General features: G+C 47.3%; 1 protein-coding gene across 7 annotated transcripts; it reads left to right on the forward strand.

The window, feature by feature from the left end:
* The first annotated feature begins 11,723 nt into the window (after positions 1-11,723).
* On the forward strand, positions 11,724-69,447 carry TLR5 (toll like receptor 5). Of its 7 annotated transcripts, none has more exons than XM_036836501.1 (4): positions 11,724-11,811; positions 12,332-12,492; positions 21,173-21,333; positions 32,771-35,466. In XM_036836501.1, exon 4 carries the CDS (start codon positions 32,775-32,777, stop codon positions 35,349-35,351), a length of 2,577 nt encoding a protein of 858 aa, XP_036692396.1. In that variant the 5' UTR covers positions 11,724-11,811; positions 12,332-12,492; positions 21,173-21,333; positions 32,771-32,774; the 3' UTR covers positions 35,352-35,466. The 7 variants fall into 7 exon arrangements, 5 of the variants coding, with proteins under 5 accessions (XP_036692396.1, XP_036692377.1, XP_036692371.1 ...); XM_036836482.1 differs by lacking the exon at positions 11,724-11,811 and adding an exon at positions 11,882-11,961 and having other exon boundaries at positions 12,338-12,492; XR_005017769.1 differs by lacking the exons at positions 11,724-11,811; positions 21,173-21,333; positions 32,771-35,466 and adding exons at positions 11,905-11,961; positions 62,898-62,975; positions 69,078-69,447.
* The last annotated feature ends 40,516 nt before the right edge of the window (positions 69,448-109,963 follow it).

Consider the following 109,963-nt stretch of genomic DNA (forward strand, 5'->3'; position numbering starts at 1 on the left):
TAAACAAGATACTGATACTCTCCTATGGGGGAGACGATGAGGAAGGATTTCTGTGTTAGACAAGCTGGGCGGGGAAGGACTCAGGGTCTCAAGGTTGGGCTGAGGCCTGAAGGGTGAGAAGGGGCTGGCCCTGGGGGAGGCATTCCAGGCAGGGGGTACTGCAGGGACAAAGGCTGGAAGAAGAACGCAAAGGACAGCAGTGCGAGAGGCAGAGGGACAGCAGCTGAGCTTGAAGGAGGCATGGCCAGTCACACTGGGCCTCACCGGCCATGCAAAGGAGTTTTAATTGGACTCCAAGTGCAAGGAGAAGCCATTGGAAGGTTTTAAGTAATGGAATGACCCATGAATTATGTTTCAAAAAGTCACTCTGACTGCTCATGGAGGGTGACTTGAAGGGGAGCAGGAGGTATACCTCTGAGAGCAGTCAGGAGGTCAGGGCCACCGCTGGTGGAAGATGCTGGGCTTGACATGGTGGAGTCTGGCAAACATGACTCAGCTGGTGGTCTTTCAAGAATCAGCCCACCTGTAATGTAAATTGATACAGCCACTATGGAGAACAGTATGGAGGTTCCTTAAAAAACTGAAAACAGAATTACCATATGACCCAGTAATCCCACTACTGGGCATATACCCAGAGAAAACCGTTATTCAAAAAGACACATGCACCCCAATGTTCATTGCAGCACTATTCACAATAGCCGGGTCATGGAAGCAACCTAAGTTTCCATCGACAGACGAATGGATGAAGAAGATGTGGTACATATACACAGTGGAATATTACTCAGCCATAAAAAGGAACGAAATTGGGTCATTTGTAGAGACGTGGATGGACCTAGAGACTGTCATACAGAGTGAAGTAAGTCAGAAAGAGAAAAACAAATATTGTATATTAACGCATACATGTGGAATCTAGAAGAATGGTACAGATGAACCAGTCTGCAAGGCAGAAATAGAGACACAGGTGTAGAGAACAAACGCATGGACACCAAGGGGGGAAAGCAGGGGGTGGTGGTGGGATGAATTGGGAGATTGGGATTGACATATATACACTAATATGTATAAAATAGATAACGAATAAGAACCTGCTACATAAAAAATAAAAGAAAATAAAATTCAAAAAAAAAAAAAAAAAAGAATCAGGCCACCTGTGCCTCCCATCTGAGGCTTTTCCTGATCCTTCCCAGGTGGGCTCGTGACCGCACATATCCCCTACAGATGTCTCTTGCTGCAACTGTAGCCATTGATTGACTACCTGTGTGCATGTCCATCTCATTCTTGTAAATGGTCAGGCTCCTTCCCCCCTAAATGGTGCTCCCACAGCAGCTGGCATGTAGCAATAGGAACAACTAAGGTACTGAACACCTATAACTCACCAGCCTTCCGCTAAGCGATGTACAGGACGTGTATAATTTTAATCCTGACAATAGCCTGATAAGGGAGGTATTACTCTTTCCATTTTACAGATAAGAAACTGAGGTTTAAAGAGATTGAAAAATGCATCGGAGGTCATAGAGCTGGGAAATAGGGTAGCTGGGCTTTGAATGGTGGGCTAGGAGGCTCTCCAGCCCGTGTCGCTATTGAGTAGAAGTTTAATAAATACGTGTTGAATGAATGAACAAAGAGATGAGGTCCTGGACTAGGGCAGTGCTGATGAGACTAGAGGTAAAGAACTGGTAGCAAGAGAAATCTCAAAAGGAAAATCTGGATGGACATTTGTGCCTATTAAGTGTGGGAGGAAGCAGTCATGCAAGACAGCTTCATCATGGCCCAGCTAGGTGACTGGAAGCACACAGGGCCGGCCAGGTCATGGAAGTGGCCAGGAGCGGAGAGCTGAGCTAAGAGAGATGACCTTTCTCGTCTAACATGAGGAGCTGTGATAAACAAGATCAGGGGTGACGCTGATGTGTCACAGAAACAAAGGGAGAAGGCAGCTTGGAGGGAGATGGCTATCAACAAGATCAAACTGTTTCTTCAAGGTCAAATGGATTAAAAACAAAACTTTTTACCGCAAAGTGTTTTGGTTTTTTTTTACATTAATTAATTAATTAATTAATTTTTTGGCTGCGTTGGGTCTTCATTGCTGCACGCGGGCTTTCTCTAGTTGCGGCGAGCGGGGGCTACTCTTCGTTGTGGTGCGCAGGCTTCTCACTGCGGTGGCTTCTCTTATTGTGGAGCACGGGCTCTAGGCGCATGGGCTCAGTAGTTGTGGCACGCGGGCTCAGTAGTTGTGGCTCACGGGCTCTAGAGCACAGGCTCAGCAGTTGTGGCGCATGGGCTTAGTTGCTACGCGGCATGTGGGATCTTCCCAGACCATGGCTCAAACCCACATCCCCAGAACTGGCAGGCGGATTCTTAACCACTCTGCCACCAGGCAAGTCCCCACAAAGTTTTTTTAAGGAACCAAAATTGCAATACCACCTAAGAATATTTTGCAACCGGATTATGGAGAATCAAGTTTGGGTGAAGTGAGGTCATGAAGTTCATTTCCACCAACACCCATCCCCTGCCCCAGATGCTCAACAGCCACGAGGGAAGAAGACAGGACACAACCATGAAGCTTCTGGTCACGGTGGGCAGATTTCCCCCCAGACCCAGATAACGGAAGACTCCTGAGTCTGATGGCAACTCACCCGAAAGGAGAGGCTCCCTCCAACCCACAGCGGGAACATAACACTCTGATTATACTTTTGCCTTTGCCCTGCGGGGAGTCACATTTTAACCTTATGACTGCTCCTTGGGCGTTGGTAGAAGTGTGTGATGTAGGGTCTCACCAGGCCCTCCTCGAGATTCTCAGAGACATGTTCTTTGATAGAAATGCAGCAAGGAGGTTACAGAAAATAAAGATGGAGAGAAAGAAAATAATTCATGCTCTTGGCATAAACAGAAGAGGATGGAAAGGAGGGGAATATCTCCCTTTCTTATGATTGGTGTTGCCAGGCAGCAGAATGAAACACTGCTAGAAGAAAAGTGCCTGCACCCCTGCCAACACACACCTCCCTCTGACCCACCACCTTTTGCCAACCAACTGGGAAATCTTCAGAAGGCACAACCCAGCAAAGCCATCTTAGCAGCCCTGCAGCTACGCTTGAACCTGTGATCTCAGACATGCAAGTGTGGCTCCTGGGAGGGTGAACTGCTCACTCTAACTGCATTCACTAACTAACAAGGTAAAAGACATTCCACCTTGACTGGGACTTGGGAGGAGGAAGGGGTAGGGAGAGTAGAAACAGGAGGATCCAGGAAGAAGTAGCCAGATTCTACCTAGAATCAAAGGGAGTTTGATTGCTTATAGTCTAAAGGAGAGAGGTGTACCTGCATAAGCATGCTGAAAATAAAAAACTTTGTTTTGGTAAAAGGAGGAAAGAGGTGAAGAAACGGGGGAAAAGGAGGGGAAGAAGGAAGCAATTAAGATCCAGTGAGGCAGACTCTAACTCCATCCACCTCACTACAAATAACTCCATTTCGTTTCTTTTTATGGCTGAGTAATTTTCCATTGTATATATGTGCCACATCTTCTTTATCCATTCACCCGATGATGGACACTTAGGTTGCTTCCATGTCCTGGCTATTGTAAATAGAGCTGCAATGAACATTTTGGTACATGACTCTTTTTGAATTATGGTTTTCTCAGGGTATATGCCCAGTAGTGGGATTGCTGGGTCGTATGGTAGTTCTATTTTTAGTTTTTTAAGGAACCTCTATACTGTTCTCCATAGTGGCTGTATCAATTTACATTCCCACCAACAGTGCAAGAGTGTTCCCTTTTCTCCACACCCTCTCCAGCATTTATTGTTTCTAGATTTTTTGATGATGGCCATTCTGACCGGTGTGAGATGATATTTCATTGTAGTTTTGATTTGCATTTCTCTAATGATTAATGATGTTGAGCATTCTTTCATGTGTCTGTTGGCCATCTGTATATCTTCTTTGGAGAAATGTCTACTTAGGTCTTCTGCCCATTTTTGGATTGGGTTGTTTGTTTTTTTGTTATACATATATATGGAATCTAAGGAAAAAAAAAAAAAGAAAGTCATGAAGAACCTAGTGGCAAGACGGGAATAAAGACACAGGCCTACTAGAGAATGGACTTGAGGATATGAGGAGGGGGAGGGGTAAGATGTGACAGGGTGAGAGAGTGGCATGGACATATATACACTACCAAATGTAAAATAGATAGCTAGTGGGAAGCAGCTGCACAGCACAGGGAGATCAGCTCGGTGCTTTGTGACCACCTAGAGGGGTGGGATAGGGAGGGTGGGAGGGAGGGAGACGCAAGAGGGAAGATATATGGGAACATATGTATATGTATGACTGATTCACTTTGTTATAAAGCAGAAACTAACACACCATTGTAAAGCAATTATACTCCAATAAAGATGTTATAAAAAAAAAAAAAAGATCCAGTGAGGGACATTTACAAAAGAACAGAAAGCTAAAATCCAGCACTAGACCAGATGGATAATGTCAACTCACATTAGCAGAGTGTGACAAGCAGTTATTTCCTTTCCTAACCTAGAGCATTGGCCAAAGGACTCTTATGAAGTTCAGTTATAAAACTGGGATTACACAGCCTTTGTCATATTCCCAAGCCCTCCAACAGTTTCAGGCCCTCAAATAATTGGCCGTCCTGAAGAGCTATAAAATGACCTCGCCAAGGGGCTTTTAGAAACATTTTCCAGCTCAGATCTCTGAGACCATCGGTAGACAGGGCCATCCCAGCTGCCCTCTCCATGGGCTCCTTTTCAGCGGTACATGGGCAACTGGCCCTAGAGAGGGGACAACCATGGTCACCCATAAGGGCCTTTCCAGGGCTTGCAAATTACCTGACATGGTGGTGGTCCCATAGAACTCCAGAGCCCAAAGCTGCCATAGAAAGTCAGCTTTGTACATTCCCAAAGCCTGGCTCCCGACAAACATAATGAAGCAAGCATGGGTTTTCACCATTCATTGCTTCACCCCTTTGGCCAGCATTTATTGAGCACTCACCATGTGTCATAACCAGATCAAGGGGCCAGGGACATAAAGGTGAAGATAAGGAAACTCTACAAAGAGACCTGCTTTCTTGAAGCTCACAGCCTGGCAGAGTGATGAACAGGAGTAAATTCGATTCAAGGGCAGAACGGTGGCACCGATAACAGGGATGGCATATGATGGCAGCACACAGTAGAAGGAATGATCTATTCCAGCCAAATTTGTCACGTAGCAGAGTGAGGGAGAGTTTGTTGAATTCAAGCAAAGGGACCACAGGGGCATGGGAGTCATGGCATCATCCTATTTTAAAGACCTGCACAGACTTCTCTCAATGACCAACTTGATGCTGAGGTCCTCAATGATCTGCTGTGTTTGTTTTCTATTGTCGCATAACTCAGTGGCTTAAAATAACACACATGTATCATCTCACAGTTTCTGTGGGTCAGAAGTCCAAGCGTGGTGTAGTCCAGTCTCATGGGTCAGTAGTCCAGTGATGTAGCTGGATTCTCTACTCAGGATCTAACAAGGCTGAAATTAAGGCATCAGCTGGGCTATGTTCTTTTCTGGAGCTTGGGGTTGTGGCTGTAGGATGGAAACCCCTGTTTTCTTGCTGACTGGTGGCCAGCGACCACTCTCAGCTCCTAGAAGCTGCCCTCAGGCCCTAAACATATGGTCCCCTCCATAAGGCTGTTCACAACAGGCTGCTTGCTTCTTCAAGGCCAACAGGTGAATCTCTCAACAGTCTGCTAAGATGGAGGCTTGCATAACCTAATCAAAGACGGAACCACCCCATCATAGTCACGGGTCTCACCCACACTCAAGGGGAGAGGAGTACAAAGGGTGGGTGCACCAGGGTGTGGAAACCTTGGAGACCATCTCAGAATTCTGCCACACACATTCCCAATTTGTCACATCCAATGGGAAGACGTTACTCTTTTTGGTATTTGATTTCTAGAACAGTTGACCACTTCCGCCTGCTTGAAATTCATACAACAACCTCCTTGGTTCCTCTCTTTCTTCATTTTCCTCCTATTTTTCTTTCCACTTTCTTTGTTTCTTCCTTTATCTCTTCTACAGTTGTTTAATGTGAAAGATAACACACATACATAAAAGTGGATAAAGCATAGCAGCACACTGAAATGAACAATCATAAAGCAAACCCTCAGTGACCAGCACCCAGGTCAAGAAACAGAACATTGTCCCCACCCTAGAAGAACACTGGGGCTCCTTCCCAATGGTGCCTTCCTCCCTATGGCCACCTTGACTTCCACAATCATCATTTTCTTGATCTTTTAAAATAATTTATCACCTATTTATGTATATCTAAACAGGATAGTTTAGCTTTGCCTGTTTTGAATTTTACATAAATGGAATAACATTTATCTTTTCTCTTAGGTCTTGATTCTTTTGCTCAACATGTGTTTTTATGTTTTGTCCGTATTGGTGGCTATAGTTATAGTTCACTTGTTTTCAATGATGTCTAATGTTCCATTGTATGACCATTATTGTTCTGCAGTTTGTTTATCCATTCTACTTTCGATGGATGTTCAGGTGATTTCCAGTTTGGTGACTGTATTAGTTATCTATTTCTGTATAACAGATCAGCCCCAAAACTTAGTGTTTTAAAACAACAACATGTATTATGTCACAGTTTCTGGAAGCCAGGACATTACACATGGTCTAACTGGCTCTGGTCTCTCACAAGCCTGCAGTCAAGAGGCTGACTGGGGCTATGGTCTCATCTTAAGGCTCGACTGGGGGTGGATTCACTTCTAAATTCACTCAAGTGGTGGTTGGCAAGAGTTATTTCTCACAGGCTGTTGGACTAACGGTTTCAGATCCTCACTGGCTGTTCGCAAGAGGCCTCCCTCAATTCCTTGCCATGTGGACTTCTTTATAGGGCAGCTGGCAACATGGTAGCAACATGGTAGAGGGCCAATGAGAAGGTATAATCAAGGTAGAAATCACATTATTTTATAACCTAGTCTCAAAAATGGCTTTCCATCACCTTTGCCATATTCTGTTTGTTAGAAGCAAGTTACTAGATACAGCCCACACTCAAGTGGAGGGGATTACAAAAAGGCAAGAATGCCAGGAGGCAGGAATCATTGGGAGCAATTATAGAAACTGTCTACTGCAGGGATATTACAACAATGATGCCTTAAACATTTTCATGTATATATTCTGGTATGGAGAATACCAGGTTATATACTTTGTAGGCATGGAATTTCTGGGTCTTAGTGCATGTGAATCTTCAGCTTTCCAAGTTAATACCAAACTTTTCCCAAATGGTTGTACCAATTCTCATTCCCACTAGCAATGTTTGAGAATTTTTGTTGTTTCATGTCATCACCAACACCTGTTATTATCAGACTTTTTACTTGGGGTCCATATGACGTATGTGTAATATGTGACATATTATAGTTTCCATTTGCATTTAGCATACTACTAATGCAATTCGGCACTTTTTCATTTGTTGATTTACTGGTTATCTTGGATTTCCTCTTTTGTGAGGTATCTGCCTGTATCTTTTGTCTTTCCTGACTGATGTTTATGACTTCTTTATATGATCTGAATATTTGTTCTTTGGCAATTACATGTGTTGCAAACATCTCCTCCAGCTTTATTTCCGGTTTTTTTCACTCACTCTGTTAATAATGTCTTTTGATGAACAGAGGTCTTATTTTAATGTAGTTAAATTTATCCATCTTTTCTTTAATGAACTTATTCTCCTTCTTGGGCCTTGACTTTGCTTACCTTCTAGACAGTTTTTCACCTATGTACTTCAACTGTTACCTCTATCTTGATGCCTCCCAACTCTGTCTCCATATAAAAGTTTCTCCTGTTCTTCGGATATAAGACTTCAACTGCCTGCTGGATGCCCCACCTACACATCCCACAGACAACCCAACACCGATTTACCCCAAACTCAACTCAACCTGTCCCTCCAAGCCCACCTTCTACCATACTACCACCCCAAACCTGTATTTCCTAGCTCTGTGACTGGTACAACTGTAACCAATCACAAAGGCAGGATCCTGTGAAATTACCCTGACATCACTTTCTTTTGCAGGGACCATGTTTTGCTGATTCCATGATCTAAACCTTGTTCTAATCTGTCTTCTCTACATCTCCAGGGCCAGAATGTTAGTTCTATAAGACCAGGGACCTTGTCTAGCGTGTTCATTACCGTGTTATCAGTATAGGATAAGGGTTAAGAGCATGGATTCTGAAGCCCAACTACCTGAGTTCAGATCCTGGTTCTGTCATTTACTAGCTGTGTAAGCAACTGTAAGTTACACAACTTCTTCTCCTTCAGTTTCCCCATTTGTAAAATGGGGATGATTATTGTCCTGATTCATAGGGCTGTGGTGAGGACGAAATCAGTTAATGCCTGTATATTGCTCAGAACAGAGTAGGGCACCTAGTAAGCACCCAGTAAACATTGGCTATTAATCTCCTATCCTACCACCAGCATGGGGCTTGGTTCATAAATGCATACAAAATTTATTGGTTGAAATGAATGAATGCCACTGCTCTAATGTATGCTCTTATTATCTCTGCTTGGACAATAGCAGTAGCCTCCTAGCTGGGCTTATTGCTGATAGACCTTCCCCCCTCCACATCCCTTACCCCATTCATTGTGCACACTGATGTCAGGGTTATAAGTTTAGTAGACAAATATGAAGGTGTGGTGTCACTCCATTGCTTAACACCATCCAATGGATACCCAGTCCCCACAGGCAGCCAGAGAAAAATCCAAACTCCTTAGCAGAGCCTACGTGATGGACTCCTGTGATCTGGCCCCCACCCCCTCACTCCATTTACACCAAACCAGTGACAGTTCCCCAAGGGAGCCACCTCCCTTCTCCCCTCAGTTCCTCTTCCAGCTGTTCCCCCAGCCTGGAATGCCCTCTCTCTGCTCTGTCCGGGTGACAAAATTGCCGTTATCTTTTTAGTTGCAGCAATGACCTCAGGCCCTGGATGCAGGGACTTCCGGGAAGAGTTAGGTACACATGTTACTGTAGCATTTATCAAATTATACTGTAACCATTTGTTTACATGTCCACCCTCTCCGCTGGGCTGTGAGCTCTTTGATGCTGAGAGCCAGATCTTATTCAGATTTGTATTCCTGGCCAGAAGCACAGGGTCTATAGTAGAAGCTTAATATATGGTTGTTGAATGGACAGTTAGTTTTAAGAAGGACCTAATCAACCTTGGAATTTGTATTTCCCTGAATCTTGTTTTGGTTATTACCTTTTTAATAGAAATAGTCCCTAATGCCTATGTTTACAAGTTTATTGAGTTCTAATTTTGTCCTTTAAAATGAAGAGTGCTAATATCATTCATTCTTTCATTCACTCTTTTACCAACAAATATTTATTGGGAGACACTTCTCAGATACCGGATTCAAAGTGATACAGATCAGACTCGGCTCTTCCCTTCATGAGGCTTACAGTCTATTAAGTATTAAGGGGAGACTGACCTTGAACCAGTAAACAAAATAGACACAATGTACAAAACTACAAATTGAGGTGAGAGTTGTGAAGAAAAAGAACAGGATACAAGGAGAAAGAATTACAGGAGAAGCGTCATTTAGATAGAGGGGATAGGGAACTTCTTGAAGAGGTGCCATTTGAGGGAATTCCCTGGCTGTCCAGTGGTTAGGATTCGGCACTTTCACTGCCGGGCTGGGCTCAATCCCTGGTCAGGGAACTAAGATACCACAAGCTGCGCAGCCTGGTCAAAAAAAAAGACAAGAGGTGCCATTTTGAGGGGAGACTGAAGGATGGATGGGAGTGAACCATGCAGAGTCGTGGGGAAGGGTTATCCCAGGCAGAAGGAGCAGTGTAAGGACCCTAAGCAAGTGAAAGGCAGCTGGTGAGGCTGGAGCCTGAGAGGTGAGGGTTAGGGAGACAAGCCTGGAGAAGTTGCCAGGGCCTTGGTCTGCAATCTGGATGTTAATTTCAGTGAATAGGGAAGTAACTGAAAGTTTAAACAGGGGAGTGATATGAACCTCTAAGAGGGCTTTGCCTGTGAGCACCTTGTGGTGCCCTGAGGGTGTGTACCGTTTTGGATTTTAATGCACAAAAAGCAAGCAACAGGCCTCAGCCCTAATCAGCAGAAGCTTTGATCACCAACCCCTTCCCTGCAACACTGGAGAAAGATGATGGAAGCTCACTTCAAGGGCCACAGGTGAGAACACCCTAAGCTGTCCTGGCGATTCAGGCATAAGTTGTCTTCTCTCTCAATGACCTCAGGATCTAAGAGTCATTCCAGGCCTGACATGAGTCCCTGCAGCCAGGTGAATGGAAATGGTATCCAAGCCAGGTGCCTGGCCTGGGGAGAGGGCTTTGGTTGTCCCTGGGGAGGCCTTCCAGCCTGGGATGTTCCTCCCTCCCCTACCTATTCTGAGCACTCTTGCTCCTGCGGGTTGCAAGGCCCCTGCTGGCCTTTCAGTTCCAGCGGGACAAAGCAGGGTCAACATGCCATGAACCAAGCTCTCCCACGTGGTGCCCCTGATACCACAAGACAAAAATGGGAAGCCTGGGCCTGTCCCAGCAAGGCTTTGTTTCCGGTCAGGGTTTGGCCGCTGGGGCTCCCAGCTCTCAGCACTCCCTGGGTGCCCTTGAAGACCGCCCCCCCTCCACTCCTGGCAGCCAGAGTGCGAGCACCCCTCCATCTCCGCAGCCCCCCAACAGTGGGCTTAGGGTTGAGCGGGAAGGCGGCTCTATCCCTCTGCATGCGGCCCTTCAGACCTACTTGAGGCAATTTGTCACTCACACTTCACGCTGCCAGCCAAGGACGGAAGCCGGAAAGACTCTGTGATGAAATCCTTGCTCTGTAATTAAGTCCCACGTTTTACACGATTCTTTCCCGCCCTGCCTATCCTATCACCCAGTTCCACCGGCCAGCGGGTGGGAGAGTCAGCCGTCCTGTGATTACACCCGAGCTCCCGCCGTTAGTGGGGTTGAGGGTCTCATCCACCCGAGCAGTCTGTGCGCCCGCCCTCACGCTCCCCCCACCCTCAGTCCTGCTCAAGACAGTGCCCTATCTGTCCCCGAACTGGGTTTCATCCCAGGGAGCCCCTCCACCACTTTCTGACGGTCACCTCTCTTTAAACCTCTGGTTGCACAGGCCTCTGGCGAGCCGGGTTTTTACTTTTGACAGGTCCCTTTACCTGCAAACTCTAGCAGTGGAGGAGTTGGGGAAAAAAAGAAAAGAGAAGGCAGGGCAGAAGGCTCGCCGTGCTCATGGGACAGAAAGGGTCTGTCTTCTCCGGGGTTCTCCAGACAAACCCGGGGCTTCCTTCCTCAAATCGCGCCAGCCCCCAGCTGGCCCTCGATGACTGGAATGTATCAGAATGTTCCGCTTTTAGCTTGCGGTTGGCGTAGTGGAAGGAGCACTGCACTGGGAGTCAGAGGGCATGTGGTCGAGTTCCTCTTTCGCCAGCTTCTGGCTGTGCCTTTGGACCACTACTCCAGGTCCTCGGGCCTGGGCTTCCCCCTCTGTACAATGGGAAGAGGAAGGGAAGGGAATGCTGGCCTGGATGATCTCGAGGGACATTTCGGGAGTCTACAAAGGTTGCAGCTCGGTCCCCCTCTCCCGGACCTGGACGCCCGCAGCCCTTATAGGCGGTCCCTCCCCCTGGGATCCAGGGCGCCCCACTCACCCAGCATCCGCGTCCCTCCCTCCCGACTCCTAAATCCATGGGTCCCCTATATTCTTCCTCGTCAAACGGACCCTTTCGACGGTCCCCGCAGCCGCAGGGTCTCCGGGGCGCATCTGAGGAGCCTCAGGGCTGGAGCAGGAGGTCCACTTGCCGGAGAGAACGCAGAGGTTACCTGGGCTGCGGGGCGGGGCTGGGACGAGGGCGGGGCCTGTCCGGGGGCGGGGCCGGCGGGGTCTTCTGGAGCCCTGCCTGGGGCGCCGCTTCTGCGACTGGGAGGAGCGAGACGTGGCGCGCGGCGCCGGGAGACTTCCCCAGAGGTGAGCGCCTTGCTGTGCAGGAGAGGAGGGGAGGGGAGGGGCGGGGCGGGAACCCGGAGTCCCCAGGGGTGGGGGGGGCGGGGACCGGGCCACCTGTGGCCATCGGGCGCCTCTTCCCCTCCAGGGGCGTTCTGGGCTGTTTCCAGCTCTCCTCCTGCGCCCCGGGCGCCCATTCCCTGGATCCATTCCCAGGACCGCGCTCTTGGCTCCTCGGGGCCCCGGGGCGCGGGGTGGGGGCAAAGGGGGAGCACGTAGATACCTTGCCGGCGGGACTCGGGAAACCTTGGCTGTGAAGAAGTCACTTGCATCTCCACCGTGGAACAGTGCTGTCAGACTTTCTCACTTTCACTTTCGTTCCCACCCTGGGAAGGGGCAGGTGGCTTCACTATCTTCCTTGGAAAAGGGAGACAGCCACCTTCAGCAGAGCCATGGAAATCCCAGAAAGTTACTGAGCCGCTCAACAAAAGGCCTTGAACCTCCGCCTCTCCGCCCCCATAACACCAGGTAGAGCAGCCTGGCAAAGCCTCCAAGGTAAATATTGTTGACTTTTATGTTTAAAAAAAAAAAATCTGCCTATGAACATACGAGCATAGTGGCAGTGCTCCTGGAAAACCACAGTTGGAACGACATGTGTTAAGGGGTAAGGAAGGGGGTTAGTTGATTGTCTTGGGGGTGAGGGGTGCTATCCCAGGAAGTCTGCTGAGGCCACGTTGGGTGGGAATTGGTGGCGGAGGCTTTCCCTTGCAGTGGGTTAGCTATGTAGTCACTTAGTGTTTGGAACACCTATCCAGCACCGGGACCCACAAACAAGCAACTAACCCCAGTGTCCTTCAGATAGGCACTCTTGCTGAGCAGTGACCCAATCAATACCACGCCCTGTTTGGGTGTCAGGTGCATCTGGGATGTGCCCTCTTGCTCAGTGCCTGGAAGAGGGCGATAGTGATTACACGCTGATGCTGGAGAGCTGCCCTGGAGAGCAGCCAGGCCTTTGCCAAACATCTGTTGTTCAGTCACTTTTCCCTGCATTTACTCAGCCAGGCTGAGCATTGACAAACCTGTCCAAGATCTCCTGGACCCTCTGACTCACTTCACCCTTGTTCTTGTGGACAGAAGACAGTGGCCAGCAACTTCCGGTTGTGCCGGGCACAGCCAGTCTGAAAGGGAACCCTGGGACAGGGCCCTGGGAGAAGGTCTGTGGTGCTCAGTGCAGATCCCTGAGTTGCCGGATTGTGGAGACATTCCAGGGGGTTCCCAGAGGAGGGGCCCAGGCCAAAGCTAACTGCCCAGCGTATTTTAACAATCCCTATGCCCACACCATGCGTATCAACACGACCGGTACTTCCATCCTAAATGACATCACAGGATCATCCCCTTGGGTATTATAGCTCTGAGCAGAGCAAGAAGCCTTTAGATTCTGTTGTCTGAATGCAGAGCCATCCCTGGGTTTGTTTCTGAGGAGGCAAGACTTCTGAGGAAGTTGTGTCCCAGAGCCTTCTTTGTTGATTTCTCCGCATCCGGAAGTTTGGCGTTGCTGAGTGTTGAAATCAAAATAGGCCTGTTTGTCTATTCATGCTCATAGACTCGGAGAGCAAGAAAACACTGGAATGTACAGTTACTGAATCCACGTGTTTGCTTCCCTTTTTTGTTTCGTGGAGAAGAATGCAGAAAGCAGATTCAAATCTTCAGTCAGGTCTCAAACTTCAGGAATTCCCAGCACTGGTTTTGCAGCGCCCTCCCCCATATGGGGGCCACGACCCACAGTGTGCTCAGCTTCATGGGACCAACTCAGGTTTGAGGCATTGTTCCTGCCCTTCAGAAGCTTCCAGGTTCAGGGGAGGAGAGAAAACCAGCACCTGCGTAACAATTAGAGAGCAAGTAAGTGAAATTAGGTGGCATCATCTGCTGGTTCAAAGAAGACAGCCCATGTGGGCTGGAAAAGGCAGAGAGGGCTTCGGGAGCTACTTGGTCTTCAGCTGCATTTGTTATAGAAACAACAGTCAGGCACCAGGCAAGGCAGAGGGCAGAAAACCCAAGGACAATATGAAGCTCAGACTAAGCAAAGGCACTCGCTGCCCCTCCCCCATGCAGTCCCAATTCCCTGCCTTCCTTCCCAGCCCCGCCTCCTGCCACTGTGGGTCCACCCCTTGCCCATACCACACTGACAGCCCATGGCGCTCTGACTAGGCCTCTTCTGCGTGCCTCTCTCTCCCTACGCTTGCTCTCCTGTGCCCAGAATTCTCTCTGCTGGGGAATCCTCTGGGTTTGGTTTTTTTTGTTCTTGTTTTTTGGGTTTTTTTGGCCATGCGGCATGTGGGATCTTAGCTCCCCGACCAGGGATCAAACCCGTGTCCTCTGCATTAGAAGCGCGGAGTCATAACCACAGGGCCACCAGGGAAGTCCCGGGAATCCTCTGTTTTTTAGGAAGCACCTCAAATAGCACCTTCTCCAAGGAAGACTTCCCTGGCTGGCCCCTCCCCCAGTCTTCAGGCAGAGTTGGGGGCGTTCCTCCTTTGCCCTACGCTGCATCTCGCCTGCACCTCGCCTGCACCTCTACTGAAGCGCGTACACCCTGTGTTGCCCAGTTGGGTTGAGGGGTCTTTGCCCCACCTACAGAGGCGGGGCTGTGTCTCACTCATCTCGCGGTCCTCTGAGCCGGCGTTGGTGTCTGGCACATAGCAGGCAGCATTTGGTAAATGATTCTTGACTGAAATTCAGCCAGATTTGGGCACTGTGAAGCACCTCACCTACTTGCGGGTTAAGCACTATTATTGGGAATTTAAAGATTGGATAAGTTTGGTGGAGGAATTCACGTTTAATGTGGTGGCAGTACTCAAAACACTTAGCAGCCCCCTCTGCCTCAGAACGACTTCGAGGACCTTCTTGATCCAGCCCCAGGGTATCTTCTCCAGCCTCACCTCCCACCAGCTCCCACCTTGAACCCACAGTGGATTCCCATGCCTGGGCTCCTCCTCTCCCTTGACGGTGTTGTTTGACAGCCTCTGCTGGGAATGCCCGCTGCTGTCCCGAGCTTACCCCTCCCCATCCACAGGGCTCAGTGCTCAGTGTCTATATCCCCTGGGAGTAGAGGTCCCTCAGGCTGGGTTTGCACATCCTCCTTCGTGCCCCGCTGCCCTGCCAGCACACCCTCTCACAGCATCCCTCCCTCTTGTGGCTGCGCCCCACCCCGCCGCAGTCCTGACTGTTAGCTCCCTGATCACTGGGACTGCGTTTATCCTTGATGAAGCCCTATCAGCTTACAGCCTTCCTGGGAGAGAGTGCCTAATAAACATACATTGGATGGAAGGCTGAACCTGGGTGATAAAAATGTAAAAGGAAGGACAACACTAGGGACATCTGAGAGGAAAACAAGTAAGATTTGGTAATGAGTAATATAGAGTAACGGAGAAGGTTGGCTCATAACCTGTGAGGCAGGGGGAAATTGATTCACATGAGAGTTGGGTCCCTGGCCCAGGGAGAGGTCCATTCACATCCTTCTGAGCGCCGTGCAAAAATGTTTCTGTTTTCTGGAGGATTTTCAAAGACCAAAATATTGTTAAGTCACTTTGGGGCATTATTGCATCTGAAGTTATTGCAGGACACCCAAGTGGGGATGTCCTTTAATCAGCACTTTGAATACGGTTCAGGTCAGGGTTAGGGGGAGATGGTGGGAGTGTAGTAGGGATGGTCCAGCATGTGAAAGCAAATGTGATCACTGCCAGAAGAAGCTAAGCCGAGAACAAGGTCTAGGGGAAAACCTACATTCTAGGGGCAGGGGGCGGGAGAGAGGAACTGGTGGAAAACAGAATGACAGAACGAGAGAAGAAAATCAAGGAAGCCAAGGGAGGAGATAGTTCAAGAAGAGATGGGCGGCCAAAGCTGTGTGTGCCAAAAAGAAGAACAGAGAGATTCAGGCAAGAATAGATGAGAAGGAGGCCAACTTCGAGAGGGGAGCTCCCACAAGAAAGCCAGGTCTCATGGGGTCAGAAGAGGCTAGGTTATTGGGCAGTGGGATCATTGGGTGGAGTCTTCAGACCTCATGTCTGAGGAATTTGCCCACAAAAGGATAGATTTTCTCTCAGCAGGGAGGGAGGAGTGGTCACGTCAAGAGAAGATAGTTTTGTTTGTTTTGTAAGGGATTTAACCACAGTTGAATGCAGGAGGGAAGGAGCCCATTTATGCTAAGGAAAATACATAAATTCCCCGCTTCACATTGATTGTATTTCGTTTAACCTTCCTCCCCTCCCTTCCCCACAGTTGTCCCAGAGAGCTCTCATTTGGGGTAATCTCCAAAGTCATGGTATTGCCAGATCCAACAAGAGGGTATTGCAACCTGGAAACACCTGGTTCTCACCTCCCTGGCATGCGGTAAACTTGTCTCAAGTGCCCCAAACTTGACTTTGCTTCCTAACGGTGGGGGCCACATGTTTTCTCCTTGACTGTGCACAAATTCATGACACCAGCAATAACAGCAAACGCAAAAACAGCATTTACACTGAGCCGGACGCTGTTCTGAGTCCCTGTGGGGTGGGTATTGTTATTATTCTCATTTTTCCAATGACAGAAATGAGGCCGAGGGAGCCCACCCAATGACACAGCGGCGAATGGAGAGCCAGGGTTCCAGCTGGATGTGTCTGGCTTCAGGGTCCACGCGCTTAAACCACCGCACTGATTCAAGATGAGCAGCTCGTGCTTTACTCTAGATGAATGTTCATGGTCCCGACACTACTGCACGATTCTTAGTCCTTGCACTGCTGACAGCATGACTTATCCAAGGTCGTTACTAATCAATCTATCTATCTATCTGTCTATTCATTGTAGGTTAGGCTAACTTTAATAATCAATAAATGATTTACTAGTCAATAAATAATTTAATAGTCAACAAATAATCTACCATGTGCCAGACACTGCAAGGGACCCAGAAATACGAGCTACATGTATCATCTCATTTAATCCTCATAACCACTCCATTCTGTAGACAGTACAACTGAGCCAGCATTTGAACTTGGCCATAATGAAGGCAAGATTGAAAACCACTTTCAGCCCTGATTTTCTGTGTTCTGAGGTTCTGCCTCATCGTGGTCCGAGACTTAACTGGTTCTAGAAAGCCCCAAGGCTAACTTTACATTCTTTCTCAACACACAAAAGGATTGCAAGTATGAATCAATAAGACGCTGAGGTGTGTAAGAAATAACTGCCTCTCCTTTTATTTTCTAGAGATCAACTTAATATCCGTTTGCACCCTTTGTCTCACCAGGCTGGCAAGAATAGAAACCACCCCAGGGTGGTGTCATAAGTTCTGTATCTTACGCAGTGCCGAGACCTCGGGGCAGGGCTGAGGGTGATCCTACTCACCAGTCTGGTCCATTCAGGTTACCACTGAGCACGGTCCTGACCCTGCCTCCCTGGCAGTCTCTGCTGCTTCTGGACCACACGGCCAAACTCTGGGGACTTGCCAAAGTCCTGTCCTCCTGGGACCCCCAGACCTCTCTTCCTTTCCTGTTTCTTCCAAACCTCGCTGTTTTGCCCCTCCAACTTCACTCCCCTCAGGACCTCCTGGAAAAGCCTCTGTGTCCTGGACATAAGTCCCTGTTTGGGAAATGAAAGCCAGAAGATCCTGCAAACTGGAATCAGTCCTGTTACATACCTGGCCTGGGGCAATGACATCAGGAGACTTCTAGAGGGTGGTGGTGGGGAGCGGAAGGTGGAAATACAAAGAGGGGGAAAAGCTTTCTACTCTCAAAAGATTATCTAGCCAGAGAAGCAGTTCCCTCTGAGAGTGAATTCCTAGGCGGGAAAAAGTTGCTATTCGAGGCTAGGCTATATGTGGATCCATTTTATTTATCCATTTTATTGGTACATCAATACCATTATTTTCCATAGATATTTTCAAGAATATCTATAACAGATTTGCAAATTTGCTGAAAGTGGGGGGCGGGTTGTGATTGTGTCCGGGTCTGTGATTGCTGTCATGATACTCAGCAAGTCTCATTAGATAACTTTAGGGCTTATAGGCTGTGAAAATGCTTCCAGTTCAAACTTGCCATCATACACGTACAGAAACAGGACAAGGGAAGTTAAACTTGTCAAGGATGCCCAGGTGATGGCCGAAGGAGGGCTAGAACCCAGGTTTCCCCTCTCCCAGCCCAGAGCTTTTGCCATATCTCATGCATCTTGGAAGGGACCACCCACAGCGCTGAGGAGCCAAGTTTCTTGCTGACCCCTCCCCCATTCAGAATGGAGCACAGCCACCCCGGGCAGCCTGCCCAGGGCAGATTCCACATTCCACGCACCTCCCTGGGGGCCCTGGACGCTGGGCAGGTAGCAGGAATGCGTGCTTCCAGCAGGGGCGTGTTTCCCAGCCCTGCCTGCCCTGCTTACAGTCCCTGGGGCACCGCCAGTGAAATCCTTCCTCCTCTGCAGCTGGCAGGCCTGGAGATGCAGGACCCCCTCCTCCTGGCCTGACTCCCTCCCTCTCCCTTCCCTCACCTCTCACCAGGGGGTGTCTCCCTCAGCCGCAGAGCGGACTTGATTTTACCAGCCTAGGGAGGTTTCTCTTGACGCTCTTGTTAACCCAGCACGGACTGCAGATCCCTCCCAGGACGGTTCTCAAGTGTTTTGTAATCTCTCTTCACATTTCCATTCTCTGTGTCTAACGGATCATAGTTTAATAAGGTTTCTCTTGCCCATGCCTCCCCCCAGCTGCTTCCAATTTACATCACAATCCAAATGATTTTTGCCGCTCTTAGCGGGTTGCCTGTGTCATTACTTTCAGGGGAGGCAATATCAGACTTCCCGGCTCTCCGTCTGCTTGGGCTCCTGACCTCGCAGATGGGCATCTTTCCTGGCAATTTACTTTACCCCTGAACACGCGGGGTTTAGCTGAGTTGCATTCAGGGGGCTGTCAGAGTCTCAGATGTGAATTTTCTAATTGAGGATATTGGTGCTGCCTGAAGCTGAAGACAGAGATGTTCAATTCCTTGGTGAGCTATCTTTTCCCAAGGATTTTTAGATGCGTCACGCTAGTTGTTAGTTTTTAATAACCGCTCGGATGGAATTATTTCTTTCAATCAGATGCTTTAAAACTGTGTGCTAAAGAGTTTATAATGAGCAGACAGAAGAGAAGCCATTTTTGTACCTGAACCATTTGGGTCTTTAACATCCTGCCTTCAGACTGTCATGCCTCTGGATGGTGCTGTTTTTGTTTTGGTTTGGGGGGACTGCCACCTGAAGATATTAAAGACAACAGGGGAAACTTTTACATAATTTCCCATGAGTGCGGAAAAGAGAAACACCAAATCTCCCCAGCGTATTGAGAAATAATTCCGTTTCCTTCTCTCACTGTTCCCCTTCAGTGGTTTCCAAAAGGAATACATTTCTGGTGAGGTGCAGTTGGATAAACGATGTCTGTCTACTTAAGCAAGCAAGAAATATTAGAGGATGACACATCAATAACGGGGCTCTTCATTCGGAATCTGGAGGGTCCTTAAAAGCCTCTGTGGATGCTTCCCCAGGGAAGTAGAAGCTACTATTGTTGCGATCTATAGGTGATTTAAGCTGGCGCTCAGAGAGGTTAAGCACTTCCTCAAGGTCACACATCTATTAAATTGTGGGGCTAGGATTTGAATCCAGCTGCAAACTTAGTTGTCATTTTGACCTTTCCTAAAAATCAAAATTGTGTACACTGCCCAGCAGATTCAGAGCCTCAAAGGGTGCATGGGGTTGGGGGAAGGGGTGGGTAATTCCTTCTAAGGTGCATGCCAAGGAAGAAAAGATATCACAGTCCTGTTTTGAAATTCAGTCGTGATCTCCTCTCCCTGTGCCAGCCTGCCAGGAGCACTTGCGTGTTTTCTAAACGTAAGCGAGCAATAGGAACTTCTCAGCGGGGCTCAGTTCAGAGCCCCTGGTGGCTTCCACACCCCTCAGCCCAGGCTTTCCGGAGGCCCTCGGAGGGCTCTTGCCTTGGTCTCCGCCCTTTGTGCGCCCCCTGCTGGTCTCCAGGAGAGGCGCCTGTCCGGGAGCCTGAGAAGTGGTACCCAAGCTCTCCTTTTTCCTTAGCTCCAAGTAAAACGATGTGACCTGCCCAGCTCCCCTGCCTCAGAAGCCTCAAATAACCCTCCTCGAGCACCATCCAATGCTTCAGGCTTCAGGACTAAGAAGAATTGGGGGCGAATGTATGGTCCCCTTCTCAAAAGTGATCATGCAGCTTCGTGGTCATACTTTATTCCTGGGAGATAAGGCAGCCTGAGTAGTGAGCAGTGAGGCCCATAACAGCTCTCTTAAGTCCCTACCGCACAAATCATGGTCACTGAACCAGCAACATCAGTATTACCTGGAGGCTTGTTAGAAATGCCGAATCTCGGGTCTTTCCCCAGACCCGCTGAATCACAATCTGCATTTCAGCAAGATCTCTGGGTGATTCATAGGCAAATCATCCTTGGAGGTTCTGTATCTATTCTGCAGTGTCCACAATTTTGATTTTTTTTTTCTTTTGAAGATCAAAATGACAACTAAGCTCACAACTGGATTCAAATCCTAGCTCCACAATGTGATGGATATGTGACAGGCACATGCTTAACCTCTGAGCCAGAGTTCAATAAAATGGTGAAAAGTACTATACGTCATTCTTAACTTTCAGGGCCCATCTCATCCTAAATCTGAGACCCAATAATTATCCAGTGTCTCCTAGCTCAACCACAGTTTACTTAATCATACTGCTTAGAAATGTCAAACTCTGATGGCAAACCTAGCTTTTTCCCTAGAAACCCACAAGCTCTCTGCTCCCTGTGGAGAAGACGGTGGATTGTCCTCATCCTGTGTGTGGGTCCCCAGTAACTAAATGACCACAGAAACGTCATGAAAGGGACATCTGGGTCCAAGGGAGGTGCTTCCTCACCACCACTGTGACAATAAAGATGGAGTGGATTATGAAAGTATGGAGTTCCCTCCCTGGAGGGACAAGGAAGAAAGCCCCCCGTGACTAACTGGCCCAGAGGCTGGGCATGAGATTTCTCCAGGTCTCTTCAGCTCTGATGTTCCAAATGCCTCGATTTACAAAAGGGTCTTGATCTTTTTCAATTAAAATTCCCCTTAATCAGAGACACACCTAAAGTTTTAAATACCCCTACAGAGAAAATCACTGTGTGGCATAGAAGAACATCTACGTAATATTTTCTGTTTCTCCCTCCTAATTAGCTTTCCTGTTCTCCCTTAGGAAAACAAAAGCCCTTTCTCTTGATTCACCAGAAAAACACTGATGACCATCATCGCTGCTAGGAGGTCCCATTGTCTCAGAAACTGAAGCCTTTAAACAATCAGGGACCCCGTGCCTCTAGAATAAGAACATACTAGAAGCCCCTTCTGTTAGGACTGGAGGTAAATACTCCTGATGACAAGCACTCTCCTTCAAAATGTTAGCGGGGAACATATCACCGGGTGCTTCAGTTGTGCTGTGTGCCTCAGGGGTACCGCATGAGCAAAACTGGGTCCTTACCCTCAGGAGATAGACAATCTGGAGGAGACAAGATGTGATGAAAATGCCATCGTGAAAATGGACACAGAACAAGGGAGGGAGATAAAGTGCCTGTAGGAATATGAGAACCGTTTCACGAAAGAGTTGGCTTCTGGGGTAGCCTGTGAGGGGTGAGTTGGAGTTGGGTAAGCAGATGAGATGGGAACAAGCATGCCAAGCCCAGGATCAGCATAAGCAGAGAAATTGGATCTCTGGGCTCCAGTTTCATGCTGGGAGAAGGTGAGTTATCCCTGGAGCCCAGGCAAGACTAGATAAGCCGGAAGGTAGATTGGATGGAGTTTCCCCTCTGTCCGATGGGAGGGTTCAGGAGCTAAGGGACCTCTCTAATCAGCCATTCCAGGAATAGATTATCGTCTACAGTGGAGTTTTATGCCCTGAAGAGTTGGGTCATTGTGGGCAAGAGGAGCTAGTGAAGGTTTCTGGTCGGAGCTAGTGAAGGTTTCTGGTCATAGCCATGCTCTACAAGCCCCCTCACTTAGCTGAGCGAGAGATGCAGGTGCCGGGGTCAGGCTTGCTGTGGGCGATCAGCTGGAGGGGGTGGGCACTGCAGCAGCCCAGACAGGAGGCAGGGGCTGTGGAGCTGGGCAGCACAAACAATTGGAAGTGAGGGGAATCGATGCTGGTGGTAGTGTCCTGAGATAAACTTCACAGAATTAGCCACCATCTGCATTGATGTACTTGAGGCTTCTTCCAGTGGGGGATTAAGGAAGCTGGTCTGACTTCACCCACCTTGTTAGAGTTTCATATGTACTGAAGATGGAAATAAGGGTCCACAACCAAAGATGAATATGGTGCAGTGTTTGATCAGAAAGGCTATAGCCCCAAATGCTCTGAATTTGGAGGAAATGCTACAGATGCCCAAGAGGGTATTTCAAGGTATGTCCAGATGAGGAGGAAGAAGGAAGGGGCAAGCCCCCTCTCAGAAGCTGATGGGATCATAAGCACAGATAACCACCCCCAGGTAGGAGGGGAGAGAGCAGGCGAGCTGCGGCTGCTCTGAAGAGCTCCAGGCTTTCCCCCGCCTCAAAGCAGCCCGTCCGAGGGATCCAGAGTGCAGATGAGCCCTCAGCACCCTGGCAGCTGGCCCTGCGGGCCGTGAAGAGGGAGGAGGACCCAGAGGCAGGATGTGGCAATTTCATTCATTCAACAGATATTTACAAAATAACTACAAACCAGTGAGCTTGACAGCAGTTGTGGACAAATTCCTAGAAGAGATCTGGCCCAGGGTCTGCAGCTCTGAGGAAAGGTGGCGGGAACCCCGACAGGTCAGCATAGGTTCTGGAACAGCAAATCGTATCAGACTCAGCTCATTTCCATCCTGACAGGGTTACCAGCTTCCAGCAGCCCTGGGAACTCAGCAAGGCATTTGACTGAGTTTCTTGTTAAGAAACTGCCACCCAGACACATGAGAGGGAAGTTTCTCGCTGGGCTAGACTCACTAGACAAGCTTTGTATCGAAGCATCATGCACACGGAGAGATACAAACAAACCCTAACGAGACCCCCGGGCACCAGCAAATCAGTAAACCGTGCTCCTGAGGTCGCACCAGTGCACGGAGACCCAGTGTGCTAATTGTCTGCTTCCTCTTTGGAGAACCATCGTCAGTCGTCAGGCTTTGCCCTGCTGTGTGAATCTGCGATGCTCATGGAAGCTGCTGATGACTGTCTCCCCTCGGGCGTGTGATGGGTCTGAGGAGAAGGGTGGGTGGGAAGCACCCTTTTTTTTTTTTTGCACGAAAGGACTGCCATGTCTGACCGTGGAGCACCTTTTGCACCCACGTGTGCACGAACAAGCTGCCTTCTCTGGCTGGACCAAACCTGAGCTGCCTCAGTCCCACCACACACTCTTGACCCCGGAGCTCACCTCCCAGTGGCTCCACAGGGCACTGCCCCCAGGACGTGCCATAAGCCCTCCTGTGGGCCTTGCTGGCGGACACAGAGAGTCACTGGATGGCTGCGGCATGTGCCACGTCAAGAGCCAGACCTTCCTTCTCTCCTAGAAGTAGGAAGCAAGGTCAACATCTTCTGAGAGGGCCAAGGCCAGGCGGGATGGGTGAGGGAAAGCCGGTGAAGGTTTGGAATCACTCCTTAGGGGTAGGAGAGAGGGTGACAGCACGATTGGATTCTGCACATTAGTGTGGGCACCAAGGCGGTTTTTCCTGACAGAGCTACAGCCACCAGGTGTAGGCACGCAGAGGGCAGGTGTCTGGTATAGACAGATATGATAGCAGAGCAAGGAGGCATCCGAGTTGGAGGTGTTGAAAGAGGGTTTGAAGAGAAGGTCTGTGGAGTCTAGAACCATGGGGAGGTGTAAAGAGGCGGATGCATTTAAAGGTCACGGAAGGTTCAAGGGGAATTACGGGGCCGTCAGAGAGTCAGTGTAGTGGAAGGAAGGGCCCAAGAGACCTGGAAGGAGGAAGGTCGTGCTGAGAGAGTGGGAGAGAACTCAGCATTTCAAAGGGACCATCTCGGGCTAGGGTGGGCCTTCACGCGGAGCTGAAAGGGGCGAGGGGCTGAGAGGCTCACCTTCCCCTGGGAGCCAGGGCTCATACCCTCTGTGACCCAGGGCAAGTGACCACAAGATCAGCAGACAATGACCAAGAGGTGGGCTACAGCAGTACCCCTGTACTGACCCACTTGTGCAGCCATGCCAGAGACGCTAGGCTTAGAGGGTAGACAGAGCTGTGTGGTCTTAAGGAAGTTACTTAACTGCTCTGGGCCTTAGTTTTCTCGTGTGTATAAATGGGGAGACAATGATACCTCCCCAAGACTGGGAGGATGAGGGAAGGGGGAAGCTCAGAGCTCTGTGGGGACGAGCATGTAGGCGAAGATGCCCACTCCGCAGTATTGTAGTTATTAGGTTATATTTCTTTCCTCCCTCCAGAATTGAGCCCAGTGGTTCTCAGATGTTGAGTGTGCATCAGAATCACCCAGAGCGCATGATAAAACAGGCTGCCAGGCGCCAGCCCCAGAGCCTCTGATTCAGGAGGAGGTGGGGCCCCAAGTGGTGCTGGTGCTGCTTGTCGGGGACATCACTTGGGGCATCCCTGCTCTAGAGTCTTTCTAGAAACCTTGAGACCCTTGCAGGTAGGGACTCCCCAGGGTCCAGCAGTGACCAACACAGAGTGGGAGGCTCGGCCTGGGAAGAGTTACTCTAGGACAAGCACAGATTCTCAGTATAGCAGCTGGTCACCACGAAAAGAGGTGGTGTTGAATGAAAAAGAGGACACCCAGGAGAGCCTCAAAGTCATGGTGGTTTGTGGAGGAAGCTGGGCTTGTATCTGGGGAGCAAACTCTGAGTTCAAGGCACTGCAGTCACCCATGGGTTTTATTGGAACTGTTGTCAGAGGCGGAATGCTGGGCTGGAAGGACCATGGCCCCGGCGACATTGCAGCCTTCAGAGTTCCCGTTGGCTGGCTTGTCCCGATGGGATGCTGTATTCTGCATCTGGAGAACACGTTTGCCCTGGGAGGGTCCCCGTGTCCACTGGCCTTGAGCCTTTTTCCAAGGCTGACCTTGAACATATTCACATGTGGACTCAGTCCAGGATTTTTTTTTTTAAACATCTTTATTGGAGTATAATTGCTTTACAATGGTGTGTTAGTTTCTGCTTTATAACAAAGTGAATCAGCTATACATTTACATATATCCCCATATCTCCTGTCTCTTGCATCTCCCTCCCACCCTCCCTATCCCACCCCTCTAGGTGGTCACAAAGCACCGAACTGATCTCCCTGTGCTATGCGGCTGCTTCCCACTAGCTATCTATTTTACATTTGGTAGTGTATATATAAGTCCATGTCACTCTCTCACTTCGTCCCAGCTTACCCTTTCCCCTCCCCTTGTCCTCAAGTCCATTCTCTACATCTTCGTCTTTATTCCTGTCCTGCCCCTAGGTTCATCAGAACCTTTTTTTTTTTTAGATTCCATATATATGTGTTAGCATACAGTATTTATTTTTCTCTCTTTTTTTAAAATTTATTTATTTATTTATTTATTTATTTATTTATTTTTGGCTGTGTTGGGTCTTCGTTTCTGCGCGAGGGCTCTCTCTAGTTGTGGCGAGCGGGGGCCACTCTTCATCGCGGTGCGCGGGCCTCTCACTATCGTGGCCTCTCTTGTAACAGAGCACAGGCTCCAGACGCGCAGGCTCAGCAGTTGTGGCTCACGGGCCCAGTTGCTCTGCGGCATGTGGGATCCTCCCAGACCAGGGCTCGAACCCGTGTCCTCCGCATTAGCAGGCAGATTCTCAACCACTGCGCCACCAGGGAAGCCCTATTTTTCTCTTTTTGACTTACTTCCCTTTGTATGACAGTCTCTAGGTCCATCCACCTCACTACAAATAACTCAATTTCGTTTCTTTTTGTGGCTGAGTAATATTCCATTGTATATATGTGTCACATCTTCTTTATCCATTCATGCGATGATGGACACTTAGGTTGCTTCCATGTCCTGGCTATTGTAAATAGAGCAGCAATGAACATTGTGGTACATGACTCTTTTTTGAATTATGGTTTTCTCAGGGGATATGCCCAGTAGTGGGATTGCTGGGTCGTATGGTAGTTCTATTTTTAGATTTTAAGGAACCTCCATACTGTTCTCCATAGTGGCTATATCAACTTACATTCCCATCAACAGAGGGTTGCAAGAGGGTTCCCTTTTCTCCACACCCTCTCCAGCATTTATTGTTTGTAGATTCTTTGATGATGGCCATTCTGACTGGAGTGAGGTGATACCTCAGTGTAGTTTTGATTTGCATTTCTCTAATGATTACTGATGTTGAGCATCCTTTCATGTGTTTGTTGGCAATCTGTATATCTTCTTTGGAGAAACGTCTATTTAGGTCTTCTGCCCATTTTTGGATTGGGTTGTTTGTTTTTTTGATATTGAGCTGCTTGTAAATTTTGGAGATTAATCCTTTGTCAGTTGCTTCATTTGCAAATATTTTCTCCCATTCTGAGGGTTATCTTTTAGTCTTGTTTATGGTTTCCCTTGCTGTGCAAAAGCTTTTAAGTTTGATTAGGTCCCATTTGTTTATTTTTGTTTTTATTTCCATTTCTCTAAGAGGTGGGTCAAAAAGGATCTTGCTGTGATGTATGTCATAGAGTGTTCTGCCTATGTTTTCCTCTAAGAGTTTTATAGTGTCTGGCCTTACAGTTAGGTCTTTAATCCATTTTGAGTTTATTTTTGTGTATGGTGTTAGGGAGTGTTCTAATTTCATTCTTTTACATGTAGCTGTCCAGTTTTCCCAGCACCACGTATTGAAGAGGCTGTCTTTTCTCCATTGTGTATTCTTGCCTCCTTTATCAAAAATAAGGTGTCAGTCCAGGATTTTTATTACTATGTGAACCTTGGAGAAACCCTCCCCAGCACCCATTTGGAAATGAATGAACTGCTTTGCTCAGACAGCGGTCCTCCATGCCCAGCACTCCGACCGCCTGCCGGATGTGAGCTACCACCTGCCAGGAGAAACATTCTCTCCCCAGCCTTGCGGCCAAGCTCAGAATCCCGGATCCTCTCAAAGAGCCCATTATGAGTATTATTTGTTAAGGATCAAGCATTTAACTTAGCCCAGGAGAAGCCCTGGCCCCAGCCAGCGGGATTTGCAGGCTAACTGTGTTGCCCAGGGAGCAGAGGTGCCCCTGCGTGCAGGCTTCCCCGTTGCCCATGGAGACACCATGGCCCGTAACTCACCCAAGGTGAGGCCCGCGGCTCTGCTGAGCGGGCAACTAAGTCAAGAAAGGGAACCCACTCTGCTGACGGCTGGGATTAAAGCTAAATGAATTCCACTCAGAGGAGAGGGCTGCCGACCCTTCTCTCTCTGGTCTCATTATCTCAATTAACAGCGTTTGGCAGGAGTATTGAGGCCCGCATTGATTGTGCTCTTCCTGTTACCCCTCAGAGCCCTCGACGCAAGTTAGCCTCAATAATCAAAACCCAGTTCTCCACAGCCCTCTGAATTTCCTATCAGCCCTCTTCCTCTAAGAGAATCACAGGGCTTCTGAGTTGGAGGGAATCCTTTAGACCGGCGTCTCTCAAAGCATGGCCTGAGGACCACTCGCTTCAAAGTACCTGGGCCATAAAACGCACTTCCCCGGCTCCACCTGACCTACCGAACTGAATTTCCGGGAGTTAGGCTCAGGTAGCAGTGGTGTTGGTTTTTCTCTTTAATTTTATTTTCTGATTGTGGTAAAATATACAGGGCATGAAATTCACCATTTTAACCATTTTAAGTGTCCAGTTTAGTGGCATTAAGGACATTCACATTGCTGTGTTACCCTCACGATCATCCATCTCCAGAAATTTCTCATCATCCCAAATAGAAATTCTGAACCTACAGAACCTTAGATCTCCATCCTCCCTCCTCCAGCCCCCGGCAACCTCTATTCCACTTTCTGTCTCTCCGAATTTGGCTACTCTAAGGACCTCATCTCAGTGGAATCACACAGTATATGTGCTTTTGTGACTGGCTTATTTCACTTAGCATAACGTCTTTAAGGTTCATGTATGATGAAGCATGTGCCAGGATTTCCTTTGTTTTTAAGACTTTATAGTATTCCATCGTATGTGTACCACACTTTATCTGTCAGCGGGCATTGGGATCGTTTTTACCTGTTGGCTATTGTGAATAATGCCGCTATGAACGTGGTGTGCAAATATCTGTTTGAGTTCCTGCTTTCAATTCTTTGGGGTATATATATATGCCCAGAAGTGGAATTGCACGGTCCTGTGGTAGTTCTATGTCTAATTTGTGGAGTCCGCAGTTTTAAAGCACCCTGTGTGGTTCCAAGGTACAGTCAGAATTGCAGCCGTGTGAGCCGACCTTCAGAAATCGGAATCACCTGGAGAGATTTAACAACTCAGGATGCCTTAGCCACACCCCAGACCAACCTCACCTCTCAGATGGGACCCAGGTACCTGTATTATTTTTAAAGTCCCCCAGTGATTCTAATGTATAGCCAAGTTAGAGAACCATTGGTTTATACCAGTGATTCTAAAATGTGGGTGTGTACAAAATTCGCATACTTGTTAAGAGTACAGACCCCCGAGCCCCACCCCCAAGAGTCTCATTTAACTGGTCTATTGGAAGCCTGGGCTTCAGCGGGCTCGCGGCTCCCCGGTGGTTAATGTGTCGCCAGGATTGAGAACTTCCTCTTCCCATTCAGTCTCCTGTTGAAACAGGAACCAGCTGAAGCTGCTGGAGGTGACACTATCCACTCGAGTCTCTGAGCCCTTTGGGACCTGAGTCCACACTGGTCCCCAGGGATGATTCCCAAGCCAGTCCCATGGCTTCTTCAAACTATCACACAGGCACAGAGGGTAGACTCATATATAGAACCTCCTTTTTTTCTACTCTTAATTGGAACTGTTAGCCTTGAATGAGAGTACAGTCAGTTCTGCTATAATGCTTGTTCTGAAATAATGAATCTGTTCCAACACATTGACATATTAAGGAACAATACTGATATATTAGGGAAGTTATTGATATATTAGGGAACAACATTAGCATATTAGTGAACATGAAATTTGCATTTGCTTAGGTGCCATATCTTAAGTTTAAATGAAGAAAACTGTACCCAGCTGAACCGACCTACATATGATGAAGGAAAAGACCTCAAAAATCTGCCAGTGACCTCCTTGCTCTGCCTGTGATTTGAGCCAACACCCATCCCCAACTGTTGTACAACTTCCCCTGATACCAAATAACCCCCTCCGTCCAGCACCTCACAGTAGCTCCCGAGGCAGCAACCCTCAGGTCTTTCACAAGGTAAAGGAATATTTATTGTAGTGTGTATGTATTAACCGCCTAACACGTATAAGATGGTGCTACCATTTTTATTAGGTTTTTTAGGTGCCGCCGATGAAGGTTTTGAGTGCTACACGCCGTCCTCTTTTTTCCCAGAAGCCCTGTGGTTTTGTTGTGTGATTTTGCGTAGCTGAGTGATTTTTAGGAAGGAATGCCTGTGTCGCCTGATGGCAGAACTAACAGTGTAAATACCTGTCGCTACTCACCATCTTTTCAATAATGGTTTAGGAGCGCGCTGTCGGGTTCCTCTACCTGCTGCCTCAGAGAACTCACTCCAGCCACCACTAGATGGCGCCCTCCTCTGCAGGGTCAGAAGCTGCCGTCGGCGACCTGCACTTTGGGAGAAAGAAGCAAGTGGCCCCGGCTAGCACAAGCTTCTTCTTCGGGGCCTTACTCCACACACCCTCATCCCTCTTGCTCCCTCTGGCTTCAACGCATTCAGGGTTTGGGGTTTTAGGTCATTTGATCTTCTCTCTTGGGTTCCCAAAGTCCACAGCTGCTGCCCACCTGGCCTGTCTCACTGCCTACACTTCACTCTTGGTCGCTCATGTTTCTGAGGTCTGGTCGGGTCTGAAACAACTTCATGGCCTGGTTCTCATCTTTCAATTAGATTTGCCCTGTATCAGTGCTCATTCATATTTATCTCAACGCGTTTTGGCTCCTGGCTCTCATTCCAGGACACCCCTGCGTGGGTGGTCCCTCCTCCCAGCTTCTGTCTTCATGAATAACCCCTCCAGACTCCTGTCAGCTCAGCTCACCTGGCTCCTCTGCTCACCTGTCCTGGCACCTGACCCACAGAAGTCTGCTTCAGAGATGAAGATGTAGCTATTTCACACCTTGCTGTATTTCATAAGAAAATAGGTCTGCACGATATCTTTGTAATATGACATAAGCCCAGATAATTTTCTTTAAAATCTGTTTGTTCAGCTGACCTTATCTACCTTACGGTTTAATTTTAGCTTCCCTATTATGGACTTGAAAACTCAGTATCTTGAATATGTATTGTTTGGGGCTTTCTTTCACCTGTTATTACTACAAATTCAAGGTCAAGCCGCCCAGTACAGTGTAGGCGTTTCGAGGCCAGCCCTGAGTGGTCTGTAAAAAGACAGAATTGAAACTAGACATCTTAACTCTGTTATTCTGAACTGGTGTTCTCACTTCCACGTCTCTGCAGGGATTTTCCTGTCAGATTACATAAGATGAGAATTCATTCTGATGTTTGGATAAAACAACAGCTGCAAAACTGTCAGCAGCGTGGGGGCCAGGCTAGTTCTTTCCTGCAAATATCAGTTCAATATCAGGGCACATTTATCTTGCAGTCACTTAAAATCCTCATTTGTGAAATCAAAGTCTCTCTTCTCTTTTCTTCTAGAACAGAGGTTGGCAAGCTACAGTATTTGGACTGCAAAGCCTAAAATATTTACCATCTGGCCCTTTACAGAAAAAGTTTTCCAAGCCCCGTTCTAGAACATAAAACGTGGTGGTTGTTATATGTAGACTAAGGGTTCTCATCATGAGGTTGAAAGGGGTAGCCTTCAGGAGGTCAGTGAACCCTCTGAAATCGGGTGCAAGTTTTGGTATATGATGCAAATGTGCATTTTTGGAGAGCAAAAGGGCAGGCTTGGTCTATTGTGTTTACCACTGTATCTCCTCTTCCTAAAACAGTGCCAGACACATAGATGCTCAGCAGATATTAATTGAACAAGTTATTGAGGGGGATGCTGAAGAGACAGGCAAGAGCCAGATGAAGGAAGACTTTGCAGGATTTTATTCCCAGAGCAGTGGGAGGAGAAGGAAGGGCTCTGTGCAGAGAGGCGTGGTATCACCTGGGTTATGTTTCTAGAAGAACATGCTGGCTGCTGTTTGGAAAATGGAGAGTCAGCCCAGATATAAGAGAGACCAGTAAGAAGTCCCAAGTCTAGCCCCATCAAGAGATGGCGGCTTGAACCGAGTAGACTTGGAAGGTGAAACTGACAGGACCTGCTGAAGTGTGGGTGACGTTTCAGGGAACAGAGGTGACCCTGCTGTTGTTACCCTGAGCCTCTGGGTGGAAACGGTGGAGAAATTAAGAGCCGTGATAAACATTCTCAGCGAGTTTTTTCTAATGATTATTAAATGCCTGGTTGTTGGTTTGTTTTTAATAGTAGGTTATATTTAATTTCTAACAACAAGAAATTGTTTAATTTCAGATATGAAATGGCAATAGTCGTATCTCACCTGACAGTATACATCAGTATACCATGCCGCCCTACTCTTAATGTGTAAATGCCTGCTTCTGATATTTTGGGTCAACTCAGAAGTCAATGTCTACTTCTGATTTGCTGTAAATTGTGTGTCACAGCCTCAAAGGTGCTATGGAAACCCCACCACAAATTACCCCAACACAGTGAAACGTCTTCAGAGCCGGCAAGTGGTCCAGGGCCGGTGCCTCTTCTAGTACCATGACTGCTTCACGTTGTCTACCCTGATATTGAAACTGTGCCAGTGATGGTTTTATAAACCAGGACCCTCTTCCTATTTCTGTCTTTTCTTTCCCCCTCATTCTCCTGCCCTCTGAGCCATGTAGGTCTTTCCTTACCTTGCAACAGAGGCCTTCAGATATTACACGTAGAGCAAGTTGAATACTTCGCAGGCACCAAGGTGGAGGTGCCGTGCAGATGGGTAGAGGCGAAGCTCTCTGAGGGGTGGGCCCTCGTGCACTTTCTCTATACCCCTCACAGCTCCCAGCACAGCACTGGGAACATGACCAGACACACTCATTCAGTGCCTTTTGCTGCTGTGTGTGTGAGGCAAATGCTCAACTCAGACAGTCAATTCACCCATTGGGCTTAGGCAAGGGGACTGGTTTCTGTTTAGTTGTACACTCATGGGGTCACACAAGTGCCAGGCATGCAGGAGGTGCTGAATACATTTTTGTTAAACTGTTGAAATCTGACTCTTTGTGGAAAAGGACATACCCAGTTTTTATGTTATGAGACGCACTGTGTAGGGAGTAAGGATGGATGAATGGAGATGACCTAGTATCCTTGACAGGTTAGAGGGGGAAGAAAATCAGTGGATTTATTTTCCACTCCTCAGCTGAGCCTGCCTTGGGCTAGGAATGGGGTCCCTGGCTGAGGTGAAGTTAAAATGTATCTCCTCCTGCCGTTTTCTCCAACTTCCATCAGCAAATCTTGAATGAATGAAGGCACAGACTTAGGAATGAATGCAGAGTTATCATAAAGGTTAAATGAAGTATTTCTAAAGTACTTAGAACCGTGCTTGCTATGTAGAAAATGCAACATAAATGATAGAGAGTGAGAAAAGCTCTGTCTACACCAGACAGTATCTGCCAACAGCTACAGCCATGGATCCAGAGAAACAAAGGGTCTAAGGAAAAGCCACATCACAGAGGAATCCCCCAAGCCCTAAGAGCCCATGCACAATGCCTTGAGCTTAGATTCCTGCGTTTTCACTCTCCCGTCTTCTCCATAGGATCATGGGAGACCACCTGGACCTTCTCTTAAGAATCGTGCTCATGGCCAGTCCCGCGCTTGGAATTTCTTCCTGCTTCTTCGATGGTTGGAGAGCCTTATATCGTTTCTGCAACCTCACCCAAGTCCCCCAGGTCCCCAGCACCACCAAGAGCCTCCTGCTCAGCTTCAACTACATCAGGACAGTCACAACCGCGTCCTTCCCCTTCCTGGAGCAGCTGCAGCTGCTGGAGCTCGGGACTCAGTTTACCCCCTTGACCATTGACAAAGAAGCCTTCCAAAACCTGCCCAATCTCAGAATCTTGGACCTGGGCAAAAGTCAGATAGACTTTTTGCACCCAGATGCTTTTCAGGAACTGCCCCATCTCTCCGAACTTCGACTGTTTTACTGTGGTCTCTCCAGTGCTGTATTAAAAGATGGCTATTTCAGAAACTTGGGGTCTTTGACTCACTTGGACCTATCCAAAAATCAGATTCAGAGTCTTTACCTTCATCCTTCATTCGGGGAATTGAATTCCTTGAAGTCCATCGATCTTTCCCTCAACCAAATAACCACTGTATGTGAGCATGAGCTCAAACCCCTCCAGGGAAAAACACTCTCCTTTTTAAGCCTTGCTGGTAATAACCTGTACAACAGGGTCTCAGTGGACTGGGGGAAATGTCTGAACCCATTCAGAAACATGGTCCTGGAAACCTTAGATGTTTCTGGCAATGGCTGGGCAGTGGACGTCACAAGAAACTTCAGCAATGCCATCAATGGAAGCCAGATTTTCTCTTTGGTTCTTACCCATCACGTGATGGGTTCTGGGTTTGGCTTCACTAACATCAAAGATCCTGACCAGCACACCTTTGCTGGTCTGGCCAGAAGCTCAGTGATACAGCTGGACCTTTCACATGGGTTTATCTTCTCCCTGAACTTCCAACTCTTTGAGACGCTCAAGGAGTTGAAGGTTCTGAACCTCGCCTACAACAAGATAAACAATATTGCAGGCAAAGCATTTTATGGACTCGACAACCTCCAAGTTCTCAATATATCACATAACCTTCTGGGGGAATTGTATAGTTCTAATTTCTATGGACTACCTAAGGTAGCCTATATTGATCTGCAAAAGAATCACATCGGGATCATTCAGGACCAAACATTCAGATTCCTGGAGAAATTAAACACCTTGGATCTCCGGGATAATGCTCTTAAAACTATTTCTTTTCTTCCGAGCATACCTAATATCTTCTTGAGTGGCAATAAGCTGGCTACTTTGCCGAACATCGCACTTACAGCTAACTTCATCACCTTATCAGAGAATAGGCTGGAAAATCTGGATAATCTCTACTTCCTTCTCCAGGTACCTCATCTCCGGATTCTCATTTTAAATCAAAATCGCTTTTCCTTTTGTAACCAAAACCATGCCCCTTCAGAGAACCTCAGCTTAGAAGAGCTTTTCCTTGAAGAAAATATGTTGCAGCTTGCCTGGGGAGCCGGGTTCTGCTGGGATGTTTTTAAGGGGCTTTCGCATCTCCGAGTCCTGTATTTGAATAAAAACTACCTGAATTTCCTTCCACCAGGAGTATTTCGTCATCTGATTGCACTGAGGGGACTCAGCCTCAAGGACAACAGGCTGACCGTTCTTTTTCCTGGCGACTTACCTGCTAATTTAGAGGTCCTGGATTTATCCGGAAACCAGCTCCTCTCTCCTGATCCTGATTTATTTGCATCGCTGAGTGCCGTGGACATAACTCATAACAAGTTCATCTGTGAGTGCGAACTTAGCCCTTTTATCAGTTGGCTCAATCAAACCAACGTCACAATATTTGGCTCTCCGGCAGACATATACTGCATGTACCCGAGCTCCATGGCTGGAGCTCCCCTCTACTCTCTTTCCACGGAAGACTGTGATGAAGAGGAAGTTTTAAAGTCCCTAAAGTTTTCCCTTTTCATCTTCTTCACTGTCACTTTGACTCTGTTCCTCGTGGCCATCCTCATCGTTACGAAGTTTCGGGGGTTTTGTTTCATCTGTTATAAGAAAGCCCAGAGACTGGTGTTCAAGGACCCCATCGAGGGAAGAGAATCAGAGACGTACAAATACGATGCCTATTTGTGCTTCAGTAGCAAAGACTTTGAATGGGTGCAGAATGCTTTGATCAAACACCTGGATGCCCAGTACAGCAACCAAAACAGATTTAACCTGTGCTTTGAAGAGAGAGACTTTTTGCCCGGGGAAAACCACATCACCAACATCCAGGATGCCCTGTGGACCAGCAGAAAGGTTGTCTGTCTCGTGAGCAGACACTTCCTTAGAGACGGGTGGTGCCTCGAAGCCTTCAGTTACGCCCAGAGCAGGTGCTTAGCTGACCTCAGTGGCGCCCTCATCATGGTGGTGGTGGGGTCCCTGTCCCAGTACCAGCTGATGAAGCATCGCTCCATCAGAGGATTCGTCCAGAAACAGCAGTACTTGAGGTGGCCTGAGGATCTCCAGGATGTTGGCTGGTTTCTCAACAAACTCTCTCAGTGTATTCTAAAGAAAGAAAAGGAAAGGAAGAAAGACAATGACATTCAGCTGCAAAGTGTAACCACCATTTCCTAGTCAAAGGAGCACTTTTCCACTTCTCTCAAGCCACAAGCAACTCTTCACATTTTATTTCTACTAAGTTACCATTTGGGGTCCTTTATGAAGTTGTTTTCCTACGATAAAAACTACATAAATCTCTTGATTTTCATAGCAACACGACGTTTTGTTTCACTGATCTCCAAATGCAAAGTAATAGATCTAGAAAATTGCAACTGCCCGCAACGGTTCCCACTCTCCATCGATTTCCTTTCAGATCCGGTAACACGGTTCTCTCCTGTTGCATCGACTGACTACGGGATATATCCTAGTCGTGGGAAGGGCACCTTGGGAGAAGTTACAGGTGGCCGACACCCTTTCTCCCGTGTTCAGTTCCAGAAGGGGCTGCTCGGTGATTCTGAGGGCTCTGTGCCTGGCAGAACAACATTAAGTAGAAAACAAAGAGAAAGAGGTATGCTTCCTACTATATCCATGGGAACAATGCCACTGCTCAGCGCAGGTCACCCTCAGTCTCAGGGATAAGAGGTGGCTCCAAAGAAGCTGGGATGAGAATAACTAGCTCTCTTGGGGCCATATTGCTCCTCTTCTTCTCACCTTTTGGGTCTAACCCTAGTGGGCCGTGAACATTCTTTTTGGCTTGCAACCTTTCTTTTGGGCTGGCTTTCAAGAACCTCCGTGATTTAGCAACAGCCTATTTCAGCTTTATTTCCCCCCATATCTCATTTATCAACCACTCACTCTGTTGCAGAAAGAACTTGTACTTGCACCAAGAACCTGGTTTGAGTTCGGATTCTGCTGCTCATGAGCTGTGTGACCTCGAGCACGTTACACACCCTCGCTGGTCCTGTTTTCTCATCTGTAGGCATGATTGCCGCTACCTCACAGAGGTGCCGTGAAAGTTAAATCGACCAGGGATGTCAGGGCATCTCCGATCTCATCCCTTGGTTTTCTTTTTTTTTTTTTTTTTCACATCTTTATTGGAGTATAATTGCTTTAAAATGTTGTGTTAGTTTCTACTGTATAACAAAGTGAATCAGCTATATGCATACGTATATCCCCATATCCCCTCCCTCTTCCGCCTCCCTCCCACCCTCCCTATCCCACCTCTCTAGGTGGTCGCAAAGCACCGAGCTGATCTCCCTGTGCTATGCAGCTGCTTCCCACTGGCTATCTATTTTACATTTGGTAGTGTATATATGTCCATTTTACTCTCTTACTTAGTCCCAGCTTACCCTTCTCCCTCCCCATGTCCTCAAGTCCATTCTCTACGTCTGTGTCTTTATTCCTGTCCTGCCTCTAGGCTCATCAGAACCATTTTTTTTTAGATTCCATATATATGTGTTAGCATACGGTATTTGTTTTTCTCTTTCTGACGTACTTCACTCTGTATGACACACTCTAGCTCCATCCACCTCACTACAAATAACTCAATTTCATTTCTTTTTATGGCTGAGTAATATTCCATTGTATATATGTGCCACATCTTTATCCATTCATCTGTTGATGGACACTTAGGTTGCTTCCATGTCCTGGCTATTGTAAATAGTGCTGCAATGAACATTGTGGTACATGACTCTTTTTGAATTATGGTTTTCTCAGGGTATATGCCCAGTAGTGGGATTGCTGGGTCATATGGTAGTTCTATTTTTAGTTTTTTAAGGAATCTCCATACTGTTCTCCACAGTGGCTGTATCAATTTACATTCCCACCAACAGTGCCAGAGGCTTCTCTTTTCTCTACACCCTCTCTAGCATTTATTGTTTGTAGATTTTTTGATGATGGCCGTTCTGACTGGTGTGAGGTGATACCTCATTGTAGTTTTGATTTGCATTTCTCTAATGATTAGTGATGTTGAGCATCTTTTCATGTGTTTGTTGGCAATCTGTATATCTTCTTTGAAGAAATGTCTATTTAGGTCTTCTGCCCATTTTTGGATTGGGTTGTTTGTTTTTTTGATATTGAGCTGCATGAGCTGCTTATATATTTTGGAGATTAATCCTTTGTCAGTTGCTTCATTTGCAAATATTTTCTCCCATTCTGATGGTTGTCTTTTGGTCTTGTTTATGGTTTCCTTTGCTGTGCAAAAGCTTTTAAGTTTCATTAGGTCCCACTTGTTTATTTTTGTTTTTATTTCCATTTCTCTATGAGGTGGGCCAAAAAGGACCTTGCTGTGATTTATGTCATAGAGTGTTCTGCCTATGTTTTCCTCTAAGAGTTTTATAGTGTCTGGCCTTACATTTAGGTCTTTAATCCATTTTGAGTTTATTTTTGTGTATGGTGTTAGGGAGTGTTCTAATTTCATTCTTTTATATGTAGCTGTCCAGTTTTCCCAGCACCACTTATTGAAGAGGCTGTCTTTTCTCCACTGCATATGCTTGCCTCTTTTATCAAAGATAAGGTGACCATATGTGCATGGGTTTATCTCTGGGCTTTCTATCCTGTTCCATTGATCTATATTTCTGCTTTTGTGCCAGTACCATACTGTCTTGATTACTGTAGCTTTGTAGTAGTCTGAAGTCAGAGAGCCTGATTCCTCCAACTCTGTTTTTCTTTCTCAAAATTGCTTTGGCTATTTGGGGTCTTTTGTGTTTCCATACAAATTGTGAACTTTTTTGTTCTAGTTCTGAGAAAAATGCCAGTGGTAGTTTGATAGGGATTGCATTGAATCTGTAGATTGCTTTGGGTAGTATAGTCATTTTCACAATGTTGATTCTTCCAATCCAAGAACATGGTATATCTCTCCATCTGTTGGTATCATCTTTAATTTCTTTCATCAGTGTCTTATAGTTTTCTGCATACAGGTCTTTTGTCTCCTTAGGTAGGTTTATTCCTAAGTATTTTATTCTTTTTGTTGCAATGGTAAATGGGAGTGTTTCCTTAATTTCTCTTTCAGAATTTTCATCATTAGTGTATAGGAATGTAAGAGATTTCTGTGCATTAATTTTGTATCCTGCTACTTTACTAAATGCATTGATTAGCTCTAGTAGTTCTCTGGTGGCATTTTTAGGATTCTCTATGTATAGTATCATGTCATCTGCAAACAGTGACAGCTTTACTTCTTCTTTTTTGATTTGTATTCCTTTTATTTCATTTTCTTCTCTGATTGCCATGGCTAGGACTTCCAAAACAATGTTGAATAATAGTGGTGAGAGTGAGCAACCTTGTCTTGTTCCTGATTTTAGTGGAAATGGTTTCAGTTTTTCACCATTCAAGATGACATTGGCTGTGGGTTTGTCATATATGGCCTTTATTATGTTGAGGTAAGTTCCCTCTATGCCTACTTTCTGGAGGGTTTTTATAATAAATGGGTGTTGAATTTTGTCAAAAGCTTTTTCTGCATCTATTGAGATGATCATATGGTTTTTATCTTCAATTTGTTAATATGGTGTATCACATTGATTGTTTTGCGTATATTGAAGAATCCTTGCATTCCTGGCATAAACCCCACGTGATCATGGTGTATGATCCTTTTAATGTGCTGTTGGATTCTGTTTGCTAGTATTTTGTTGAGGGTTTTTGCATCTATGTTCATCAGTGATATTGGCCTGTAGTTTTCTTTCTTTGTGATATCTTTGTCTGGTTTTGGTATCAGGGTGATGGTGGCCTCGTGGAATGAGTTTGGGAGTGTTCCTCCCTCTGCTATATTTTAGAAGAGTTTGAGAAGGATAGATGTTAGCTCTTCTCTAAATGTTTGATAGAATTCTCCTGTGAAGCCATCTGGTCCTGGGCTTTTGTTTGTTGGAAGGTTTTTAATCACAGTTTCAATTTCAGTGCTTGTGATTGGTATGATTATATTTTCTATTTCTTCCTGGTTCAGTCTCGGAAGGTTGTACTTTTCTAAGAACTTGTCCAATTCTTCCAGGTTGTCCATTTTATTGGCATATAGTTGCTTGTAGTAATCTCTCATGATCCTTTGTATTTCTGCAGTGTCAATTGTTACTTCTCCTTTTTCATTTCTAATTCTATTGATTTGAGTCTTCTCCCTTTTTTTCTTGATGAGTCTGGCTAATGGTTTATCAATTTTGTTTATCTTCTCAAAGAACCAACTTTTAGTTTTATTAATCTTTCCTATTGTTTCCTTCATTTCTTTTTCATTTATTTCTGATCTGATCTTTATGATTTCTTTCCTTCTGCTAACTTTGGGGTTTTTTTTTTTCTTCTTTCTCTAATTGCTTTAGGTGTAAGGTTAGGTTGTTTATTTGAGATGCTTCTTGTTTCTTAAGGTAAGATTGTATGGCTATAAACTTCCCTCTTAGAACTGCTCTTGCTGCATCCCATAGGTGTTGGATCATCATGTTTTCATTGTCATTTGTCTCTAGGTAGTTTTTTATTTCCTCTTTGATTTCTTCAGTGATCTCTTGGTTATTAAGTAATGTATTGTTTAGCCTCCATGTGTTTGTATTTTTTACACATTTTTCTCTGTAATTGATATCTAGTCTCATAGCATTGTGGTCTGAAAAGATACTTGATATGATTTCAATTTTCTTAAATTTACCAAGGGTTGATTTGTGACCCAAGATATGATCTATCCTGGAGAATGTTCCATGAGCACTTGAGAAGAAAGTGTATTCTGTTGTTTTTGGATGGAATGTCCTATAAATATCAATTAAGTCCATCTTGTTTAATGTATCATTTAAAGCTTCTGTTTCCTCATTTATTTTCATTTTGGATGATCTGTCCATTGGTGAAAGTGGGGTGTTAAAGTCCCCTACTATGATTGTGTTACTGTTGGTTTCTGCTTTTATGGCTGTTAGCATTTGCCTTTGTATTGAGGTGCTCCTATGTTGGGTGCATAAATGTTTACAATTGTTATATCTTCTTCTTGGATTGATCCCTTGATCATTATGTAGTGTCCTTCTTTTTCTCTTGTACTAGTCTTTATTTTAATGTCTATTTTGTCTGACATGAGAATTGCTACTCCAGCTTTCTTTTGATTTCCATTTGCATGGAATATCTTTTTCCATTCCCTCACTTTCAGTCTGTATGTGTCCCTAGGTCTCAAGTGGGTCTCTTGTAGACAGCATATATACAGATCTTGTTTTTGTATTCATGCAGCCAGCCTATGTCTTTTGGTTGGAGCATTTAAATCCACTTACATTTAAGGTAATTATCAATATGTATGTTCCTATTACCATTTTCTTAATTGTTTTGGGTTTGTTATTGTAGGTCTTTTCCTTCTCTTGTGTTTCGTGCCTAGAGAAGTTCCTTTAACATTTGTTGTAAAGCTGGTTTGGTGGTGCTGAATTCTCTTAGCTTTCACTTGTCTGTAAAGGTTTTAATTTCTCTATCGAATCTGAATGAGATCCTTGCTGGGTAGAGTAATCTTGGTTGTAGGTTTTTCCCTTTCATCACTTTAAATATGTCCTGTCACTCCCTTCTGGCTTGCAGAGTTTCTGCTGAAAGATCAGCTGTTAACCTTATGGGGATTCCTTTGTATGTTATTTGTTGTTTTTCCCTTGCTGCTTTTAATATTTTTTCTTTGTATTTAATTTTTGATAGTTTGATTAACATGTGTCTGACGTGTCTCTCTTTGGGTTTATCCTATATGGTACTCTCTGTGCTTCCTGGACTTGATTGACTATTTCCTTTCCCATGTTAGGGAAGTTTTTGACTATAATCTCTTCAAATATTTTCTCAGACACTTTCTTTTTCTCTTCTTCTTCTGGGACCCCTATAATTCGAATGTTGGAGCATTTAACGTTGTCCCAGTGGTGTCTGAGACTGTCCTCAATTCTTTTCATTCTTTTTTCTTTATTCTGCTCCCTGGCAGTTATTTCCACCATTTTATCTTCCAGCTCACTTATCCATTCTTCTGCTTCAGTTATTCTGCTATTGATTCTTTCTAGAGTATTTTTAATTTCAGTAATTGTGTTGTTCATCACTGTTTGCTTGCTCCTTAGTTTTTCTAGATCCTTATTAAATGTTTCTTGTATTTTCTCCATTCTGTTTCCAAGATCTTGGATCATCTTTACTATCATTACTCTGAATTCTTTTTCAAGTAGGTTGCCTATTTCATCTTCATTTATTTGGTCTTGTAGGTTTTTACCTTGCTCCGTCATCTGTAACATATTTTTTTGTTGTTTCATTTTATTTATTTGTTTGTTTGTTTGTTTTTATGGGTTGTGCTGTATTCCTGTCTTACTGGTTGTTTGACCTGAGACGTACAGCACTGGAGTTTGCAGGCAGTTGGATAGAGCTGGGTCTTGGTGCTGAGATGAGGACCTCCAGGCAGCCTCACTCCAATTGATATTCCCTGGGGTCTGAAGTTCTCTGTTAGTCCAGTGGTTTGGACTCAGAGCTCCCACCACAGGAGCTCGTGCCTGACCTCTGGCCTGGGAACCAAGATCCCGAAAGCTTCGTGGCACAGTTTAAAAAAAGAAAGAAAGAAAGAAAGAAGCAGTACAACATCAAAGAATAAAAAACAAAATAAAATTAGAAAGATAAAATATATATTAGGAAAAATAAAACTATAATTGAAACAAGGTAAAATAAAACCACAACAGAAAAAGGGAAAAATAAAAGGGGGGTGGGGTGGGGAACAAGCCAAAAGGAGAGAACAATAACAAAGTAAAAAGGATAAAATAAAATGGAAAAATAAAAGATTTATTAGGAAAAATAAAAATATAAAAGAATCAACAGCAATGAATCAACAAGGTAAAACAGAACCCCAGTCAAAAAGAGGAAAACAAACAAACAAACAAAAGCCTTGGCTGTGGGGGTGGAACTTAGGCAGGGGTGGCGTTTAGGGTGGGGTGGGACCTAGGTGGGTGGGGGGGGGTGACATTTGAGTGTGGGGCGGGGTCTAGGCTCAAGACCTATACAGCCAGAAAAGGCCTTGAGGGCGGGACCTAGGCGGGGCAACGTTCAAGCGTGGGGCGGGGCCTCTGCTTAGGACTGCCCAGAAGGGGAGAGGCAGCATGGAAGGGAGGCCCTCTGGAGTGTGGAATTCCAGAGTTTGGAGGTAGGGCCCTGGGTGAGCGTGTGTGGGTGGGGTTTAGGCCCAGCACGTTGGAGGGGGTCTCAGAGGGGGTCTCCAAGTGTAGAAGTGGGGCCCTGGGTGGGGGTGTAAGGGCGGGGCTTGGGTTCTGCACAGCAGGAGGGAGGATCCGAGGGCAGAGGATTGACCCGGGAACCCAACAGGCTCCCCGGTGCCCAAGTGGACAGGGAAAGCACTGCCACTTTCCCTTCCGTTCCTGCATGCCTCCCACACGGTCTCCCCCTGGGTCTCCCCCATCGCCGCTGGACCCCTAACTGTGGGTGAGTCCCTCTGGGTGTAGGGACTTCTTCCCTCCCCCAGCCATTCTGGTCCTGGAGGTCCGGCCTTTACTTTTGCTCCCTCTTCCCTCCTTCCCACTCCCTCAGGACCCGCGCGGCTGGAGGGGGCCTCTGTGGGCAGAGGATCAGGCCCGGTATCTCAGCAGGTTCCTGGGGGTCCACGTGGTCAGGGGAAACCTGGCCACGCTCCCTTTTGCTCCTCTGCCCTCCCAATGGTTCCCCAATTTCCCCCTTCGGATGTGGGATCCCTTCCCCTCCCCCAGCCGCCCCTCAGGGTCACCAGTTCCGTCTGGCCTCCACTACTCCTCCCCCTTCACTCCCCCCACACCCCACAGCCTACCCGGTCACTGGGGGTTCCTCCTGTCCCCTTAGGTGTCTGTGGTCCCCCACAGGTGCCTGGTAGGTGCCCTGGTTGTGCGGAGACGCGAATTCCGAGTCCTCCCAGTCCGCCATCTTGACCTCGCTCCCTGTACATTTCCGATCTTATCCTTAGTCACCCTAATGGCCATGAGAGGGAACCCACACCCAGCGGCCTTCTGGAGGCAGTCGTGATTTCTTAGAAGTTGTATTTTTTTATCTTAAAAGAAACCTATATATATTTCGTATTTTTTCATGTTTATTTTAATATAGAAATGTCTTTCTGTAAAAGCATTAAGAAAATTTAAACCAAGGAAGGTGTGCCAAAGTTACCCCCAGCTTCCCAAACAGCTTCCTCCAAATCCAATCCAGCTTGGGACTCAGTATTTCACATGTCACTCACTTCCCTCGCTGTGCCCGCCCCCCGTCCTAACTCCAGCACACACACACACACACACACACACACACACACTAGCTGTTGTCATCCCAACTTCTTGGGGCCCCTCTGATCCATAAGACTGAGCTTGTCCTGCTCCCATTGTTCTTTATTCTTTGAACAGTGCTTGCACCCATTAGCCTTGTTCTTATGCACACACACACAACCCCCACACTGTCCTTTCCTTCTGGAATGTTCTCCCATCACTGCAGTCCATCCTACATGCTCTTCAAAATCCAGCCCGCCAAGCCTCCTTGGATGCCTCCAACCCAAATCCTGTCTCCCTTTTTTGAAATCTTTTGGCGCTGTATCCATTCTTTTAAAACAAGCTCTGACTACTTCCTGCTTCCTCTGAGAGTTGTGAACCTGTCTGGCCACCCACCCCTCTGGACTATAAGCTCCGTGAGAAAAGGTCCTTTCTACCGTGTCCCACCCTCACTGGCCATAACAGATCACATATGGTTTCCAGACCACGTGAGACTTTCCCATCTACACTTGTCCGTGCTTCTTCCTCCCCCTGGGATTCCTTTTCTCCATACCCACCCCCCGCCCCACGTCTGCCTGGTGAATTTCCTAGCACCACTGCTCATTCCTTGTGACCCCACAGATTTCTGTCACTGATATATAACATTGTGTTGTACCAGTGTGTGTATGGATATGCAGTGTCTACCTAGACCGTGACCCCTGATGGCAGGGACCTCATCTTGTCACCTTTGTATCCTGAGCCCAGTATGCTGCCTGGCCCATAGTATATGCTTAATAAATGCCTGGTGAATGGATGAAGCACATTGCAAAGTCTCCCTGGTGTCAAAGCTGCTACTATTAGATGCTCCTGGGACATGCAGGGCAGGGGCCAGGAGAGCCAGACATCCACATGGGTGCTGAAGCGGTGGGAGATCACAGACTTTAAGAAACCTACTGACCTTCATTTCAAATGATAGGGCATGAGTAGAGCTCCTCGACTAGCAGTCAGGAGTTGGGCTAGGATGGAGGGATGGAGGGATGGGAAAGGAAAACAGAGTGAAGAAGTTCCTCACGAACCTCATACTAAGAAATTCAGTAAAACAAAATCCAACAACAAAGTACTGCTGCCAGTAACAGTTACAATCACAAACTCAGAAGAGAGCAGCAAGGCCACTTTGTCTCAGTGCGATCTTTCCTGCCTGACCTGCTCATCAGCCATGGTTCTCCCCAAGCTGCAGGAGCGTGGGCAGTGCAGACACTGATGAAATCTCCCCATCAGAACCTCCTGTAAGGACAGGACCCAGGAGGAAGGAGCTGGGGGGCTTGGAGGCAGGTAACTCTACATCCAGCATCACCCTTGCTATGGGTGACCTTCACTTTGACTCTTTTCTCCAAACCAAACCTCGGACACGTGAAATGACAAGTGCACGTGTATTTATAGGAACAGTAAGTTGCAACACAGGTAACTCTTGACTTCTGAAAGGAGTCTATCCCACAGCCTTTTCTAATCCTCTTATTTAAAAACACAAATGAAACACACTGAAAAAGCACCTTTGGACATTTCCTTACAGAGCTGATGCAGGACCTGTTCACATAATAAATCCCAGCCACCACAGAATTCAACACGCCACTCTAATTTATTCTAAAACCTCTCTTTTCTGGCAAAGACCCAAAACTTTCTTAAATTCCTTTCATTCGTCTTCTCTTCCATCACCAGGCTCAGCAGTTGGAATTCTTTTTGAGGCTATTTTTCCAAGTCTCACTGTTGGCATGTATGGCAACAGAAAAAACTAGCAGTGCCTCGTTGAGATGTGGGTACTGGGGGGGTCCCAGCAATTTAGAGTCAGGCCTCAGGAAATTGATAAATTCCATACAGCATGGTCCTTCGGGGGTCACTCCCAAATAGAAGGAACTATTCGGCGTAAGAATGGTGAGAGCTTGCTGTCTTTGGAATTGAGACTATTCTGGCAATTTTACAGTATTGATTGGGGCTGCGGAAAGCTTCAAAGAGATTCTCACTCATCATCTCAAATATAACTGACTCTGAAATTCTCTTGCCGCCCCCATGAATCTGCGGTGAATACTATTTAGATAGCTTAATATAATGTAAAGTAAATGCGGCTGAGAGCTTGAAATTATGAAATAACTATATTGCGAGGATAGAAGGATGTGGAGTACAAGTGTAAGATAGATAAATGCTCACCTACCACAATATAAAATCAATATAAAGTGTCTAGAATGTTAAATCAAGAAATAGCACTCAGGGGCTTCCCTGGTGGCGCAGTGGTTGAGAATCTGCCTGCCAATGCAGGGGACACGGGTTCGAGCCCTGGTCTGGGAAGATCCCACATGCCGCGGAGCAACTAGGCCCGTGAGCCACAACTACTGAGCCTGCACGTCTAAAGCCTGTGCTCCGCAACAAGAGAGGCCGCGATAGTAAGAGGCCCGCGCACTGCGATGAAGAGCGGCCCCCGCTTGCCACAACTGGAGAAAGCCCTCGCATAGAAACGAAGACCCAACACAGCCAAAAATAAATAAACAAATAAATAAATAATAAAAATAAAGGAATTCCTTTAAAAAAAAAAAAAAAAAGAAAGAAATAGCACTCAGAGTGTGAATTTGGAAATATGAAAATGCCAGAGGAAGGAACTAGACAAATTCATGGTGGTTGCCTGAGGGAGTTTTGCCCAATTCTTCTGTAGGGGACATCTAGAAGATCTGGAGAAACTGTTTTTTAAATCTACTTAAAGGCATTGGAGAACTATAAGGCAGTAAACAGAGTGAAGGTACAGGAATAAGATGTGGATCAACTGAAATCAAGAGACTAATTAATTAATTAATGTGATTAAGACCTATTCACCAAAAAGGACCATCAATGAACAAATAGGCAAATGAGAGTATGGAAGAATACATGTATCTGAAAAGGATTCTCATAGCCAAGATGTGAAAACCCTCCTACAGATCAATAAGAAAAAGACAACACAAAAGACAAGTGAACAAGAGACTTGAGAATTTCACAAAAGTATATCCAATGTCCAAAAGCAGATGAAAAGATAGTCAATCTCCTTTAGTCATCAGGGAAGTGCAAATTAAAACAACACTGCAATACCACCCCCAGAATGGCTAAAGTTAAGATGACTGACAGTATCAAGTATTGGCAAGGATATGGAGCAGTTGAAACTCTCATATATTATTGGTGAGAATGTAAATTGGCGTACTTTAAAAAACAGTCCATTGATATCTACCAAAGTTGGATCCACATGTGTCCTATGACACAGCAATTCTACTCATAGATAGAAATCCATGCCCATACGCAACAGAAGACAAAAATGTTACGGCAGCATTCTGTGCAGTAGCCAACAGTGGAAACAACCCACATATCCATGAGCCATAAAATGCATAAATAAATTGTGATCACCGAAAACTCCACAGAAATGACAATTAACCAATTAAAGCTGCATGCAGCAACACGAGTGAATCTCACAAAAATGTCAAGTCAAAGAAGTGAGACATAACTATGTCAGATACTGAGTGGTTCCATTTTTTAGAAATTTCAAGGAGGCAAAGCTCATGAATGATGATAGTGAGGATAATGGTTACCTTTGGGGAGAAGGGAGGGGAGTTGGGGGGAGGGTGTCCCCAAAGCTGGTTATGTTCCGTTTCTTGACTTGGGTGATGATATGGGTGTGTCCACTTTGTGACAATACATTTTATCTGTAGCAACGAATTTGTTCTCTTTTCTGTATGGTATTATTCTTCAATTAAAAAAAAAAAAAACCCTAAATACCTTATCTTCATTATAGCTGACCTCTAGTCTAAGTGTGTTTCCTTGCTCAGCCTCAACCAAAGGAGAAACACAGGTGATTGTGCTGGGGTGCAGGGCGGGGGGGAGCTTAGGGAGATCGAAGGGGGATGGGGTGAGACACGGGGCTGCAAACCTCTCATTATGAGTCTTTGGTATTATTTAATGTTCAACTCTGTGCAGACATTTCATTAATAATACTTTGATGTATACAGAATATACAGTCAGCATATACATGTATAAAATGGAGATGATAATTTCTGCCTTTGGCAGAAGACAGAGAAAATAGAATTAGCCAGAATTTAAAAATTAAAGCACCATCAAAGAAAAACAGCATTCTTTCAACAGGTGAATAGACATGATATTCACATGTATATGTGAATATGTATCATATGTACATTACATACACGTCACAATATATATAAGGTCTTGCTCAATTTTATTTTTCTTAAGATTAAAGAAACTTTTCATCTATTTTGCTTAGCATTCAAATATTTTATTTCTCCATGGCCACAATAACTTCCATTTAGATAGGCCTGTTAAGAAATTAAACATTTGTATTTTCCAAACAATTCCACAGAAGGAACTCGCTAAGGCTCTGTGGCCCTCTCAGGCCCCATGGGTCTAGGCAAGTATGACAAGGCGGCTTTATTCCTGAAACTTGGGGACCTGGCGGCAAATTGTGTTTCTTTTCCCAGCACAGACCCTGCACTTCTGCGGGCCCATGTTTTCCGTTCTCCTCCCCGGTAAGGTCACCTCACTGAGACGTGATAAAAATCAATGACATCCGGGTTCGAGCCCTGGTCTGGGAAGATCCCACATGCCGCGGAGCAACTAGGCCCGTGAGCCACAACTACTGAGCCTGCGCGTCTGGAGCCTGTGCTCCGCAACAAGAGAGGCCGCGACAGTGAGAGGCCCGCGCACCGCGATGAAGAGTGGCCCCCGCTTGCCGCAACTAGAGAAAGCCCTCGCACAGAAACGAAGACCCAACACAGCCAAAAATAAATTAATTAATAAAAAAAAAAAAAAAAATCAATGACATCGTGTCTCTTCGGGGACCCAGCCCCTTCAGGAAGCAGGTGCTTTGGTGGATTGGAAGCTGGGGCAGTTTTCTGCTGCGTTGACCTGGGTTTTCCGCTCAAGCAGCCCTCAGGGCCTAACACTTGAGGCCGCTTTCGTGGTTTCTCCAATGACCTTGGCCATTTATGGGCTCCCAGCTCTTTCCCCGGCTGCAGCTGTGTTGTCGAGCCAGCGTCTTCCAGGCCTGCAGGTCATGCCAAGCCTGGCGGGATTTGCAAAAGTAAGTCTCACCAGTGTTTCTGCGCGCTGGTCCATGTGAAAAACAAGAGAGCCTTTTTTGGAGAGGGGACCAGGACTCACCACTGTTTCTTCTAGGGAAGACGTTCAGGGTCAGTGTCCAACAGAGGAGGGAAAGCTGGTGTGGGCGTCCCTGGCTGGTGAAGGCGCCGCCTCTAGCCTTGCTCAGCCTGCAGCCCTCAGAGGAGCTTGGGGCAGGAGTTCCCCACCTACTGTCCTCCCACTCTCCCCCCAGAGACAACCACAGGAAGCACTCAGCTTGGAATCCGAAGACTGAGTTACAGCCCTAGCTGTGCGTCGTTTCACTGCTTGGAGCTTCAGGGTTTGGTTTGTTGTTGTGTTTTTTTCCCCAGGATTAAACGGTACATAGGAACAAGTAGCACAGTTCTAGCACAAAATAAATGCACGTTAACACTCTGTGGGTGACAGAGACAAGGTTACGTTGTGTAAGTTGACCACCCAGGTGTCCTTCGTTCCTTGGATCTGCCTTCCATTCCTCTAGTCTGGGTGCTCCATTCCGTGTCCTTGGAGTGAAATTGACCTCTTTGGAGGTCTAGGCAACTGCTCTGGAAATCTGAGAAGGAAATTCACTGGGCTGGGTTTTTTTAACATACAATAAAATGGATAGATCATAAGTGTATACTTCAATGTATTTTTTTATTTTTAATAATATTTGGTTATCCGCTCAGTTTTTTTTTTTTTATTGGAGTATAGTTGATTTACAATGTCATGTTAGTTTCAGGTGTACAGCAAAGTGATTCAGTTATACATATATATATATTCTTTTTCAGATTCTTTTCCATTATAGGTTATCACAAGATATTGGATATAGTTCCCTGTGCTATACAGTAGGTCCTTGTGGTTTATTCAATACATTTTGATAATTGTCTATACCCATGTCATTACTACCTCAGTCAAGATGTAGGGTATTTACATCACTCTGGAAAGGGCCTGCTTACTTTTTATTTTTTTTGCCGGTACCCATTCCTGCCCCAACTCAGATAACCAGTCATGATTTCCATTTTACGCTTCTACCAACTATGTATGGGACTCCAGTTGTTCCAAATCCTCGCCAGCACTTAGTATGGTCAGCCTTTTGTGTGTTAGCCTTTCTGGTGGGTGCGAAGTGGTATCTCTTAGTGGGTTTAGTTTGCATTTTCCTAATGCCTAATAAGTTGGATACCTTTTCATGCTCTTGTTACCCATTTACATATATTCTTTTATGAACCGTCTGTTCAAGTCTTGTGTCCATCTTAAATGGGTTGTTTATCTTTTCATCATTGATTTGCAGACGTATTTTATACATTCTAGGTACAAGTCTTCATCAGACATACATATTACTAATATGTTCTCAGAGTTTGCAACTTGCCTCTCTATTTCATTAACAGTGCCTTTAATGAGGAAAAACTTTTAATTTTCATAGTCCAATTTATCAATTTATTTTATGGTTGGTATTCTTGTGTCCTACCTGATCAATGTTTGCCTGTATCAAGGTAACGAGGATATTTCTCTATGCTGTTTTCTGGAGGCGTTCTAGTTTTAGCATTTATATGTAAATCTGTTGTCCCCACACTGGTTTGGGGGGCCCAATGCACTGCCTTTTGGAGCTGTTCTAGCTGAGACTGCACTGCAGCAGAAGGGAACATTCGCTGGGCACTGCGGAGTTTGTTCTTTGCTTCTTTATCCCTCTTCCTTCTGAATAGCAGGGAAGAGTTACAAGTTGTAGCCTCAGGCTGAAAGTAAAGGCAATGAAAGCTGCTGGGAGCATCTTTTTTAAGCAAATGACTGTCTCTGCCAAGAAGGAGGAAAAGAACTAACATTTATTGGGTGCCTTCTATTGCTAGTCTCCGGGCTGGGGAATTTACCTAAGTCATCTCACCTAAGCCCCATAACAAGATCAGGTGAGGAATGGTCACATGCCCACTCACTGATCTCTACTCATCCGATGATCTTCCAGTCTTTTACAAGAAGGAAACTCAGACTCAGATTCAGAAAGGTGAAGCAGTGAGTTAAGCTAGTGAAGGATTCAAATCTGGGTTTTTCTGATTCTTTGCTTCTTCTTACTGGGCCACTGGAATGCCCTTTTTCTCTCCCCACTGTGGCTTGCTCAGAGAGACTGCTCTCGTTGCTGGGATCTGCCTTGTTTTTTCCTCATTGCCAAAGAGCTATCTCCCAGTCCTAGCAAAACACCAGAGGACCCCGCTCTTGGAGCAGGCTGGAGACGTTTGTCCTCATTGGAGATTGACTCTTCCTGTTTCAATCAGGATTCATTTGGGAAAACAGAAGTTCATTCTGGGTATTCCAAGTGTTCGAAGTTTTAATTTAGAGAATTAGGGGTATAGTGAACTAGTGGAATACCTTGGAGACTGAAGGTCAGGGAAGGCCTCAGCCTGAAAGACGTAAGCAGAGGGACCCCAGAAGTCACATGACTGGCAAGAGCCTCTAGGAAGCTCCCACCGGCATCCTCTGTGGCAGCTGAGGGTTGCTTCCCAAAAGAGCTCCAGGAAGACATCCCGAATCCCAGCTCCCACAGCTGTGGCTGCAACTGTTACTGAACGCAAGTTCGCGTGCCCAATGCACAATGAGGCCAAACAATACCGAAACATCAGAGTTTGGAGAAGAGAAAGGTTTACTGCAGGGTCATGCAAGGAGATGGGTGGTTCATGCTGAAAAATCCCGAACTACCCAAAGTGTTTCAGCAAAGCATTTTTAAAGGTGAGGGAGAGGTGTCCCAGGGTGTGTGACCAGCTCGTGCGCAATTCTCTGTTTGGTTGATGTTGAGGTAACAGGGCGGTGTCACGAGGGTTAACATTATCAGTCCTTAGGTGCCAGTAGGTCTGCTCACGATTATCAAGTAGTTTCTTCTATTAGGTGGTGGTTTTTAGCATCTGAAAAACTCGGGAAATATGCATGAGATACTATTATCTGGGTACTTCAGAAAGGAGCTACAGCAGAGGATATGGGGAAGGGGTCTGTCCTGGGAAGGCCCATAGTGTTCTGCTCAGTTACACAGCTGCCTCCGAAGAATAATGGCCTTTCCTCTCCCTTCTTCCTAATTTCAGGAACACCTCTCATTTGCAAACTCTAACCGAGAGCCAGACAGGACGGGGATCGGGGAAACATTCCTGGCTTTGCTTTTCTGTGCAGAAGAGACCTTGGAGGTGGGGAGAGGTGGTGATGCTGAGTTGTCCTCAGACCACCTGGTGTTCCCTTGAAGAGTTGCTCCAGCCCACGAGGGCACTCTGCAACCTCTGAGTCGTATTTTCAGGGCCCTCCATGGAGCTGGGGCCCGGTGTGCTCGTTTCCCTCACAGGAGAGGAGCAGAGGTAGGATGATTCCAGGTCAGCCCAGACCTCAGAGACATTACTCAAGGCGGCCAGGGCAGCCATGAACAGGAGCCAAGGTGGTAGCCGAAAACGTAGTGCAGGGAACAGAGAAGGGAGGGCAGGAAAAGCTTGCAGCCAGTGGAGTTGGGACCAGGTCAGGAGACAGTGAACAGCCCAGGAACAAGACTGAAGGAGAGAAAAACCAGCACTTCAGAGCGGATGGTGGCCCAAGGCCTCACGCTAGGCTGGCCCCCCTTCTCCCACCGTGTGTCCACCGCAAGCAGCCTGTGCCCTGCGATGAGGCTTCTGTGGCCTCAGAGGAAGAAACACGTACTGAGCTGACATACATCGTAGACGCCTGCGCTCCCCCTGTTGCCAGAGGGGGGCGGTGTGGAGCAGGGGGAGCTGGTTTGTGAATGTGAGGGGGCTCTCCTATCACAGTGGCCCATCGCTAAAGGAAACCATCACAGAAAAGAAAAAAAAATATGAGTTATGGAGTGTTATAGGCTGAACTGCATCCCCTCAAAAACTCAACCCCCCATACATCAGAATGTGACCTTATTGGGAAATAGGGTCCTTGCAGATGCAATTAGTTAAGATGAGGTTGTACTGGAGTCGGGTGGGCCCCCAATCTAATGTGACTAGAATCTTTATAACGGGGGGAGATTTGAACACAGACACATCCACAGGGAGGGCACCCTGTGGAGATGAGGCAGAGGTCGGAGTGATGCTTCTACAAGTCAAGGGTGGCCAAGGATTGCCAACAAACCACCAGAAGCTGGGGGGACACCTGGAACAGACTGTCCCTCTCAGCCCTGAGAGGGAACCAACCCTGCTGACACTTTGATCTGGGTCTTCCAGTCTCCAGTGAGACAAAAAAAGTCAGTGCTTAAGTCACTCAGTTTGTAGTAATTTGTCACAGCAGCACTAGGAAAATAACACTTGGAGCATCTTACAGGGAGGGGTGAGGGGTAGGATTCTTACAGGGAGGGGTGGGGGTGGGATTCTTACAGGGAGGGGTGGTGGTAGGATGTTCTTGACTGGTCTGTCACGGGGAACAAGAGCCTGGTTGTGGGTTGGAAAGAACTAGAATCTCCCCTTGATGTCTCAGCATCCCATTCCATCCCCTGTCACTTGAGCATCACTCTTGCTTGAATAGGGAAGCCCTTGGCCCAGGTGCTGTAGATGACCAGCGAGGAGGTCTGGAAGGCTGATAGGATTCTTGGGCCTGTGGAACTGGGCTTCAGGCGGGCAGAGCCCTGTTGTACCACACTCGCCCTGTAGTAGGTCAGGACCCAAGACTGACTCCAGGATGTAGGGTGTCCGCAAGGTCTGCCCATCCCCTGAGTCCTCCCCCACCTTCTTCTGCCCATAACTTTGTGGGAGACAGAAGGAGAAGACACAATTCCTGTCTCGCAATCACTACCATCCTTCATCCAGCCCTTTGTCAGAACTGTTGCAAAATGCTTGGGCTGGTTGAATTTCTGCAATAGAGAGAGTTGGTCAAACCTCTCACTCGTGGACTCAGATTGACCTGGTTTTGAATCCCAATTGTCCCACCAATTAGATTTGTGGTTTTGGGCAAGTCAATGAACTCTTCTGAGTTGAGGTTCCCTCATTTGTATTATAAGGCTAATAACAGAGTTTTATGAGTCTTACTTGCAATAATCCAAGTACTTGGCATCTACTACAAGTGCAATAATCTCTAGTGATGATCACTAGGTCTCTAGCTTCATCACCATCTGAGATGCCTATTGACATTCACCCGTCGGTGGTGTCTGCTACTGGGAAGAGCTGTGCCCTCTTCCTGGGAATGGAGCTGAGCTGGCTCCCTTGGAATGGTCCAGGGGGCAGCCCTTAGGCCCACAGAGGACAGCAACAAACCAATGAGCCAAGTGTACTCACTCATTTGCTTTGTAATATATTTTTTTAAATTTATTTATTTAATTTGTATATATTTGGTTGTGTTGGGTCATCATTGCTGTGCGCCGGCTTTCTCCAGTTGCAGCGAGCAGGGGCTACTCTTCGTTGCAGTGCATGGGCTTCTCATTGCGGTGGCTTCTCTTGTTGTGGAGCATGGGCTCTAGGCGCATGGGCTTCAGTAGTTGCAGCACGTGGGCTCAGTAGTTGCAGCTTTCGGGCTGTAGAGTTCAGGCTCAGTAGTTGTGGCGCACGGGCTTAGTTGCTCCGCGGCATGTGGGATCTTCCTGGACCCAGGATAGAACCCGTGTCCCCTGCATTAGCAGGTGGACTCCTAACCACTGCACCACCAGGGAAGCCCTGCTCTGTAATTTTTAAATGTGTTTATCTTTGCATTAAGGGAGTTGATGCCATTTTTTTAATCTTGAAATTTTCTGCATATGTAATGATTCACCCCTGCATATATTGTGTCTTTAGGTAAAAACAATGCCCTTTCAATGGTGTCATCAGCCCTGCTCTCAGACTCCAGGGAAGCCTCGTGGCAGGTCAATGTTTACAATTAGACATACGTATCTGCGTCTTTACACAGTTATACCTTGTGTGAATTCTAGGATTTCAGGGCTGATGAAGGAAAAAGGCATGACCACGAGGTGGCAGTGACACACAATGAGCTTTATTTGGATGGTACTTGGACAGGTTACCTGGAAGGGAGAATCCCTCACAGCAGGAGAGCTTCCAGGGACAGAGGCTCAGGGCCACCACCCAGAAGGCGGGAGGTCAAGGGCACTCCCAGGGGAGAGGGGGATCAAGAGGGCATCACATGTCTAGGTGAGGTCACTCAGCAACGTGGTGCGGAGTCTTTAGGTCAGAGAGCTCCAAAGGGCAGTCACGGTTTAGGATCTTTTATAGACCTGGGGTTTGTCTTTATCTATGGACAGCAGATGTTGGGTGCTGTTTCATGACTTATGGGTTATGCAAAGCAGGTAGGCCCTAAATGGATAAAAAACATACTTATTTGGGCTCTATGTAAAGCCACTAAAGAATGCATATATATATATATATATATATATATATATATATATATATATCTGAATCACTTTACTGTACAGCAGAAATAAACACATTGTAAATCAACTATACTTGAATAAAATAAGTTTTTTAAAAAGCCATTTGATGTGTAAAAAATTGACTTTAGTGCAGGTAGGCATGAAGAAGTCAACAACATAGGGGCCAATACACAAGGGCCACTCTTTAACTCATTTATACAACATACCCCTAAAGAAAATAGTAGACGGAATGCCAGACCTATTTGCCTGGCCTCCTTAAGTTGTTTCATAGTCTCTACCGCCATGACATTTAATGTGGACGAGCCCTAGTGGCTGCTCAGTAAAGTTTAAGACTACTGCCCAAGCTAATGCAAATCCTTAGCTCTCAGGAAAACACAGTAATAGAAAAAGCAGCAATAGAATATAAGCATCCCCAGGCCCCTAGGGATAGGGTTGCCATCACCAGGGTCACCGTCTACACAAGAAGCTCTTAGGCTCTTGCCAAGGGTCAGAACAGACCCAAAGTTTCAGGGCATCAACAATATATGAGTCACAACCTCAGACGACAAAGGACTTGCTTCATTGGCAGATTTTTCATTATTTCCATGAAGCAGATGACAATGTATTTGGCCAACAGACATCTTGTTCAATGGATTTCCAAGTTGGTTATAAAAATAAAAGTGAAATAATACATCCTATCTAAGATGTCACTGATTATAAGATACTCCTTTATTTGATGTATCACTAATACAAGTTTTTAAACTGCCATTTAAATAATGGCAATTGAGTGTATTATGCATCCTGATTGCTCAGTGTTAAGTATGAAAAAATGTGTTCTGGAATTGATGAGATGCAGTAGTACAAAGTATTCCCTTGTGGATGAGCCCACACACATCCTCCCATTCAGCACCACCCGTGGTGACAGAGAAGGTCTTTTAAAAAATTATTTATTTTTATTTCTTTAACTTTCATTGAAATATAATTGATTTACAATGTTGTGTTAGTTTCAGGTGTACAGCAAAGCGATTCAGTTTTATATATATATATGAAAAGAAACTGCCATGACCCACTCCCAGCCCAGAGTTCAGACTTTGTCCTGAGAACAAAGTCATGTCACTGAAGGGTTTTAAATAAGAAGGGACATGACTAGATTAGTATTTTGAAGAAATAGTCCTGCTGCAGTGAGGAAAAGGGGTGGAAGGATACAACCTGAGGACATAGGATCCCAACCTGTAGGTAGGTGGACATTTTCATAGACTTTTAAAAAATTTAAATTAAAAAAAAAAATTTGTAGGAACGCAGGAATGAGGGCAGAGGAAATGAGGTCCCAGCAAGTAGGACCCCAGAACTTTGACCTGAGCTGGAGGTCGGTGGCTGCTCTGGGATTGTGGAGTGAAGCAAGAGGGACAGCCACACAGGCTGGGTTGCCTAAGAGGCTGTCCACGTGAAGGGCCCAACAAAAACCACTTTGGGCCTCAGTTTTCCCATCTGTAAAATTGGGATAATGCTAGTTCTGAGCTCACAGTACACTTGTACACAGTACAAGTGTACTGTGAGCACCTGGTACACAGTAGGCACGCATTACATGTTCACTGTTATTATTTCAACACCAAGGGGCTACCGCTGGGGTCAGTGAGAAGCAGGCATGTTGAGGCTCGTGGATTGGAGGTTGAGCTAACGCTCTCTCGGGTAGTGCTGGGCCCCCTTCTCTGAAGGCACAAAGGAGCCATTAAGCGGATGGGATTTGCCCCAAAGGGAGGGATTTGGACTTGGCCAAAGCAGAAGAGGAGTCAAGATGACCCCCAGGATTCTGGAGCCATTCTCTGATCACATAGTGAAGAGTGGGCTGTAGATAAGATAACTTAGAATCAGAGGACCTGATACTGGAGGGACCCAGGGGGTTTCTGGAGCTTAAGGAAGAGACCTAAGGTGCAGATACAACTTTGGGCATCATCAGTACCAAAGGAGAAGTTGAAGCAAAGAATGGAAGAGTGTGGATGCTGAGCAACCCCAGAGTCAAAGACAGGGCCGTGGATAACACTGATATTTAAGCGGCAAGTAGAAGAAAAGATGCTGGGAGAGGGGACTAAGGAGAGGTAGCTGGAGAGGTGGGAGTAGACCAGGGAAGAGCAGTAGCACAGAAGCCAGGGGGCTGGTTCTAAAAGTGGAGACACATCAGGCAACTGTGTGGTGGATGGATGGATGTGTAGGTAGGTGGATGGAAGGATGAATGGATGGATGGATGTGTAAGTAGGTGGATGGAAGGATGAATGGATGGATGGATGTGTAGTAGGTGGATGGAAGGATGAATGGATGCTGGATGTGTAGGTAGGTGGATGGAAGGATGAATGGATGGCTGGAGGTGTAGGTAGGTGGATGGAAGGATGAATGGATGGATGGTTGTGTAGGTAGGTGGATGGAAGGATGAATGGATGGATGGATGTGTAAGTAGGTGGATGGAAGGATGAATGGATGGATGGATGTGTAAGTAGGTGGATGGAAGGATGAATGGATGGATGGATGTGTAGGTAGGTGGATGGAAGGATGAATGGATGGATTGGTTGGTGTAGGGTAGAGTGGATGGAAGGATGAATGGATGGATGGATGTGTAGGTAGGTGGATGGAAGGATGGATGGATGGATGGATGTGTAAGTAGGTGGATGGAAGGATGAATGGATGGATGGATGTGTAGGTAGGTGGACGGAAGGATGAATGGATGCATGGATAGATGGATGCAGGGATGTGTAGGTAGGTGGATGGATGTACGGATGCATGGATGAGTGGATGTGTAGGTAGGTGGGTGGATGGATGGAAGGATGAATGGATGGATGAATGGATGTGTAAGTGGGTAGATGGATGGATGAATAGGTGATTGGGTGGCTGGCTGGCTGGCTAGGTAGTTCAGTGGATGTGTAGGTAGGTGGGTGGATGGACAATGGATGAGTGGATGGGCAGATGGATGGTTTGGATGGTCATTGTCAATGCTACATGAAAATCCCATAATAAATAATAAACAACAAGGACCTACTGTATAGCACAGGGAACTATAGTCAATATCTTATAATAACTTAAAATGGAAAAGAATCTGAAAAAGAGTAAATAAAAAGTTCATATATATATACATATATATGTATATATATATGAGAATCCTTTGCTGTACACCTAAAGTACTGTAAATCAACTATACTTCAATTTTTTAAGAATCCCATAAGGAGAGGCCTGGCTTTGGCCATGTAGAGGTCACTGATGAAACCCAGAGCAGGGGTCAGGAAACCACACAGCAGTTGTTTGGGAATGTCTAGTGGGTGAGAGAGTATAGATCGCTCTAGCACGCCAACTTGCTGTGAAAGGGCAGAAAATATGTAGGGTGTCTTGGAGGGAGATGTGGCAAAGAGAAGGCTTTTGTTCAGTTTTCAGATGGAAGAGCCTTGAGGGTGTTGACATGCTCATGGAAAGAAGACCCAGTAGGGAGGGGAGCACTGAGGACCCAGGAGAAATTGGAGGTCTGTGGTTGGAGGTGGGGAAGAAAATGGGCAGGGGGGAGGTAGGCGGAGGGGAGGGAGAGGGAGGGGGACTGGGGGGGGGGTAGTAAATGAGGGGGGGGGGAGGAGGGGAAGGACCAGGCAAACTAATAAAGCTCTATGCAAATACCCATGGCTGTACTTACAGATAAGGCCATAAGGATACTTTTGAACTTGGAAGAAACAGAAGTCAGATACAAATAGGATAAAACTCACAGTCTTCACAGAGCTGACTCCTTCCCTGTGTCAGTAAAAAGCATTTAAGCAGTTTTGCATTTAGGCTTCTAACCCATCCCTTTTAGCACACAGCAAATTTATTCATGGCTGAACTGACTCCTTGATTTATGTATTTTTAGGAAACGTTCTTCATCAGTATTTTCAAAGACTATAATGTGTGCCTGTGTGTATAATTTCATCTTGTTGAAAGTTTCAGCTGGGAAAATGAAGCCATGCAAATTCGTAATGGAAAGAAGTGTTCACTTCTCATAATAATCTGGATGTGGAGGGGAACAGGCCATGGATCTGTTACGTGTTTTATATGTGTTTGTCAGACAGCAGCAAAATTGACATTACAGCCAACACTGAGGAATTCTTTCCCCCCGCCGCACCTCCCTCTTCGTTAATTGCAGCTAACTTTCATGGAAATTTTTTTCCTTTCAGTGTTCCACAATCTGAGTCAGTCCTGGAGTGAAACTTTTGGGGGAGAAAGTGAGCTAAAATTTCTTCAACTGTTTTTGACAGATGGGGTGTTGGAAAATACACACACACGCGCACACACACACACACACACACACTTTCTTCTTTAAAAGAGAGGGAAGAAAAAGCACTGACCTATTTTTACCCTCACGTACCTCACTAACAGTGGAGCAGTAAACTCCAAGCTTGGCAAGGCTGGGGATGACATCTTTGAAGAGGCAAACCCAGCTGGCTCAAAGGAAAAAGGCCACAGACATCACAAAATTTTAAATCCTGCATCTGAGCCTACAGAGGAAACATTTCCTACCCAGAATTTCAGCAAACCTCATTACAGGAGCCCCACTAAAAAGCTTCAGGGACGTTGCCAACTGCCATTTCTTTTCATTAAGAACAAGCCTGAAAAAATAGAAGAAAGAGCAGAAAGCAAAGCAACATTTATCACCCAGCACCACGGGAAAGTGACAAACTCCAAAGGCTGTCTTCAAAGACCTAAGCTCCTGCAGACACCTTAGCTGACTCTGGAGACAATGGCAAGAGTTTTTCTGGACCGATGTGGATATTTGAAACCTGCATTTGAAGGCACAAACAGTAAACCCCAGGCACTGGGAGCTGACTATTGAGCTCATGAAAAGAGTAAGGAGGCCAGTAGATTTGATTCCCCCAAAGTGTGCCTAAAAATTCAAACACAGTGGATCTCCTATTAAAAAATGACTCAGCTACATCCAAGGACAAACTATGAGGACAACACACTAACAAGGAAAAGTCAGACTTGACTGGGTCAGTCTGTAAGGGATGCCCTAGTCCTACCCAACCTGGGGCTGGAGGAGCTTTCTCTCTCCCCTTATGTGTAGGGTTGGAATGAGCTACACCCCGAGGAGAGGAAAGGCCAGGAAGCACATGGAACGTGGGGTTTGGGATCAGAGGACCGAGGTTCAAAGCCCAGCTCTAATAATGACTTGGACTCTCCAAGACTCAGTTTTTTCTTTGCAGGGCTGTTGTGAGGCCTGGTACATAGTCCGTGTTCAATAAACAGCTGAATGTAGGAGTAACAGGAGCAGAAGCCTCAGAGCTACACGTTCTGCCTCTGCTATTTACTTCTTGCTCTTCAGGGAGCCCCAGATTCTTTGAGCCTCAGTGTTCTCATCTGTGAAATGGAAGTGACAATGTTGATGATGATGCCTGCTTTCTCTAAAATATACTCCTTGGCTCCCATACGTTTCCCGATGGTTCCTGGGGCAGCTCCCTCTCCCAGAGTTAGGGATCAACGAATAAATACACAAAAGAATTTGTAAGCTGAAAAGTACTATCAAAATGTTAGTTTATTTTTATTATCGCTCCACGTTACATGCAAACAATGTGTAAAACACACTGCATGGGTATTTATACCTTCCCAATGATGGGAATGTGCTGAGAGCAGTCTCCCTCTCCCATAGCAGGGCTCTCTGCCTCCTGGTTTGAATAGGGGCAGCCCAGAGCCCTCAGCAGTGCCAAGTTTCCCAAGCAGCAGAGGCGGCAATCACTGTCACTGGCCCATGATTGGCCCACTGGCAGCACCGCTGACCGGCAACCAGGGGCTCTCAAGACTTGATTTGCAGGGACTTCCCTGGTGGTCCAGTGGCTATGACTCTGCACTCCCCATGCAGGGGGTCAGGGTTCGATCACTGGTCTGGAAACTAGATCCCTCATGCCGCAACTAAGAGTTCGCATGCCTCAACTAAAGATCCCGCATGCCGCAACTAAGACCCGGCGCGGCCAAATAAAAAAATAAAATATATTTTAAAAAAAGACTTGATTTGCTGGAACAGCATCAAAGAGGGCCCCCCACCCTTCCCCCACCGCCATTCCTGCCCTCGTGCTGTCCTCTGGCTCCAGCTGTCCTTGCACATCCCTCCGCTCACAACGTGGCCCCGCTCCAGCTCCAGATTTGTACCTGCCCAGAGTCTAGACAGCCCATATGTCCTCCCGCGCGGCCTGAAGCAAAGCCTGTGTCAGCGGGTCTGGCAGCCTTGAACCTGTTGTTCTCCTGACTGTTCCGATCCATCTCCAACACGTTGTCCCTGAAACCATTATCATTCCTTTCAAACAGAATTTATTAAGTGGGAAGAGATTCTCGGAGACTATCAGGCAAATTCCATCGCTTTGGCGCCTGAAGCAAACGGCCCCTCTGAGCCTGGTTTAGATCTGCCTGGGGTGCCAAACGCTTCCCTGGCTCCTTTGCCTGAGGGCGGGCCTGAGATCAAAGGGAGCGGCAACCACAGACCCTCTTAAACACAGGGCCCTTCTAGTAACTTCCAAACCCTGCCGACATTGGTGAGAAGGGAGAAATCTGAAGAAGACCTTGGGGGGAGCCGCTCCCAAACTGAAGGGGTACAAAGTGAGGGTCACTCTTCCCACCAACATTCTAGGCACTGGGCCTGCATCTGGGGAACCGGGGCTGTGCATGCACCCGGCGCGGCATTAATGCTGGTATAAAGGAACATGGGGTGGGTCGGCCTTCCAGAGGTCAACAGTTTAAAGAAGCATGCTTTGAGCACCTGCTGTGTGCAGGGCATATATTAAGCACCCTGGGGGTGGGGCTGAGGGAGAAACAGAACTGACTCATGTTTGCAGCTGGACATGTGCACAAGAGCCAGCCAGGAAGTAAGGCTAACAGCCAGTGGGATGGTCGTGGTGGAAACGGTGTGGATGATCTGTTTACTGTAACGTGGGTGTTTTTGCTGCGACAAAGGCAGCTCAGCTGTGCAGGGAAGAGGGCCGTGAGCTGGTCCGAGGATGAGTAGGATCTAGATTTATTGGGGCTCTCCCTGGGCTCCTCAGCAGTGCTTGCCCTTGCCCTTGAGCCAATCTGGGTGTCCTCACATTGCATCCCCAACACAAATCTAACTCCAATCTAGGGATAAATAAGGTAACACTTGCTAAAGTTTTCCAAAGGAGATGGAAGAGAAATTTATCTCACACTCAAAGAGCAAAACCTTCCCCCAAACTGTTTCTTTCCACAGGGCGCTGATCTTTGTCAGGGTTTCTGTTGCTACTGGAGTTGCCTCATCCATCCTTTACATCCCCCCAAATCTCCTCCTCGCTGCTCTCCAAGCTTCCAAGCCATCTTCCATCTCAGAATTTCCATTCAGAAATCCATTCCCTTCAGCTGTCAGATGATTTAGCTGGAGGAAGAGCCCAGTGACTGTCTGACCAGAACTATATACTGTTATGGGCTGAACTGTGTCCCCTGCAAAATTCATATGTTGAGGTCCTCACGCCCAGTTCCTCAGGATGTGACCTTATTTGGAGAGAGGGTCTTTAGAAAGGCAGTCAAGTTAAAACAAGGTCATTAGGGTGGGTCCTAATCGAACATGACTGGTGTCCTTATAAAAAGGGGAAATTTGGAGACAGGCAGGAATATGGGAAGAACGCCATGTGGAGAGACACAGGGAGAATACGGCATCTGCAAGCCAAGGAGAGAGGCCTGCAACAGATGCTCCGTCCCAGCCCTCAGAAGGAACCAACCCTGCTGACACCTTGATCTTGGCCTTCCAGCCTCCAGAACCCTGAGATGATACATTCCTGTTGTTTAAGCCCCTCCCCACCCACGCCGCCTGCCGTACTTTGTTACAACAGCCCTGGCGAATTAATCCACCTCTCCAGGAGCCCCTGGCCGTGTGGGGCTTCAGCTCATCCTGCGGCAGAGGAGAGGGGCAAGGCAGGCATCCCAGCAAGGGGACCCAGCAAAAGCCAATGCCTGGGGACAGAGCATCCAGGGAGGCCAGTGGCCTGGCTCTGGGGGAGGGTCAGTGATGAGGAGCATCGGAGAACAAGGCGGCCAGGCCAGGCCAAAGGAGAAGGGGGCTGGGCTGTGGAACTCAGATGTGAAATTTATTGCAATATTCATTCCTTCTTTGTTCCACAGAGGTTGCATGCAGCTGCGTCCAGGTTCTCCAGAGCCGCAGCTCTCTCGAACCCAGGGTTCACTCTGGATATCTTCACGGTAAGTGTGCTGCCTCTGTGCAGCCCCCCACCAGGGTCACTGTCCACCTCATGCCCGCAGCTCCCGTTCTGAGACATTCAGCTCCATGCTTGCCTTGGCCTTATTCTCTGGTCAGCCTCCCTCCTTTCAGATCGTCATAGGTCCTCTCTGCTCTGTTCCGTGTGTCCCCGGAGCCCCTCTGCTGGGGTCCGACAGCCCGCTCTGCACGGCGGGTGGGCCACACGCTGCAGGACGGGGAATGGGGGGAGCTCGGGGCTGGGACTCAGGAGACAGCCTTTCTGAGCTTCAGTTTCCTCATCTGTAAAATGGCCTGGTGGACTCCGCTGTCTCCCCAGTTTGAATCTTCTCAGGATCTTTAAATAATTGTTACCTCTTAATAGAACAGGTGTTCTGACAAAAAGTGGGCAGGAAGGGTGGGAAATGGGGTCTTCTGGTCTCTCTGAGATTCCCCAGCAAGGCAATCCCACAGAAGCCAGGGCTTGCGGGGCAAGTTTTTTTCTGTCTACTGATGGAAACAGGAAGCAAATCCCCAGGGTCTCCCAAGAGACTGGGGAGTCTCCTCTGGGGTCAGTGCCAGAAAGAGGAGCCCCTGGCCACCCACCGCGGAGGGTCCCTCTGGCTCATCCTCTGGTGGCCATTCTCCTCGTCGCCCCCAGGTGGCGCTGCAGGACCATAGCCCTGAGCCGTCCTCAGCCCAAGGCTCCCCCAGAGCCCTTCCTTGGAGAGAAGAAACCAAGAGGCTAAAGCTTAAACTCGAGGCCTGGCCTTCTTCTAACGCTCCAGTGCCTTCTAGAGCCTTTCAAGCAGTTGACTCAAAGGCATCTAGCGTGTCCCTGCCACCTGACGTCAGAAGTGGCAAAGTGCTGAGAGACCGGCTGCTGGAATGCACACGGGCCAGCACCCAAGGGTCTGAGCCCACCGTCCCGCCATCCGTCCTCCTGCCAAGGAGGACCGCCTTCCCCTTCGCCTCCCTCTGCTCCAGAAACCAGACCCACGCAGCATCCACAGACGCTCGCTTCAGGGAGGAAAACCTCTGTGAGTCTCAAGGTCACAAAAAACAAACAAAAACAGACAAAAAACAAACAGCAGTCTTCACAGATGGAACCTTCTGGCTGGGAAATCAGCTTACCTCCTCCAGCTATGTTCCTCCTGGAATTCCTCCACACTCGAGGGGGGACCCGCACCACACACACACACACACACACACACACACACACACACACACACACACACATACCATGTAAACACATACACCACGTGTACACACTACGCATACACATGCCATACACACACACACGCCACATACACACATACACACACACACACACACCACACACACACCACGTAAACACATACACACATACACATACCATGTAAACACATACGCCACATGTACACACTACGCACACACATGCCATACACACACACACATCACATACACACACAACACACATACCATGTAAACACATACACCACGTGTACACACTACGCACACACATGTCATACACACACATACCACATACACACCTACACATATACATATACCACACCCCACACCACACACACACACACACACACACACCACATAAACACATACACACATACACATACCATGTAAACACATACGCCACGTGTACACACTACGCACACACATGCCATACACACACACACATACACACACACACACACACACACCACACACACACATGCACACACTCACCACGTACACCACACACAGCAGCTTTGAAGGGTGATCCCAGAATCGGCCCCCGTGTGACATTCACGCTGATTTGGAAACAACTGAGTGATCATCCTTCCACGTGAAATGCCAGGTCACGAGAAGAGCTGGCCAACCCCCCTGTTGTGTTCACCTGCAGAACTTGCAGTGGGTGGCACAAGTGCAGGCAGAGAAGGACTTGGGAATATTCTAGAAAATCTGATCAATACATGTTTCCTCGGACGTTTGCTATTTTTGTCAAGAGTTCTAGGCTATTGAAAGGAAAGAACCATCAATGAGGTAATGGAAGGGAGGGGATTAAAGCTGATAGACCCCAAATCACATCTTTTACATTTTAGGTGACCTCTTCGGCCCTAACCCTTGGCTACTAATGAGGGAGAATTTTCTTCCCTCTTCTTGCAGAAGAAGGGCCTGTGCGACTCAGGAACAGTGTTCCTTCCCTCCCAGAGCTCAAGGGCAGGTCACCGCTTGGCATGAAGCCAAGAGCAGAGGCCAGTGAGACCATTGGAACCCCTAAGGCCAGAGACCCCAGAGCGTCGGCCAGGCCAGCGCTGTGTGAGGGTCAGGGTCAGGCCACCTTCCCTCCAGGCCCGTCCGCTGCTCACAACAGTCAAGGTGGTGTGTGAGCCAGAGAGAAAACGCACCTGCGGAGGCGCTCACCCCCCAGAACTGGGCTCCCTACGGATCTTGGAGGCCTAAGGACAGTGCTCAGGGCCGTGGTCAATACAGACGTGAGAAGTAACAGGCACCGGGCACCTCGTAGGGAACGAAGCTGCGAGTCCCCTCCAGCTCCATCTCAGCCCAAAGGCCAAGCAGAGAGAGGGGCCAAGGCTCTGCACAAAGTCATTCCTTGAAGCCCAAGTTCCATCCAGGCATCTTGAAGAAGAAACACTCAAAGCCACTTAGACCCACCTGACGAGTTGGTCATTAACTTGGTGCCTGGGAAGGTAGGGTTCAACCTGCCAGCCCCTGTTTCTCAACAGTGACAGGGTGTTGTCCCCCAAAATGAGAATTGCCAGGACTTGCAAGATGACAACCGTCGCCCAGTAGGTTCCAGACAGTTAGCATGAAGGGTGATTAAAGGTGCAGGAAATCTTGAGAGTTGAGCCTCCTTTAGTCTAGGGATTTGTTCTGGTCCTTCCGGCAGGGGTGATCCAGCTTCTGCTTGAATACTTCTAGGAACAGAAGGTTCCCCCGTTTTCTAAATCAGCCTGCTCTGTTGCTGAGAGTTCATTCTTCATTCTTACGTTGATGCAAAATCTGCTTTCCAGAGTTTTGACCCACTGGCCCAAATTCCACCTCTGAAGCTCCGCAGAAGGGTCTTCTCTTCCCACGAGGCAGGATGACCCGGAACTTGGTCACTGATCACTGTCTGCAAGGGGGGCGGGGGCGGAGGGACCACAGCTGCTGGACCAAGGCCACTGGCCACACTCATTCCTGGGAATCACCCAGAGCCAGCGGCTGGGGTGGAGGGTAGACCTTTAAGGATCTCAGATTCTGGGGGTTGAAAGGATCCAAAAGCTGGCAGCCTCAGAGGACAGGTTCATGCCTCTCGGGGCTGAAGCCTCCCATGTGGAAGGGCAGAGGCATTGACGTTTCTGAGACCTGGTGACCCTCATGCCGTGTGTAGACAGTCTCCAAAGAGGGCTTCCGGCAGCCGCCTCCCTACCCGTCTACACGTGCTGTCCACTGTCAAGAGGTGGAGGCTTGCTCCCTGCCCCCTGCCCGTGGGCTGGTTCTGTAGCCTGCCTGGACCAATAGAAGGCAGCAGAAGTGACCACGCTAGTTCTAGGCCCAACCTCTAGAAGGCCTGCCGGTTTCCACTGTCTCTCTGGGGAACTCCAGCCACCCTGCAGTAAAGCAGCTCTGACGACTCTACTCAGTGATGAGACCCCCGTGGGGCAGAAGCTTCCACTCCCCTCTCTCTGGCCCACCTGCAGTCATGCCCACGTACTAGTTCAGCCCAGCCCTGTAGCCCTCGTCCTAACGCTCAGGCCCCTGCCCTCCTCTGTGGCAGCTCTGTAACCCTTCTGCCTGCAGCATGCTGGGCCCGTGCCCGTCTGAGGCCTCCCTCCTTCCCTCCTGGCCCCCCCTCCCCGGCTTCACATGGCCCAGGCCCTGATGGAGAGACAATGCTGGCAGCCAGAGCAGGGAAATGTCCAGACAAGGTCATGGATTTGATGGATGGAGGCCCAGGTTTCCTGAAGGCCTCCCAAATATTGATCCTGTTCCCTGTCTGTCTCTCACAGCTTCACTGCAGGATCAGCATTTGGGGGGCTGCCAGAGGGAGAAACGAGCATGGGAGGGTGGGAGGGAGAGTCTGAAGGGTCCGTGGCTCTGCGCGTTCCATCTCCTCCACGGAGCAGTTACAGACATTACCTCATCTCTCTGGGACCGGTCTCCGGATCTCCTCCAGGATTCAGGGGAAAGTGACTCTCCTTTCCTCCCTCCCTGCCCTGCTCGCAGCACCTACCCCCATGCACACCCAGGGAGGCTGGGAAGGCCTGGAAGGGCAGAGTGGGTGGCCCGAGGGTGCTCCTGGGAAAGAGAAGAGTCTGCCCGGACCCCTTCCCGTCAGCCCCAGAGAAAGGGTCCCCATGAGCCAGAGCTAGACCCTGCCTCTTGGGGATGTGAGGTGACCCTCTGGGCTGGGCTGGCTGCCTGGCACCACCTCGGGCCCCAAGATTCGGTGGTCCCACTTCTCTTTGTCCCTGCACCCTGGCCTTTGTGTCCAGCTTAGCTGTGTGTCTGCGTGGTCCTCTCCACACTGAGTCTATGGCCTTCTCAGGACAAGGGCTCCTATATCCCTTTCGGTCTCTCAGAGACCCTTCTGCAGGCAATGTCTTTTATACCATAGTTGCTCAGTAAGTGAGAAGTTACATGAAATAAGTTAGAGTTTTGTGGAGTAGAGATAATGGGGAAGGACCTTGACCTTCCCTGGAACCCAGAAGATGGACTTCAGGCCAGATGTCTCGTCCACACCCAGCCCCACTGTCCGTAACTATGACCAGCAGACACTGCATGAGGCACAGGTGCCCATGGAAGGGCACGGGGTGCCAGGACACTTGTCCCCACCCACCGTCTGGCTGTGCCGTGTGCCCGGGGTCCGGCTGGCCACCAGTGCTCCCTGTGGATGCAGAATGGAAGGGAGAGATTTCTGGAACAGAGCCCATCTCTTGGGCTGCAATGGTGTCCACTCACTTGGCCTACTGTGGCTTCCCTTCCTTTCACGGGGGGCTATTATTGGCATTTCCCACTCATCTGCAAGACCTAAAAGGAATCTTTGGAAACCACATGAAGGGGAGGAGGGACGAGAGGAACTCCACAGGCCAACTGCTTCTGGAAGTCACTGATCTCCAAACAGGAAGGCTGGTCTTTCCTGTTTAGACATCATGTCTGGCAAGAGGAAGTCAAGACCGAAGTAACAATAATAATTACATAAACCCCTGATATGTTAACATCACTCATTGACGATAATGGCTCTGTTTGGGTAGGACCGGCCAAGCCCTGTGGGGCACAGGTCTGCCCTGGGCTGCTGTGGTCAGATGATTAGCTGTGGTGTTTGGAAGACTTGACCAGGAAGGGGATCCCTTAGGGACACCCCTGGATGCCCGAGGGACCCTTCAGGACCGAGGAGGGGTAGCGAAGGGGTGTGGGCTTCCTCTCAGCCCAGGTTCAAATCCCAGCCCAGACCGTGCCAGCTGGTGAACATACCTGGCTGCTCAACTTCTCTGGACTCTGAACTGGAGAAAACACCCAATTTCTCTGTGTACATGGCCTGCATTGCCCATATCCTTGAATGCTTATGAGCCACCTTGAGCCAACTGGAAGAAATGCATAGGCTAATGGTGCAAGCTTTATTTAATCTTGAGAGGAGAATGGTTGGATCAAAAAGGGGCAAAGGGACTTGGTTTCCAGTGGGAGAAGCCACCTCCCATGGAGCCATATGTCGTAGGCCTGATCCAGCTCTCCTTGGGAGCTGATTGGCTTCACCCAGTGAAACCCTCATCCCCTTAGTGGGTGCTAATAAGCTAGGCTCTGCCCGGTGCAGTGACGGTCCACACGCAGCCCCACCATGTGTGCTCAATGCAATTCAACCCCAGACGCATTTGTTGACAGCTGATGCCACGTGTCTGTACACAGAAAGGGAACCAGGAAAAAAAATGGCAATGGTTCCTTGGAATCCAACACCACCTGGGGGAACCATCTCTTGGCTATTCCTTAGCTACTGAGCGTGGACTTTTCAATAGCATTTAAATGAATGGAGTCCTAGAGGGAATTCTGATTAAATACTTGAAGACACTTTCTGAGCGTGAGGATTGCGCATGGAGATTTTGTTTCTTTCATTGCTTTGTTTATTTTAGGATGTTTCAGCTCCGGCCATGTTTAGGGGAAGAACTAACAAAGAAGGAAACCGGGCACCTTAGGAAGAAGCGTGTGCCCTCTGCTCATACAAGCGATCTGCAAAATCCGAGAGCACATCTGGAGACCAGGGTGATGCCCAACTGATTCAAGTTAATGTCGTCTCCCGTCTGATCACAGTAAGCAAGCTGGTTCTGCAGGGCTATCTGGATTTTTTAATCTGATGCTTGTTTTTTATTTAACTGTGTCTGATGTCTTCGTGAGAGACCATGAAGACATCAAAAACAGTGTCCCCTAAACCTAACAAATTGTGAGCAAAAAAATATCCATTAAAGGCTAATTGTTGAGCTATAAATTTTTAACACGCTGCGATGAACTCAGAACATTTTAATGACAGTTGAATAAATAAGCCGTGGCCTTTAGAACAGAGGCAGTAACCAAGGTACACGCTTCTCATTTGCCAGCTGCCAGTAGACACGGAGCAACCACACCCCGCCCGTGTCCCCAGATACGCTGCCCCCGAGCCAAAGACGTGTCACCCGGGCCATGCACAGCCTATGACCGCTTTGTCATCTGCTGTCTTCCCAAGACCACGAAAAGCAAACTATCTCTTTCTAAAGAAAGAAGTGACCACGGAGATGGGGTGCACAGAACTTGCCGCTCCTGTGGCTGAGGTCACCGCTCTAGGTGGTGTCCTTCCCCCAGGGTCGTGGCCACCCCTGGTCACTCAGGCTCCTCTCCACCTGCCTCCACCCACATACCCTCCCAGACCCTGCAGACCGACAGCTTCGTTCCACACACCAGGGACCCTCTGAAGCCAGGAAGTTTGCTCTCTGTCGGCTTCTATTTTGGGAGCTTAGACTTGGCCCTGGAATTTTACAAGCCTAGGAGGAATTGGCGGGGCCTTGGCACTTTCCTTTGTCCCTGCCTCCCCACCCCACAATGCCCTGTCCTCTGCGTCCTCAGGATGACAGATGCCCGATATCCCGTGCAGTCCCAGGCAGATGTGGGAAAGCCAGCTCCCCACGCTGGCCTGCAGTTGTGGAGGGGGGTAGCTGGGAGAAGCAGGGGCCAAAGCCTGGTGGGGAGGACCTGGGCCGCCTTCAACTTTGCAGAAGGCCCCCAATGCGGGGAAAGTCTAAAACTTTGTGATTTTCAGCAGCAAAACTGTATTATCCAGAGGCGAGCACCACCACGTCCTTTTCTGAGCTTATGATACTGAGCAAGGAGGCTTGTGAATGAGCCCCTTAGCGGATGCCCTTGTTTTGGGGAATTATAACCCCAACCCTAACAATCTTATCCTCAGCATAGAGTCCCTTCTGTAATTTTCCCTCCTCTATTCCAGAGACCCCCAAAAGCTTGCCACTTGGCCAGTTTCTTCATGGTAAAAAAAAAACTCTCCTGTATAGCCTTTCTGTTCCTAAATGGAAACGTAACAACCCCGTCTGCACGTCTTGTCTTTGTTCATTTCTCCAGTGTTGGTCCCGAGAACAATGAATAGGAGCCCAGCACACGCTGGTGTGACAAGAGGACTCGCCGAAGTCATCCTCCCGGAGTGAGGGACAAATCAGCGCAGAGGTGCAACCTGCTTCTCCTTTTAGAGCCAAATAAAGACAATTTTGATGACTTTTAGAACAATCCTTTGCCTCTGCTTGCATGGGCTCAGAAGGATTGAGGCTCAGTTTCAGAGCACCCAGCTACTTGATAAAGAAAATCTGTTAATGATCAGGAAAGATCATCCTTGAAATTGTCATTTGCCAGACAGGAAGCTCCAGTCGCAAACTGTTGTGAAAAATTGACTGCTGGCGAATGAAGTCTGGGCAGCCCCGGTTGGCAAGCCAAGAAGTCCTGGTTTCTGATCTTTTGAGCACCACACAATTTGGTTTTTGGAGATTACTCCTCAGTGCAGGTAGACCAGAAACTCGTGAATTGTGAGGTTCCTGAGAGCGGACACTCTGTCCTCTGTACCCTGCACACTGCCTGGCTCTCACTATCTGCTGGTTCAGTGTTTGTCACTTGGTACTGAGTGACACCCTCCCCCCTCGGCCACACCACCTCATTTCAGACCAATGACACTGGTGTTATAAATAGGATTGGGATAACCAGTCTTCTGTAACTTAAGCACCAACTCCTCACAATTTTACTGTCTTTCTTGGGGCTACACATAGGACCACTTAAGAGACTTGCCAACCCACACATCTGGTCCCAGTCTGTCCAGACTGATTTTCTGTGACATCTTCAGACCTCTCACCACCAGTCGCCTTACAAGTTCCCATGCTAAGAATGCCCTTCTTCCTCTTTTCCTACCCAGCCTCTGCCCATCCTTCACCCACTTTCTCAACACAATAGTTCCTAATCACTCTCAGACCACCATGATCCTTCCCTTCTTAGCTGTTCAAATCTGAATTACCCTTTTGGGACTTATTCATTGATTTAACAAATATTTATTGAGAACCTACTATGTGCTAGGTGCTAGAGATGAAGGATAAATCAAATGGCCCTACCTTCTTGGGGACCTGCCAAGCTTAAAGACTATCTTCTAATTGTCACTTAGCTTTCCAAACAGCCTAGCTATAGAGCGAGAACTCAGCAAACCCTTACATGGTTAAGGATTTCATTCTGGTCTATACATCAGCCTCTGTGAGTTTGGTTAACGCAAGTTTGACTCAAGAGACAGAGCCATTCTTGGTGTGCTGACAGCAAAGTTTCTGGGCATATGCGGCTGAGAGCCAGACAGAGGGATTATCAAATTCATGAAGAGGAAGCCCCTGTGGGCTTTCCTGAGTTCATCCCGTCTTGTCACTTTGTACCTCCACAAACTGATCAAAGTCGTCTCATGACTGTGTGGAAATGCAGAGCACACACAGATCACCATGGGGCATCCTCATTCATGGGCACAGACAGACCCCAGAGCATTCACGCTCTGATGGATTGGACCTGCTCGGGTATCGTCTGGCTTCTGCCCTGCAGGGCCTCCATAGGTGTCTGTTCCTGAGCAAAGAGCTGATAAATGCCTGATTTAGAGCTTAAAAAAACCCAGAAGGTTAATTAAAAGGAGAGCATGCTTTCAATGACTTGAAAACTGTGAGCACAAGGCAATTAAGTTAATCAGTCACACTGTTTTTGTACTCAAAAGTGTTTTTAATTCAATTACTTCTAATTCTCTGTCTATTAACTCAATAGAAGAAGAGTTTTACAATAATTAACTTGTTCTAAAAAATAAAATTTCAGCCACAGCCTGAGCCGAAACCAGTTAAATCTGAGGGAGGATGTACAGAGAGTCTCTGTGTTGGCCGAGCTTAAAGCCGGTCCCCTCCACTCAACGTGCTAAAATTCGGGGATGCTAATATGGTGATAACGGTGTCATAATTTTCCACTTGTTCCTGCAAGTCTGTTCATTAATTGACTGATGTTGATTTTAGCCAATGCTTGGATCTTAGCCATAATCTCTAGGAGTAAATGATTTTTAAAAATCATCATTTATGGAAATTCTATTTTTTATACAAAATCTTCAGTGCTTCCTCTAACATTGAGTACTGTCCCCTTCTCCACCACCTTGGAATTCCATCTCCCTCACTTAGTCCAGGTCAGACTCATGTCTACATCACAGATTCTCCTCCAGTACGAAGTCTTGAATAAATGATGCCAGAAGAGGGGGCAGGGCTAGATCTTAGCGCCATTCGGCCACTTGTAGGCACTGATTATTTTCTTTCTCTTTATCTCTTATTTTTTTAATATATTTTTTAATTGAAGTATAGTTGATTTACAATGTTGAGTTAATTTCTGCTGTACAGCAAATTGACTCAGTTATACACATATATACATTCTTTTTCATATTATTTTCCATTATGGTTTGTCCCAGGATATTGAATATAGTTCCCTGTGCTATATAGTAGGACCTTGTTGTCTATCCATCCTGTAAGTAATAGTTTGCATCTACTAATCCCAAACTCCCAGTCCATCCCTCCCCTACCCTCCCTCCCCCTTGGCAACCACAAGTCTGCTTTCTATGTCTGTGATTCTGTTTCTGTTTCATAGATAGGTTCATTTGTGTCATATTTTAGATTCCACATATAAGTGATATCATATGGTATTTGTCTTTCTCTTTCTGACTTACTTCACTTAGTATCATAATCTCTAGTTGCAGCCATGTGGCTGCAAATGGCATTATTTCCTCCTTTTTTATGGCTGAGTAGTATTCCATTGTATACATGTACCATATCTTCCTTATCCATTCATTTGTTGACAGACATCCTGGGCATATATCCGGACAAAGCTATAATTCAAAAAGATACATGCACCCTTACATTCATAGCAGCATTAGTCACGATAGCCAACACATGGAAACAACCTAAGTGTCCATTGGCTGCTTATTTTCTTAATGATATGTTTTATAGCAGCAGGACTGAACAACCTCTGTTTGTATGACTAGGACAAGGCTGAGGGACTCTTCCATCCACACCCTGTCCCCGATCTCATAGGCCTCCAAGGAGATATCAAGGAAACCCAGAAGATTCATCCCACCCCACGAGAGCACAGCAGCGTGCCCCAGGAGTGGGCGTTCCTATCTGAACTCCCATCCCAGATGAGCAGGGCTTGCTGCTCCTGCAGGAACAGAGGTTCGCGTGGGGCGGAGCTGACCTTTAGTGGTGCCTCGTGGAGCTATGGGTGAAGGGCTCGAGAACCAGCTACAGTTCAAGTTTCAGTTTCAAGAGTTCAAGCCAAGGGGTGACACCAGATCCAGAGTAAAGGTCTAAATTCTACAAGGCAGCTCTGGAGACGAGCTGAAGGCAGTGTCAGGAGAGGGAGTGGGAGCAGGAGAACCCGCAGGAGCTCTGGGGTACATCACAGGAAGAGGAGCAGGGTGGGCATGCAGCCCGGTCCTACTGTTTTATTACCCAGGTCGGAGGTAGCCCTGGACCTGGGCCTATTATGACATAAGCCAGAGCTTTATTCTACATCTACAGCTGCCCAGATGTGCACCTTTGTACACAGCCGCCCTGCTCTCTGGAAAGCCAACATGATTCTCTATTTCCCTCCTGTTCACATTCAAATTGTAGATGCGTGTGTTTCTTCTCCAACCAGATTCAGCCTCTCAACAGCAGAGAACATGTTTTATTCATCTCCATATCAACCTCTCAATATTAACATTTGTCGTGCATTAATAATTACATTAATAATAAGAAAAAGATGAACAACTCCCCGAGTGCCAGGCACTTGGCTAGGTGTTTATGTTAAGGTTTGCATTGACTTCTCAGAACAATCCTGGGCCATACGAATCAACATGTCCATTTCAAAGATGAGAAAACTGAGGGTCAAAGAGGTTGAGCAAGGTAACCAACTCCTCCATTTGGTAAATGGCAGACCCTGGCTTCAAACCAAATACGTTCCACACTGAAAGCAGGGCTGACTCCACAGAGGAACCGTATATCCAACTCTGGGCAAAAGGATGAGAAGCAGACTATCTGGGGAGGTGTGACGGGAAGTTAAAAGACTATGAGTGTTTCAGGGAGAGTCAGAGGAAGTAAGAATACAGACATTCCCCTGCTCTGAGAAATATCCAGATACAGCATTCGTCAGCAAGATGACAAGCCTCATCTTGTCTCTAGACCCCGCCAGAACTCCCTGCTGTGGGTCCCTCATGATCCTCTTGGAAGCCAGGAAATTGCCCTTTACCTTCCTAGAAGAAGCCGACATACCTGGGAAGCAGGAGGGGTAGAGATGCTCCAGGCCGCACACTGCAGTTGGCCCCAGCCTTGTGAAAGGGGGTCAACCATCTCTGCTAAGCAGCTGAGGAACTCAATAAGACGGGCCCTTTAGTTCTCAGGAACCCCCTGTGAAAATAAGAAGAGAATGGCTCACGTGCAAGGTAAACCTCCAGCTTGCTTTAATTCTACACGGAAACCCAGCTAGACTCCCGTAACGTGGGCCAGGCCCAGGGACAGACACTCTTACAGCTTGTGACAGGCCTCTAGGGTTGCCTTTCCAGTATTTCACACACACTGCACAACAGCCCTACAAGTTCAGGTCACACATGGAATTGTATCCTCATGTTACAGATGAGGGAAAACAGACTCAGAGACCCTCCCAAGGTCACACAGCTGATATCTGGACACAAGTCCAAGTCCACCAGTTACCCCAGCACTCTGCTGGAACAAAGCAAGGAAGGGTGTGACTCGGTGTTGGAATTAGAAAGGTCCTCTGAGGCCGTCTAATCCACCCCCACCTGTGCAGGAGTCTCCTGGGCTTTGGGCCGAGAGGCATTGCCCAGCTCCCCTCGGTCAAGGGCGCTAGGCCTGTATAATCAGCATCCAGCAGGACAACCCACACCATTGTGGATGGCACCCATTGTCACAACGGTCATCCTCATTTATTCATTTGGAGCAAGGCTCCACTTGAGGCTCAGCTGACCGAGTCACTCAGAGCTCAGGCTGGACTGCAAAGCTCTGGGAGAACGAGGGGACAGGCATCCAGCATTCTGGCAAATAGGCCACATCGACACCCACGCTAGTCTCATGCTGAGGGCAGGCTCACTGGTTTGCTTCCAAACCCAGAATCTCCATTGCATGGCCTCTTTGAGGCAGTGAGCAGTGAGGGGCAGGCCTGCTCCTACTATAGATGGAAAATATCTGCTACATGTATAAAAGGATTGTATGAATACCCAGAAGACAGGAAGTGCTCCAAGAAATAACAAGAGAAAGCCAATCCAGTGGCATAAAAAAAAAGGATATGAATAGGCAAGTCACGGAAGAGGCAATAAAAATGGCTAATTAATACACAAAAATATGCACAACACAAACAAATTTAATCTCACAATTAGATGCTATTACTCATCAGTTGGGAAAAATTAATGTGTTGGCGAGGATGTGGGGAAATGGGCACTGTCTGCGAGAAGGCATGCTCATACAGACCTCTTGAAGTACATTTTAGCTGGATTTATTAAAATTTAAAATATGTGTTGGCTTAGACCTGCACTATCCAATATATAATAGTCACCAACTATGCGTGCTTAAGTTTAAATGTTAATTAATTAAAATTAAACACAATTACAATTTCACTTCCTCAGTTGCAGTAGCTACATGTCAAGTGCTCAAGAGTTAGATGTTGGCAAGTGTCTACCATCTTGGATAGTGTGGAATAGAATAGTTTCATCATTGCAGAAAGTTCTATTGGCCAGCACTACCTTAGATGCAGAAATTTCACTTGAAGATGTGAAATCTTTAAGAAATAATAACACGTGAACCCACATGCACAAGGGTGTTTCCTGAAACATTGTTTGCAACAAGAGAAACTAGAAAAACTGGAAACCAGGACTACTAAAAAGGGAATGGTTAAATCATGGTCCATTCATACTATCCTTAGTAGTTTTCCATTTTCCTAGAATAAAGATCTCTCGAATACAGTGTTAGGCAGGGAATTCCCTGGCGGTCCAGTGGTTAAGACTCTGAGCTTCCACTGCAGGGTGCGCAGGTTCAATCCTTGGTCAGGGAACTAAGATCCCACATGCCGTGTGATGCGGCCAAAAAGAACGAAAAATAAAGAAAAAAAAAAAAAAGAAATACAGTGTTAGGCAACAAAAAGCCAATTACAAAATAATAGTAATAACAGTATTATCCCATTTGTATAAAAACTCATAAAACAAAATTGCATATTTCTGTAAGTTGTTCGATAAAGAATATTGATGACCCAGGATTGGAGGAGAGGGTTGGATCTGTCATTAGCACAGAATCTGACACTCACTGGGCTCTGTCCTGGCCCTACTGAATCACACTGGGGTCTAGGCCAGGTCCCCTAAATACTGGGTATCTAAGTGTGAAAGCACCCTTGTGCACAGTGCTGTCGCCAGTGGCCTTGGCAGTCACCAGCCCACCATCAACATGACAGCAGCAAAGGCCAGCAGTCCTGAGATCTCAGGGCCTTCCCCATTGGCACCAGTGTCCCCCGGTGAGAACTGGTGAGCAGCGGGGTGGCAGCAACCCCCTGGCCAGTCCCCCCAACCCACGGGGCTTCAAGGTTGGCCACAGTGTTAGACATCACCACAGGGAGGCGGGCAGATGGCCGTCAGCTCAAGAGCAGGGACGGACATCTGTTCAGACTCCCAAGAGATTCTGGGGAATTGGAGGACAATTTGAGGTGGGGATGGATTTGGAGTAATTATGCTTCGTGACTGTGAACCCTTTCGTTCCTAGACCGGTGGGTCAGTCTGCTCGGGCTGCCATAAGAAAACAAAACAGACTGGGTACCGTAAACCAGCGGTCCCCAAAATTTTTGGTACCAGGGACCAGTTTTGTGAAAGACAATGTTTCCATGGACTGGCGGGGTGTGGGGGGAGGTGGGTGGGCAGGGATGGTTTCGGGATGATTCAAGCGCGTTACATTTATTGTGCACTTTATTTCTATTATTATTACACCGTAATATATGATGAAATGATTATACAACTCACCATAATGCAGAATCAGTGGGAGCCCTGAGCTTGTTTTCCTGCAACTAGATGGTCCCATCTGGGGGTGATGGGAGACAGTGACACCCGAAGTGTGTTGCTTAGGTCCAGTCTACTCTGTAATCTCGCTTTGGTTGCTGTCACTGCAGAAAACCCTGCTTCACAAAGACAGAATGTTGGAAATGGAAGCAGGCTTTTCAGTGCTTTTGTGGCAATCTCAGGATATTCTGCCTTGACTTTAATCCAGAACGTATGGAGATTTGAAGATGTCTCAAACAGACTTTTAAGGCCACCGTCATTTGAGATCTCAAGCAGTTGATCCTCTTCTAGCATGGACAAAATCGATTCACCTGGCTTATTCACAAATGGGTCGCGGATCCATTCCTTCCCAGTTCGGGGGTCTTTTGTGGTTGGGAAGTAATGCTCAAACTCTTCTGAAAGCTGAGATAGGTGATCATGCACCAGCTGGGAGAAAGAAGGCCCTGGCTCAGTCTCTTTCAAAATCTCTGCTAATGTTTGAAACATGTCACAAATCCCAGTGTTCATTGGTCACCCCCATAATTCCAGTTTGGCTTTGAATGCAGCCACTTTATCTGCCGACTTGAACACAGTTGTCATTCTCCCCTGAAGTAACAGGTTGAGTCCCTTGAGCAGGTTGAATATGTCACACAAGTAAGCAAGTTTTGCGATCCATTGTGTCACTGAATTGTGCTGCCAGTGGTGACTGTTTTGCTAAAAGAAATCTCTAGAGTGTCTCTTGTAACTCAAAAACTCTGGCCAGTGGTCTACCTTCAGAAAGCCATCTCACTTCTGTGTATAAGACGTGAGTGCTCTGCGTCCATCTCCTCACAGAGCTGTGCGAACAGACGTGAGTTAAGGGCGTATACTTTAACGTGGTTGATCATTTTAATCACATCCTGCAAAACGTTGTTAAGTTCAGGTGACATTTTTCGGCTAGCCAGCATTTCTCTATGGAAGACCGAGTGCGTAGACTCACATTCAGAAGCGACCTCTTTGACCCGAGTAGTGAGACCAGAAAGCTGTCCAGTCACAGCAGCCGCTCCGTCCGTGCATATACCGACACAAAATGACCAGTTCCGTTTTCCTGATATGTAATCATTCAGAGACTTGAATAGTTCTGCAGCTGTGGTGTTGGTTGGCAACAAAAGTGCACATAACATATCCTCATGCACATCCTCCTGAAAAATATATGGCACAAAAACAAGCATTGTTGCCTTGTTGTCAACATCGGTAGACTCGTCAACCTGGATTGTGTACCACGGTGACTCATTAATCCTCTCTAACAATTGTGCCTCAGTATCCTCCGCTATTTCATCAAGTCGTCTAGTTATGGTGCTAGCCAGAAGAGGAGCACGTGCCACCTTTTGAACTGCAGCCTCTCTTAAAAGTTCACAATAAATGTCCTTAGCAGCAGGCGGGATCAACTCTTCACCAATAGTAAAGGGCTTCTTAGCTTTAGCAATGCGGTTAGCCACTAAGAATGATGCTCTCAGTGCAGACACATTTGATGAAGTGGTGGCCTTCACTAATTGCTTCTGTTCTTCGTGTTCACATTTTTTTCTTTTGAAAAACTCCAAAGGCTTGTCTTTTATTGCAGGGTGATTGGTCTCCATGTGGCAAAGCAGTTTTGAAGCTTTCATGGCTTCGTTGGATAGCCAGTCGCCACATATTATACAAAGCCGGCTTGGAGAATGTGAATCACCTGTTGCAATGAACCTGCAATTTAAGTAGGACTCTTGGTATTTTCTTTTAAATGCAGCTTTCTTTTTGTTGGCAGTCTTAGAGTCTTCTGCTGTCTCATCATTGGGTCTTTCCCCCTTTTCAAAGAAGATCTCCAGCGACGTGTGTTTTTTACTCATTTTGGCTAGGGTTAGTTTGTGGGCTTACCAAAACAGTGACTGAGACAAGTGTGCAGTGCAGGAAAGAGGCACGGACAGAAGTGGTAAATCAAATAATGGGTGGACCACGCACGGACTAAAATAAGTGTCAGATTCTGACTTAAAGCCTGCCACCAGATGCAGCTGTACAGTTGAAGTACATCAATTCACTTGCCACTATAGAGCCTGCCACCAGATGCAGCTTAATTGTCACTTGCCCCTCACTGATAGGGTTTTGATATGAGTCTGCCAGCAATTGATTTATTATGGTCTCTGTGCAGTCAAACCTCTCTGCTAATGATAATCTGTATTTGCAGCCACTCCCCAGTGCTAACATCACTGCTTCAGCTCCACCTCAGATCATCAGGCATTAGATTCTCATAAGGAGCGCGCAACCTAGATTCCTCACATGCACAGTTCATAGTAGGGTTCGCGCTGCTATGAGAATCTAATGCCGCTGCTGGTCTGACAGAAGGTGGAGCTCAGGCAGTAATGCAAGCGATGGGGAGCGGCTGTAAATACAGATGAAGCTTTGCCTCTTCGCCCGCCGCTCACCTCCTGCTGTGTGGCCCAGTTCCTAACAGGCCACAGACCGGTATTGGTCCATGGCCTGGGGGTTGGGGACCCCTGCCTTAAACAACAGAAATTTATTTTCTCACAGTTCCAGAGGCTAGAAGTCAAGATCAAGGTGTCAGCAGGGTTGGTTTCTTCTGAGACCTCCTTGGCTTGTGGATGGCTGTCTTCTCCTCTGTCTTCAAGTGGTCTTCCCTTTGTACATATCTGTGTCCTTACCTCATTTTCTTATAAGGACACCAGTCATATTGGAATAGGGTCCACCCTAATGGCCTCATTTTAATTTAATCACCTCTTTAAATGCCCTGTCTCCAAACACAGTCACATTCTGAGGAACTGGGGGTTAGGAATTCAACCATGAGCTTGGGGGAAGTGTACACAACTCAGCCCACAAAACTGGTATTGCCTGGGAAACACCAGTTGCTCATTCAGTCAATCATTTGTTCACTCAAGAAATACTTATGGAGTATCATCTCTGTGGCAGGCACTGTATTTAGCACTGAGGATACAAAGATGAATGAAACACAGGCTTGTACCTCCAGAAACTTGTAATCAGGAGACACGTGCACAACTAACTCAACAAAACACAGACCTGCCTTCTTGAGCCCAGCCAGCAGCTGTCTGCTGACCTTTTTTCCAAGCCACCAAACACCATGGAGCCTCCTAGGCTCAGCTCTGCTTCCCTGCTGGGACACCTGCCACTGGAACTCTCTCTCTAATGCAGACTCCTTGCCTGAACAAGGACCAGAAATTGCCAGCACCTCTGGACATCATCCGTGATTCATCACCCATTTATTCAAGACTCATCTATTAAGCACTTATGATAAGCCCTGTTCTGGACGCTCAGAGTTGTAAACAAGCAGACATGTCCCTGACCTCAAGGAGTTTATATCCTAAAATGGGGCAACATACAGTGATCAACAAAACAAATAAGTATAATCGCTGTGTTGAAAATAAAGTCATGCAAGAGGATACAGATTGATTAGAGGGGCTATTTTAAATAAAGCGGTCACCAATCTGATGAGGTGAATTTTGAGCAGAGAGACCTGAGGACCTGGGAGAGTGAGTCCTTCTGGTGAGTGTCTGCAAAGAGCATCGAATCAGGCAGATAAAACAACAAGTGCTCAAGGTGGGAGCATGGACTATTTGGGGGAGAGCAAAGAGGTCAGCCTGGCTATCGCTGTGTGGGAAGATGTGATCTGGCACAGAACAGAGGAGGCACTCTCCTGCAGGACCTGGTGGGCTCTGGTCAGAAATTGTGCTCTGCTTACCCTGTGTGTAATGAGAGATCATCACAGGATTTTTTTAAATTAATTAATTAATTTATTTTTAGCTGTGTTGGGTCTTCGTTGCTGCACGTGGGCTTTCTCTAGTTGTGGCAAGTGGGGGCTACTCTTCGTTGCTGTGCACAGGCTTTTCATTGCGGTGGCTTCTCTTGTTGCAGATCACGTGCTCTAGGCACATGGGCTTCAGTAGTTGTGGTGTGGCTCATGGCCTCTAGAGCGCAGGCTCACTAGTTGTGGCTCACAGGCTTAGTTGCTCCACGGCATGTGGGATCTTCCTGGACCAGGGCTCGAACCCATGTCTCCTGCATTGGCAGGTGGATTCTTAACCACTGCGCCACCAGAGAAGTCCCCATCACAGGATTTTGAGTGTGATTGCTCACATTGGCTGTTTGGAGGGGAAATGACAGCAAATGTTGGGCAGCTGTATAAGAATCCAGGGAGAGAAGATGGTGTCCTAGCACTGGGGGTGGTGAGAAGTGATTAGATCAAAGGTAGAGCCAAAAGATAAGACAAATGATTCAAACTTGCCCCCAATTTAGTCTAGAAATGGACAGAAGACATAAAAACAGGGTCAGTCTCTCTCAGTTCAACTTGCTAGTCCAAAATCAACAACCAGCATCACGAATGGGGCCAGTGGTGATGCTTTAGAAAGACACCAATGATGTGATGTCTGATTTTTATTAAATATCATAAGCAAATGATTAAATCACACAGAAACAAAGGTACGGGCACCATCACAGTGCAAATGAATTTACTCCGAGTTCAGCCAAGGACCAACCCTTTTTCGGATCTGACAGCCAAAATTACTGTGAAGGACCCAGACCAGGACTGATGTGCCCATCTTACAAATGGGGTCAGAGGGGCAGAGCCGTGACTATATTCTTCCTAGTGTCACTGGAGAGAGTGCTGTGTTTTGAGAGTCTCTGAAATGGTGACTGCCACAGAAAACAAAACCATTTCAACTCACAATTTCTGATCACAAAACTGAATGGTTAGGCCTGAGGTCAAGCACCAGCCCAGCCCAGTTCTACCCATATATGGTCTCTGGACAGCCTGGCCCAGGGGACTGGGCAGTTGGTCAGTAGGCAGCATAGATTCTGGCCCTAGTTCTGCTTTGATTTAATGCTGTGACCCAGTTTCTCCATTTATACAGTGGTAACGATATCTCCCTTTTCCTTCCTTGCTGGGAGACGAAGGCCCTAGCTATATCCAAGACACTAATGCGGTGTTTGGCAAGAGTTAACAGTGTTGATTGGATTGCTGTCTCAGTGCAGGAAAGACAGGATTGTGTAGGGTCAAATGCAATTACTTTACCTTGCACCAGAGAAGTGCTTTTGTTATCAAAGCACTTTCTACCATTATTATGGAGAGAAAGACAAGGATACCCAATGTCACCACTTCCATTTAACACTGTACCATAAGGCAAAAGAAAGAAAAATATAGCAGTTGTTCTGAAAAGAAGTAAAACTGTGTCTATTAGCAGATGACGTGATTGTGTATGTTGAAAATCCAAAACAATACACAAACCATTAGAATTAATAAGTGAATTTAACAATGTCACTGGATAGAAGGTCAATATAAAAAATTACTTGTATTTCTATATACTAGCAACGAAGAATTGGAAAAGGAAATTTTTTATGGAGGTATAGTTGATTTATAATATTATATAGTTTCAGGTGTACAAAAATACTGATTCAAAAATTTTATAGGTCATACTCCATTTAAAGTTATTATAAAATATTGGCTATATTCCCTGTGTTGTACAATACATCCTTGTAGCTTATTTATTTTATACATAGTGGTTTGTAACTTTTAATCCTTTACCCCTATCTTGCTCCTCCCCCCAGTAACTACTAGTTTTTTCTCTGTATCTGTGAGTCTTTTTCTGTTTTGTTATATTCATTCACTTATTTTTTTTAGATTCCACATATAAGCAATATCATGCAGTATTTGTCTTTCTTTATCTGACTTATTTCACTTAGCATAATGCCCTCCAAGTCCATCCATGTTGCTGCAAATGGCAAGATTTCATTCTTCTTTTATGACTAAGAACTATTCCACTGTATGTATGTACCGCATCTTCTTTATCCATTCATCTGTTGATGGACCCTTGGGTTACTTCCATATCTTGGCAATTGTAAATAATGCTGCTATGAACATTGTGGAGCATGTGTCTTTTCAAATTAGTCTTTTTGTTTTCTTCGGGTGTACACCCAGTAGTGGAATTACTAAATCATATGGTAGTTCTATTTTTAGTTTTTTGAGGAACCTCCATACTGTTTTTCACAGTGGCTGCACCAATTTCCATTCCCATCAACAGTGTATGAGGGTTCCCTTTTCTCCACATCCTCACCAACATTTGTTACTTGTGGCCTTTTTTGATGATAGCCATTTTGACAGGTGTGAGGTGATATCTCATTGTGGCTTTGATTGGCATTTCTCTGAAAATTTAGTGATGTTGAGCATCTTTTCATGTGCCTGTTGGCTATCTGCATGTCTTCTTTGGAAAAATATCTATTCAGGCCTTCTGCTGTTTTTTAATCAGGTTGTTTTTTGGTTTTTTTGGTTTTGTTTTTTTTTTTGATATTGAGTTGAATGAGCCGTTTATGTATTTCGGATATTAACCCCTTATCAGTCATATCATTTACAGAGATTTTCCCCCATTCAGTAGGTTGTCTCTCCATTTTGTCAATGGTTTCCATTGCTGTGCCAAAGCTTTTCAGTTTAATTAGGTTCTATTTGCTTATTTTTGAGTTTGTCTCCTTTGCCTTAGGAGACAGACCCAAAAAAACATTGGTACAATTTGTGTCAGTGTTCTACCTATGTTTTCTTCTAGGGGCTTTATGGTTTTTGGTCTTACATTTAGGTCTTTAATCCATTTTGAGTTTACTTTTGTATATAGTGTGAGAAAATGTTCTAATTTCATTCTTTTACATGTAGATGTCCAGTTTTCCCTGCATACTTATTGAAGAGACTGCCTTTTCCCCATTGTATATTTTTGTCTCCTTTGTTGTAGATTACTTGACCATAAGTGCATGGGTTTATTTCCAGGCTTTCTATCCTATTCCATTTATCTATATGTCTGTTTTTGTGCCAGTGCCATACTGCCTTGATTACTGTAGCTCTGTAGTATAGTCTGAAGTTAGGGAGTGTGATACCTTCAGCTCTTTCTCAAAATTGTTTTGGCTCTTCAGGGCCTTTTGTGTTTCCATACAAATTTTAAAATTATTTGTTCTACTTCTGTGAAAAATGCCATTGGTAGTTTGTTAGGGATTGCACTGAATCTGTAGATTGCCTTAGGTAGTATGGTCATTTAAAAATATTACTGTTTCCAATCTATAAGCACAGTATATCTTTCCATTTTTTAGTGTCATCTTTAATTTCTTTCATCAGTGTCTTATAGTTTTCTGAGTACAGGTCTTTTACCTTCTTAGTTAGATTTATTCCTAGGTATTTTATTATTTTTGATGTGATGGTAAACGAGATTGTTTCCTTAATTTTTCTTTCTGATAGTTCACTGTTAGTGTATAGAAATGCAACAGATTTCTGTATATTAATTTCATATCCTGCAGATTTACCGAAAACATTGATGAGCTCTAGTAGATTTGTGGTCGTGTCTTTAGGATTTTCTTTGTAGAGTATCATATCATCTGCAAATAGCAACAGTTTTACTTCTTCCTTTCCAATTTGGATTCCTTTTATTTCTTTTTCTTGTTTGATTGCTGTGGCTAGAACTTCCAATACTATGCCAAATAAAAGTGGTGAGAGTGGGCATCCTTGTCTTCTTCCTGATCTTAGAGGAAACGCTTTCAACTTTTCATAGTTGAGTACGATGTTAGCTGTGGGCTTATCATATATGGCCTTTATAATGTTGAGGTATGTTCCCTCTATACCCATTTTGTGGAGAGTTTTTATCAGAAATGGACGTCAAAAGCTTTTTCTGCATCTATTGGGATGATCATATGATATTTTCCTTCAATTTGTTAATGTGGTGTATTACATTGATTTGCAGATATTGAACAAGCCTTGCATCCCTGGGATAAATCCCATTTGATCAAGATGTATGACCCTTTTAATGTATTGTTGAATTTGGTTTGCTAATATTTTGTTGAGGATTTTTGCATCAGTGATTTTGGCCTGTAATTTTCTTTTTGTGTGTGGTATCTTTGTCTGGTTTTGGTATTAGGGTGATTCTGGCCTCATAGAATGAGTTTGGAAACATTCCCTCTTCTGTAATTTTTTAAAAATAGTTTGAAAAGAATAGGTGTTAACTCTTCTCTAAATATTTGGTAGAATTCACCTGTGAAGCCATCTGGTCCTGGACTTTTGTTTTTTGGGAGTTTATTACTGATTCAATTTCATTACTGGTAATTGGTCTGTTCATATTTTCTATTTCTTCCTGGTTCAGTCTTGGAAGGTTGTACATTTCTAGGAATTTGTCCATTCCTCCAGGTTGTCCATTTTATGGGCATATCATTGTTCATAGTAATCTCTTATGACCCTTTTGTATTTTGGGGATGTTAGTTGTAAGTTCTCCTTTTTCATTTCTGATTTTATTCATTTGGGCCCTCTTTCTTTTTTTCTCAATGAGTCTGACTAAAAGTTTATCAATTTTTTTGTCTTTTCAAAGAACCAACTCTTAGTTTCATTGATCTTTCTATTATTAGTTTAAGCCTGAGGTAGGCTTAAATTCTGCTATAAATTTCCTTCTTAGAACTGCTTTCGCTGTGTCCCATAGATTTTGTGTTTTCATTTTCATTTATCTCCATGTATTTTTTTATTTCTTCAGTGATCCATCGGTTGCTTAGTAGCATATTGTTTAGCCTCTGCATGTTTGTGTTTTTTGAAACTTTTTCTTGTAGTTGATTTCTAGCCTCACAGTGTCATGGTCAGAAACGATGCTTGATATAATTTCAATTTTCTTAAATTTACTGAGGCTTGTTTTGTGGCCTAGCATGTGGTCTATCCTGGAGAATGTTCCATGTGCACTTGAAAACGATGTGTATTCTGTAGCTTTTGGATGGAATGTTCTATATATATTTATTAAGTTCATTTTGTCTAATGTGTCATTTAAGGCCAGTGTTTCCTTATTGGTTTTCTATCTTGATGATCTGTCCATTGATATAAGTGGGATGTTAAAGTTCCCTACTATTATTGTGTTACTGTCAATTTCTCCCTTTATGTATGTTAACATTTGCTTTATGTATTTAGGTGCTCCTATGTTGGCTGCATATATATTTACAATTGTTATATCTTCTTCTTGAATTGATCCCTTGATCATTATGTATTCTTCTTTGTCTCTTGTTACAGTCTTTGTTTTAATCAATATTTTTAACTGAAGCTTAGTTGATTTACAATGTTGTGTTAATTTTGCTGTACAGCAAAGTGATTCAGTTATATATATATTCTTTTGCTGTACAACAAAATTAACATGACATAGTAAATATATATATTTTTTCTTATATATACATATATTCTTTTTTTATATCTTTTCAATTATGGTTTATCATAAGATATTGAATATAGTTCTCTGTGTTATTCAGTAGAACCTTGTTGTTTATCCAACAGTCTTTGTTTTAAAGTCTATTTTGTCTGATATAAGTATTGCTACCCTGGCTTTCTTTTGATTTCCATTTGCATGGAGTATCTTTTTCCACCCCCTCACTTTCAGTCCGTGTGTATCTTTAGATCTGAAATCTCTTGTAGGCAGCATATATATGGGTCTTGTTTTTATATCCATTCAGCCCCTCTATGTCTTTTTATTGGAACATTTTTAAAATGTTATTTACATTAAAAAAACACATCAGCTATCTAGGAATAAGCCTAACAAAAGATGTGCAAGATCCCTATACTAAAAATCTGCAAAATATTGTGGAAAGAAATTAAAGATCTAAATAAATAGAGATGTATACCATGTCTGTGAATTGAAAGACTCAATATTTTAAAGATGCTAATGCTCCCTAACTAGATCTATAGAGCCAATGCAATCACAATCAAAATCCCAGCAAGCTTTTTTAAGAACATGGAGAAACTGATTTAAAAATTTATGTACAAGCTCAAAGGATCTAGATTAATCAGGAATGTCAGGACTTCCCTGATGGTCCAGTGGTTAAGACTCCATGCTTCCAATGCAAGGGGGTTGGGTTCGATCCCTGGTCAGAGAACAAAGATCCCACGTGCTGTGCGGTGCAGCCAAAAAAAAAGAGTGTTCAGGAGAAGAAGAACAAAGTTGGTAAGCACATTTCAAAGTGCAGTAATTAATTTCAAAGCTGCAGTAATTAAAAGAGCGTGGTGAAAGGATAGACATAGACCAATGGAACAGGATGCAGAGTTCAAATATATATATACATATATATATATATATATATATATATATATATAGTCACTTGGTTTATGACTGCTATTCAATAGGGAAAAAGAAGGGTCTTTTCTTCTTTTTTTTAAATAAATTTATTTATCTATTTTTGACTGCATTGGGTCTTTGTTGCTGTGCATGGGCTTTCTCTAACTGCGGCGAGCGGGGCTACTCTTCATTGTGGTGTGCGGGCTTCTCATTGTGGTGGCTTCTCTTGTTGTGGAGCATGGGCTCTAGGCACGTGGGCTTCAGTAGTTGTGGCACACAGGCTCTAGAGCGCAGGCTCAGTAGTTGTGGTGCATGGGCTTAGTTGCTCTGCGTCATATGGGATCTTCCTGGGCTAGGGATCGAACCCATGTCCCCTGCATTGACAGGCAGATTCTTAAACACTGTGTCACCAGGGAAGTCCCAAGAAGGGTCTTTTCAATACATAGTGCCAGAACAATTAGATTTTTACAAGAAAAAAACATGAATCTCGACCTCCACCTCACACTATATATAAAAATTAATTCAAGATTAATTATAGACCTAATGTCAAAAAATGATAAAACTGCTAGAATAAAATATGAAAGAATATTTCCATGACCTTGAAGTAAGCAAAGATTTCTTAAATTAGATGCAAAAAATTAACCACAAAAGAAAGTTTGATAAAATGGAATTCATTGAAATTAAGAGCTTCTGCTCATCAAAAGACACCATCAGAGCATGAAAAGACAAACCACAGACCGGAAGAAGACTACAAGAATACATATTTTTTAAATGCCTACCACCTAGATTAGCATTTCCCAAACAGTGTTTTAAGGCACACTAATGTTGCATGGGATGTTAATAAGTATATCGTATAAAAGGGAGTCCATGTTCAAATATGTGAAAACTTGTGTTAAGCAAAAATAACCCCAAAAGAAGTACTTATTGCAAGACTTCTCAGAGCTTTTTTACATTAAAGTTTTGGGGAAATGTATCTTATCTTTAGTGTGTGTGTAACACAGTTGTTCTGCAAAACAGTTTCAGAGTTGCTGACTTGGGACAATGCAATTAAGGGTATAACTCGATTCCAGGAAACCAAGGGAGTCATGATTTTGATAGTGTGTCAGTTGGGTCATTCTGAGACGCAGACTCAAAGATGGAGTTAGAAGTGCAAGAGATTTATTGGGGGTGATGCGTGTGAAAGATAAAGGGAGGAAGGAGCAGGAGTAAGCCTTCCCATTGTGAGGGCTGTGATAGGCAGAGGAGAGGGGGAGGAAAAAGGATGGGCTAGGAAAAACCCCTGACTGTTGTGCAGCTCCAAGAAAGTCTTGGCCGGCCCAAAGGGGAGCTCTGGTGAAAAAGTGCCTTTAGTAGAGTCCCAAGTTGGACAGAAAGAGTCATTCCCTGGGGCCCCTGCCTTGCTCTGTCATTGGCTGGGGGCTGCCTGGGAAGAGTATGGCATTAGGTCAAACATTGCAGCTGGAGGCTCGCACCTGACTGCACACCTCAGAGCTGATTGGCAAGTCCTTTTTTAGAGGGAGATCCAAGTGGCATATTTCCATGGTTCTCACAGGAAGCTTACAAGGTCTTTAGGAAAGATGAAATTTCCTACTACTAAATTCTAAGAAGAAAGTGACATGAGCCTTTTAGAAGGGACAGTGAAAATATAACAGATACAGGAGGAGACATTGGAGCAAGGCATTATTTGGTGGTTTCCTATAGAAGTTGTTTTCAGCTTTCAAGTCCATCTTGCCAAGAACCATATTAAATTGAGTGAAGGATTGCCTTGCTATCAGCTAGGGTATATCCTGTAAATTCAGTCCTTGACATCAATTTGGAAACTCCTTCCCACAGATCCTTTAGCACTTTCAAGCACTCCTGCAAATACAAAGCCTTACAAAGAGGACTTAAAGGACAGGGTTACTGGCCACATAGGGTCCGGGGCCAACAGTGGCTTCCTGACATCACAGCTGGGGGTTAATAAGTCCATGGGAGCCTCATGGTTTCTCCAGCCCCTCCAGAGTCTCCACTGTATATTCACACATGACCACTCACTGTTTCCATCTTCTGAAAGAAAACATCTGGAGTTCAACCTTCCCACCCATGGGTTCCATCTTCTATCTAATGAAATCTTTCTCTTTCTCCAGGAATATTGTCTCCTTTCCACCTTCTCTTATGTCCCAAAACCATTGTTCCTCAGAATAACAGCTATATTATATGTGGACTGAGTCCTGGGTACATGAGATTATGATGCCTAATGTAACTGATAAAAAAGAATCTTATTAAAAATGCATTAAATAAAAAGAATGATACAAAAATAGGGAAACAAATGAATACTTGACAAATAAATAGAGCATTTGGAATGGTAACTCGGTATGCTGAATGGAACTTAATTACAGAGGTAAGGGTGTGAAATTTTTAGGAAAACGTATTTGTTTACATGTGGAAGTAATGAACCATGAATCAAAGAACATCTGATTTCTGTTTCAACACCAGATTTCCTAATGTATCCCCCAAATAATATGGTTTGCTTATTAGATTTCAAGAATTAATCCCTCAAGAGGCAGGGGATATGGGGATATATGTATACTTATAGTTGATTCACTTTGTTGTACAGCAGAAACTAACACAACATTGTAAAGTAATTATGCTCCAATAAAGATATTAAAAAAAAAAAAAGAATTAATCCAAGTTGGGCTTCCAAATGCACATTTTGGAAAAACTGAATAATAAGGAAAACGCAATAAACTGCAAGAGTTCCTTTGCTGGCAACAGGAAAACATATCCACAGCTGAAAGGCTCCAAGTAAAGTCCCCAAGGGTTCCACCACCCACAAATACTCCTCAGTGTTCTCATGTGGATGTCTTTCCCTTGGAGTCCACCCATACACACATCCAAGCACTCTGGGACCCCCCCCCCAGGGGACTTCCTCTTCTACGTGGAAATGTTCCCAGGCTATACGATTTCTTGTCTGTGAACAGGTGGTCATCTTTTGCATATGCAGGACACCAGCTGACCATCCAAGATGATGCCACCGCCCCTGAAGTGTTAGTCTGGAGTCCAGAGGGGTCGTTTCCTCTTGGGGTAGGGAGGGGGCTGAGCAGGTACGACTGGGAAGGGGCATGAGGAAGCCTTTGGGAGCTGGCAGTGTTGGATGTCTTGATCTGGGTAGTGATTATATCTGTACAACGTCACTGGGCTGTACACTTAAGATTCATGCACTCAAGGTATGTGACTATCTCAAAAAAAAAAAAAAAGTCAGGAAAGAAAAAAGAAAGAGAATGGGAGGAGATGAATGGGAGATGGCAAGGAAAGACTCTCTTGTGGAAAGTTTTGCTATAACAGGAAGCAAAGAAATGGGTCAGTGGCTGGAGGCAGGTGTAGACAGGGTTACAGGAAAGTTGCTTAAAATGGAAGATATTATGGCATGTTGTTATGCAGTTGTAAGGATCTAGGAGGGAGGGGATGCTAATGATGAAGAATGGAATGCGCTCAGTTGCTGAGCAGGGAATCTAGTACAGATAAGCTCCACTCCCAGGGTCTGGCCTAGGAAGCCCACCAAACCCCCGCCCCTGCCTGGAACTTCCCCACCCCACCAGGTCATCACTGTAGACTCTGCCCCCCATTCCTGCAGCTCTGGGAGAATGCCATGCTGTCTTCCCTGCTTTTCCTGGGGTTGAAGGTCAGGAGCCTGACATAGTATCTACTCTTATCAGCCCATCCCTCACCCTAGGATAGAGGCCAAAGGTGAATGTCTCCTGAAAGGCCCACCAGGGAAGCAGATTCCATCACCCAGGGCCTCTGAGGTTATTTGGAATAAAAACAGCAGAAAACTGGTATTAAATCCTTGTTTGAAGTATGACCTTGGGCAACTCACTTCCCTCTCAGTTTCCCTCTCCGTAAGATCAGCGGGTTTCCAAGGTCCTTTCAGTTCTCACATTCTGACTTGGTGAGGCTAGGAAAAGATGTGTTTGGGTGCCATAGAGGAGACAGCCTGAGTCAGGCAGCTCGTGCTACTTTCCTTGCGTCTCTGGGTCTCTTTTCTGTGTGGGGCTTGCCACACAAGGAAGGCCAGCCCGTGCTTCTCAGAGGCCTCCTCAGGGCTTCCCAGGTGCAGAATCAGAGCCCACCGTCTACCAAGCGTAATAACTAGTTGACAGATTAAAAGCAGGGGACTCCCGAGTGTTTGTGAACAAGGCAGGACACTGGCTGAATGCTGACTAAGGTGTCGGGGCCTAAGCTGTGGAGAGAGCAGACACAGGGCAGAGTGGAGGCCCAGAGAAGGCCGGCCTGCGCTCAGGTGAACACACTGAGAGCCAGTGTGCCCAGGCCTGCCAGGTGGGGAAGAAAAGTGTGGAGGAGCTAAATGGGGACGTTACTGGGTGTTGGGCTTAGAGACTGTTTTGTTTGGGATCTAGTCATAAATTAATCCTACACGTCAGTGTTCCCAAAAAGAGAACCCAGGATGAATATTTCAATTTTAGGCGATGGAATAAACCTCCTCTTGGTTTCCAAGACCCAGCCGAGCTCTCTTCCCTCTCAGGCTCCACCTCACCCACCCACCCTCCGTCTCTCTCTCTCTCTCTCTCTCTCTCTCTCCCCCCGCTGCGATGCCCAGAGTGTGAAGACAGGACCCATTCTTCTGGGAGAGAGAGGAGTTGGAGCAGGAAGATAAGCAGTGATGGTGGCTGAGAAAGGCACATAAACCTCTGTGTGATTTGGCTGGACTGGCTCAGCCCTGGTCCCTGCCCAGACCCTCAAAAATAGGACTGCCAGACTCGTGGAAGGAAAGGGACAAACAGGAGAAATGCATGTAAACAGATTTAAGGCAAACCTGAGGGAGAAGAGATGGGCTGTGCCAGGCTGTGGGGAGAGCCCTCCTCCGCCTGCCCCTCCTCCCTCGAGGCCCAGAGGGCACCAAGCACAGGAGCCGAGCCAAGCAGTGGGAGCTAGAGGCTGAAGTGGAGGAGTTTACGAGCGACCTGGGTCCCCAAGCAGGGTCTCCGTCCTGTCCCCGGTGGAAACCCTCTGCAGGGGGCATCAGCCCCTGCCCACGTCACAGCCACTTTCTCTTTTGCCAAATGAGGCCTAGTGTCCCTGCCACCATAGACAAGAGGGCTTCCTGCCCTGATACCTGTGCTGTAGAAGACCCTCCCCTGGGCTTCCTCGGGCTGCAGCCCTCCCCGCGGGGCAGAGTCAATACGACCAGGGGGATGGCCCTGCCCAGAGCCCATGCCCGCCTTTGGAATTTAGATCCTGTTTGGTGAACCCAGGACCCCTACATTGCCAACCCACACGGTCCAGAGCTGCTTCTAAGACCTGCACAGGACTCTTCCCCTGGCTTACCTCTCCCAAGAGATGGCTAAAAGGCAGTTATTTGTGGGAGGTGGAAACAAGGTAAGACCCTGGGCTGGAGCGGGGAGGCACATGTGTGCCAGCAAGGCCTCCACAACCTCAACAGAAAGAGGTTGGGAAGGGAAGGGGGTGGGCTTGGCCAGCTCTCTGAGCATCACTCCCTTCTGGCACAGACACCAAAGGATTCAAAATCCGAAATTCTGGCCATCCAATTGTTACGAAGGTATGTTTGTCAAGGTTGGAGACTAGAACACATTATAGTTTATGGTTTGTTGGCTTCTTATAACTTGAAGATATTTAGACCTATGGTATGTGGGCCTCAGTGATGGGACTCTTGCCCTGGGTCTCACAAATGTAAGCGTAAATCTGCCTAAAAATGAGTAAAAGAAGGTTCGTCCCTAGAGTCAGTTACACCCCTTTGTGTGCTGCCTCCTCCTGCTCGTTCGAGGTGTCAGATTAAGACAAAGGAGGTTATTCAGGTGTGAGTCTGTGTGCCCAGAGAGACGTGAATCTGATCGTGTCGTGGTGTGCGCACAAACCTCCAGTGCCCCGCGATTCCAGACGAAATTCTTTGGAGTGGCATTCAGGCCCCTCTGTGTCTGCTTTGCCCGCTCAGACTCACCCGTCAGCTGGCCTCACATACACCCTAACTCTCCCAACCCCCACCTCCAACATCCTATGCTCTCCTCCCTCCACCATCCCTGCTTCTCTGCCAGGCCACTTTTTCTTTGTCCTTCCTGACTCAGCTGAAATGTCACCTCCTCCAGAATGCCTTCCTGGGTTGGGTGCCCTCTGGGTCCTACAGCACGTCTCGCCCAGTCCCCCAGCAGTTTCTCAGTCTTTCTCTCTCCCAAGACAGGGGCACGTGGAGAAGCCGTGTCGTTATTCCTGCCTACCGGGGCTGAGCGCACAGAGCAGGCATCCAACGCCCACTTGTAAGTGCAAGAACACGTACCTGAACAGAGGTCTGGGGAGTAGACACACAGAGGGGCTGGGAGTTGAGGGAGTTCAGCGCCAGATTCAATCTGTGACAAAGCGAGAGGAGAGCTTTTTCTTCCTAGGTGTGATGTTCGCATCTTTCAAACGGCCATTGCAATGTGAAAGCGTCTAACGTCACAGAGTAGGGCTGTTGCTGTGCTCCCCACCCTGATAAGCACTTGGCCATCTCCCTTTCACCCCAAACTGGACACCTGAGACTGTGTGGTAAAAACCAGAAGACATCAAACCAACACATCGAAAGCTCCACAGAATGGTCCCAAACGACAAGGATCTGTGTGTGGAAAGAATAGACTCTGACACACCACCCGACCCCCCACCATGGGCAACATCCTTCATCCCACAGCATTCAAGAATCAGGAGTCCCCAGGGAACAAAGGTCGCTCCAATGCACAGGAAGCTGCCTCACCAAGAGGTAGGGCTCTGGCATGTTCTTGGGGGTCCATCTGAGGGAACTTATAATCAGAAGCACCAAAAAGATCTCCATTGATTGATGTGAGCCGACTAACCTGGAAGGCACCATCAAGCCTCCAAGCCGAGGAGCATAGCAAGACCTCAGGGTATTTTGAGTGCGTAGGGCTGGTCCCTGCTTGCTTCTCCCAACATGTCCCACCAAATCACAGTCACTCTGAGGATACTCACTTCCTTATGGCTTCCAAACAGACTCTAGAGTGGGGAGTGGCATGATCTGTTAGGCTGAACTTGAGACAGTGCCATCATATGGTCAGAGAGTAACTGCAGTCACCAGAGGGCATGTCCCAAACTGGCTGCCATGTGGCCAGTCCCAGAATCCCCTCTTCCACAGGGGAAAGACCCCAAATATTCAAGCCCAGTTGTGGAAATGTATGAAACAGGTGGGAATGCAGAAAAATGGGAGAAAGCAATGCCAAAGAATTCCAGGAAGAGCCAGGAGTCATAGGATTCCTCTGATGATTGACTGGCTCATGGGCTCCCAATGGCCTTGACAAGCCTATCTTAGACTGCACAAGGTCAAGGACACTCTAACCCAACTTGCCTTCCACTCTTCTTCACTCATGGTCACACTTGCATTGTGGTCTGACAACTCACCCAGCCTTCTCAGTCCCCTCCTTGTTTTCTCTCACAGGCATTTCCCCTAATAAAATATATACATGGTTAATCCCATCTTGCCATCTGCTTCTCAGAGGACCCAGACTAACACTCTGACCTTGGGTGAGTCACTAAGCATCTCAAGACCCATATCTCTCATTTGTTTTGTTAAAAGAGGGTATACTTGTGACTCTCATACTGACATAAAATGAACAAAAAGAACACATACCAGCCATTTTATTTAATTCACTAACTGTTGAGGGAACCAATATGATGTTACTGGTTCAATATACATAGGCAGATAAAGGATGCTGAAATGAATTTACAAATAGATCCAAAACAAGTCAATAATCAGTTGCATCCTACTGTACACAACTAATTTGCTTTCCTGTGGACAAAAAAAAAAAAAAATCATTTGCATATTAGCAGTTTTCTACAATTTACAGAGCTGTAAAAGGGGCATTAGACAGGCCACTCAGTAATCATTTGTTTACCCATTTCAGTCTTTCATATTTTTTCCCGACAGGAAAGAACAGGATTGGATGAGATGATCTCTGGAGTTCTCTGTAGCCCATGTGACTGTGCCCCAAAGGCTCACTTGTCGTATCTGAAATCTGGTCCTTTTAAACTCTGCGTGAGCCTTCCACCCTGGGGAGAATCAACCAGTAGCCTTTCTCTGAGCATGGCCGCCTGATTAGGAATTGGCACTCTGTGGGTTCTGGGTTAAATGTTAATTGGTAATTAAAGATAAACTATATGGAGTGTAGTCATCCTTTAAAATTAAAAGGAACCTTACAGGTTGTAAAGCACTGATCAGTGTTCTATGTTCCAAACAATAGAAATGGCCTCCACTTAAGTAGAGGAGGGCCAGTAGCTCACAGAATCATGGAAAGCCTGGAACACGCGTCTGCCCAGGAAATGGGGGGGAGGGGGAGATCCAGCCCAAATGTAGTACAGCAGCCAGTAGGACCTTTGTAATCATCCCTGCATGCTCGCTTTAACACTGCTGGCACCAGCTACTGAGCCATTAGACTCTCTGCAGCCGCCATTAAAAAGAAGTCTCTAACTGATCCAGAATCTTTATTTACTTCTTCAAAATTCAGAAACAGCAGCAGGAGCATATGATTGGTTGTGCTTAAGAGACATCTCCACGGTCAGCCTTTTCCTAGTTTCTGGTGGTTTACCAGCAATCTTTGGCATTCCTTGGCTTATAGATGCATCACCCCAATCCTCTGTCTTCCCATGCTTCTCCTTGTATCTCCCTCTTCACATGACCGTCTTCTTATTAGGACACCAGTCATGTTGGCTTAGGGCTCACCCTACTCCAGTATGACTTCATCTCAACATAACTAATTATTACAATATATCTGTAATGACTCTGTTTCTAAATAAGGTCATATTCTGCGGGATTGGAGTTAGGACTTCAGCATTTCTTCTCTGAGGGGACAAAATTCATCCCGTAATACCACCAACAAGATTTTCCTGTTACGTGTTTTTCAATCTTTTCCACCCATGTCCCATTTTGGCAAACATTAAAAGCTCATCTCTTCCTGTATTTATTTATTTGAGACACTTTAAGCTATTCAGTGACAACCTCAATAGCAAGTTGAAGTCTTATCCTAGATCCCTTTTGCAAACTACAAACATCCCCACCTCCTTCATGTACACACACTCTTCTCCTGGTTAGAAACAAACTCTTAATTATAAAACCAAAGCCCAGTAAACAAGTGGCAGAACTAGGACCTGACCCATAACTTCTGACTCTTATTAACCACTGTCTTTTCACTACATCACACAGCCTATGGCAAAACCACTGCCAACCAAAATCTCTTAGAGACAGAAAGTGAGAAAGAGCTGCAAGACTGACTCATCGATGGGCTTAGTTCTTCCTCAAGCAGAAGTGCCTCCTGCTTGTCAGTTCCCTGCATCAGTGGGAAGACAGCCCTAGGGAGGCAGTGAAGGCGTCAGGGACTCAGGCGAGGCACTTAGCATGCATTGATGCACTAGCAGTGGCTTTCTCCACAGACTGTCAAACCCACTTGAACATCAAAGGCTGAACAGGAATAACCAGGCCCACAGCCAAAGTAGCTGAAAGGAATTTATCTCCCACAGCCCCTGGGCCCCATCCCCCCACCCCAACAGGCAGCAACTTCCAGCTGAGGCAGGAGGCATCTCAGTTATCCTGGTATTGAAGGGTAAGTTTGGATGCAGTTGACCTTGCAGCCTGGGACCTTCCCCACATCAAGGAATCTTCTCCTTCCAGCCCCCTCTTAATAGCCTCTAAAGTGCAACTGCCTCTAGAGTTGGAGTAGGCTTCCAAATCACTTTCTCTTAGGAGCACAAAGTGGACAAGGTTGCAGTTAGGAGACCAGGTGTTTAGTCTTTCATCTGCTGCCAAGCAAGCTGGCCCTGAACTAGTCCCTTCATCTTTGACATGCATCTTCTCATCTGTTAAAGGCCTTTCCTATGACATCTTTAGAGACCATATCTATTAAATACTTTGAAAAGTAGAAAATGAAAATAATGTATCTTTACTGTCGCTACCATTACCGCATTTAGCACAAGAATAAAAAAGGACGTGAGTTAGACTGAGGGTCTCCCCCAGAGAATTTCACTACAGTGTATCTCAATGTAAACTTATCTTTATTTATCTTGCTTGTGATTCATTATTTCCTGAATATAAGTATTCATATCTTTCATCAATTTGGGAACATTCTCAGAAAAAAAAATCTCTTTGAATATTGCCTCTCTCCCAATCTCTATTGTCTCTTTCAAGAACTTCAATTATACAATGTTAGATCATCTCATAATCTCTTCCATGTCATTAATTTCTTTTTCATATTTTCCATCTCCTTTCTTCTTTGCACCAAGGTTTTTTTTTAATAAATTTATTTATTTTATTTATTTTTATTTTTGGCTGTGTTGGGTCTTCGTTGCTGTGCACGGGCTTTCTCTGGTTGCAGCGAGAGAAGGCTACTCTTCATTGCGGTGCATGGGCTTCTCATTGAAGTGGCTTCTCTTATTGCAGAGCATGGTCTCCAGGCATGTGGGCTTCAGTAGTTGTGGCACATGGGCTCAGTAGTTGTGGCACACAGGCTCTAGAGCACAGGCTCAGTAGTTGTGGCGCATGGGCTTAGTTGCTCTGTGGCATGTGGGATCCTCCCGGGCCAGGGCTCGAACCCGTGTCCCCTGCATTGGCAGGTGGATTCTTAACCAATGCACCACCAGGGAAGCCCTTTGCACCAAGTTTTGAGTAATTTATTCAGATATATCTTCCAGGTAACTAATTGTTTCTTCTATTTATAAATAATTAATTTTTTTGGTTGTGTTTTTAAATTCCCCTATCTTATTTTTATTTCTAGAAGTATTTTTTTCTCAATTGACCTGATATTTTTTTCAATATAGTAACTTTGTTCTTTTCTTATATTTTCAATTTTACTTTTAAGTTCCTATAATAATTTTAAGCATATATATTTTATAGCCTACACTTGATAATTCTAATATCTGATTTTCTTGGGGATTTGATTCTTCTGTTTGCTGTTTTTGCTAGCTTATTTTTGTAGTTTGAAATTTTTGAGCTCATATTTTTAGGCTTTCTCCAGTGGACTGTTGGCCTGAGGTTGAAAGCCTCATCCTTTAGAAGGGATATGTGTTTGTTTCTATCAGGCATCCCAAGAGCATTACCGACCACTAATCATTTTTAGTTTTAGTTCTTAGAGATTACCAGGCCACATCTTCCTGTTTCTCTCATTTCTTAATGAGTGAAGTCTTTGTTTATTCCACTTTTTAACTTTAACTATGTGTGTTTTTGTACGTGTTCATTGATTTGATTCTTACAGCATCAAATAACTGGAAATAACCTAATTATCCACTGTAGGAGACCAGTTAAGTAAATTGTGGTATAGCAATTTGGTGGAGTGTTATTCAGTCGCTGAAAAAGTGAGATGGATCTATATATGCTGAAGTAGAACACTCTAAAAAGGTATGTGAAAAAAAAAAAAGATGCAGAAGAGCCTTATAGTTTGCTGACATTTACATTTCAAAATTATATCATATTACAATGCTATATATTATATAAATATTCCATATGTGTGTATGTATATATACTGTTTTTTAAAAAAATATTTATGTATTTATTTATTTAATTTATGGCTGTGTTGGGTCTTCGTTTCTGTGCGAGGGATTTCTCTGGTTGCGGCAAGCGGGGGCCACTCTTCATCGCGGTGCGCGGGCCTCTCACCATCGCGGCCTCTCCCGTTGCGGAGCACAGGCTCCAGACGCGCAGGCTCAGTAGTTGTGGCTCACGGGCCCAGTTGCTCCGCGGCACGTGGGATCCTCCCAGACCAGGGCTCGAACCCGCGTCCCCTGCATTGGCAGGCAGACTCTACCACTGCGCTACCAGGGAAGCCCTATATACTGTTTATGCATGAAAAATTACTAGAAGAATGCTTTTGTTACTGGTAGTTAACTGGGTAATGAGACTGAATAAGTGTGGGACATTTGAACTGACTTTTTTTTAAAATGAGAATATATTTTTTTTAATCTAGGAATTTTTGTTCATTTGTTCTTGTTTATTTGTTTGTTTAAAGATGAAAGGATGAGAGGAGAAATGTCAAAAGAGAAGACAGACCCATTTCACAGCTATATCATGTGGTTGCTTCAGTCCCACATTCAAAGCCAGCAATGAAGTATAGGAACTGGTACCAAAGGAACAATCGTAACCCATCTCAACAGAACACCTGTTACCTGTACCCTCACCCCAGCCCTGCCCCACCTCAGCATCTTTACCAATAGTTTTATTGCTTCTCTAATCATTCTCCCCACAAGATGCTGAGAACAGGAATAGGAACAGGTATGCTGCCTCTCAGGGGGGAGGGGAAGCTGAGTCCAGGCCAAGCCCTAAATCCTTAGGGAGCCAACCAGGCACATACACTGTGCTTCTCTGCAGCTCCACCTAGACAAATATCTCACTTGTTGCTTTAAGAACTTCTTGGAGCAGGAGTTCTTGTGTCAGTCATCTCATGTCCCACGCCTCTGAGGGCAGAGCAAGTCCTATTTCCAGTGTAGCCTTAAGCACCCTTCCACTCCAAGCTGGACATCAGAGAGATCTCAACATACTCTAAATTCTTGCGTAGATGCCAGGCATAATGCCTGCCTTCAGGACAAAATTAACCCCCTGACCTTCTCAAGCTTGATCAGATGCCAGTAAAGACTCATGTCAAAACCAGCAGTAATAAACCACAGCCTCTGGGCACGTGGCAGGAAGCAGACAGGTGAACCCTCTACACGCCATCCTCCTCCTCAGGCTTCACCACAGGCCACGTGTTCCCTCCTCCAGGCGAAGACAAAAGAGTGTGAGGGGGACACAAACCTCAGCCCTCACCCTGCTTCATTAAAAATAACCTCTTAGGAAAACAGCTGAGGAAATTAAAAATCTCTTGTGTTATTTCCATTAGGAGATATTACTGTCCAGGTTTTAGTGCCATTTGGACCTTCTCAAGGTAGAAGCTCAGGAGTGACCTTTGATGTCTTTGTGTCTTACCTCCCACAACCAATCCATTTGCAATCTCATCAGCTCTGTGTTCAAAGGATTTCCCAAGTGTCTGTGCTTCTCCCCATCTCACTGCCACCACCTGAGTCGAAGTCATCAATCTCTCTCTCTCCCCCCTACAATCAAGTCTCCTACCAATAGCCAAAGTAAGCTTTCAAACAGGTAAGTCAAGGTACATCAGAGCAGGTCACACTCAGGGTATCAGCCCTCCTAAGAGCTTCCCAACGACGCTTAGAGTCACATCCCCACTGGGCACGTGGCCCCCATGATCCACCCTTGCTGCGTCTCTCCAGCCTTGTCCCCCTCCCAGCCCAGCCCTTCCTACGACTCCCCAGCAACACGCTGGACCCTTTCTGTTCCTTGGGCATGATAAATGTGTCCCAGAGCCTGGGGTGCTCTTTCCAGCCTCTTGCCATGTCTGGCTCCTTGTCCTGGTTCCTCAGCTCAGGTCACCTTCTCAGGAAAGGCCCTCCTTGGCCACTCTTTCTGGTCTCCTGTTGCCCCTACACACCCATTGCCTGGTTTTCTCTTCCTCGAAGCACTTAGCGGTGTCTGCAATTAATGCATCATTTTACTTACCTGTGTGTCCAGGTGCCCACAGAGGTAAGCTCCCTGGCAGCAGGAACCTGCCCTTGTCTGCTTGTTCGCCTCTGTGTCCTGGAAAGCTGGTTAGTGCCCGGCCACACCATAAGAGTTTATTCAGTGAATGGATCATCTTTCCAGAAGGGGAGATGGCGTGGATGGAGCCATCCACGTTCTCTTGCTGCCGGGTCAGAATTGGTGGCTGCACTGGGATGGGATGGCCTCTCGTACAAAGCTGACCAGCTAAGGCAGGAGAGTAATCAGGAGATGCGGCCTCATTACCCTCCATCCGGGCCACTTTTACCAGTGATAGGTCTTATCTATGTCAGACACACACATACCCTCAGAGTGGGGCAAAGAGGGCATGGAAAATCACACACTGGCTCTGGAGACTTCTGCCTGACGTGACACAAGTCACCTCTACTGACAGTTCATTGGCCAAAGTAAGTCATGTGATCTGAGCTTCACGGGACCAAAAGGACTAATCCTCTTTTTATTTTTTGGTACTTCACTGTGTTCCCTATTTACTACGTTTGTAGTCAGAAAACAAAGCTCTGTTGGGTAAAGAATTGTGGCAACTCCTACCCCACAAAGACCACACTTCATCCTTTCCTTTAGTTTTGAAACAGAAGAGCCGTGGTGAGGAAATGCCAGATCTGGGATTTAGGAAGTCCTCCCTGCTGACTGGAAGGAATGGGTGGGTGTGGGCGGGACTGGAGACTGGGGGACCAGTTAGGAACCGACACAACTGTCCAGGTGGGAAGGAAGGAAAAGGTCTCCAGGGATTTGTTTCGGTCAGTTGGGTGAATGGATATTGCCCTTCCCTGAGATGGGGGCACGGGGAGTAACTGCCATGGGCCCGCTGAGGGGTCCCATCAGGACAGGTGCGTAAAGACAGGGCGAAGACCCCACCCAACCCCAGAGACCATGACACACCCCACCTGCGCTGTCATGTGGAGACAAAGGAGCCACTGGCTGGGTCGCCCAAGACACAGCCAGCAGGGCCAGGATTGGGTTGAGGTGAGTGAGGTACACACTTTAAGGAGGTGCTCACTCCTAGGTCTCAGGGTCATGCGAGTGCGGGGTTGGCCCTGAGTGTGACGCCTCCTTACATTTTGCACCCTTGCACCTCACTCGCCTCACCCTAATCTCGATCCTGACAACCAGAGCACGATGGGCCTGAGACACTCTTCCCAGGGCCCTGTGAGCATCATTTTTTACCTGCCAGTGTCAGACTCAGCCTCCACAGGACCCCCTGTCTAGTGGGATGGTAGGACACTGAGCCGGCCTCCCCGGTCCCCACCACTGCCATCGCCAGTGCCCTATTTCATCCACCTCTGACATCTTGCGGATTCCCGTGTCCACCTGCCTGGTCCTTACTAAGCAACCTGGACATTACAGGTCTCTACCGGACGCCACACACCCCTCTGGGCCCCATGGACCCGGCCTTGCTGCTGCTCCGGGGCCCCTGCCAACGACTGCAGCCCCGTGGGGGTTGCCAGCCATACAGAGGACGCCTGTGAGCCTCACAGGAAACGCTGGGGGCGGGGGGCAGCCGACACAGAGCTGGGCCCTGGGGCCAGTCCCGTCACGTGGCAGAGGCATTTACACAGGCGGGCTGCCATCCTTTCCTGAACCTGGAAATAGGTCTGCCTGGTTACAGGAATCCCACAAACACAGCAACGCAGAGGGAGGCGGGACCAGAGGCTCAGAAGCCTCCCAATTGTGTCTGAAAGAAGAAACACCCAGCAGAAAAAGCCACAGGGCAAAACCTGTAATCACGCCTTAAAAAGCTGCAGAGACTATGTTTCCAGGAGAAGGAGGAGCAAAGGGAACTTCCGGAGGATTCGAGGGTAGAGGCTGGAAACACCCTGAGCCAGCCCCGCAGGGCCCTCTTCCAGGGCCCACCGGAGGCTGTCCCAGCTCGGACGAGGGGTGAAAGCAGCGGGGCCGACATCTCCAGTCCGGACGCTCAGCCCTCCTTCACTGGCCCTGCTCTGTCCCTGGAACTGCTTCCCTGGCAGGAGGAGGGAAGCAAGCACAGCTCCTGGGCCCTCCTCGTTGGGAGGCACTAACTCCCTGGTGCACCAGGAGCGTACACCCCAGAGGCCGCCCGCTGGACGCCCCGCCTCCATCGTCTCCCTGAGAAGGCCCCGCGGGGGGCGGAGGAGGCACTGTCTTTCCAGCCCCCCCCCCCACCCCCCGCCTGCCGTGGGATCTCAGCCCCCAGCCCTCCTTGCCTGCGGAGAGACTGGGACCGGCTGGACACGGGGAGCCATCTCACCCTCCTCTCTCGGCCTCTCTTTCCTCCTGCCCTCCGTGCCCCCACCTCTCCTTCCCTGCTCTCCTTGGCTCCTTCCCTGTCTGTCCCTGGGGTTCACCTCCCCACAGGACTCCAGGGGAGTAGGGGTCCAGGGCCAGGTGGCCAGGTAAAAGGCAGGACTCCCAGTCAAATCCAAATATCAAATAAACAACCGATTTTTTGTGTGTGTTACAAATATGGCCCAGATTGTATTTGCTAAGCCGAGGGCTGGCGAGGCTGCCCGTGGGGAGCCCCAGGGCCCCCAGCCCCTCTGCCCTTCTCAGCCAGGTACCTGGTGACGGCCGCTGGATCATGGCCCTTCCCAGGCAGCTGGTTCTCACGGTGCTCTTTGCAGAGACGAGTGAGCATGGGAAACGGCAGTAAGATGGGGAGAGGAAGAGGGTGGGAGCGGGTACAGGAGCACCTAATGGCTGCAGTACGGGAGAGACTGGGTGGGAACAAGACGGGCCATGAGGACAAATCCAGGTGCGAAACCCAGTTCTGGCTCTCATTGCTTCTGTCTTTAGGGAAGTCGTTTTCCCTCTCAGAGCCCCAGTGTCCTCATCTGGAGATGGAAGTTCTAGTGCCTAGTTGAATAATTAGAAGCAATGGATATAAAGTGCCAGGTACACAGAGGCACTGGAAAACAGTAGCTACGGTCATGCTGGCTGTTGTCTGGTTAGTGCCGCCTTGTGATGAACGAGGTGTCTAAGACCCAGCACTGTCCCTTCTCTAGAGAACTTGATGGGCAGCTGAGGCACCAAGCAAGTACCGTTCTATAAAGGCCCTTGCTGGGCTAGCAGGCCTGGAGCCTGGCCCTGGGGATGGAGGGTGACCAGGCCTTGCTCCGGAGCTGGACAGGGGTGAGGAAGCGACCCAGAGCCATGGTGATCGCCGGGGAGACCCTGGCAGGTGTGGGCATGGCGCTTTCAGGCCATCCATGTGGCAGGCGCCGCCCCCAACACCCTCACACCCCATCTCCCCTGACCCGAGTGTCGGTCTGGTCACCAGAGGATCCCAGACACGCAGTTGCTCCTAGAAGGCCTGGGAAGCCAGCCGCGGGCTCACAGATAGCGGCTGCTTGGGCCACAGCCGACCCGAGTGTGTCTCCCAGGCCAGAGGCCTCGGGGAAGGCAATTCCACAGCCTAGGAGCTTAGGGAGAATGAGAGGAAACATTTGTGCTGGCGAACACCTCTCAGTGGGGTGTCCTTTCGGGGTCCTGGCTCCGCTTGCGGGGAGGGCTGGCCCTGGAGGTGAAGGGTCAGGCCAGCCTTCCCGCCCCCCATGCCTGGGACTCCCAAGGGGAGGCAGAGATGAGGTGCCAGTTGCCCTTGCATCTGTTTCCCCCGGGACCAGATGTGGAATTTGCAACGGTGCTGAGAAGGGGCTGCGCGCCTGCCCTGGCGGGTCCACGTTGCTTTCGCTCATGTTTCTGTTGAACACGACCTCTCTCGCCACCAGCACTGCCTGCGGCTCTTCTTGGCAGCGCTGCTGTCATTTCCCGACAGAGCAGCCAATTTGAACGTAGACAAACATCTTCACCTCCAAATGCTTAGTTATTATGTTCTTTCGAAATGGGGAGGAAAACCTTCCCAGCCATCTGAAGTTCCTTGGAGGAAGATAGGACAGACCAGCAATTAGTGCCATGAACTGGGATCCCGGAAAGTGTGTGAGGGGCCTGGGTGTGTGCAGCCCAGGACTCCACCTGGGAGAGCTGGGCCCCGGCTAAGAAGCAGAGGACAGACGGACGCGGTGGACGACGTGGCTAGGGTCTACGAGGCACCGGAACGTGCTTGTCCCTGGGCACCCCTTGTTCCCTGGCCACCAGCGCAGGCGGCTTGCTCTCCCCGCACTACCCCCCCGGGAAGGAAGGGCTACTGGGATGTGAGGTTTAAAAACACAACTTTCCTCCCATCCCCAAGGAGGAAGAAAAATCCAAGGAAGTTACAGGAAAGAAAGTGATCAGACTCTGCTGGCCACTTGGATTTTTCCAACAACTGTCCGCGACGGGCCTGGTCCGGGCCCTAGAGTCAGCAATGGATTTGCTGTGTCCGGAGCACAAGGGGCTCTGCAAGGAAGCGCAAAGAGAGGCCGCACTCTGGAGCAGGCACATCAGTGACGTGAGGCCCCAGTGCCCACATCACCGACTAAGGACACACCAGACCCCCCGGATGCTGAGTCCGCAGGAGGAGGCTGATGAGTCTGAGGGGATCCTGAGCCCTTCTCTGCGGCTCATTGCCAAGGAGACAGAACATCCTGGGTGTGCAAGGGAAACTTCCTGATCCGCTCTGCCAGACAAGTGAGCCCGTGTCTCCCAGCCCACAGTTCCCACCCCCGGCCCCATTTAGTCCAGACCAGGTCTCGAGACATTTCCCACTGGGCAGTTTCACTCTGGTGCCCATTTCCCATCCACCGCAGCCCGGAATAAGTGGGTCCTGTTCCCCAACCCGGCCCCGAGCCTCCCAGATCCCAAACCCACGACTGTGCTTGTGCTGTCCCAACTCTCTCTGTGCCCATGACCCTGGCCAGGAGACCCAGTGTGCCCTGACCTCCCTCCTGACCACTACCACCCGTGGGACTCACTGCATTGCCTTGGGGGCTTTAAACTTTCTGTGAATTGTGCCCTAAAATCTGTCCCTTAGGGCTTCCCTGGTGGCACAATGGTTAAGAATCTGCCTGCCAATGCAGGGGACACGGGTTCGAGCCCTGGTCTGGGAAGATCCCACATGCCGCGGAGCAACTAAGCCCGTGTGCCACAACTACTGAGCCCGAGTGCCACAACTGCTGAAGCCCGCGGCCTAGAGCCTGTGTTCTGCAACAAGAGAAGCCACCCAATGAGAAGCCCGCACACCACAACGAAGAGTAGCCCTCGCTCGCCGCCAACTAGAGAAAAGCCCCTGCACGGCAACAAAGACCCAACACAGCCAAAAATAAATATAAATAAATAAATTTAAAAAAAAAAATCTGTCACTTGCTTCTGTTCTCTAGTTGATTCTGGTGATGCTTGTGTTCCGCTCATGAGTTGTGAAGGGTTGGAGGGTTCCGATCTCTCTCCACCCTCTCGACGCTGAATCAATGGGACTGTTCAAACCAAAGAGTGAGAAAGTGTACGAGTGAGTCAGTGAGCTTGCATGTCGTTTCCTCCAGAAGGATTTCCCTCTAGACCAGTGGTTCTCGCCTTGGCTGCATATTAGAATCACCCTGGGGTCTTTCAAACACCCTGATGCCAGGGCTGCATCCTGACCAATTCGATCAGAATCTACGGGGAGGGAACCGGCCATGTGTGCGTTTCCAACCTCCCGGGCAGGATGAAGAACCCACCTACCAGGCCCGTACTTCTCAAACGTCACAGGGTGTGTGAGAATCCCATGTGGATCTTGTTAAAAGGAAGGTTCTGAATCAGTGAGGAGGAAACGGGGCCTGAGATTCTATACTGCAAACAGGCGCCAAAGGGGTACCGCTCCTGCCCGGTCCACAGGCACACTTAAGGCACTAGATTATACTTGGAATTTGGAGGAACTGCACTGTGTACAGCCCCAGCTGGGCCCTCTCACACTCTGATTGCTGGTTTCCTTCTCACCAGACTGCGGGCAAGGTCACAGCCTTGCTCACCACTGAGCCCCGCACCAATAGCACAAGGTAGAGTTCAATCGCCGCGTGCATGCACGCATCAAGTAATGAACTGAACAGAATGGATTTCAAAGTGCCCAAATCCATAGTCCTGCAGGTGTTCCCACCCCAAACAGACCCAGGGGCCTCCTGCTTGTTGGCAGCACCCAACATCCTCTCCGTGGGCGGCCCAGAGCCCACCTGGTTGCCTGAACCGCTGGCCGTGCGGGGCCAGAGCTTCGAGGCTACTAGACTCAGAAAGGCACATCCTGCAGCTGAAACCCACACCAGCTGCGGCCGCCTGGCGCTCCCTAAGGAAGGGTGGGCCCAGCGCAGCTGAGAGAGCGAGGAGAGGAGCCGGAAGGAGGGAAGGGCAGGGCTGAGGGCTGGCCCCCGGGGAGATAAGCCTCTAATGATGGCAGCATCTGATCTGCCTCTCCTTCCTGCTAATCCTAAATCACAACAGTGTGAAATCTGAGCAAGTGTGAACGCCTTGGGCTCCAGCTGTTTTTCATGTCAAGCCCCAATCCCAGCCTGTCCAGCAAGAAGCCCCGGCTCTGAGGACGCAGCAGTGAGATGCTGCAGGGCTGTGGCCCAATCCCTGCAGAAGCAGAGGAGGGACGCCCCAGGCTGGGTACACCGTGGGGACCCCATCCTGGTCTCTGTTGCCCGGCAGGCTCTGGTTGGGCCCCCTGTTGCGGTCCCTCTCTCTCCACAGGGAGCCCGAGGACCCGGCAGGAGCAGTACCGCTTTGGCGCCTGTTGGAAGCGTAGAATCTCAGGCCCCGTTTCCTCCTTACTGACTCAGAATCTTCTTTTTAACAAGATCCCCAGGGTATGCACACACACACACTGGAATGTTTGAGAAGTACTGGCCTGATACGTGGGTTCTCCATTCTGCCCCTGCCTGGGGAGCTTGGAAACACACGCGTGCCTCCTCCTGCCCCTGGGGGCCCCCAGTTCTGCCTTCCTACCCTTGTGAGTTTCTCGGGGCCTCTGGGATGCAAACCACGCAGCGGGGGATGGACAGGGGCAGCTGCCTCCCCGGGAAGCTGGGACCCTGGGGAGACTGCCGGCCAGGCCAGGCAACAGGCCAGGGAATCCCCTGGGGGCAGCTCAGCTGCTGGGGCTGGATTAGGGAGAGGCAATGACCAAGGCAGCTTCCGGGGGATCCTCAAGCACACAGATGGGCTGGTCCCTGAACCCAGCCCAAGCGGCCCTCCGGGAGGAAGTGCCTGGGGAAGCACCTGCTGGCCCTGGGTCAGAACCCGGTGCCGGGAGAGCTGGAGACCGATGACCTGGGGTGGAATTCAGTCCTTGAACGGGGGCTGGGAGAGTAAGGGAGCAACGGGCCAGGGCAGGGCGCTTCCTGCCGCCCATAAGGAGAGGACAGGCAGGGCCGTCTGGCGCCCCGCTCTGCTGCTCTCCCTGCCCTGTCAGGGCCTAGCTGGTGTGCTGACAGGTAAATGTAGGTAAGCGCTCTGTGCTTTTAGAGCTGAAAGGGTGTAGGAAGCTTCTGGCAACAGGCCCCTTTCGGTGTTGTTGCCGCCTTCACAGCCCTCCTTCCTCTGCCGTGCTCCCCCATGCGGCCCGGGGAGGGGCCAAGGCCACCTCCTGGTGACTCTGCTCCCGGCCATGGGGCTGATTGAACAGGAGGGCCCACCTACCCCGGGGGCCGGGCTGGCCCACCCAGCTGTCAGGTGTGCAGCTTGCCGCCGGGACTCCGGGAGCCCGGGGCGCGGAGCGTCTGGGGCTGTGGCCTCGGGGCAGAAGACCCATTCGGAGTGGCCCCATCAGCCTGTACGAAGAAGGGCAGAGGAAGCGGATTCACACCAAGCAAGAGGAGATGGAGAGAGGCCGACACAGAGACAGGCGATCGTGTCACCCCAGAGATAGAGATGGAGCCTGGCTGGGGGTAGTTGTCCGGGTGCCAGCCCCCGGGGAGCCTCCCCTAGGGTTCCGTGAGGCACCCCGATTCCTCTCACAAAAATCTTCCCACTGAATTGGAAAGAGATGGAAATTCTGGTCTGTGCAGGCGCATCATTCTTGTGAGATCCCCAGGCCGCGCAGCTTGGCAGCCCTGGGCCTAGAGGCCAGGCCGGCTCCGGGGATGCCCAGCCTTCCTCGCCTGGAGGGTGACCTCTCACCTCTCTCCAAGGGGGTCCTGGGAGCCGAGCGGAGCGCAGGGATCACAGGCGGCCCTGACTTTGGTCCTAGCTCCAGGGGGGCGTCTGGATCCCATGAGGTCTGCCGGCTGCCCTCCTTCCTCAGGAATCCAAGGCTTCCTCTGGCCCCCTGACCTGAGGTGAGGCCGCCGGCCGCCTCCCAGCCCCGGCTCCTTCCCCACATCAGGCAACAATTGTGCTCTGGCCCTGGGATAGCCCAATATCCAGTTTCCAGGAAGGTGGACTGCATTATTTGAACCTGAAACACACCAGGGGTAATAAGATCGCTCTGAGAAAGCTGAGAAGCCTATAATTTATTGAGAAGAGCTTGGCAGACAGAAACCACCAGCCTCCACAGTGACCCTGGGGAGGGGGCAGCGCTGGGATTAAAGGGTCATCTCCTCACTGCAAAGTGATTCTCTCTCAGTCGGGAAGCAGGGACCTGGGGGCCCCAGAGCAGGGGATGGATGGTTGCCAGACTTCACGACGGGACCCAGACTCACCCCATAAACTGCTGAGACGCGGTGGCCGTTTCTGAGGTCCCGAGGCCCCCGTCAGTTGCTACTGGTTTCTGAGAATGCTTGTCATTCCTGACTTCACCCAGATACCCTCGTCAAATGCCCGGGGCCTCCCCAAGGCCTTTGGGATATTTCAGACTCCCTTGATCTACCATGATGGGGGCATGCTCTCCAGCCTCCTGGAGAAAGCCCAGGACTTTCCCCAGCCCAAACCCGCAGTTTA

Source organism: Balaenoptera musculus, chromosome 1 (assembly GCF_009873245.2).
Source record: "Balaenoptera musculus isolate JJ_BM4_2016_0621 chromosome 1, mBalMus1.pri.v3, whole genome shotgun sequence".
Lineage (NCBI taxonomy): Eukaryota > Metazoa > Chordata > Mammalia > Artiodactyla > Balaenopteridae > Balaenoptera > Balaenoptera musculus.

Coding starts and splice junctions, on each gene's coding strand:
- TLR5 (XM_036836501.1), top strand. CDS start 32,775: ATGGGAGACCACCTGGACCTTCTCTTAAGAATCGTGCTCATGGCCAGT.